General features: G+C 32.3%; 4 protein-coding genes and 1 long non-coding RNA gene across 8 annotated transcripts; 1 reads left to right on the forward strand and 4 right to left on the reverse strand.

Annotated features, from left to right (window-relative positions):
• Positions 1 to 6386: 6386 nt before the first annotated feature.
• LOC127702840 (dynein axonemal assembly factor 8-like) lies at positions 6387 to 89005 on the reverse strand. The gene is made up of 27 exons (XM_052207143.1): positions 88876 to 89005; positions 63093 to 63259; positions 61817 to 62435; positions 60873 to 60992; positions 60268 to 60438; positions 59498 to 59596; positions 58678 to 58804; positions 57205 to 57330; positions 56106 to 56279; positions 55568 to 55703; positions 54713 to 54851; positions 54198 to 54424; positions 51983 to 53045; positions 50178 to 50369; positions 47404 to 47510; positions 46753 to 46885; positions 40569 to 40748; positions 38771 to 38999; positions 38028 to 38268; positions 36272 to 36467; positions 35175 to 35269; positions 33888 to 33975; positions 32285 to 32405; positions 30385 to 30475; positions 28687 to 28772; positions 26156 to 26225; positions 6387 to 11192 (listed from the first exon to the last, which is right to left on the reverse strand). Exons 2-27 carry the CDS (start codon positions 63234 to 63236, stop codon positions 11109 to 11111), a joined length of 5058 nt encoding a protein of 1685 aa, XP_052063103.1. The 5' UTR covers positions 63237 to 63259; positions 88876 to 89005; the 3' UTR covers positions 6387 to 11108.
• On the reverse strand, positions 44175 to 46477 carry LOC127702184 (uncharacterized). The gene is made up of 2 exons (XR_007982300.1): positions 45960 to 46477; positions 44175 to 45375 (listed from the first exon to the last, which is right to left on the reverse strand). It is a non-coding gene; the product is annotated as an uncharacterized LOC127702184 (long non-coding RNA).
• On the reverse strand, positions 76355 to 81665 carry LOC127702135 (uncharacterized). Of its 2 annotated transcripts, none has more exons than XM_052206229.1 (4): positions 80985 to 81665; positions 80199 to 80394; positions 79139 to 79300; positions 76355 to 78132 (listed from the first exon to the last, which is right to left on the reverse strand). In XM_052206229.1, exons 1-4 carry the CDS (start codon positions 81417 to 81419, stop codon positions 77189 to 77191), a joined length of 1737 nt encoding a protein of 578 aa, XP_052062189.1. In that variant the 5' UTR covers positions 81420 to 81665; the 3' UTR covers positions 76355 to 77188. The 2 variants fall into 2 exon arrangements, with proteins under 2 accessions (XP_052062189.1, XP_052062191.1); XM_052206231.1 differs by having other exon boundaries at positions 80199 to 80369; positions 80985 to 81076.
• LOC127702841 (uncharacterized) lies at positions 81442 to 87975 on the reverse strand. Its single transcript, XM_052207144.1, has 6 exons — positions 87286 to 87975; positions 84876 to 85057; positions 84200 to 84267; positions 83597 to 83683; positions 81575 to 82388; positions 81442 to 81452 (listed from the first exon to the last, which is right to left on the reverse strand). The coding sequence occupies exons 1-6, from the start codon at positions 87522 to 87524 to the stop codon at positions 81442 to 81444; spliced, it is 1401 nt and encodes a 466-aa protein (XP_052063104.1). The 5' UTR covers positions 87525 to 87975.
• Positions 89006 to 92634: 3629 nt separating the features above from the next.
• On the forward strand, positions 92635 to 121456 carry LOC127702126 (ankyrin repeat and SAM domain-containing protein 3-like). Of its 3 annotated transcripts, XM_052206210.1 has the most exons (12): positions 92635 to 92816; positions 95277 to 95472; positions 98133 to 98254; positions 100440 to 100521; positions 101243 to 101375; positions 104491 to 104652; positions 105260 to 105391; positions 107120 to 107700; positions 108253 to 108401; positions 113447 to 113591; positions 116612 to 116784; positions 117469 to 121456. In XM_052206210.1, exons 1-12 carry the CDS (start codon positions 92638 to 92640, stop codon positions 117761 to 117763), a joined length of 2349 nt encoding a protein of 782 aa, XP_052062170.1. In that variant the 5' UTR covers positions 92635 to 92637; the 3' UTR covers positions 117764 to 121456. The 3 variants fall into 3 exon arrangements, with proteins under 3 accessions (XP_052062170.1, XP_052062172.1, XP_052062171.1); XM_052206212.1 differs by lacking the exons at positions 92635 to 92816; positions 95277 to 95472; positions 98133 to 98254 and adding an exon at positions 99246 to 99343; XM_052206211.1 differs by lacking the exons at positions 92635 to 92816; positions 95277 to 95472; positions 98133 to 98254 and adding an exon at positions 99558 to 99655.
• Positions 121457 to 122854: the final 1398 nt, after the last annotated feature.

Genomic DNA, 122854 nt, shown 5'->3' on the forward strand with positions numbered 1-122854 from the left:
ATTATACTAATAGTCCCAGTAATTACTAAAGGATTTGTCCTTTAAAAGTTTTTATCAATACTACACAAAATATCTAAAGCAAAGTTTAGTAAAATAAACGTGGCGTAATGACTCTTTTTTACATCGCGATGACCGTGAGGACATTCCGATGTATTGCTATCGCCTAGATTTCCATTACGTAACTTTCGTTTTGGGTTTGTTACCGATCTATAAACATGATAAATACGCGGATATTAACGAGTGCAAACTAACATTCCTTATCGTTTGTTATAAATACATCTCTTCAATGAATACTGATAAAAATTATATATACATGTAACTGTTATATTGATATAATATATAACAACAAACCAGTGTATACTGATTTGTATCACTACAATATAATAGTTATTACGGTGAGGTTGAATTTAATGTCAATTATTCATTATCCACGCACGAACTTGTCTCAGAAAAAAAAATATCTCTGTACATTAACCTCAGTTTCAGGTATAGAGATGTGATTTTTTTCTGTGACAAGTGCTGTTGACCATCCACAAGAACTTGCGGTCATCCGATGTTCAGTACTTCAGTACTTTGATTTCTTTATTCAGCTTTTGTTTTTATTTTGTAATGTTGTTTTTATCTTTTTTCTTTGCTATCTTTTCGTTAGCCTACTAAAAGAGTTGAAATTTTTTACCACTTCATAAAATCTAATAGCAATTTTTAGATTATTCTTAATGTTCCAGTAGTCACAATGATATACAGATATTAAACTCATCAAAGGTGAAAATGTCTCCGTTTTCACCCATGGTATGCAGGGACGCAGACCCTAGGAGCTGAAACTGATAACGGATACTTGTGACATGCGCATTCATGCTTGCCTGATAAATAGTCCAAACGTTATTTGTCTGGTTATAGCTGGACAAACAGCCACTCTGTTAAATATAGGATAAGCCCTCTTTTCCCTTTTAGAAGAACTTCTTTCATGGTGTAAGTGCAGTACATACACACTAGATGTGCAGACAGATGGGAATATTGAACTCATTTATAGAATATTAATAGCTTATCTCAACACTGACAACATGAATGAGAAATAGTCTATAAAGCTTTGACTACTACGGGGGTTTTTAACGACTGCCTATCGGAACAAAAGATTGCAACATTATTTTTAATTTGCTTTCAATGTAAAAAACTGTGGTGCAAAAAGTGCCTTTTTTTCTGGAAATTTTTACATTCAAATTAGATTTCGTGTTAATTTTATAATAAAATTTATATATCTAACCAAGTTTAAATGAAGTAGTTTATGAGCATAGATGTCAAAATCACTTTTTATGTTATTTTCGGACTTGGAAAAATAAAGATGTAGATTAACGAAGGAACAATATTGACCCTTAAATCCCATGAATTTAAACAACCAGTTAATCATGAGAGAAACAGAAACTGTGTACTAAATAAAGCTAGTCAACAGCAGACAGAAGACCAATCACATTACCATGAAACAACATCTCACAATGCTATTACTTATACTAGGAGGCAATATTGAATTTAACCCTGGACATAGAGGGAAACAACACCTCACAATGCTATTACTTATACTGGGAGGCAATAATGAATTTAACCCTGGACATAGAGGGAAACAACACCTCACTATGCTATTACTTATACTAGGAGGCAATATTGAACTTAACCCTGGACATAGAGGGAAACAACACCTCACAATGCTATTATTTATACTATGAGGCAACAATGAACTTAAAACCCTGGACATAGAGGGAAACAACACCTTACAATACTATTACTTATACTAGGAGGCAATATTGAACTTAAACCTGGACATAGAGGGAACCAACACCTTACAATACTATAACTTATACTAGGAGGCAGTATTGAACTTAACCCTGGACATAGAAGGAAACAACACCTCACAATACTATTACTTATACTAGGAGGCAATATTGAACTTTACCCTGGACATAGAGGGAACCAACACCTCACAATGCTATTATTTATACCAGGAGGCAGTATTGAACTTAACCCTGGACATAGAGGGAAACAACACCTCACAATGCTATTATTTATACTAGGAGGCAATATTGAATTTAACCCTGGACATAGAGGGAAACAACACCTTACAATACTATTACTTATACTAGGAGGCAATAATGAACTTAAAACCCTGGACATAGAGGGAAACAACACCTCACAATGCTATTACTTATACCAGGATGCAGTATTGAACTTAACCCTGGACATAGAGGGAAACAACACCTCACAATGCTATTATTTATACTAGGAGGCAATATTGAACTTAACCCTGGACATAGAGGGAAACAACACCTTACAATACTATTACTTATACTAGGAGGCAATAATGAACTTAAAACCCTGGACATAGCGGGAAACAACACCTCACAATGCTATTACTTATACCAGGAGGCAGTATTGAACTTAACCCTGGACATAGAGGGAAACAACACCTCACAATGCTATTATTTATACTAGGAGGCAATATTGAACTTAACCCTGGACATAGAGGGAACCAACACCTCACAATACTATTAATTATACTAGGAGGCAATATTGAACTTAACCCTGGATATAGAGGGTAACAACAAAGTGTATACCATGCAAGTTATGTGACCACCATGTAACATGGAAATGCGATGGTGTTTGTTGTGATGTATGTGTTATATGGCACCATAGGTCATGTATTGAACTATGTACAATTGATTACGAACTCCTTCAAAGATCAAACATACGCTCTGCTGTAAATACGAGAGTATGAATGCATAATGTCATCGTTTACATTTCACAGCTACATGTATAAACTGAACACACCAAATTAATACAAATCGCTAACACATGAAATTTCATTCGAATCTGTGTCATTAAGCATATTAAGCACATCAAAGACCAGCAGTGTAAGAACTCAAAACCAAATCCTCAACTACAAAAAATCCGAAAAATCACAGAAGAAACACATAGTAACAACATACAAGTATTTAATTTTAATGAAACAAGGGGCCTCAGCTTCTAACAGTCAATTGCAGACGCATAAAAGACAAGACAATAGAATTTAAAAAGCAATAAACTACATCAAACCTGAAATCTTCTGTGGAAAAGAATGCTGGTTCAAAGGAGAAAAATCAGATAAAATCTGCACTAAAGACTCGACTAAATCTATCGAAGTCTCAGATGATTACAGGAACGACAGGGGAACACTTGGTGAAGGAGTCTTTATCCTAGTACTCAAAGACACCATATCAGTATAACACTCAAGCCTTGTCACAAATTGTGAGATATAATGGGTAAAAATACATATTAAAGGCAAAACAACCTTACTTACTGACTCATTCTACATGCCACATAGAAACATGAAATTCCTAGGGGAAATAGAAAAATCTTTACGAATGACAGCAAGTAAACACACCAATATCATGCTAACTGCAGATTTTAATGTGTCGCACCACCTTTTCAAAATCCGTATCTAATCCGTATCTATTCAACCAGGTTTTTTTTCAATTTCCACAGCTTTCTAAATATTTTACTTTAAGTTTTAACTTCATAGAAACCAGGTTTATCCTGCATTGTACATGTATCACCTTTCTACATGCCAATTTTCAACCAATGTTTAAAGTCTTGTAGCGAAAAATGACTGTTCGGAAGGCAACTACTACTAAAAATAACCCTTGTTTTCTGGAAATCTTAAATAAATACACTATCAATTTTTCATGCAAACTCACGGACAAGTAAATTATAGCTCAAAATGGTCTAAATATATTTCTTTTTCACCAAGAGTTTCATTTCTGCAAATTTGTTGGTTAGTTCAAGTAAACAATGACATCAAAAGCACTATTTGTTGTCAGTGGAGGGGATACTTTAACATATGTTCTAAATTGGAGTGGGTGAATTTGTGGTCTGACACCTTTAACTGTCCTGATATACACTCTGAATCAATGTCAGTACCAAACAATTCAATTGACAAGGCATCCAAACTAAAACCATAGAATGCATTCTTTCCACACACCTTGTTATATCGTTAACCACAAACCCACCACTGGTCGAAACATCCAAAAACACACGTGGAATATCAGACCAAGAAATGATAGTTACCGACTGCGACACCAAACCATATTCCCAACGTAGCAAACCTAGGAGATGTTATATTTACTCAGAGGTAAACTGGAACAACACAGTAGAAGAGATTACAATAACACCAACAAAAATCAATCAAATACAGTATAAAAGAATAAATGTACAAGAAATGAGTGACACCTTCAAGAAACAACTTGTGCATAGCATGAACAAACACATACCATCTAAAGAAATCCGCTCCAAAATAACGCAACCTGTATAAGCCACAAAATAAGGAAGTTGTTCAAAAAGAAACAAAGGCCATGTACTAACAAGCCCTAAACGAAGTAAAAAGTGGACAAATATATAGACAGTTCCAAAAAGTAAAATGGCAAGGCAGGACAGCAGAATACACATAAAATCACATCAATGGTACTACTATTAAAGGCTTCGAAACAAACAACAGCAATCCTTTCTGAAAGTATATCAAATCCAGGAAAAAAGATAATATTGGAGTATCACCTTTAACAGACAAAGGGAAGCTGAACCGACGGCAGAGGGAAGGCTGAAATATTAATTAAATCATTAAAATCCGTATTTACAATTGGCCAACAAAAAAATGCATCAAAGATTCAATACATAAACTAAGAATAACAGCAAAAGGACTTGAAAAACTACTTATAAAATGTAAATCCATTAAAAGCATCTGAACCAGAATGTGCAACAGAAATAGCCCAAGACTATTTGATATCTTTAAAATGTCAATAGATACTTGAATACTGCCTGAAAATTGGCTCAATGCAAAAATCTTCTGTGTACTAGTATTCAAAAAGGGAGACAAACACGCTGCTGACAATTACAGACCAATTTCATTAGCGTCTGTACCTTTCAAACTTCTAGAACACATTATATGCAAGCACATCTCGAAACATCTTGAAAAGCATGGAATATTCACATCCCTCAAACATGGATTCAGATCTGGCCAATCTTACGAAACATAATTGCTTATCACATTACATGACTCTATGAATACATTCGACGCCGGTCTACTAACTGACATCGTAATCCTTGATTATTTCAAAAGCTTTTGACACTATCCCGCATAATAAACTAGTACCGAAAATGGGGGAATACGGAATTCGAGGACAAATAAACAACTGGCTAAATTAGTTCCTGACACAGAGGAAGATGAAGGTTCTAGTAGCAAGAGAACACTCTGAAGAGTTAAAAGTGGACTCAGGAGTCCGGCAAGGGACAGTACTTGGACCTGACTCTCCATATGTCATATAACTTTCTTCACAGAAACAGGCATGCAATTGTTTGCCAAAAAAAATGCTACATCCTGAGCATCAAAAACAAAAGCCAGAGATGTTATGCGCTTAATGGATACATACTCCAACAAGTTCAGAACAACCCATACCTGGGAGTGCAAATATCAGATGATGTGAAGTGAACCACACACATAAAAAGTGTAGCAAAAAGGGCAAATTCAACCCTAGGTTTTCTCAGCAGGAATCTAAGGTACTACCCACATAAATGTAAGTACACTGCATACATTTCACTACTTTCAATCAGCAAACAGCTGAAAAACAACTGAGGAACAGAACAAAAGTATGTGTTTTGATATTCCCATCAGTATAACACAACATTCAAACTCATTATTTGTATCCACAATAATTGTCTGGAACCATCTATAAGACATAATTGTGTGTACATCAAGCGAAGAGCTTTAAATCTGCTGTGGCAAACCGTCAATTAATCAACAGAGCGTTCATCCCGTTGTATTAAAGCCAGTATTGATTACTACAACGTACAAGTTTACAGATATAAACATACATTAATTTCCATATTTTGTTTGAATTCTTTTTGCTTGAGATTTCTTTGCAAAGTTTTATTTTCATTTTCCTCTTTTTCTTATATCATTTGCCAGTCCACTCAATGAATAAAACTGAACTCGGGGATTTTTTGCTGGTGTTTCACAAATTTATAGCTATAATGCATATGATTGATCAATGCTAAAAACGAAAATCTCCATGAAGAATGTTTTTATGTTTTTTTATTTGTAAGCAAATGTGTTGATAATTGTTAATCTATGTTAAAGGTAGCCTCATTTTGTTAAGACATATCCCATATCTCTTTCTATTCATAGTTCATCCTTCACAAAGCAAAGTGAGCCTAGGTGTAAATGTAGTTAAGAATATACTGTCTTTCCAGATGAAGTGTATTCCAGACATAGGTTGCATGTCAATTCAACTAGTATCATTATAGACATTAGAACTTACTTACGTAATAATTATTTCTGGATTTAGTAATACATGTAGTAATAAAGAAAATTCTTCAAGAAGTGTTTATTATCAATAAATATATGTAACTTTTATCACACAACTCAATATATAAAATGTAAACAATAAGATATAATAATGGATGGAATTGTTCAAACAGAGATCATTGATAAAGTGGATGGAATTGTTCAAACAGAGATCATTGATAAAGTGGATTGATACAAAGAAACTTGAGGAATGATTTAAATTAGGTGGTGGATCTTATCCCCTTAATCAATATACTTAATCCTATTTTTTTTTTGGATGATCTTGAATCCCACTTATTTGATATTAAAAAAAAAGGTTGCCCATGTACTGAATCCTACTTGTACAATAACTTTGTTGGAAGTTTTCAGAACTGAAACAAGGATCACCAAAGTTGTGGCAATACCTTTGCATTTGGATGCTGGTGCAGTTACTGTGGATTCATTTATTTATATTTACCAATATTCATGGATTAAAGAAAAAAAAATGTGGATACTTGATTTCATGGTTTTACAAATTCTGCATTTTGCCCATGTAGAAAATTTGTATTTTGTTGAACACCTTAATTTGTGGTTCATCTGTATCGAAGAGAAATCCATGAAAATTAATACCACATGAACAATAATGAGGGTACAGTTTGTGATCAATCATATGAATGCCTTAATATTGAGCAGCCATACCTGTAACTCAACAGGTGTCTGGGTTTTGCTTTGTCCTACGGAATTCTAATACATCTTACATATCAATTCCTGCCATATTTCCACTTGATATTAATACTACACCCAGTTCATGCCCAAAACACTGGTCTGAACCAGTCATAATTCTAGTCAACAAATAATAATATTCTTGTGCAAGTGATAATAATTGATGGAAATCAAGAGAAGAAAAAAAAAACACAATTAAAAATGATAAAAAAAAGTTTGCATTCAGTTAAGTCTACATGAAATCTTTTATAAAACAATTAATTATTTACCATACAGTGCAAATCATAAATACAAAATTAGCATAGAAAAAAAAACAGAAGCATACGAATAACAATTATTAATATATATTGAGTTTCTTGTCAACATGACAAAATTTAACAATCACCATACCGGTATTACAATTTCAGTGATTTTACATTTTTAATTTGTAGTACTGACCAACTGTAAATTAAAAATCCATGCAATGTTTAATGAAAAAAAAAATTCAGATATCAATATTTTAGTTGAATTAAGAATATTTCAATAAAAGATACATAGTCTAAAATATGTCAGATATTGAGTTAACTTTTGACAGCATACATTATTTTCTAAATTTAGTCAATAAAATGTTCAATATCATTTTATGCAGTTTACAGTATCTTTTAATTGGGCTATTCTTTCAGCAAGGTTTCAATAAGGAAACTTGGGTTTTATTGTTATTCAACATACAATACTTGAATAATGATTATCCAGAACACATGTTGCTATGAAAGTAAGTTAAATCATGAGAAACATTTAAATGAAACACAATCCTTTCTATAACAGTACACATTGTTATCAGCTTATGAAAGCTTTCTACCAGCATAGAACATCGTGTCAACCTACCATCATTTGGAATCAATTTCATGCACTTTAGGTTGTCGCACCCTGAGATTTCTGCTAACACCATAGTATTATTACGAAATATAATTTAAATGAAAAATACAATACCACTCAGCAGATTGTCTAATGATGAGTCTGTGTACTCAAAGGATGGATTGGAATACAATTAAATGATATAGTTTTTAAGGATTGAAAATGCAATATATCATATGTAGCAGAAAAAGAAATTAAGAATCTATTCTGAGCATCCATTAATATTTTCTGATGTTGTTGTGGATTTTCTCTGGGCATCTATTTAATTATTGTTTTCTTTTTCTTATATTAGTATCAGATTTTCAATAAACTAACTTAGTAAGGTATTCATTCAGAAGTAATCAACAAGCACAAAATAAAGTGGAGATAAGTCATTCAGCAGTTAAAATTAACTGTAAAACTAAACAGATGTCCAACATATTATATGCCTTTTTTTCTTTTTTTTTTTTAGCTTTTTTCAACCAGCCTATTTGAAAAAAAAATTTTTTAACGGATGTTGCATCCCCCCCCCTTTTCCCTTTTCTTGCCACTGGCTCCTACACATTTTACTCATTTGTGCACATGTCCAATATATCTGTTAACCTCTTTCGACATTTATTTGAAAATCTACCCTCTATCATTAATAGTTTTCCTTTGAGGGTTTTCTATAAAGATTTTATGTGACAATCTTTCCTAGCATTTTTTTTACTATACATTTTTTATAATTAGCAAAGTTTCAAGAAGATGTCACTACTTTATTGTAAACCTCCCTTACAAAAAACTTTAACCTGATAAGGATGAACCAACAAACAGATGCATAGACCAGAAAACTCAGACCCTACCCCAACTATCTTAGGTGGGACATAATAAAACAAAAGTCAAGATGTAGTTTATTTTTAATGATTACAGCATTATCTACTAAAATTTTAAGAGCTCAAATTTTAAGATAACTTCAAATTGATTAAATTGTCTCATCAATCTCTTAATAAGAAGTTCCCATAATAATACATACATATAGCTAATATCTTTTCTTCATTTAATAATCCAAGATAATACATAAAAAATATAGATATTAAATTTGTATAAAAATAATATTTTATTTCAGAAATAACAAATAAATAAATAAATAAAAATTATTTATACATATCACAGAATAAGCAACAGGTTTCCTTGAGATGATCATGGTATTTAATACTTAAAGCATACTGAAATACTGTAAATTCAGAATTATTGCATGATTTTTATTATTGCTAATAATGTGACTGGTTGAGTATCGCAATATTTTTGATATCTGATACCTTATCTGAGAGGCCTTATGCGACTTCTGGCGTGAAGAGAATTAAGGTTAAGGTAAGGATATATATATCTATATGCAGATTTTCCTGAAATCGCAATAATTAATCTCGCACTTTTGTTCATTCTTCAAAAATGGCAATAAAAAATGCTCGCAATAATTTCTGAATTTACATTATGTGCAAATTGTGAATAACATGGTATAAAATTAAAGTAATACAATGCAGTCAGTCAAGATCAAATAGAATTCGGAGGTGGTATTTTATGTGAAGTTACTATCAGAGTTTTATATAAGCTGATAGAGTATATCATTGTTCCTTAGCACATAAACAGAATTATGCATTTCTCAAAAATTGGTCACAGAAACTTAAAGCAAAGCACGAGTTCAGTATAAATCTATATCATGTATATAGACTCCTGTTTTTCGGTTTGCTTCTATAAATTCAGGAATTTTTGTTAAAATAAGGTGCTTTAGTCTTAGTGAAAATTAGACACCCCTTTCTAGCAATACCACAAGAATAATTGGTTGAACTTGAATACAATTCAAAATGCCTCTAATACTGTAGCATTTTCATTAACAGAATTGTGATTTATCACTGCTGTTGGGTAATCAATATTATAATTGTACATAAAAATATAAGGCTTATGACATGAATTCAATAAATTACATAACATGTGAACATTTAATGAGGAATGCTTGAAAAAATGCCCGATCTGACAAAAACTAGCAAAAGTAAAAATAAAAAAAGCTTCAATTATGTAATATTTTCAAAGGGAAATCATATCATCAAATAAAAAAATTAAAAAAATTCCATCAGACTTTACAACTGTATGAAAATGATGGTATATCACGATTTCATAATGATGCTTTTTTATTTATCCCTTTGGGCTATATCAGTTCTTCAAAATTTGTATCAGGTTTTGGATTTTCACATATTTAGGCCCTCCAGCATCACTAAAGAGATTAAATGTCGAAATCTACATCTAGTGCAGTTAAATTGTTATCGTAAATAGTATATAACATTGAACATTATGCATATATCATTATTTTCCCTTAGCTCTAAACTTAATTCCAATCTCCTAGATAACACAATACTTGTAGTTCCTTTATTTATGTATTACAAAAAAGTAATGATACAGTGAAGCATTTATTTAACCAGACACCAAAGGACCCGGATGTTAGAAACTATAGGTTATCGTACAGACTTCAACAATGACCAAATCTCATACTGTATAGTAAGCTATAAAAGACCTAGGAATGACAAAATGTGAAACAATTCAAACTAGAAAAACAACAGCCTAAAACAATAAACAAAAAACAAATATGGATGTTTTCTAGTAGTTTGGACGTGTATAAAATAACCTTATACAGTGAAGGAAATAAGATTAAACTCAACCAGGACATTTACCCATGTACAACAAACTATTGAAATCATTATCTTTAATGTTATAAAATTCAAATCTAAGTCAGAATCTGCTGAAAATAAACTCATCATAGATACTAGGATTAAAATTTTGTATTTGCGCAAGACACACGTTTCGGCTACAAAAGACTCATCAGTGACGCTCGAATCATAAAAAGTTAAAAAGGCCAAATAAAGTACGAAGTTAAAGAGCATTGAGGACCAAAAATTCCTAATTTATATATACACAGAAAAATAATTATATATAAAATGAATGGAGTCTAGTGGAACGAGTTTTTATATTTAAGTTAAGTGGATTCAACTGTGCAATCTGTGTTTAAAAATTCACTTCTTTAAAAAAATGAAAATGCAAGCCCCCCAAAAAAATATGTTATAACAACAAAATAACATGTGTAATTCCTCTTTTTAAGCATATGACAAATAGTTTTTGTGGTTCACTATAAAACAAACACTGCTTATTCTGTAGGACGTTTTGATAATATTTCACACTGTCCTCCAGGGATCAACTTGTCAAAGAAAAACATCAGCATCTTGTGAGCCTGAAAATATAAAGCAAAAAATTAGTATTTCTGAAACTTCAAATGGAATGGAAACCTATATAATAGAATGGTCATACCACTCTTACCTTACCTCAGTTGAGAGGCTAGGGTAAAAGAGAGGTGGAAGATACCAAAAGGTTATTCAAACTCATAAATGGAAAACAAACTGGCAATGACAAGGCAAAAAACCAAAACATTGACAAAACACAGCATAAAAAACTAAAAGTATGAGCAACACGAACCTCACCAAAAACCTAAGTATAAGGTGTTGCTTATCAAACTTGATTTACTACAAAATCAGTTAATAAAGGGATTGATAACTGAAGGAAAATGTAATGTGCAAAACAGAAGGATTAAATTAGGATTCTATAAACTGACATAAAACTAATACACACCAACCAACCATTCTTATTAACTAGTATTTGTTATATTTAAGAAAACACATGGCACAGAATGTATATATTTTGCTGTACAAACAACTTCCCTTTTCCCAAAAAAATAGCCATTGATGTCAAGAAAGGAAACTGCTAATATTATTTTTGTTAAAAAGAAATTATTCTGTGAATGGTAGCTTTTCATCATTCTTAAAATATATATGGTTTCTCGGTACTTTAAAACTAAAGAAGGAAATTTACCAATAACATAGCGGCTATGCACCAAAATTATTATTATCTAATCATCCTAATCCAATGTACTTTTGTAATTCGACTGTTCAAGATTAAAAAGGGGGAGGATTGAGATCTCAAACAAGAATATGTACCAACAGAACCCTATGCATTGCTCACACTATCCCATTTCCATTTGCAGTGAACAATGAATTCTGGATCACAGCCCTATATAATTTTGGATATATTCTAAAAAGTTCAGATCATAAATCCAGAAAAGCACTTGAAAGTTATTAAGTGTAATTTTTATAAAAAGATCATGTGTAGTAAGTTTCAAGTTGATATGACCACAACTTCATGGTTAACTACCAAAAACCATAATTTAACCTGAAACAGGACAGACAGATGTAATGTACAGACCAGATAACATAATGCCCCCTTCTTTGAAGGAAAGGCATCAAAAACTTGTTTACCCTGACAACATGTTCATGTGTGTCTCCTAAGTAAACAACTACAACATTGGTTGTATTCTGTTATCTCTCCAAGTTTTTCTAATTTTTTGGAATTGAAGTTTTGATGGCAGATCAATAATACTGTTTATTCCATTTTGATATAACTTTAGTAGGTTTTTCTATATGGATTGGATTTGAATAAACAGCATATTCACCTGAGGAAAAAAGTATATTCACCGTGCAAAACATTGCTGGCTTTTAAGTGTATAATTATGGTAAACTCATTAGATTAACAATTGGTTTTCGTAAATAATTGTCATTACATACATTTTCTCTCTCAGAATACAAAATAAAACAATTACTGTCTTTTGTTGGCCTCAGTGAATATCAGTTTTTCAAAAGTCAATAAAACCACATATTTACTACATCAAAAGACAGTAATTGTATAATATTCATAAATTTTTGCATGCAATATTATTGCGATCTTTGAAAAATGAAATTTGAGATAAATTATTGTGATTTCAGAAATTGTTGCAAAGTATAGTGTTATAAAAATATCAAATGCGAGTTTTTATTTTTCCAAAACCTATCCCGTCCCAATTCTAGTAATAATAAAAACATTACATAAATTTCTAAATAAGGCCACACCAATTTAATTAATAGTTCTTTGGATTTTCCCGCTCCTGTTTTGGAGAAATTGACTTTTCAATAAAAAAAAATAAATTACTGCTTCCTCAAAATTTTGGTATGCATGACGCTCCAAAATTAGTTTCTCCTTGAATTTTTTTTTCACATAGTCGCTTTTCTGTTGCTATTATCCTTTTAAACGCACTTGTAATAAATCGATTTGTAAATAAAAGGTCCAAAATCAGGCTGCAGTTGTGTCACCTCATTGCCATGGACAAGTAGTTATTGAACACACTGTTATTCGAAATGCTTCTCGTTTTACCTTTAAAGAACTGTTCTAGGATGCAAAAATTAAAAACATTTCATTTGATGACCACAGACACATCAATATTTGTTAGAACCATTGTTACCCCATCCTTGTTTCAACAGGCATAGACCTATCTATCTTTTGGATGAAATGAATTGTAAATTCCCATGAACTTTTTAAAAAATCCCAAAAGCATTTGAAGTTGATGAAACCCCATATTCCCTTGTTAGTCTTTTGGCATGCAAGCAGAACTCTTCTTTTGTTGGGGGAATTTAAAGAGTTCCAACGAGACATAGGTGATGCAGTATTGTGATTGGCATGCTCATAATAATTAGGGGTGTGTAATTGGTTCAACCATTTATAGTCAAGCTAGAGAGTTTTAAATGCATTACAGCTTTTAGGAGCAAAATGAAAGAGTATTTTGCTTAGTAAGAAAAATGCTTTTGAAAGGTTGACAGGTATTTTAAGGGAATATTTTAATACATTTGGATCTACATGTATAGCAATATAGCTATCTTACTCAGGATGTTGTTTTAGTACAAAGCAAGAAATATTCACCTCACTCATTCTTTTGATCCTAAATATGCATAAATAGTTCCTACTTGATGTCAAGCAGCCAATAAATAAAGGCAACTGTAGTATACCGCTGTTCAATAGTCATAATTTGATTAAGCAAAATCAAATCCGGGTATCAAACTAAAACCGAAGGAAACACATCAACTATAAGAGGAAAATAACGGAACAACAGAAACTCTGAACTACAACTATAAACAATCATTACCAGATATGATGAAAACTATCAAATATCTTTCAGGGGCATTTTTTTGGATACATACACATATTTTAATTTTATCCAACATGTGTCATTTACCTAGCTAACATACTTCCTCTTGTAAAACTGCTTCTGCTATGCTTCCTAAATATATACATGGATTTGAATGAAAATTTACATAGACAAAGCTTACTTTAAGTAAATAACCAAAATTAACTAAACCACAGTGAGACAAGAAAGTCTGATATGGTACAGGCACCAATAAATCAAATTATATGCATTAGAGCATCTGTTACTCTTCGTTTTTCTATGAAATAACCCAGTTGTTACAACATGTACAACTTCTAAATCACACAATTTAAAAAAAAAATTATACCGCTTGCTTCACTTGTAGAGCTCTCGCCTCAAAAAACTCATTTTCAAGAAACATATAAAAACAAACAAATTTTGCTCGCTCACCCTATATTTTTTGGAGCTTTTGTCCAAGAACTATTAATCAAATTGGTGTGGCCTAAAGAGAAGTCTCTTTTGAATTGATCACAACTTTTCTTTAGGCTTGGATCATTTTAGAGCTGGATATATTTTTGAAGACAATATGTTATTCTATAGATGTCTTTTAATTTTTTAGTGTCTTTGGGTTGCCACCTCATTGATGTATACCCCAAATCTTCTTTTTATTCGTGGTAATTTAATCAAACACTTGTAATTTTTGAAAAAGTCCTAATTGAAAATAAATAGAGAATGCCCCCCTTTTATATAACATTATAAAGGGGCATAACTCAAGAATAGTAAAAGTGACGCCACCCAAATTTAATGTTGATGTGTGTTTTGTGGTAATAAGCATTGTGTGTAAGTTTCATAACATTTGGTTGAGGCAAACTAAAGTTAGAGAACGGAAACCAATTTTGGGACGTACGGACGGACAAGGGTAACACTTAATGCCCCCTCTTGTGACGGCGGGGGCATGAAAATTATAATAAGTTAGATATCCCCCCAAAGTCAATTGCGCCAAATCCTTTTTCTTTGAATTCAACAAAAATCTATATACCTGCCAAAAAACAATCAGACATCCTATTACTGGAGATACTGTATGAACAAAATGTGTGATGTAAAGACAGACAGAGTTCTTTTCATATTCTATCATGTTGTGCAAGAGGATATATGATAAAACTTTCTAATAAAAAGTCTGAGGACTTTTGAAGCATTTATACTTGTCAATGTCATCTTTTATATCAACCAAGCCGTTCATACATTCAGTGAAATAAACTAGTGTATGACAAGAATTATCAATGACCAGCAGTCTTTCTTTTTCAGCATTGAAACACCTACATTGTCTGTTGATTTTTGTAACTAAGTGCATATAATGTGCGTTATTCTTGATAATGCAATATGCAATTATCCCACAATAATAATTCATCATTCCAAATGCAGCGAATTTCAAAAGCTTACACTTTTTAAGGAAACCTACACAAAAGCAAATCTCATAAAGCCTATTTATAGCAACAAATTTACTAATGAATTTTTGCAGGTTCATCAATAACTATATCCCATGGTATATTTAAGTCATTTTTCTCCTACAGAAAAGGCAATAATAAATCTATCAAAACTTGTGAAGATGAATTAATGTGTTGAAAGCACTATATCTGGATGATGTTTGAAATGTAAATTATGTCATCTTTTATTAGTTATTGTCACCCCTATGACCAATAAACCAATCATATCCAATCTATTCAGACATTAAACAGTTATCACATAGGATATATTATTAGATTATTTACTCCTCACTTGATGTCAGATCTGTTTTCATTCATCATTTGTAGAATATTAAAAATGAGATCAGGCAAAACATATATCCATCTGCAACTACCAATGCATGAAAAGAACAGTCAAATACATAACTAGAGGCTCCAAGGAGCCTGTATGACATTCCCCAGAATATATGCCAATGTCAACAATGGTCTCTCTCCAACCCTTTCAAAACTATTTAATCCCCTTGTTTTGCATGTAAACAAAGGGGTGTCTTCCTCCTATTCCCACTTTTTAAAAATACTATTCCTTCTATTCCCACATGCAAATAACAATAGATGTTTTGATAAATAGTTTGTTTTTATAACAATCAAGGTTAATTAGAATGTCACCTAAGATTTACCTGTATTTTTTTTTTAAAACATAACATATTTGGTACACTGTTTATGTATAATACCTTGTTTATTTCTTTTTTCGTCGAAGAAATATTTAAAAATAAAGAATAATTATGATAAATTGATTGGAGTAAGATTTATTTTAAATTTTTTGAATTTGTAACCTTAAAGAATTGTTTGCTATACAAATAAATCATGATATAAATAATATTATAACCAAGTATAATCTTAAGATGTGGAATAAAAGTATACTCTTAAAATATAATTACTTGGACCAATAATCAAAGATGTAAAATAATGGGTGAAAACTGTTAACTTTACTTCAAAGCATGAGCAGTCAGATTTGATTAATTTTAATTGACTGAGTTAGAGTTTGGTGATGCAGCCTCCCACCTTCTTCACGTGGAATAGATTGATAAACTTTAATAGACTTGTATACAGTGATTGTCTAATGTATGTGCTACAATGTGTGATTTGATTTAGTGCTGTTGTATAATTTGTGTTATATTATGCTTGATTGAATCTACAGTTGAATTTGTGTTATAAAAGAAATAAAATAATTTACTTATATTTGTTTTAATTTCTTTCATATTTATTTTGTTTAAAAAAAAACAGAATTCATACAGATGCAAAAATAACTTATTACCTGTCCTAATAAAGAAAAAACACTGGTCAATTAACAGTTGATTAAAAAATGTTTGTACAGTATAATCCTTTGTTTGCACAAGTTTTCCCCCTATTCCCACATGAAATATTAACTTTTCTTACCAGATTTATAAAAAGTGGGAATAGAGGGAATGAACCAACAAAGGTGTTCCTGCAGATGAACTTGTAATTCATATATGTATATCAAAAATATAGAATTTGTGAAAATTGTTATATACAGCAATATATTATACATAGTAGTTATACTGTTCCACCTTTGGACGTTTAGGCTGAAGACGAGTTTCATTTTTTAATGGAATGCACTGCATACGAAAAGGAAAGGAATTGTATTCTTAATGAAGCATGCATTCAATGTAAAAACTTCCCTTATATTTCAAAGTACGAACAGTTTATTTGGTTGATGTCCTGTGAGTCTGAAAATGTTAATATGTCAATGTCAAGATTTATTAGTACTTGTTTTGAAATAAGAGAAAATTTGCATTCCAGAATCTAAATATACATGTAGTAGTGATGTAGTTTATGTTTTATGTATTAGAGAGGGTTAATATTCTATTTTATTTATTTTCAAACACCATCTGGTATGGAGTATAGTTATTTAATCATTTATTTTTAAGGTAATATATCTTAAAAATTATTGTATAATTAATACTATATATATATGTATATGCTTGGAAACGGGCCCTTTAATTGGATTCAATAAATATTCTTATTCTTATTCTTCTTAGCAACAAACAATCAATCAATCAATATATTGTTCCTATTCATCTATTAAAAAAAATTTGAAGTGCAAATACTTTTGTTTATAAAATACTTTGACAAACAAAAGGTAGATAGTGTCTAAAAAATAATTTTTTTTAACACAAACAGCTAATGATATTGAAATAATGATCAGAGAGTAGAAATAAGAATATTCTTTCTCAAATGCAGGGAATTTGAGCTAGGTCAGGAGGGTGGTCCTCAAAGGGAAATTACCATATTTTTAAAAATATAAGGAGGTTCCTATTGATATATGAAGAGTTGACACCTATGCACGTTTTGACATCATCATTTTCTGAAAACTACTAGTTCAACCACCATAAATTCATATTGTTTTTTTTTATTTATAAGTGATGTCTAGACTATAGACACTAGGTTTGTATCAGAACAAAGAGTCAATTTTTTTATTTGAAAATTGTTGTTTTCAATTAATTTTTTTAGAATTTTTTATTGGAAAACTGTGTTCTGTAGGATCTATAAATAAGTGAAGATCGATAAGGAATAGGCTGGGAAGTTATCATGGATTTAATTTTCATTAATGCAATAGCTGACAAATTAATGATAGAGATACCAATTTCACCTTAGAACTGCTATCAGCAACATGCAGTATAATTCAAAGTTTGCTTTTGGTCCTGTGCCAAATATTTCATGCATTTTCTTAACAACAATAATTTGTCGACACAGACAATGGAAGGAAAATCTGAATATACCACTGAAAAAATATGGCAAGTTGGAGTAGGCTTGCCTTACCTAATAACCTTTACCCCAATAGCTTAGGTTTTTTTTAATTTGTAAACTTTCTTGTATGATTGCTGCTTAGTTCTTGTTTGTTTTCTTACAGGTTGCACTTTGTAAATACAGTTGTTTCTCAACCCATGCCTCTTTTGGGGAGATATTTAATATTCATAGGTATGTTAATTTGTTAACGTACTGGTTCCCATTGACGATCCCTGTGTTTCATCTCATAGAGACATCACTTGGGAATGTAATCAGTATTGAAAAACATGGTAGCTGCTAAATTTTAATTCTTAGGAGGTCCAAAAATGGAGGTAAGGGTAGTATAGAATTTTAGTATAAGTTTAAACTCTTAGAAGTTCAGGGCATATAAATGTTGAAAATATGCCGCACAGCCCTATATTTTGACCTTTGAATAAAATAGTAGTGCATATAAACTTTCCGTTCAGGGATATTATTTTTCACGAAACTTCATAGTAAAAGTGTCACAGTTTTAGCCGCAAAGGGAGTTCCTATGGGAAATTGCATTGTCAGTATTTACAGAATTGCAACCTATATAGGGTTAAAAAATAGAACATACAGAATTTCACAAAATCTGGTTTATCTCAGAGATTTTAAAGAATTTAACTCAAATATGAAGTTTTATAAATATTTCATGAAGATTGCGAAAATCCTGGGCCTTAACTATGATGACTCAGCATAAATTCACAGTTTACAGTGTGCATGGTTTACTTAAAGCCCTGAATTCAAAATGAATTTATAATATATGCCTATTTGTAATTTAAATTGTTTAGAAGTGCTTATATTTACTCTTTGCAGTAATTGCGACTCATTGATCCTTCCTAAATATTTTTGGTGGGGTGTTTTTGTCCTGTCGATAACCCAAAAGTAAGCCGTAACGCCTAAATGTGCTTTTTTTGTGACTGCGGCATAAAAAAGTACAAGCTAGAATTACAAAAAGACCTCAATAAAACTAGCAATAGTGTGTTTTATCCTAAATATGTAGTAAATATTCCACATTGCTAGAAACAGGGAAAACAATTAGGAAATGTGAGGCCCCAGGGGCAAAAAACAGAGAAAAATGCCTACCCCTGAGTCATAAAACAGATAATTTAACTTGTAAATGCTATGATTTTTTTATTTTAAAGTTCTTTTGTAAAGTAAACAATAACTGTGCTAGGAAGTTATGCAAAAATCAGATGTAAGCAGTCATTTCAATCAAACTTTTAGTGAATTTATGCACCAGATTGATATCTTCATAAATACAACTTTTGCAAATATGGCTTTGTCTGAACACTTCTAGTTCATATATTAACTAACTTATGTTAGATATATGGTTAGGGATGATACTGTTGTGACAAGAATTCTAAACTGACCATTTGAGGCAGAAATTGTGAACTTTCATTGACAAATAGGCATACAGTAAGATGTGGACTGGAGACACAGGCAGGATTGGATACTTTGTATAATCTTGAATGTTGGAATGCTTAACTACTAAACAATACATTTATAGTATTCTAAAATGCTTTCAATTTGTTATCAGAATAGTTTCAAACAGGTTTTAGACAGTTCATGTCAGATAACATGCACATAGGGTAAGCTGGCAATAATTAGAGTCTTGTTTTCAAAATCTTTAAAAAATTGAAACAGGGGTAGGGGTATAAAATGTACTGTAAAAGGAAACTTAGAGTATATACAGTGATTTCTTTAAGGCTATAATTCTGATAAATAAGTATTGTTGTGAGAAAAAGTGTTTTTAGAGAGTTTTCTATTTGAATAAATGTTTGTATAGGTTGCACTTTGTAAATACAGTTGTTTCTCAAACCACGCCTCTTTTGGGGAGATATTTAATATTCATAGGTATGTTAATTTGTTAATGTACTGGTTCCCATTGATGATCCCTGTGTTTCATCTCATAGAGACATCACTTGGGAATGTAATCAGTATTGAAAAACATGGTAGCGGCTAAATTTTAATTCTTAGGAGGTCCAAAAATGAAGGTAAGGGTAGTATAGAATTTTAGTATAAGTTTAAACTCTTAGAAGTTCAGGGCATATAAATGTTGAAAATATGCCGCACAGCCCTATATTTTGACCTTTGAATAAAATAGTAGTGCATATAAACTTTCCGTTCTGGGATATTATTTTTCAAGAAACTTCATAGTAAAAGTGTCACAGTTTTAGCCGCAAAGGGAGTTCCTATGGGAAATTGCATTGTCAGTATTTACAGAATTGCAACCTACAATTCTCCCATAACATAACGATAAATTTCATTCAATTCACACAATGTTTATAGTGACAATTGTCTCACTGATGCTTAATGAATTACTATAACTGAAGACGCAGATCAAAGAAGCCTTTTTAGTTTGTAACATTAATTCAGTAGTGGCTTCAGAAACTATTGAAAAAGAGGGGATTGGTTTATTATGACTGGAAAGAGTTCAACCTTTTTTCTGCTGATTTCCATGTGATTTCACCACTGTCCCAGCCTCCCAGGTTAGGGGAGGGTTGAGCCATCACAAACACGTTTAACTCCGACACAATCTTTATGTGCCTGTCCCAAGTCAGGATCCTGTAGTACATTGGTTGTAGAAGGTTCATGTCTGTCATATTTGTTTTTCATAAATTGTTTTGTTATAAATCATTTTCGCGTTTGAATTGTTTCACATTTTACATGTTGGGACTTTTTACAGCAGACAATACGGTATGGTTTTTCTCATTGTTGAAGGCTGTACAGTTGCCTATAATTACTCACATCCACTTCAATTGAACTTTGGTGAAAAGTTGTCTCATTGGCAATCATACCACATCTTATTTTTATATAACAAATATATCAGTGTCACAATGCATTATGCAAGAAAAATTCTGTATAAGTTTTATTAAATCAAGTTAGCAGTATATAAGAGGAGGAATTACCAATACAAAATGCCTACCCCTTATGTAGATATTGCAAAATAAATGTTTTGCTACCAGAGACTCCAAAAATCAATTGGATATAACATGTCAAATAAACAAAATACGAAGTGCACAATGCCATCTATTTAGGAACTTCAGATTGTCCCAAAGTTACATTCAAATATAGTAACTGGTTTTCAAGACTCATGGATACAAAGAGTTGATAGACACGCATTTGAAAGAAAAGAAGCTCATATATGTTTAGTTTTCAAACAAGAGTGCACACGCTGAAATGTCTCGCCTTCTTTACTAATCATTGATATTATGTTGATAGTCCTAAATATAAAGCTTTATTACAACTGTCACATAAACTTAACATTAACCAAGTAAACTAAACATTGACCAATGAACCATGAAAATGAGGTCAAGGTCAGATGAACCATGCTAGGCAGGCATGTACAGCTAACAATTCTTCCATACAACAAATATAGTTGACCTATTGCTTATAGTTTAAGAAAAACAGACCAAAACACAAAAACTTAACACTGAGCAATGAACCTTGAAAATGAGGTCAAGGTCAAATAAAACCTGCGTGACTGCCAAATAGATCATAAAATATTTCCATACACCAAATATAGTTGAACTATTGCATATAGTATTAGAAAAAAAGACCAAAACTCAAAAAACTTAACTTTGACCACTGAACCATGAAAATGAGGTCATGGTCAGATGACACCTGCCCGCTAGACATGTACACCTTACAATCATCCATACACCAAATATAGTAGACCTATGGCATACAGTATAAGAAAAACAGACCAAAACACAAAAACTTAACTATAACCACTGAACCATGAAAATGAGGTCAAGGTCAGATGACACCTGCCAGTTGGACATGTACACCTTACAGTCCTTCCATACACCGAATATACAAGACCTATTGCTTATAGTATCTGAGATATGGACTTGACCACCAAAACTTAACCTTGTTCACTGATCCATAAAATGAGGTCGAGGTCAAGTGAAAACTGTCTGACGGGCATGAGGACCTTGCAAGGTACGCACATACCAAATATAGTTGAACTATTGCATATAGTATTAGAAAAAAAGACAAAACTCAAAAACCTAACTTTGACCACTGAACCATGAAAATGAGGTCAAGGTCAGATGACACCTGCCCGCTAGACATGTACACCTTACAATCATTCCATACACCAAATAAAGTAGACCTATGGCATACAGTATAAGAAAAACAGACCAAAACACAAAAACTTAACTATAACCACTGAACCATGAAAATGAGGTCAAGGTCAGATGACACCTGCCAGTTGGACATGTACACCTTACAGTCCTTCCATACACCGAATATACAAGACCTATTGCTTATAGTATCTGAGATATGGACTTGACCACCAAAACTTAACCTTGTTCACTGATCCATAAAATGAGGTCGAGGTCAAGTGAAAACTGTCTGACGGGCATGAGGACCTTGCAAGGTACGCACATACCAAATATAGTTGAACTATTGCATATAGTATTAGAAAAAAAGACCAAAACTCAAAAACCTAACTTTGACCACTGAACCATGAAAATGAGGTCAAGGTCAGATGACACCTGCCCGCTAGACATGTACACCTTACAATCATTCCATACACCAAATAAAGTAGACCTATGGCATACAGTATAAGAAAAACAGACCAAAACACAAAAACTTAACTATAACCACTGAACCATGAAAATGAGGTCAAGGTCAGATGACACCTGCCAGTTGGACATGTACACCTTACAGTCCTTCCATACACCGAATATACAAGACCTATTGCTTATAGTATCTGAGATATGGACTTGACCACCAAAACTTAACCTTGTTCACTGATCCATGAAATGAGGTTGAGGTCAAGTGAAAACTGTCTGACGGGCATGAGGACCTTGCAAGGTACGCACATACCAAATATAGTTATCCTATTACTTATAATAAGAGAGAATCTAACATTACAAAAAATCTGAACTTTTTTTTCAAGTAGTCACTGAACCATGAAAATGAGGTCAAGGACATTGGATATGTGACTGACGGAAACTTCGTAACATGAGGCATCCATATACAAAGTATGAAGCATCCAGACCTTCCACCTTCTAAAATATAAAGCTTTTAAGAAGTTAGCTAACGCCGCCGCCGCCGGATCACTATCCCTATGTCGAGCTTTCTGCGACAAAAGTCGCAGGCTCGACAATAAAACCATCTGAATTTCACAATAACAATATCAATCAGCTGATTATAGGCCTGCTATTTTCTTTCCCTGCATCTAGGAAATAAAGCAGCTGTTATTAAACTTATAGAGAACTCGTTTTCATTTCTCTTTAGGATGTACCCAATTATTTGATCAATAGAACTATAACAGAACTAAGAAGTAATGTCTGAATTGCTCATAAGAGTTCTAACTTTCATGAATTACAAAAGCAAGGGATATGATTTAAATCTAAATTTGACAATCAGAAAGCTTTAAGTGAATAAAAATAATTTCTTCCTTTTAGAACTATTAGACTACAAATTGTAAGATAATTACAATGTTTTTCCAATAAAACACTTGTCTACCCATGAAGACAAATGTTTTTCCAAGTTTTATCTGAACCAATCTATTACATGAGGGGAAACAGGTTAATTAGGCTTACCCTAAGTTGTTTTTCATAACTATCTGAGTCACAAATACAATTTGAAATCCTGTTTATTGCTCATATTAAAACTGGGTAATATTACAAAAGCTGTTTCCTATAATTGGTACTTATTTTCCAATTAACTAATTCTTTACCCACTTATCACTAGAATTAATATAATTTGTGATCAGAATGCTAATGTGGTTACAATATAATACCAGTTGTATTGATATTGGAGACAAAAACAAGATTGGTTAAGTCTATTTTAGTAATGCATTTGGAAAGAGGTTTGATTAGAACCAAACTTATGAAGAGTCTAATTGGACTTACATTTTGTTTGGCCTTTTTTGAAGTTTTCCCTTAAAAAAGGACATGGTGTGATTCAGACCTTATTCAACCTAATTGGTTCAGTGATATTTGAACTTTATTTTCACAAACATATCAATTATCTTAATGCAAAAATCACCTCATTTTGTAGTACTCCAATTGTTAGGCTACAAAGGGCACTTAGCAAGCACCCTCCAATACAGAAATCTGTAGTTTTTGTCTATCATATTTTTTTTCTTCTCACTATTTGAGAGAACATGTAGTTTAAACAATAATGTTAATTTGGATGAATGATAGATATTCAGCAAAAAGATCAATCTGTCTTTTGTAGTATGTAGTTTTGTAAAAACAGTGATATTCTAAAATCTCATTTTCTCAGATACTGATCATAATGTTGAACCATTTTGGCAGACGGTTTTATTCTTTCAAAATTTGTCCTTATAAATCAATACGTTAGATTTTCTAATGACCTTGCATGAGAGGACTGAATTGTTGATACATACCCATGGTCATATGTGACCCAGATCAACAAACAGGTCATTCACATCATCTCTATGAACCCATGGTTCAATAGCTTTATTCTTTTATCAAGGCAATCATATATGAGGACGGGATTGTTGACACATATCCATAGTCATATGTGACATAGATCAACAAACAGGTCAATCACATCATCTCTATGAACCCTTGGTTCAATAGCTTTATTCTGTTATCAAAGAAATCATATATGATTCTCCTGTAATATCATATCAACTCTGAAATATTTATTCCATATGCAGGCACTGTTGGAATATGTTGCTACACAGAAATTGAGAGTTCACAATGGGGAAATTGAAATCCTTTCTTTTGTCATACAGTTCAGTTCTCAATCGATCCTCATTGTCAGTTTCTAGATGTTAGTCCAGAAATTAAAAATATTGAAAGGAATCATTAAATTTAGCAATTTTACAAATAATGAAGAGGTGTTACTTCCAAAAGAAAATTGTAAAATATTGTCAAGTCCAACATGACTTGTGTTTTATGGTTCTTAACAGCAATTCAAAAAATTTGAAATGAATTGGTCAGGAACCTCAAATTTAGCTGTTTTTATTCACATTTTCAAAGGGAAACACTCAGAAATGGCAAATATGTGTTGCTTGAAAGATGGACTAGATAACTGTTTACTTTGTAATATCAAAGTCTTATCCCTATTAAATTCTATATTTGCCTGATATTTATATATTCAAAAGTAGTTAATCTATAGCTATGCAATTACGGCTCTTGACATCTTCAGAAATAAAATCTGAGTGATGCTTAAAGTATTACATTAAAAAATTCCCTAACAATTTCTCAAAATTTCAAATTAAATCTACTGTACTGAATGTAAATCTGAACCTCAGAAACAGTAAGTGTAAAATATGTTGAAGTCAAATGATAATTTTGTCAAGGCTAACTAAAGTTTTCAAAAGTGAAACTGTAGGTTAGCAAAAAGATCAGAGTAAGACTTTAATAAGTCAGTCAACCAGAATGATTCTAAGAATAATTAAATGCTAAATCTTGTTCATGCAATCAAATTGTGCCTTTGTCATCCAAGTTATGTCTATTCGTATATAGTTTATTTATTGACAATTTTTTGTGTTCCATAACTCCTGTAAAGTTGTGGAATAAGAATGGAGGTACAATATTGTCAACTCTACATATTGGCAAACAATCCTACCAAGTATAAAAGCTTTCTTTTAAACAGACTCAGATGAGTTGCATTCACAAGGTGTCCTTGTTACAATACTTTAAAGGGTCAAAGTCCAAAAACTCCAGTAAATTGTCAAATCAAACTGAACAACATAGCACGTTAAAGAGAAAATGACGACAAATAATTCTACCAAGAAGCTTTGTGTCAAAGGATCTCTGAATATAGATATGTTTTGGATAGGAAAGGACAGACAGAGACCATAATCCTATCCTCCACCACTCCACACGCAGGGGACAAAAAAGACTTTTTTTAAACAATAAAACAACATCATCAAATAAAAAAGAAATTTAAGCTTTTTACCTGTTTAGTGTCTGCTGGTCTGAAGATCATCTCACCATATTTTCCTATCAAAGATTCTGCACCATAATCACTGCAATAAAGTAAAAGTTTTCGTTAAAATCTATTCTTACTTGCAAAATACAAAAATAAAATTCTCATTTACTTTACTCAAAGTAAAAGAAAAAGAATATTGATATTTGAGCCAGTCACAAAGTTGAGACTTTGTAAACATATATAATACTTATGAACTTTTTCAGAATATATTATGTCCCCCACTGGGGTAGTCACTTTTTATTTTACCTCGACCACCCAAAGAAGTTTATTCAATTTTGAAACAGACACCTACAGAATTTGAATTATGTAAAGACCAACAACTTTTGGCATTTAAAAAAAATATTGAGTACCCACTGCCCATAGATTATTTCATAAAGCCATAAATTTTTCAACCTTTCAAAGATAAAGACATAAAATGCAGAAATGTGTGTGACAGATTATCTATCAACTTGACATTTAAAATTATGCAGTTTTATATCAATAAATCATGTTTAGTCCTCTCAATATTAGTTTTTTTCAAACCAGTTTCTTGCTGTTTAGAACACATATATATATTGCCTATAGGTGAAGCAACCACAGTTTATTATGCTCCAAGGGGAGCATAACTCTTATTAGGGATGATTATAGTCTATATACTATGGCCCTGAAAAACCTTCAACAACATGGCTGAAACATTGTTGTATATCCATATTAATTATGGAAAGATTATTGTGCAATATTCATTAATTAATTTGGTAAACATGGGGATATCCTCTATATATATTACATGCACTGAGTATAAATTTTCATAAACAGAAACTCAAACTGTGTTTTCCTGTTTTTATAAATAAGTCCAAGAATAAAGGACAAAATATAGTTATATTTATGTTAAAGCATATCCTTCAGACATGTGTGTACATCAATGGATTTCAATTTTCAAAGAAATATATTTGCCACTTCAATATGCTGTGATGTTAATTATCCTTAACTAATTTTGGACACATTTATTGCAGTACAAATACTCAATACTTTGCCCTAAAAATAATAAAATGGAAATGAAGTGTGTCCAAAATTTTCATTATTGTCAAAAACTTGTCAGATTGAGTTAAGACATAAGGTATTGTCACCTTTAGCCATGCTTTTTGTTTTGGCACTTTATCTCTCGTTTCTGATGCAACAAAATAAGCATAAATAAAAATATTATTTCTCATAAAATTGACCTAAATCAGAGCACACTTTTTGGAAAATTCTTATGGTTTTAATTCCCATTTTCTTAATTATTCATAACTCAGAAACTGACGTAAAGAGTTGTCTTAATTTTATTTAAACAGATAACATGTTCTGCAATATATATTTACCCGTAAAAAGGGAGTAAACTCTTATTGTTTTCAAGATTTTGTTTCTATTTCAAAAAATTAACTAAGAGCAAAAATGAACAAGGAGCATATGATTCAAGCGTAAAAAGCTGTTGTTCTACATTCTATTTAATTTAAGTTTTTTTCTGACAGCCCTAAGCAGTTAAGGCCCAATTTACTGTAAAAGCTCAGAATTTTTTGCAATGCTTTATTATTATTTATTATTATTGTATTGCATAAATCAGGATTCTCACTGAAAATTTTAATTATATTATTTGTAACAAACATTTCCTGAAACTGTGTTAAATAATATTACATTTCCTTCTGTTGATCAACAATTGCTTAAATATATATACAAGCATTAACTTCTTATTTTCAGCACTTTATCAGGTAATAATAATTTTTTAGTTGTCTTTCAGACACTGTAAGAGATTGCACTTTTATACTTAAAAAGAAAGATAATCCATCTTTTCTTTCATTTGGGAGTTTTTGAAATTTTTATAAATATAATGACTTTTTCAAATTTTTCTATTCCATTAACAACAAGAATGTGTCCATAGTACATGGATGCCCCACTCGCACTCTCATTTTCTATGTTCAGTGGACCGTGAAATTGGGGTCAAAACTCAAATTTGGAATTAAAATTAGAAAGATCATATCATAATGAACATGTGTACTAAGTTTCAAGTTGATTGGACTTCAACTTCATCAAAAACTACCTTGACCAAAAACTTTAACCTGAAGTGGGACAGACGAACGGATGAACGGGGGAACGAACGGATGCACAGACCAAAAAACTTAATGCCCCTAAGTGGGGCATAAAAATATGTGTGCATATGTCTGAAAAACTCTAGATGTGACCTTGAAAAACTGTAATTCAGAAACGAGTTGCATGAAGTAAACCAGTCACTGCAGGTAAATGTAACAACTCTATGCTTGGAAATACATTTTTTCTATTTGGTATGCTATTTCCAAAAAAGTAGTATCTGTGTATACACATATGTCTTTTGAGTTGATTTTACTGATGGCCTTGAAAGGAAATAATTTCTAAGACACCTGATTACCAAAATCTTTCCCTTGGGTGATAAAGATTTTTGCACTATTGTGCTATGAGAGTGTTTATTTCCTATCTCTGCATGTTAATCATAATAACTTGTTACTTACCTTCCCATAATAGAATCGAATGCCAGGATAGCATTATCTCTCTGTAAGCACAATACAATACATGGTCCAGAAGTTATCAAGGGTACCTTTAAATTAAAACAAGATCATAATTTATCTAATTAGTAAATTCAACTAAGATATAATGTCAGAGAGAAATAAAAACTTTTCAATCTGAAAAACACATTGATTTATATGGACAACTCTGTTAAATGTATGTAAGCTGAAGAAAAGGGGCTTTTACTTGACTCTTGGAAGTTGGGATTTTTTTCCACTGAAATTTAAGTATAGTATTATGGAAGATGAATACTTTCAATTAAAATTTAAATATCCGCAGGTAAAGCCATACTTTAAAAAAAAATTGCTGTTCTGAATTCCTTTCTAGACCAAATTTCAAGAAATTTTCCACTTAAGATTTTCATTTAATATTCTTAAACCAGTAATGGAACTGCAAACCAATGACCCATCGCATGCATATATTTTAACCGTCAAAGGGCAATAACTTCAATATTGTTTAGGGTTCTGTTAAATTTTATCATGAACTATATGTCCCTTTGAAATGTAATTTTCATGGAAAACACTTTTGACCTAAGACTGTACAAGAAATGTAGGCATGAGATCAATAACTATGCAATTTTCCAAATAATTTATATTTCTAATGGACATAACAACTGTAGAAATGATTGACTCTGATTATCTATGTGCTCTCAGGCCTTTCAGGTATAAATCGTTGACATAATTTCATAAAAAATCTAACAAGAAATGTAGGAATGTGAGTGCACTCAATGCAATTTCCCATAAAAATTACATTTCAAAGGGACAATTTCTGTAAAACTAGTTGATCGGCACTAATTTTCAAATACGTCCAAGACATAGCTGATGATATAAACTTTTGATATAAATTTCATACAATCTGACCACAAATGTAGGCTGAAAGTACTTACAGTGCAATTTTTCATAGAATTTGCATTTTCAAGAGACATAACTTTTGCCAAAAATAACTGATGAGTGCTGATTTACAAAATACTCCAAGAAAAAACTAATATAAACCATTGATATAACTTTCATAAAAATCCTACAATAACTGTAAGCTGGAGAGTGCTTACAACGCAATTTTGTATATACCGGTAATTTATATTTTCAAGGGTATGACTCCTTTAAAAATAAATTAGACAATGATTTTTGCACTTGGTGGAGACATAGCTGATATAAACCTGGAAAGTATTGAACTGTAAAAGGGCATACAAGACCAAATAGACCTGTTTGTCTCTGTTGAACTCATTCACAACTAGTTTTTACACTTGCTATCTGCTGCCTGACATATGGTATGGACACTTGTCCATCATTGAAGACTATGGATTTCTATTGCTGTTTTCAGTTTACTTATTATCTAATTCACATTTAGCCCACCATTCCTTTTATCATATTTTATTGTCCCTTGGAACATTGAGAATGAAAATACAATATGATCGAAATACAGATCCTGTGTTCAAGCTTTGCAGGATATGTATTTTAATCAGATTGATGAAAATACTACTGTAATTGAAATCTATAGAACTTCTTTCCAAAGAAGACTTATAGATTTCAGTCATAATTCATCAAAGTGATTTACAAATACATGTAAAGTTAGGAATATAAAACATAAACCTGTAAAACTAACAATGCTAGTTATATGGACAGAAATTAACAGTAGATATTTACCTGCTTAAAGCTGCCAGCATCTATAACATGTAAGAAATGTTCTGCTTGTTCCTGAGTAAACCATACCATTCTGCAGCCGTATATTTCAAACCTAAAATAATTTTATTGAATTCATTGATTATATGTCAATATTTCAATTCCTCTAAATGACAGAAAAATACTTTGATTGATATTTGTAATCAACAATTTAAAGAATTTAAAGACAGTAAAGAAGAATATAAAATATGATAAAAAAAAGGCTAACACAAGGTCAATTTTCCCTATGTCAAAGGCAATAAAATGCTCCGTTGGGCGCAGCTTGATATGACCACAGAGGTCGAACCCTGAACAGTTGGGGCAAGTATGGACACAACATTCAAGCTTGATACAGCTCTGAATTTGGATTGTGATTAAATATTTGACACAGAATGAACGTGGTTTAAGAACTTAAAATTTTTTAATTTACCTATTATGGTCCAATATCCAAAATCTAAATACACGGTTAGATTTGGCATATCAAAGAACCCAAAGAATTCAATTTTTGATGAAATCAAACAAAGTTTAATTTTGGACCCTTTTGACCTCAATATGAACCAATTTGATAGCGGGGCCCACAAATAAAATATCTAAATACATGGTTAGATTCAGCATATCAAAGAACCCCACATATTCAATTTTTGTTGAAATCAAACAAAGTTTAATTTTGGACCCCAATTTGGACCAACTTGAAAACTGGGCCCAAAATAAAAAATCTAAACACATGTTTAGATTCAGCATATCAAAGAACCCCAAGAATTCAATTTTTGTTAAAATCAAACTAAGTTTAATTTTGGACCCTTTGGACCTTAATGTAGACCAATTTAAAAAAAGGGACCCAAAATTAAAAATATAAATACACGGTTAGATTCGGCATAACAAATAATTTAACAAATCTAATGCGCCATACTGTGCAATTAAAGATTACTTCTTGGAATTTTCAATATTTGAAATTTGAAAAAAAAAATATTTGAAGAATAATTCTTTTTAATTTCTGAAATGACAAAAAAATTGACCCCCCACAATTTCTTTTTAACCCCCTCCCCCCTTCTTCCCCCAAAAAATTCTTTCCCTCAAGATATGGTCATAATCTCAATTCAAATTTCCAATGGAATTTGCAACCATAATTACCCATTTAAATTTACCATAGTGCTAACTTGATATATTTTATAATAGAATTTAAAATATAGTGTCAAAACTTTCATATGGATTTTTTTGGATTACCTCCCTTACACTGTTTTAAATTGTCTTAATTGTTCATTAACCATTACTTTATACATAATTTAAAAGCAGTGTAAGGGAGGTAATTCAAATGATGTATTTGATTTATCTCCCTTACACTGCTTTAAATTATGTTTTGTACTAAAGTATTTGTCCATTAACCAGGACAACCTTGTTTTTCCCCCTTTTTTGCCCCTAATTCCTAAACGGTTTGAGCCATAAACCCCCAAAGCAAATCCTAATCATCCCTTTGTGATATGGAAACTTGTGGTATAATTTCAGAGAGATCCATACACCGTTCCACAAGTTATTGTCTGGAAACTAGAAAATGCTTATTTTTGGCCCCTAATTCCTTAACTGTTGGTACCATAACCCCCAAAATCAATCCCAACCTTCCTTTTGTGGTATTTAACCTTATGGTAAAATTTCATAGAGATCCATTCGCTTAAACTAAAGTTATAGTGCGAAAACTAATGTGTCTTCAGACGACGACGCCAACGTCATACCAATATACGAGGTCGTATAAAAATTACATTATTAATAAGTAAATCTTTGTTGTATCCTATATCAAAATTATAATACCTTTATCAATATGTCTGTGACAAATCAATCAGATGATTAAACTCAGTAAATCTAGAAAAGAGACAATTTAAATGATACTTACCCATGAGTAACTAATCCATCAATAAGATCTGCATAGCCGTAAGTACTATCTCTTTTGATTGTGATCAGTGGTGGTTTCAATACCAGGCATGTTGTTTCCATCAATATATAATCAGGAGAATCTACAAAAAAAACAAATGCAAGTTTTAGTGACTTTAACAACTCTAGATTTTAAGCCAGAGTATCAGTCTTTACGGGAATATCTTATTATAACTTGTAAGTGTTTTTGCTATTGAATTAACTATTGAACTGTAGTTTGTAGAATCAGAAAAATTTATCAATTGATAAAAATTATCTACTAAATGCCTTCATTTTTTGTATCCCTGGGTTGCTGTCTCATTATCCTACATCTTCTTTAACTCATATACACTAAGAAACCAAGCCTACAGCAAGAAAGCTGTACTACAAAATGCCACTGTGAAAAAATAATCACAGCAACACATGGCTTTAGCTTCTTTTTTTTTACACTGCAATATTATACTGTGGATATTTTCAGAGGTTATGTTCATGATTTAAATGCGTAAACTTTTGAGTAAATTCTTGCATTGAACAATAAGTGTGCCCTTTAATTCACTTCAATATTATTCATTTTTTATTAAAAAAATTTGCGGTGGTGATATTTTTGATCCTTTTATGCGAGCTTAAGTGAAAATGTCCATGTTTACATTACCAATTGAAATCAGATGAAGGTTGATATAAGCGTTAAATTGTAAATAAATAATCATTTTCAGTCAATCTATAGTTATCCCATTGAAAAATTTCTCAAAAGTTATCTTTTTAATAAAAATGTATGCAAATTTAATCAATTGTTTCAAAAGAAAAAAGCAAAGCAACAATTTCTTTGTTAAGAAACCTTTTTCTTCAACAAGTCTATCCGATGAAAAGTGGAAGGGAGGTTATCTCACAATGAAAGATGTTCTAATTTAAAAAAATATTCTAGCCAAACGTTAAAGATTTTTAATTACACAGAGCTCAAGTGGTAAAAATAAGTTATTATATAAATAACACATAGCTTAGAGGGTGATAGAGCAGATTGTTACCCCCGAGAAAACATTGTCAACTGAGGCGAAGCCAAGGTTGACAATGTTTTTTCGAGGGGTACCAATCTGCTCTATCACCCTCTCAGCTATGTGTTATTTAATTTATTATACTGAATGCCCTATCATTATTGACTTTCACTGTTAAATATTAAATTTTAAGTATTTTACATGACGTCACATATATAACAACGTTACAGGTATTAGAAAAATCAACAGAAGTGAAGCAAGATTTTTTATTTTGACAGTCTATGAAAAAGTTCTGAACCAAAACAAGTATTGTCTTTAATTATTTGATGTAAATTTAATTCATTGTCCTTTAAATTATCGATTTTTGATTGGTCTGCACAAGAGAGTGACATTAAAAAAATTGTCTCCCGCTCAGCCATGGGATAGAGTAAATTATCTCCCTCGTATTAGCCAATCAAAATCTGGCATTTTAACGTGAAGTATAATAACAATCATTGTCAATATCACACAGATATTTAACATGTGAATTTAATATATTTTGCAGGTGCTGATTTTCTACCTTCAAATTTTGGGATGCATAAAACAAAAGAAATATACCTGGATGTTCTGAGGGATCATGGACAACAATTTCTCTATTCAGCTGATATTTTATATCTAAAATACTGTCTTCAGATGGGCATAGGATCTGAAATCATATGTATACATATAATATCAAAATATTAATGATATGCAATAATTTCATTGTACAGTTTTTTTTCTTTTTTACTTGTCAAGTCAAAAATTATATATAATGATTCTATTGTGCAAGCTATGCAGTATTCAAATTTCTATTCCAAAAAGAAGTCTAACATTTTTCACATTGCTGGTGTATATGTACAACTATGACAAATAAGGTCAACTTAAATTAATTTGTAGATTTCCATCCACAATTGGGAAGGAAATGGGTGGGAGGATGTTATTTTGTTGATTTTTATTTCCTCTGAAACCATTTTGTAATGTGTTCTTTCTTTGTAAGGGTAATAATTATAGCTTTATATATCTAAAGAATTCTGCAAATATTTTTCAAATTATTATGCAGGATGAATAAATATGCAGCCAAGTCTGGTCAAAATTGGGACATTTTCAGTATGTAGCAAAAATGTGGTAGAATGCACTCTCTTTTAAACTACTTGCATCAATTCTATTTTGCTTTCTGAGCTATGATTTGTAGTACCCATTTAAATGAAGAAGTGCTTCAGGAAAACCATAGGCCCTGAAAGCTAATTTGAAGTGATTAAAATCCACATCAGATCGATAAACCCCAATGAATGATAGTCAAAGAGAAAAAATCAATGCACACCTTGGTATGAAAAAAAAACAAAGTATATTGAGTATAAAGTTGACCTCATAAAAAGATGACCTTTGAATTAATTTTAACATGCACATATCTGTACTTTCCCTATTGTATAAGACAAAGCAAAAAGAAGGTGAAAAGAATGTTTTTGTGGACCTCAACAAAACAACAACATATTTGACCAAATATAGTGAATAATCATTAACAAAACAGGTTTTACCATTGAATCATATGGAATATGACATGCTTCCAGGTTTCGACAGAAGTAGAAGTATAAAAAGAAAACCAAACCTTTTTCTGTAAATAAATAATGACAAACAAGTGAAGTTATTCAGATTGAAATACAGATACTATGTCCACATTTTGCTTAAAATGATCTTATAATGTTCCATTCTACTTTCTGTTCTGTTAAAAAAAGGAAAAGATCTTCTGAACAGAAAGAAAGTAGAGCATTTTCAGATCATTGTAAGCAAAGCATAAACACAGATCTGTATTAAATCAGCTTGGAATGAAATTAAGTTATGATTTTAAAATTACCACTATTTTTATACCTGTTCACTGTCTAAGTATTCTGTAGATTTACAGCAAAGTCCATCTGGGAAAAATGTCTTCTGATCTTCTAAGGCTTTGATATAACTCATGGAACCTTACAAAAAAAATCAACATAATATGAGTTATCTAAAAAGTGAGCCCCACAGTAGTGTGCATTAAAGCGCCCATAGCAAAGATATTGTTACTACCAATAATCACTTGAAATAAACCAAATAATGTAAAGCATTTAAGCACTATGATTTGGGAGCAATAACAGAAAGGTCATTACTGTTGCACTAATAGAAATGTTACATTGTTACAAGAATTGTCAAAAGAGATGTCATATAAATTTAAAACTTTACTTTCAATCACAAATCTGTATCTTCTTAATTTGTTTGCAAAGACAAACCATTGCTAACTGTACTTGCTATATCTGATAAAATGATTACAGTTATGATTTGAGGCCTTGCTGTATCAGGTTCAGGTGAAAGCTTATGTAACTGCAAATTGGTGCCAATACAACCAGCTAGTACCAATGACATAGCAGACACACAAATGGAAACTGATAATAAAAAAAAAAGATGTGGTATGATTGCCAATGAGACAACTCTCCACAAGAGACTAAATGACACAGAAATTAACAGCTATAGGGCCTTCAACTTTGAGCAAAGCCCATACCGCATAGTCAGCTAAAAAGGCCCCGAAATCACAAATGTAAAACAATTCAAACGAGAAAACTAACAGCCTAATTAATGTACAAAAAAATGAACGAAAAACAAATATGTAACACAGCAACAAACGACAACCGCTGAATTACAGGCTCCTGACTTGGGAAAGGCACATACATACAGAATGTGGTGGGGTTAAACATGTTAGCGGGACTATTATCAAACTCTTCCTGTCGACTTAAAACTTCCTAAAGAATATGAAAATGATACTACTGGTCTATAGTAATACTAGATGTGTTTTTATAGAGCAGAAACAGAGTGAGTAAAATTTCACAAAATTCTTATAATTGAATGAACAAATAATCAACAGACATTTGAACTGAGCAAGCATTAACATTTTTATAAATATATATGTTTAATCCTACTACTACATTGGATTAAATCTTTACCATGGAATGCATTTGTTACTGTATCTACACCAAAAGTTCCCCTCCATAAGAACTGGCTTTGTCTTCTAGCGCTGGATGGATCTGTAGGTCCTAGTAAGTCTATTAACTTCTTCACAGCATTCTCTCTTTGTAATACTAAGCATAAACTTGGTCCAGATTTGAAATAGTCTATGGTTTTATCTGCTATCTCTGAATCCTGTGTTAAAAATCAATTTCTCATTTCATTCATATAAATCACAAAAGAGTGAAAAGATGCATCTAATCCCTTAGAAAACACCTACAAATACCAATAAAAAAATAAAAAATAAAAATGAGACAAGAGAAATGTATTGCTAAGATTTTCAGTCGTTTAAAAGATTTTGTCATAAACATATCAATAATTTAATATGTTGGCCAAATTCACATCTGGTGAAAAAATAAACCATTGGCAATATAATTTGGCAACATTATTTTTTGGTTTTCATTACAAAAGTCACCATTTCCATTTAGTTTAATAAATGTTTCTTGAGTGATAATATGTCATGTGATTTAAAAATGACAACAAAAAAAACAAGAATGCACACGCTGAAATGTCTCGCCTTCTTTACTAATCATTGATATTATGTTGATAGTCCTAAATATAAAGCTTTATTACAACTGTCACATAAACTTAACATTAACCAAGAAAACTAAACATTGACCAATTAACCATGAAAATGAGGTCAAGGTCAGATGAACCATGCCAGGCAGACATGTACAGCTAACAATTCTTCCATACAACAAATATAGTCAATTGCTAATAGTTTAAGAAAAAGAGACCAAAACACAAAAACTTAACACTGAGCAATGAACCATGAAAATGGGGTCAAGGTCAAATAAAACCTGCGCGACTGACATATAGATCATAAAATATTTCCATACACCAAATATAGTTGACCTATTGCATAAAGTATTAGAAAAAAAGACCAAAACTCAAAAACTTAACTTTGACCACTGAACCATGAAAATGAGGTCAAGGTCAGATGACACCTGCCAGCTAGACATGCCCACGTTACAATCATTCCATACACCAAATATAGTAGACCTACTGCATACAGTATAAGAAAAACAGACCAAAACACAAAAACTTAACTATAACCACTGAACCATGAAAATGAGGTCAAGGTCAGATGACACCTGCCAGTTGGACATGTACACCATACAGTCCTTCCATACACCGAATATACTAGACCTACTGCTTATAGTATCTGAGATATGGACTTGACCACCAAAACTTAACCTTGTTCACTGATCCATGAAATGAGGTCGAGGTCAAGTGAAAACTGTTTGACGGGAATGAGGACCTTGCAAGGTACGCACATGCCAAATATAGGTATCCTATTACTTATAATAAGAGAGAATTTAACATTACAAAAAATCTTAACTTTTTTTTCAAGTAGTCAGTGAACCATGAAAATGAGGTCAAGGGCATTGGACATGTGACTGACGGAAACTTCGTAACATAAGGCATCTATATACAAAGTATGAAGCATCTAGGTCTTCCACCTTCTAAAATATAAAGCTTTTAAGAAGTTAGCTAACGCTGCCGCCGCCGGATCACTATCCCTATGTCGAGCTTTCTGCGACAAAAGTCGCAGGCTCGACAATAAAAAATCAGTTGATTCTGTGATCAAAACATTTTCATGTATTTAGATGGAAAAAATGTACGCAAATTAGAAATGCACCTTGAATATTTTAGTTTTCAGTAAAGAAGTAACAGAATATAATGTATGATTACCATATTTTCCTCAGTTTTCAGAATATATTGAATATCCTCATCAAGTAGAATCTGGAACCTCATTGCTATAACTCTGAATCCCTCTTGTATAATTTTCTTTATTATTTTGGGGAGATGACGTTTCACTGCTCTGGGTTTAATGATAAGAAGTGTGGTTATTAGCTGTGGTCCTGATGTCATCACATGGAATATAGATTCCTTCAATGCTTCAGATCGGGTTATAATACTGTCATTGGCTGCCCTAAAAAACACATCTCTAGTCAGTTATAACTGCAATTAAACTGTAATTCATTGAAATTCTGATTGACTTTTGTATAAAAGCGAAAACCATACAAACCAATTTTCTTATAAGTGGGCAATTATAGTTTCATTCTTCTTTCAGGGCTCGGTTGCACAAATGTCAATAAACTTTGAAGTTTAAATTTTTTAAAATGTTTCAAATAAATCTGTTTTATTTCTTAATGACTGAATTAAAACTTTTAAAATTTTAAAGGATGTTTGAGTATCTAGTGTTATGGCTGTTTGAACTTGGGAAATTTTTACCCTGTCCACTTTCCACCTGTCATCATAACTCATTGGACCCTTTGGACTTTATCATCATCATATTGACTTTGTCCGATAGATATACATGAAAATTGGTACATTTTTAGATCCTCGGATGTGCATGTGAATACATGTATGATGTTCTGATCAATTGAGATTCAGCTCCTTGACCAGTGTTGATTACAATGGTTTAAACTTACTGTGTATGGACAACTTTACTAAGGGGTAGGTATGGTAATAGTGGTCTAGAATGTGGATCTCCATATAGTTCTTTGTCAGTATAAAATGCTCTTGTGAAGGAATATGCCTCCTCTGCTGTTCTAGAAATCAGATAATCCATGTGCCCTGACTTAGGATCTGGTCGTGGAATAACTTGTTCCATTCTTTTAAATGCATTAATGCCTCTTAATACAAGGACCAGTGCTGGTTCTGTAATGAATAAAGAAAAGCTAACTATAATTTATTATTTTGGTTATAATGCAAAAAATAATGAAAAACCAACCATAATTTATCATTTTTGTTATAATTTTATGTGTTTTTACAAGAATCCATAATAGTTATTTAATTTTTAATAACTTCAATGTATTTGAACATAAAGCTAGCGACAGGAGTGAAAACTAGAGGCTCTCAAGAGCCTGTGTCGCTCATCTGTATTTACTGATGCTTTGGAAATCATGTAAAATAAAGTTAAAATCATAATTAATAGTATTAGATATTAGATATTATAATGATATCTAAGATAATAACAAAATACTGTAAAATTTCTGTAAAATTACTAACTCAGGGGCAGCAACCCAACAAAGGGTTGTCGGATTCGTCTGAAAATTTCAGGGCAGATAAATCTAAATCTGATGAACATTTTTGCCACCTGTCAGATTTGCTCTAAATGCTTTAGTTTCAGAGATATAAACCAAAAACTGCAATTTACCCCTATGTTCTATTTTTAACCGTCGGCCATGATGGTTGGAAGGCGGGGTCATCGGACAAATTTTTTAAAACTAGATACCCTCATAATGATTATGGCCAAGTATGGTGAAATTTGTCTCAGTAGTTACAGAGAAGAAGATATTTGTAAAAGATTACAAAAATTTACAAAAAATTGTTAAAAATTGACTATAAAGGGCAATAACTCCTAAAGGGGTCGACTGACAATTTTGGTCATGACGACTTATTTGTAGATCTTACTTTGCTGAACATTATTGCTGTTTACAGTTTATCTCTATCTATAATAATATTCAAGATAATAACCAAAAACTGCAAAATTTCCTTAAAATTACCAATTCAGGGGCAGCAACCCAACAACAGGTTGTCAGATTTGTCTGAAAATTTCAGGGCAGATAGATCTTGACCTGATAATCAGTTTTACCCTATGTCAGATTTACTCTAAATGCTTTGGTTTCAGAGATATAAGCCAAAATCTACATTTTACCCCTATGTTCTATTTTTAGCCATGGCTGCCATCTTGGTTGGTTGGTGGGGTCATCGGACACATTTTTTAAACTAGATACCCTAATGATGATTGTGGCCAAGTTTGGCTAAATTTGGCCCAGTGGTTTCAGAGGAGAAGATTTTTGTAAAAAGCTAAGGACGACGGATGATGACGGACGACGGACGCCAAGTGATGAGAAAAGCTCACTTGGCCCTTCGGGCCAGGTGAGCTAAAAATGAGATTAACTTTAAATATCATTTTACATTCCATCAACTGATAAAGTGCATTAACAGTCAATTGGCCAATTCTGAAATTCAAATTTTGTTTTCAATAATTATGTAATGCATCCTCCTAAATGATATCTGAACCAATCAGAATGTCCAATAAGTGACATTCCATAATGCAACACCATTTCTAAATTGGTCTATTTGAAAAAAGCCTAATATTTGCCTTCATAAAGAATCAGTAGGATTTTTGAATCCTTGTGGTACTCACATCCCCTATTCATTTGAGTATCGATAATAAGCTAATTAGTTCCAGTCTTGTACCACAGGGGAGATAATACATACCAGTTGTAAGAGTATGGATATTTTCCTTCCAGCCTCTATCTCCTACTTCATAAGGTGTCACATCTTTTGCCTGAGAGATGGATAGAGATGGTACCCATTTGATTCCCAGTAATTCAAATCCTTCTTTAAGTGGCAATACTGTTACTGTTTTACTGTATGGCACCATGTGAAGTAACTTTCCTATAAAATAAGCAAAAACTTTCTGTTTTTTTTTTTATTGCAAAACATGCCATCAGGGTTGCAATAATATAAACATCTTTTCATTAAATTCAGTAGTGTTTTCCTTAACAAAATCTTTAAAATCGCAATAATGAGTTCTCAAAATTTTATCAGTAATCTGTGATTTACAATAATAAATGCACACATTAATTTCTGAATTTACAGTATTCATTTTCTTCCAAAAAAATATCAGTTCACTACTTTAATCAACATAAAACCTATTATACTAATGTAGAACGAATATAACTTCACATTTTTAATGCAATCTTCATGTGATCATCAACCTTAAATGCAAAATAATATTTTCTGGTGTATCATAATAATCAAAGCGCGAAAGCGCTGTAAAGGCAGTTAATTACAGGTTGTGTGTATTTTTAGTCCAGTTATATCATTATCTTGCATAGTACATTGTACTTATCAGAGGTGGCTTTCAGTATTTAAGATTTAGAGTTCTCTAATGATATTGAACAAGTTTTATGAATGTCATATTCTGAGCACTATATGAAGGCGATTGTTCTCATTTGCTTATGAACTAGTGCATTATGTCCAGTTTGTACCTTTTTTATCTATGTTTAAAGTCAAATACTGTTAAGAATAGTTTGGCATTTTCTTTTTAGTAATAAGTAAATGTTATCAACTGTATTTTATTCAACTTTGCAAATGTGGTTTGTTACTGGTAAGTACAATGTATGGGTGATAGTTGTTTCATTGGCAATCATGACACATCTCCTTATTTATATAATGATCTATATTCAACGACCTCAGGTACAAAAAATGTATGTAACTAAACTATGATGGAAAAACTTTGACTTCTTTCTTTTGATTTGGTACCATAAAACTATGTAGAATAAATGTACATTGCAACATGTCAACTCTTTCAATGACAATACTTTTTTTAGAAACTATAACTCCAAGCAAAATTATATTTCCAAGTATAAAGTAATTTATGAATGAAACAAGAGTGCACACGCTGAAATGTCTCGCCTTCTTTACTAATCATTGATATTATGTTGATTGTCCTAAATATAAAGCTTTATTACAACTGTCACATAAACTTAACATTAACCAAGTAAACTAAATATTGACCAATGAACCAAGAAAATGAGGTCAAGGTCAGATGAACCATGCTAGGCAGGCATGTACAGCTAACAATTCTTCCATACAACAAATATAGTTGACTTATTGCTTATAGTTTAAGAAAAACAGACAAAAACAAAAAAAACTTAAAACTGAGCAATGAACCTTGAAAATGAGGTCAAGGTAAAAAAAAAACCTGTGTGACTGACAAATAGATCATAAAATATTTCCATACACCAAATATAGTTGAACTATTGCATATTGTATTAGAAAAAAGACCAAAACTCAAAAACTTAACTTTGACCACTGAACCATGAAAATGAGGTCAAGGTCAGATGACACCTGCCAGCTAGACATGTACACCTTACAATCATTCCATACACCAAATATAGTAGACCTATTGCATACAGTATAAGAAAAACAGACCAAAACACAAAAACTTAACTATAACCACTGAACCATGAAAATGAGGTCAAGGTCAGATAACACCTGCCAGTTGGACAGTCCTTCCATACACCGAATATACTAGACCTAGTGCTTATAGTATCTGAGATATGGACTTGACCACCAAAACTTAAACTTGTTCACTGATCCATGAAATGAGGTCGAGGTCAAGTGAAAACTGTCTGACGGGCATGAGGACCTTGCAAGGTACGCACATACCAAATATAGTTATCCTATTACTTATAGTAAGAGAGAATTTAACATTACAAAAAATGTTAACTTTTTTTTCAAGTAGTCACTGAACCATGAAAATGAGGTCAAGGCCATTGGACATGTGACTGACGGAAACTTCGTAACATGAGGCATCCATATACAAAGTATGAGGCATCCAGACCTTCCACCTTCTAAAATATAAAGCTTTTAAGAAGTTAGCTAACGCCGCCACCAGATCACTATCCCTATGTCGAGCTTTCTACAACAAAAGTCGCAGGCTCAACAAAAAGGAGTTCTTAATTAAGAAATAAACTGATTCGCTGAGCGCAGCTGGATACACCTGCAGAGGTCCAACCCTGAACAGTTGAGGCAAAAATGGACACAATATTCAAGCTTGATACAGGTCTGAATTTGGATTGTAATTAAATATTTGACATATTCTAGTTTCTGAATAAATGTAGTCAAAGAACTTGAAATCGGTTATATGAATTGAATTTATATTCAATTAAAGATTTCTTGCTGTTGTGCAATACACTGTGTTGTTGCGCAATACTTAATAAATCTGTTGCCAGACTATAAACAAATAAAGTTCAATTTCTTCTCAATGTCATATTTGAAATTTATGAAAATCAATAGGGAGATTACATCAATAGCTATAAATAATTCACCAAAGTTTCATGCGAACTGCTTAAAGCATTTTTGAGTTGTTGTCCAAAAACTGGAAAATCCCCCCTTTTTTAATGAATAAAACCCCACAACTCAGAAATGTAAAATGTAAAATTTATAAAATTCTAAAGGGAGCTTACGGATTGATAATTTAGTCTTAGATGCAAGATTTTTTTATCAGTTGTTAGTGGCTTTGAACTAGCTGTCAGTAAATGCGAGTACTCTCAGATCTGTACTTAGTGTCTTTTAGTTGTTTGGATGTACAACTACCCGGCCACGTCCACTTGTATTTGTATTTATCCATCTGATGAGTTAAGCCTCTTTCAACTGATTTTTATAGTTCGTTCTTATATTGTACTGTTACACCACTGTCCCATGTTAGGGGGTGGGTTGGGATCCCGCTAACATGTTTAACCCCGCCACATTCTGTATGTACATGTATGTGCCTGTCCCAAGTCAGGAGCCTGTAACTCAGTGGTTGTCATTTGTTTATGTGTTGCATATTTGTTATTCGTTCATTTTTTGTACATAAATTAGGCTGTTAGTTTTCTTGTTTGAATTGTTTTACATTGTCATTTCGGGGCCTTTTATAGCTCACTGTGCGGTATGTGCTTTGCTCATTGTTGAAGGACGTACTGTGACCTATAGCTGTTAATTTCTGTGTCATTTGGTCTCTTGTGGAGAGTTGTCTCATTGGCAATCATACCACATCTTCTTTTTTATATTTACATCAACAGATATAAACAATTCACCAAAGTCAAACTTAGTTGTAAGATCTCTGAAATTTTTTACCCGGTACAAGTTTTTCTATTTGTTGGAGATTGTACGGTGACAGTAACACCTGTAACTGCTTAACCCATTTCTTATGCACTTTGGTTCGATAAACTCACTGAATATCATACCACATCTCCTTATTTTTTTATGCATTACAATTTACATGTGCATGTTATTGTAACTAATATTTATATATATATATATCAGAACAAACTTCATTGCGTCACTTTTATTTATGCATCCTTTGGCACAATACAAGTTCTAAAATTACACAACATAAAACAAGTAAATGATATTTCAGATGAAAGTTTTGTTTCAGTTCCATTCATAGAATTTATTAGAATTTTGTAAGTTTTGCCAAGTCCAATAATTAGGTCTATGTGCACGTGTTAATTGGAGACTTTTCTATCCTGTATAAGAGTTTTGGAACTAATTCGGTTTCTTTTTTTTGAAAAAAGTGAGCAAACAAATCTTGCACATTTAAACCTTTGTCTGCCATCACACAGTCACCTGGATCACATAATTGAACTACACATGTATTCTACATCTTTCAACTATTTCACAGTCACTGGTACAACCAACATATGCATTAGAGACATACATTTTTGTAGTTGACTAAACCACCAGGTGTCGAACATACAAGTATTTTCAGTGTTTCTGTTTTTATATGATGAAAAGGTTGCCTGAGCTCTAGGAGCTTTATGTTTTATCACGGGATATTCTGTGCTGTCAATAATAATCCAAGTTGTAGGAAACTTTAATTTGAAGTTGGATGGCGAAAAATACCTGACTAAACCACTAAATGGCCAAGTGTTAGCCTCACGCCAATGTTTAGACATAAAAACAATCCATGTTTACACAATATTCTTAACACTAGTTTCAATCTAGAATCTAGACAGTTCAAAGTTGGTTGTATAATGCCTCAATTTCATCAAAGTCATAAAAAAAATGATTTTCAAATGACACCTATCAATTTGAAAATATATGTATCTCAAACAATGTGCTGCTGGACCAAGTGTGGTCAAAACAAATAAAAATTTAGTATACAACTCTAAACTGGTATAAAAATGCATGGCTGTGTCACGTGTCTTCATTTTAAAATTCTCTGCTGAAAATATAGGCATTGATCGTGTTTGCGTAATTCCATCTGTGATGCTCAACATTAGCTCGGCAGTTGGTGGTGGACAGTCATAAATCCTGTCTGCAGTATGAATGACTTCTTCAGGAAAACCAACTTTACAATCAAAACTTTCCTCTAGATTTCTACTTCAATATTCATCAAGTTTAGTTCTTTTGTTTTCACAGGAAACTGCCCTGATTTTTCTTTTTGCGGACGATTCAGTCTCTTGCTTGATCCAGGAAAATAGGCTGGGAATGGCAGTAGACTTAAGTCTCTGTATGGAGGGTTTGCGCTCTGAAAAAGGTTATAAAACATTAGTTTTTTGATAATTAAAAGAACTTCCATTAGCAATGCATACTTTGTACTACCTGGCAAAATATTAACTAGATTTATTCATTACAATCTGGATAAAACTATGTTAGCCTGATTCAATGTACATCAAAATGTTTGTTATGTAAATCCAAAGGACAATGATGAGAGACGTATGCAACAAACATACATTGTTTGTACCTAAATAACTATAATATAGATGAGAGCATGTCATTGTTTTGTTCCTGTTAACATTGTCATTGATATTTTTCAAGAAAGTCTATGAGGCATAGCTTATGCATTCCTGTCATTACTACATTAGCATAATTACTGCTAAAATAATTCTCAGTATGATATACCTCTTGTAAGAAATCATTATAATTGTAGCAAGCACCAAAAAATCTCAGATCACATTGAATCGTAATCCAAAAAATTATGACGTCTTGAATTAACCACCCCCTTTTATTCTAAAACGATAATTGCGGTTGTAAACAGACTTTGGTTTATATATTATTCGCATGGCGATTACATATATAACTATATATTTTAAATAGAAAATAGAGTTTTACCATGAATAGTTTCCTGCACGTAGTCTTTTTCAGTAAAATGTGCATGGCAAACAACAGCTGATTGAGATGGACTCCACGATTTCACCGTGTTCTCGTCCAATCTGCGTATGGGCCATGGCGTTGATCCAACTTTTCCTTCTTTTTAAGTCATTTGGAAATGCATGTCCTCCTCTTAAATGACATCCAGGTACACAACAACAAGTACTTGGCATCGTTAATTAAAAATGCAACTGTACTAGTTGCACAGTGCAGAAACCGGAAATTGAATAACAGGATCGGCTACCACGGCGCCACCTATTCAGGAACGATAATTTGCTACTTTATATAACTGCGAAATAACAATAACGTTAGACGGGTTCGCGTGCATAAACAGAAATGCGCTTTAAATTGTATAATATAATTCATGTTCAGACGACCTTTAATTATTATATCAACGACTGAAATGATTTATAAACATCTAGATTTCAGATAACACTCGAAATTAACCCGACCTCTTTACACACGGAATTCAAATAATTCTAGTTGGTCAATCGGTTGACTGCTTATAATGTAAAATACAAATATATCAAAAGTTTTTAAAACTAACAAAACACAATGATCGTTTCTCTATTCCCCAATGTAAATGAAATGAAACAAAAAACATTTTATATCACAATAAGAAGAGGAGAGAATCAACATTTTCCGGATCTACTTGGAGCCTAATGACCCCCCACGTAGATAAGTTGGATATCGCGTAAAGAAAGATTAACACGGCAACTAGAAAGGCATTAAAGCACTGCCTTTAAAAACTTACCAATAAACAAACCACATGACTTCAGTATCTGGTTACCAAGCAACAAAAGGACAACAATTTGTTCTACTTCTGGATTGGTGTATAGTTTAGGGAGGATACAACTGGGGTTCACTTGTACATCAAAATCAAAGCACTGAAATAACAATGTTTTACAGATAATTGTACCTATAATCAAGTAAATTTGTAGTTTTGCTTTTTATAGATAGCTTTCATTTCATCCTGCTTTTTGTGCTTTCTCTTCTACAACTTAACCTTCCTGACAATTTTGTGCTGTTGGCATACTAGTATTTCTCTCTCTTTATTTTCTTCTTCTTCTTTTTCCAAAAAAAACTTTGAGAACTTTTTCAAAATTTTGGAAAACCAATAAGCACACATTTCTCTTTAGAAAAACAGAATCTTTCAGTCAATTTCATTACCTTTACATTGTACAACAAAAATCAAACATATTGGATTTGACTTAAAACATAAAATTTGCCTTAAATAACAAATTTGTTGTAAAATTGGTAAAACTTGTAATTCATATTATTCACTTTTGTTTGTCATATCTTATTTTTTGTATGTATATGCTTGGTTGATATTAGTTTTCCTTTTCTTTTAAAAGGTCTTTTTGTAATCTAAATCCAGTATGTGTCTATCCATCATTAAATCTACCTTAGAGAAATCACCACCCAGGTGAGACAGAAGTGAATCAGAATATCTTGCTGCATGGAACATATGTTTGGAAGATAAATATAAACTGGCTTGTTGTTGTATTGTACCTGCAAAAAAATGGTTCATACATATATGTTATGTATGTGCAAAATGAGTAATTCACTTTTAAACAGTAAATTATAGAACAAAAGAATCTGAAGTGTTCTTTGTATTCTTTATATCAAAAAACAATTATAGAATAAAATACCAGTGCTAGAGGTTGTCCAGAACTGGTAGAGAAGTGTGAGATTTGTCTCTATTTAGGCCTCAATGTGACTTTGAAATGAAAATTAGCAATAAATGTCCTTTGCTTTGGATTTTGTGTCTTGAGTTAATGCATCACATCCTTTCTTTTCCATTATTTAATAATAGAGGTGCTTTAGTCTAAAAATAAAAGACCAATATGTGTGGCACATAGCCACATACTGTTTGTGAGTTTTTGGACCAAAATAGTTATTTCAATATCCATGAAACAATTGCCACGGGACATTTAGCAAACAATGTAGCAACCAATCTTTAAAAATGCTAGAAGTTCTTTGACGATTATCAGAAATACTCACACAGGCGATCTTACAGAACAATAAAGAGTAAAATAACAAAAATACCGAACTCCAAGGAAAATTCAAAACAGAAAGTCCCTTATCAAAAAAAAATACAGGAAAAGAAAATATTTTTGAAAATCAATGTTGTACTCTGTTTATTATTTTTTTCTTTAATATTTTCAATGGAAACAAAATATATGTTTTCACTTCCTGTCTAAAACATCTATTCTTATAAACTTAGAATCAAATAATTTATTTAAAAAAAAAAAACTCATGTCCACCAACAAAAGACGAATGGTCGGTGCTTTAAAAAAAAATGAAGATAAAAAAATTTACTAACACCATATAAGGTGTAATACCACCAAATCATAGTACGTCACATCCGGTTGCATACGAAAATAGGTCGAAAAAAAATATTCCCTTGAATTTGACAGTTGTAGGTAATTGATCCTACATTTCATTGCAGTAAAACATTTCTGGGTCATAAACATATATCTTGGGTATTTCAAAGCACCATTATTTTTTTATTTGGGGTTTCTATAGAATATTTTGGAAACTTGAGGTTACATGGTTACTAAAGCTTGTATACAGGTTAAAAAAGGGGGAAAATTTGATTGGTTAACTTCCAGTGATGGTTATTTTCTTATATGCAATGAAATGTTATGTGAAATTTTTTCTATAGTACTGGACAGGATCAAACTTTACTCATGCCAAGTATTTCTTTATTTGAAACAAAGATAAATTCTGCACAATTTTTTGAAAAGTGCAAATTTAACAAAGACTAATAGGGGAAAATCAATGGTGGTATTACACCTAATATGGGAAGCTGTACATGCACCTTTGACCTTGTGAGTACTCTCATGTGTTAAAATTTCTTGCTATTTAAGTGAAATATTACTAATAATGAAATATTCTGAGTGGATTGAGTCTTCAAAACACATTTTATGAGAAAATTTCCTTGAAATAGGACTTTACCATGAATATTAGTTGACAGAATAAGCCATACTTAGAGTTTTGGGGAGCTTTTCTCCTTTTTTCTTATATTCTGCTATACTAGAAAATTTTTCCTAAGAAATACTTTAATAAATATATAGTTTTAAGTAAATGAAATTATTTTTAAAGCAGTAACAACAAATTATTCACCAAAAGAGAAGCTTTTTATGTCCCTCTCTGGAACGCGGCGTAAATTTAAGTTTTACGTAAGGACTTATTGAAACCTCCTTGGAGACAGTAAACTTTTATACGGATAGTTCATTCAGCTTGAATACTTCAATTAATCATTTATTATAACATTTCTATCATAAATGAGTGAAAGTTACCCCAAAATTTTTATTTATTGGCCTATAAAGTAGAAATTTTGAGGAAATGAGAGGTATAAATGGACCAAAAGAGACCTTATAAGGAAGACAAAGAGGTCCATTGGTAGTATTTATCATCCTAAAGTCATCTTTTGTATCATATTCAACTGTTTGTAGGCAGATGAGATAAATATTTGATCATTTATTGGTCCACACTATATTCTATCATGATGCGGCTTGGTTTGGATTTTTCGAAGAAATTTAGCTCGAATCGCTGTAGATGTCGTCTTACATTATACTAGATTTTTCTCAAACTATTGAACTGATTATGACAAAACTTGACAGGAATGCTTGAAATAACCAGTATAACAAAGGAAAAAAGTCACATTCAGTTTATTTAACAAAAAAGTCTTCTTTAGGTGTAATACCACCAAATCATAGTACGTCACATCCGGTTGCATACGAAAATAGGTCGAAAAAAAATATTCCCTTGAATTTGACAGTTGTAGGTAATTGATCCTACATTTCATTGCAGTAAAACATTTCTGGGTCATAAACATATATCTTGGGTATTTCAAAGCACCATTATTTTTTTATTTGGGGTTTCTATAGAATATTTTGGAAACTTGAGGTTACATGGTTACTAAAGCTTGTATACAGGTTAAAAAAGGGGGAAAATTTGATTGGTTAACTTCCAGTGATGGTTATTTTCTTATATGCAATGAAATGTTATGTGAAATTTTTTCTATAGTACTGGACAGGATCAAACTTTACTCATGCCAAGTATTTCTTTATTTGAAACAAAGATAAATTCTGCACAATTTTTTGAAAAGTGCAAATTTAACAAAGACTAATAGGGGAAAATCAATGGTGGTATTACACCTATAAGACTTACCCATGACACCTTGTAATGTAAGTTGCACCATACAAGCCTCTATGAGACTGGCCACTCCATGTGAAGCATTTTCTTTCTGTAGTAAGATCAGTGTACATGGATATACAGATTCTGTATGTTTACACTGGTCTGTGACACCATCATTATGTAAAGCTCCAGGACAAAAGGTGGGAACAGTTTCGCCAGAGATACCTGTAATAATATTATATTATCAACCTGTAAACATATACAACGAACACTCAACTCATTTTCGATATGTGCTAATACATAAAATTTAAAGAGTTGTTACGATAGTTAAATAGAAATTTGTGACTTTCTTAGAATGTTTTCCTGTGTTAAGTAACAGCAAAAACCATTCTTCCTTGTAACAGTTTTTAACAAGAGCCTCTTCAAAACTGTTGACAGTTCAAATCATATTTACTCAAGGACACTGGGTAAATCTAAGGTATAATTACAGAAATCAAATGGTTTCGTATAACATGTATAAAAAAATGTTGATTTCATCACCAAACAATTTTTTAAAAAGCCTATGTAACAGTTTAAACACAACTGACACTTGTAAAATGTTATTAAATTATGCTGTTTCCAATTTTGGCTTTCATCTTCCTTTTTTTTGACATTCTACAACTATAAACAGGGCTCACACTACTTCAGAATCATAGGGAGAAGTGACTTCTCTTTTTGAAACTGATAGGGAGAAGTGGTGAGATTTGAAAGAGTAGTGCTCCTTCGCGCGCTGCGCTACAATGTTTTGATTTTACTATAGTATAAAGGGTCATATGTAAATAATGTTCTTTTTATATTGTTCAATTCATATCTGAGTATACAATTAAATTAACAGTTCAAATTCAAAGTTGTTTAAGTTTAGGTTCTTGTGAGAAACTACCAACTAAATATCTAGCACTAAAAAGAATTTTTTTTTATGTCAAAAAGGTAAAGAAGTTATAAAATATGAATTACAATTCAATGAAAATCTTGTTTATCATGTTTATAAAATTCAGTGTTTCTCATCAAAAGATATACAAAGTTAAGCTGGGCCATAATATATTGATATTAGTGGTTAAGCAACTTTAATCAATATTTTGAAACAATCCATATAAATTATATGGAATTATATACATTAATCAATTAGATCTAACCAAAAGTCGGTTAATGCGTGTGGAATGCGTAATTTTTCCTTTTGGGATCAATATTCTTCAGTCAGCTGTTCCATTCATGCGTCCGTAGTTATTATTGTAAAAATACGGATTTCTGTCATAGCTGGTCCGGTTCCGATCCGTAGTTAGATAACGGTTAATGGCGGACGTTGAAAATTTACAAAAATAAACAATGTTTGACAAGCTATTTGGAAAGGAATACGACGTTTTTAATGCAATAAATGGATTAAACATTTACTGGAGGCAACTTTTATCACTTTCAAATGAAGTAACAAACTTATTTTGCTGCCGAAAGTTAGATTGATGTACGCTCTCTGAGTAACAAGTACCGGAAGTGCATGCAGTGATGAAAAGTTGTCTTTTTATTAAATAACCTGCTACACACTGTAAATTCAATGCTTATACCTCGTTTCTTAAGAAAATGAATCGTTTATGTCTGAATTTCTTTAATAATCAATAAAAAATTGAAAATGTCCGATGACGAAAGCGACTGAAGCGAGTATCGTCAACAACAGGGCGACTTGTTTTCGCTTTTGAGGGTCGGGCAAAGCGAAGTGACGGACGGGAAAGCGACTTCTTCGCCCTAGTCGCCTGGTTGCGTGAGCCCTGTATAAAGACCAAATTAAAATCAAAGTTTATAAAACTTACCAAGTAAGTTAGCCTTTTTTGTGTTGAGTTTACTCCTTCTAACTCCTCTGATCTGGTACCCTCGTCTCTGACAGGTGGACAACACTATACCCATACATTTAGGTGGCACATGTGGTGATAGCACTAAGAAAATGTCATTTTTGGTTGTAGCTGTTAATGCCGCTGGTGGCCTATGTATTGTGGCATTTATATCATTGTCTTTAGTGTCTGATAAAGAAGATTTTCTACCTTTCCTACCCTTGGGACTACCACTTCGATATGTATCTTTACGTGTATAGGGTGTTCCTACATCAACACTGCCACCTGGTGGAACACGTCCCCCAAACCATCGACTGAGTTCAGTCTGAACACGAGAGGCATTTCTAGGACAAAACAATAAACACTCATCTCTAGATTCTCCCCCAAATAATGCACAAAGAGAATTAGGATCAGTCCTTCTTGCCAAAACTGGGTCTGAAGGTCCAACAGCATCAAGCCATATAGACCTCGCAAATGTTCCTCGTAAGCTAATAGCTAATACTGGTCCAATACTGTTTAAAACATCTGTTTGTGAATTGTCATTAGATACACTGGGTCCTGAAGCAAGACTAATAAGTTCCGATGTAGGATACAACAGTCGAACACCAGCTAAGTCTAATCCTTCTTGTAGTATCCTGTTACAAATTCCCATCATAGCCCTAGGATCATAGAATATTTTTCTGTAAATTAATGACATTGTCACTTGTGTGTCGTAATTAACCTCCCCAACATTTTGATCACAGAATGCTTCATCACTATCAATTGTCTGCCAGAAGAAACCCACAGAGGAATTGAACACTTTCTGAGCAGCCTGTTGATCTGGGTTTACCTGAATGAATGTTGACAATGGTTTCGTTGTAATGTTCGGTAATGGAGGACGATATACATATGTTGGTTTATCTGTGACACTATCCACCTGTGAACAGGGAACTTCTACTGATACCATGTCGACTAGCCAGGGACACACCGAATGTAATGTGTTTGTAGACAGAAATTTGGTTACAAAGTGTTGAAATGCAGTACAACCTTTCATCTCATCCTTAACCTGTAAAATGAAAACAAATTAATTTTTTTAGTATTTAACATTTTATCAAACTATGAAAAAAGTTAATTTTAATAATACATGTGACTTTTTACCAACTTCAATTAAATGACAGATCAATCTTCTCTTTGGATACTCTTCATCTCTTTAGATTTAGTATGCATTGTATCATGTCTCAATTCATCCATGTTAAAGAGGAGATTTTCTTTTCTTTTTAAATAATTCTTTTTTGTAATAAACAAACAAAAAGGTTCTTTGAAGTCATTTGTTTTTATTGTTGTTTTTTTTTTTACCTTTTTCTCCTGCTGCATTTTGCATTTTTTATACTGTTCAGCTTCTGTGCTTATGATTTTTTTCAATATGTAAGAAAATATGTGAAAAAAGTTTATTCAAATAAAGATATCTAAATTCAAGGAAAAAGATTTATAAATTAGATATAAACTAAGTAACACTTTTTATTGAGTTTAATTCATTTATTTACAACAACACATTTCACATGTTAATTTTTTCTTAGAAGTGTTAATTTCTATTAAGATTTTTGCAGAAGCTGAAAAAACTTACTATTGGAATTAAAATTGATCAATTAAAACAGTTTACTGAAAATTCAGAAATTATTGCGTGCATCTATTATTGCATTTTTTGTAAAATGGACAAAAATGCGATATTAATTATTGCGATTTCAGGAAACGCTGCATACAGATATATGCATCAGATATCAGAATGCGAGTTCTTATTTTTGCGATACTTGCCCAGTCGCAATATTCACATTAATAAAAACCTCACAATAATTTCTGAATTTACAGTAATTGGTATGAATTTACATGAGACCCACTTGAGCAATTTTGTTTTAAACAGATTTGAGTTGTAACAATCTAAATTGAATTGACCACTTTCAAGAACATTAGTTAATAGATGAATTGGTTTTGTTAAAATATTTAAAATAGTATTTTTATTAACTTCCTGGAAAAAAGGACAGGACACTATCTTTTTTCAGTCTTTTTCATTGAAAAATTAAAACAATGAATCCTATATATATGACCTATAGTTGTTAATTCCTATGTCATTTGGTCTCTGGTGGAGAGTTGTCTCATTGGCAATTATACCACATCTTCTTATTTCATATTTATAATCGCTTCACCTAGTAGAAATACTAACTTTAGATTTTTTAGTTTTGAGATTCATCTGTTTATCATAGTCTCTTGGTGCAGCTACAGCTACTTGTAAACACAACTGTTCATCCATACATTCCTGCTGTAAACCAAGTACATAGAATGGTAGTGGGGTGTTATCTTCCTCTTCTTTCTGGAGGAACGTAAAGTCATGTGGTACCAGGGACAATAACCATGACAATAATACTGTGTAACTGGCAGAAAGTCCAACACCTATAAATTAACAAATCAAGTAATGAAACATAAAAAACATTCCTTACACAACCAGTATTTTATTAATGAATAGTTTAATAATAAATTTACTGAGTAAAAAAAATTCAGCAACATAAATTTTAATCATAATTTTTCCAAAGTTGCAGAAATCTAATTTTTAATATTTTTTTGTCAATTAAAAGTTGCACCTTAAATGGATGGACAAAGGTAAAGAACTATACACCCTCCTTTTGGGTATATTAATAGGCACAACTAAAAAATTCTTAAATACTAAGAACTATGACAAACCTGTATCTGCACTTCTGCTTTTACCACGATGCAGAATTATCTCCCCATTACTGGATAAATGTATTGTCAATAACAAACATTTATGGTCCTGTCCCAGTGTCGGTGGCAAAGTTCTTGGTGCAGGCTCGTACGAAGCTTCCTAAAAAACAAAAACTCATAGTAAAATAAGGGCATTGCAAAGCCAACATCTCCTCACAATTCAAATTATTTATAACATACTGTGGATTCATTATTATTCGTTGGATACCAAATTTCTTGGATTTCATTGGTACAGGTGAACCACGAAATTAAATGTTTAACGAATGACAAATTTTGTATAGGCTTGTCTACAGACTTCGGCAAAACTAAGAAATCAAATATCCATGAATATGTAATATTTCCTTAATCTACGAAAATTGGTACCAACGAAAATAAAAGAATCAACAGTAGTCAAGAAGCTATATTATTCTCATCTTTAAAAAAAGGTAAATCATATTACTTTGAAAAAGTTAAGAATTATACCAAATATTGATTGGACAAAAGGAGAGATCACTTCTGAAGACTGTCTGTGCAAGACTTATCTTTTATCCATTGTACCAAATTTGCTAAAATGTAATGCCAAATTGTTTATATCTCTGTTTTGGCAAATTTATTAAATACCCTGATAAAACCAATAGCATTTAAATAATAACTTAAAATATTATTGTTGTACTGTAAAAACTGTTGTTTTTTTTTTAAATAATGTACAGTATTTCTCCTTTTGATTTTCTTTATATAGGTATATCCTTTGTAAATGTATTTTCATTCCATAGGTGGACTTACAAAATCAAACACAACAGGTGGACTTACAATATCAAACACAACAGGTGGACTTACAATATCAAACACAACAGGTGTACCCTCAGCGCTGTCTTGTTTACCACTGACAGCTGCTGACGGACGAAGAGCTTCTAAACGTTTAGATAATCTTATCCTGGCTTGTCTTTCTGTTTCTCTCTGTTCTCTGAGTTTTCTGTAAAAAGTTAAAAGAAGATACATTTAATAACCTTAATTTGAATTTCATACACATTTCTCATAACCATATTTCACCTTAAAATTTAACAAGGCTCATCTTTTAAACTTTTTATTAAACGCCATTATGCAAACTAATGCCTTTTCCTTAAAACTTTATAATTATTTGTTTTTACACTTATCTACACAGATTGCTAGCTAATAATGTTATATACAGGAGGTATTTCTGAGAGAGCACCATATTAACAGGTCATAAATTTAATCAAGAAAGCAAACTTCAAGCATACCCAAATATCCACATTATGAAATTCTCGTTGTTACTTTATTTCACACATATTTCATTTAGCTCTCAAGATTAAATATACTTGTATAAACACTTATTACTCCTCATAACAAAATCTACCTAGCCTCTTCTATTTTCCTCTGTTTCTCTTTTTCCTCCTGTTCAGCCCTAAGTCTAGCCTCAATATCTTCTTCTGATAATTGTACTGTTTCTATTACTGTCTGTGGTTGTGTCCTTACACGACTATCTATCACATGGTCAAGGTTCAAAACTCTCTGTGGCTTCTTTACAGGTCTATTGAAATAAACATTGGATTATTTAATGCAATCACGATATTATTATGAAATTTTTTTAATAGTTAATCAGTCTATTAGGTCTATAAAAATAATTCAATTATCCTTGCATCTTTAGTACATATCTTAAGATCTGATGTGTAAGGTGCAGGCACTTGTTAATACAAATATATATATATATATGTTTTTAATTCACAGACATGACAGATGCAGCGTTATTGAAATCTAGCACAGAATTCCACTCGAACCAGTTCTAGGGGTCATCTTGAAGTTGCAGTGATCATGAAGTGTGAACCTATGCTCGGTGCTGAAGGCCTCACTGTGATTTTGAAATGAATAATAGCAATTAAAGCAAAGTTCCTAATGGTTTAAGTATTTGTGTTATAACTCAATACACCCTTCTTTTTCAATTACAGTCGAACCTTGTTATGTCGAAGTTGACGGGACCTGACCAAAGTATTCAACTTATCCGAGGTTCCACTCATGTGAGGTCGAGTGTGTCGTTATAAATTTGGAAAGCATGAAATACAGTATAAGATTTGTGTAAACTAGATACTTTAAACATTGTGCCAATTTTGATATGACACTTTATGATTATATCCGATTTGAATTTTTATCATTAGGTCTGCGTCTTTCGAAAATTTTTACCTTCGACTTCGAGGTCAATTTACATTAATTTTACATCGACGGCACTATAAAATTTACTCTACTTAACCGAGTATTCGAATCAACCGAGTTCGACTCATCAGAGGTAATTATGCATTGATCAAACAGGAATTTTACTGGGATATAGAAATTACTTCGACTCATCTGAATTTTCAACACAACCAAGTTTGACACAACGAGGTTCGACTGTATGTTTATATATCGCTAAATTGATCAGAGTTTCTTATATAACCAGGACATAAAAACAATCTTTAACATACCCATGAGGTTTTGGCTTGCTTGGTAAAGCCTCTGCGTGTAGACCTTTAGATTTTAATGACTCTTTCATCTTCTGTCTCTGTTTCTGCCATGTATCTACTTCATCGTCTGAATCATCACTGGAGTCCCTGTGGAAATAAATATCCAAATAAGACTTGTATGACCCACTTGTATTGTTTTTATCAAATAGAAGTAATAAACCTAATTAAATTCTGTTTCAATTTTTTTGGGGGCTTGTCTGCCACAGAACGCTTATAACATAAGGATTATGCTGTAATTTATATACAATGTAAATGATTTCACTTAAATATCAGCAGATTAATCATTAATATAGAAAAAATATCCAAATTACAAATACACAATAATTTCTCGTTAGAAAACAAAGCAAAAATGTATTGGCCAGCAAAAAAATGTTTGGAACTAATTACTTATAAAATGTCATTATGAAAGAAGTTTCATAGTCAAGCCAAACTTTTATAAACCAGTGTTCCTTAAGGATGTACACCTCTGAGGAGCCAAAAATTTCTAGAATTAAACTATTTTTCTTAACTTGATAAGTAAATTTTGGGTTTATATGACTGTAAGAAATTGATGAAGAAAAAATCATATGGTTGTGCACTTCTTTATTTTCTACGGCCATTTGAAAGTACCCCATTTTTAAATGATTTTCCCATTTTTCATTGATTTTTACCCATTTCTGGGCTATTATCATGAAAAAAATCACAATTTCACAATTAATCTTTTTTTCATACTTTCAGTAAAGATGAAGTAGAACAATCTGAATAAATTTAATTTAAAAAACTATAGGTTGGAAAAATTTGTTGCTTTTTCATGTCAAATTGACCATGACGTAAATTTTGTAAATTTGGGATTTTTCTCTTTAGAACAAAAAGCATATTATTTCAATTCTTTTTTTGTTATAAATGATTGAAAAAATACATATCTAAGAATTTTGAAAAGAAAAATTGATATGGGATGTACATATATTTGGTAAAATCATTTCTTTGTACCCCTCACCCATTTTTTCAACATTCTGGTTGTTGACATTGACCGGATTGGTACTTATTGTAAGTACACAATTTGTTCACAGAGTTTAGTTTGATTATATTACTTTTTAAATTCATTGATATTTTCCACTTGTAACACGTTTTGGAAATACTTCCCGAAAAAGATTTAACCAAGACTGAAACATCAGAAGAATTCATCCTTAAACTAAAGTAGGTGTCCAAATTTTCGCTATTTCACAAAACAATCAACCACTTGAATTGGATGGCAAGAATAATTTTTATTACACTGCACCTACTTCATACTAACAACCTTTCACAGAAGCAATGAGCTAAAATATTTCACCAATTGATCAGTTTGTAGAGGTGAAAACAAACTGCAATTTGGTAAAATATTTCAGCAAATAGGTATTGAGAATGGACAAAGCCTTTCCAATATGCATAGTCAAGAGGGAAAAACAGTATAAATACCTGTCACCAGATACGTGTAGTATTCTTTGTACTCTTTCTATACTTTGTTGTTGTTCCTGTCTCGTCTTCTCAAAATCTCTCAGATCAATAAATACTGTACTGGACTTAGGTGGTTCTTTCTTTGCAACTATAATATACATAACAAACTAGAACTGTGAGTAAACACACAATAGGATAGCCCCTGCCGTGTATTTCTATTGGCATATTAAATTTAGGAAATTTGGTTATCTCCCCTTTAACAATGTTATATGTTGGACCAGGATAATATTTCTTCATGTATATCCTCAAGTATTAATTATTCTACAACTGTGTAAAGTTTCATCATAATCTGTCTAGTGTTTAGGAGGAGTTTCTCCTACAACGCACGTGGGCAGACAATGGAGGGATGGACAAGGTGTTATCTATACTCCTCAAAATCTTTGTTCGCTGGGAATATAATGAGAAATTCTGATTAGGTCCAATATTCTATTTGTACAGGATTTGTCCACAATGTTTTTTTTCTATCATTGCCTGAATTTCCTTGCAGTGAAGATTTTTAGTACTTCAAAGACTTGAATATAGTTTTTAAAGGGTTTAACTATTAGTTTTATATCTAAAATTTGATTTGTTGGTTTTATTGTGTAATTATGTAGTTTTGGGTATTTATTTTATATTACATATGGTGTGTTATTAAGTAGGAGTTAAGTTATTGTATGTTTGAATATTTCTAAAATTTATCTGGTGTTTTGACTAGTTTTTAAGTTTTTGTGTAAGTACTGAATGACTAAGTGGGTAGTTTAAGATACATGTTTAACTATCTTTAAGTGTATTATAAAATTACCTGGTGGTTTTGTGGTTGGTTTAACAGTTGGTGTAATAATTCTAACAGGCATATCATTCGTGTTGGTACCACAACTAGATGTCTGCTTTTTCTCTGGCTCTATTGATTAAAAACAACATTAAACATCTAATTCAATAATTCATGCTCCACGCTTTTGTTTACAAATAACTCTTTTAATCTTGGTATATATTTTTAAGCTGAAATGCAATCTATTCTATAGAAAGAAAATGTCTAATATGGGCATAATGCATCTTCCGATTTTTGTTTTATTTCATAGAGCAAATCTTTCCAAAAAAAAAAAGAAGATTTAAGTGCTATATGGGAAAAAAATATAGAGCACTTTTAAGATACATTTAGCTAAGTGTTAATTTTATTACAGACTCGAGTCAACTAAAAGCTCCATGAAGCCTACAGTGTCCACCTGGTATTTTTGCAATAATTTGATACAATGCAATAGTAGTTCAGTGGTTGTCGTTGGTTCATGTCTGTCATATTTGTTATTTGTTAATTGTTTTGTTATAAATTAGGCCGTCAGTTTTCTCAATTGAATTGTTTCACATATTTCATGTTGGGGCCTTTTATAGCCGACTATACGGTATATTTTTTTCTCATTGTTGAAGGCCGTACGGTTGCCCATAATTGCTTACATCCACTTTTTTTGAACTTTGGTGTATAGTTGTCTCATTGGCAATCATACCTCATCTCCTTATTTTTATAATAAAAATATTTGTGTTGAATGGAAATGTGCTTTAAACATATATTATACATGCCTGGCTGTGATTGAGGAATAGGTTTCCACTTATTAATGACTGGAGGAACCTCTTCTATAATCTGTTGTTGTTTAACCCCAGTCATAGGACAGACATCAGTCAAATCTTCTCCAGATACTCTGGTGGATATTAGTGCTAATCTTTGTATCAATGACAAATTCTGATTTTGTTCTGTTAGAAATATACATATACAATTCAAAAACTCTGCTTTCGAAGTCATAATCACATTATTTTTTATAAACGATAAAGTCAATGTACAAACACATGTAAACTTAAGAGAATACATTATGGTATGCTTTATACGATTCTAAAAAACTTCTTTTATTTACAACTTTATATTTTTTTCAGACAGCTGGACTGTTCAAGTTACTTTACCAGCATATTAAGTTCTGTATTTTTTTTATGATAATCTAAAACAAAACATGCTTTACCATTTTGTTTGCTCCTGTTTCCTAAATTTGTGTGTGAATTTGTTTTCTGTATAAAGTATCTTTTAAGGTTTTATAAACCCACAAATGAATTTTGTATGCTATTTTCAAGTTACATCAGTACGAATATTCTTAATTCCATACAATTTTAAAAACTCATCAGTTTAAATTAATTACCATTATTGTCTATTTGATTTCCTTCCCCTGCAGCATACAAAGCCTCTAATCTTTGCTGATTTGATCTGTTGATTGGAGGGGCAAACTGATTATCTTCATTTAACTGGTTCAATAATGTATCTGAAATAAACATCTATCTTTATAATATATATCTGAAATAATTCATAGAGAAATCATAAATGTGTCTGTCAAAATTTATAAGGAAATCATTATTAAAAAAGTATCTAAAAAAGTTGATAAAGAACAATTTTTAGTAAGATATCCAGTAATACAATTCACAATTGTTTCTTTCTTATAAAATCAATTACATCTTTTAATCTGCTTGATAATCACATATTTTGGGAAAAGGAATTGTACTTAAGATTCCTATCTGTGTTAAACATAACGTATATAATCATGATACTAGAATGTTTCAGAATTGAAAAAAAAAAACCCTAAAAAACTTGCTTTTGAAAGTTTAAAAATGTTGTTTACTATTAAATTTTAAATATTGAATATCACCTTCAATTCAGATCAAAATAAGATAATTGGACATGTTGAAGAGCCCAAAAAAACTTATAATTTTAAGGTAACAAGAATGTGTCCATAGCACACGGATGCCCCACTCGCACTATCATTTTCTATGTTCAGTGGACCGTGAAATTGGGGTCAAAACTCTAATTTGGCATTAAAATTAGAACGATCATATCATAGGGAACATGTGTACTAAGTTTCAAGTTGATTGGACTTCAAATTCATCAAAAACTACCTTGACCAAAAACTTTAACCTGAAGTGGGACAGACAGACAGACGAATGGACGGACGGACGGACTAATGAACGGACGCACAGACCGAAAAACATAATGCCCCTAGGTGGGGCATAAAAATGATATGATACCATGCATACTTGAAACAGTTTTTAAAGATTTACTTTTACGTAGGTACCAGACAGAGTTTGTAACTACCTATATTAGAAGGATCAAATCCTGGAGGTACTAATGTAGGAGCTCTAGGTGACAGTATGCTATGAGCTAGTTCTCTCTCTTCATCTCGTCGTACTTCCTTCCTCAACATACTATTCATTCTCTTATCCCCTACATCTATAGCTTCCCATGTAGAACTTTTCTTTTTCTCTGTCTCAGCTGTTGATTCTCTTTCATGTTTTTCATATGAATCCTGCATCTGATTATTCAGCAGTTCGTTTTCCATATTTTTCAAAGCTTCATTTATATTTAAACCCTCCCCATCATCAGGACCACAGCCTACATCATGTAAGGTGACCTCTTGTTTACCAGGGGAAGTAACTTCAGGACGATTCTCAGCTTCCATAACTATTTCAGTCCAGCTTGAAACTGTTTTAGTTGGAACTGGTTTAGGTGAGGATTTCATCACTGCACCTTGTTGGAGCTGAAAAGCTAGATCATTGTCATATATATCTGCTAAATCAGCAGCTTCAAAAGAGACACCACTTAAAGAAATAACATCTGGATCTTCAAGGCTTGTATCCATATCTTTGTCATCGTCAAATATCGACGATTTTAAATTTCTGTGAAAAATGATTGGTTCTTCATTATCAGAACTCACCTGTAAAAAGCAGATAAGATATTACAAAAAAACAATGCATAAATTAGTTTTCACTTAACATACTTAATACTGTTATGTATTAATTATCAAGATTTTGTTTGTCATAGTGGGTTATCATTTTCATGTTTCACAATTCTTTTATCATGTTTATATTGTGACATACCTAGTGTATTTATTACTTTTATTATACAGTTTTTCAAGGGTATTTACAGTTTCACTCTTTGAATCACTATGAAAATATCAAACAAAAAACAAATAAGTAAATTTGTATAAAACTTGAATTCATACTTTTGCAGCCAGTAAAAAGACATGAATTTCTTTAAAATATTTCCTCAGATACTTTTTACTGTTTTTATATGTAGCTTATAAAAAATCCTATGTTTTTTTTTATTTTAAAGTTAGATGGCACATCTGAAAGTAAAATTGGGGCAGTATTTTGTTTTTAGTGTTTAAAATACATTATCAAAATGTTAATAAGAGCTGTTCAATTAAAACACACATGGTACCCAGGGAAGGATCTTTCAGATTGGGTAACCACCTATAGATTTTCACATGCATTTTCTTTTTACAAGGACACCAACCAAGTTAGTTGGTCAGTGGAACAACAATAAATAAAAAATTCAATTTTGTGTTATTCCCATGAGAAAAAGTTCTTACATCTGATAGGTCAAAATCAATGGACGGTAGATTTTTCTCCACTTCGGCAAAGATGTCATCTAACTTAGGTTTGAGTTGTGACTGTCCTAGAAGTGACGGCATCCTGACATCACTGTCACCTCCGCCATCATCACTTAACTCCATGATTGTATTACTTATTGATCAATCTGGAAAAAAGACAAATAATCAGCTATATTGGTAAAACATGCTATGAAAATTTAACTCAATTGAGGTTCAATTTCTATTCATACAATTCATACAATAATGAAATTAAATAGTAACACCATAAATGATAATTAAAAACATGAAAAAGAACTACTTATGTCCTTTTTTTTAAAAATCAAATCCGAAAGGAACAGATACCTTGCTTATCATTTTCTATAAGTATAATGAGTCTGTGGGGGGAAATTTCCAATAATTTAGATGAATTTCATATTCCTTAATGTCCATTTTGTGCCCTTATTTTTTCGATGGATTATTTCTATAAGAAATGAAACCATGGTTCAAAGTTCATTCTATGCCCATATATATGAATAAACAATGAATAACTTAAACGAAAACTGTTCGCAAAGAATGATAAATACAACCTGCTTAGACTTTTTTGTTAGATCCAAATACCTATTTTATGAAATGATTTTTCTCAGTATTAAAAGGCATTTCAATTTAGATTTCTATTATAATTTATAATATCAGGATGGCCTACCGATATGGGAATCTTAATGTCTATTTCTTACAATCTACACAGTTTGAGGGATAATAGCACTCAATGTATTCTACAATTTATCTGTCCCTGTTGGACTGTTCTGTATGAAATTCTTACAAACATGGCATGCAAAACATTTTAATGTTAAATTTCTTCAAATCACAGATATGTAATTGGCTAGGAACAACCTTTCTATATATGTTCACTTTGGAATTTGGCCAGATATCTGAATTAAACATTATGGGGTAGGTATGATATGTTGTGGGCTTAGGAGTGAAAACATAAAACTTTTAGTATCTGCAGTACAAATGTACTAATAATTGCATGAATTATTAACGTTCCTCACCAATCAAAATTACATCGCATTCTAATCAGTATTGCTTACCTTGCATTAAATTAATTGTGGTCCCCCTTCAATGTATATATGTTATGTGAGCTATCTTATTTTGCAAATGACCTATGTATTTGCACATATATATAATGTACTAGATTTTGACAGGTTCCACTGGAAGTGTGCCAGGTAAACTTTTAACATATGTTAAGGTTTAAAAAGTCAAAAAAACAACATATTGATTTTGAATAAATGATATACCAATTTGATTTAATCCAAAGTTATCCTTATCTCTGGATAATTTGATATAAAAAGAAAAAGCCATAATTAAACATGGAGTCTTGGGATGGTGAAAAGTTTATTAACATTTTCAATTGCACACTGTATTAAATATATCTATCTAACTTTTTAACTGGAAAGTTAAATTTCAACATCATGATACATGCTTGCTAAACTTTTAAAACTGAATAGTGCTACATCATGTACATTCTATCAGAAACAGCATATCATTACTTAACTAGAGAATGAGATACTGCGAGTAAACTTTGAAAGCTCACAAAATTATACCACTGCCCCTTATTTGCTATGGGAAACCTGAGTCTATGATTTGCTATAGGAAACACCAAAAATTATTTGGACATGTTTGACAAAAATAGAAAATAGAAGGTGCACAACAATGTAATTATATGCAGGGGTCACCACACCAGGCGAAGTGAGCGACATAGTCACACTAGGACTCCTCACTCGCTCTAGAGAAGCTCCAGGCAGAAGTTTATGTTGTCCTTGATTTTCAGTAAAATTCCCCAATGTCGCCTCCTGATTTTTGAAAAATTCTTGATCCAAACGTAAACGACCCGATAGTTGACGATATACAAAACATGTTATCCCTGAATTCAGAACTGATTTGTTTGCGGTATAATACTCCAACATTAAAATTGCTTGACAGGATGTACTATGAGCAAGAAACAAGAAAAAAACTTGATTTTGCGATGTTTGTTTATTGTCCACCATCATTGTTATTGAAATTGTAGAGGGCGCCCTTTTATCTTTTCAAAACTCTTATCATTTACCTAATCCGTATTAATATGCAATTTTAATTTTTATTATCTTATATTTACTGATAGATATCAAAAGTTTTCCCTGAAGTCTCCCTGTTGGGGCATCACTTCTCCCAGAAGTCTCCCTGTTGGGTCTTCACTTCTCCCTGTTTGGCTGCCAGGGAGAAGTCACTTCTCCCTATAATTCTGAAGTGTGGTGACCCCTGTATATGGTTAAGATTGTAAGAAAGTTTCAACAAATTGTACTAAAGGGGCTTAGGGTCAGTTGCTGATACAAAATGGGTACCCACTAAATAAAACATTGGCAAAGTACATCATGTATATGATTAGCTAAGGAAAATCAAACATGATTTGGACCAAACATAATGGCTTCACATGGTTAAGATTGTGAAAAAGTTTCAATAAATTGTAATATAGGGTTTAATAGGAGGATTTGTTGATAAAAATGGATAACCCCAAATACGTACAGCAATGGCAAATTCCATGGTTTGATAAGGGAAACTCCCTAAAAAAAAACCACATGCAGTGCAGAGGCCTGGAACTTTCAAAAACTGTAAATCCAGGGAAATATAACCAATAAATGTTTATTATTCAAATAAAATTATATGCTTCAGGAATGACTTCTTCTGGTGGCAGGTCCAAGTGAAGCTAAATATCAGAAAAAGGAAAATCCAAATTTATGTTTGAAATGGTTTTCTTTAGACAGTTTCCCTCAGACCTTAGGGGCAAGCCCATGGATATGTTCACTAGGATACACTCTCTATGCTGGCTACATTAAGCTGTGCCTTTCAGCATCCTTACATGTAGGTCATGGCAGTCAAAAAAAAAGGAGGAAAAATTGTCAAAATTTTGTGTTTTTTTGCACCAGGTGGTGGCCAATTTTGGGCTAGCAAATAACAATGATAAATCAAGGGTACTCAAATTTCACAGATCATACTATAGAACTATTGACAAGTCAATTTTTTTTCAAACTGGAAATAAGCTTTTAATAGAAATTTAGAAAAAAAATATATTTTATTGGAACAAGCAAACAAATACCATGAGAGGTACATTTTTTGTTTTTTGTCATGTCATTGTAAGTTTGTTTTCGACTTTTATGAGTTTGAAAGTAACTTTGGTATCTTTCGCCTCTCTTGTACATATTCACATAAGTACAACTGCATAGACAGTATATGAATGTGGAACTTCAAAATATGTACAATATGCCTATTTTTAAACATTAAGTGACAATTTGATCATTTAAGTAAGAATCGGTCTACCTCGCAAAATCTTGTTAGGCACTACAGCAATGGGCAGTATACTATCCATATCTGTATATATATATATAGGAATCGTTCAGTATACAGACATGCATAGTTTACTGCACATTGCCGGTATAAATTTAACACACAAATTGTAAATCACCAACGTAAATTAATAATTTAATACATTAAATAATAAAATGCTCCGCAGGGCGCAGCTTGATACGACCGCAGAGGTCGAACCCTGAACAGTTGGGGCAAGTATGGACACAACATTCAAGCTTGATACAGCTCTGAATTTGGATTGTGATTAAATATTTGACACAGCATAGGTTTCTGACACAGAATGAATGTGGTCTAAGAACTTAAAAATTTTAAATTGGACATTCACCTATTATGGTCCAATATCCAAAATCTAAATACATGGTTAGATTCAGCATATCAAAGAACCCCAAGAATTCAATTTTTGATGAAATCAAACAAAGTTTAATTTTGGACCCTTTTGACCTCAATGTGGACAAAGTTGATAACGGGGCCCAAAAATCTAAATACATGGTTAGATTCAGCATATCAAAGAACCCCATATATTCAATTTTTGTTGAAATCAAACAAAGTTTAATTTTGGACCCCGATTTGGACCAACTTGAAATCTGGGCCCATAATCAAAAATCTAAATACATGTTTAGATTCAGCATATCAAAGAACACTAAAAATTCAATTTTTGTTAAAATCAAACTAAGTTTAATTTTGGACCCTTTGGACCTTAATGTAGACCAATTTGAAAACGGAACCAAAAATTAAGAATCTAAATACACGGTTAGATTCGGCAAATCAAAGAACCCCAATAATTCAATTTTTGATGAAATCAAACAAAGTTAAATTTTGGACCCTTTGGACCTCAATGTGGACCAATTTAAAAATAGGGCCCAAAATCCAAAAACTTAATACACGGTTATATTCAGCATATTAAAGAACCCCAAGAATTCAAGAATAAAACCCCATTGAAATTGATCAAGAAATAAGCAATTTATAAGAAGTATCTTCTTTTGCACAATACTGTGCAATTGAATATTTCTTGCTATTGCGCAATACTGTACAATTGACAATTTCTTGCTATTGCGCAATATTGTGCTATTGGATATTTCTTGCTATTGCGCAATACTGTGCAATTGAAGATTTCTTGCTATTGCGCAATACTGTGCAATTGAAGATTTCTTGCTATTGTGCAATACTGTGCAATTGAAAATTTCTTGCTATTGCACAATACTTATTATATAAAAATTTACACATCCTGTTTGGTGTGTATCTCCTACCATATCATTATTATTTGCTTTTAAATATAAATCAGAAATAACCAACTTAAAATGGAAAATTTTAAAAGAAAAAAAAAGGAAAAAAAGAAAAAAAAAGAAAAAAAAAAAAATCCCCCCCCCAAATATTTTGAACCCCCTTATGATTCATCACCCCCAAACTCAATCCCAGCCTTCCCTTTGTGGTATGGTACCTTGCAGTACAATTTCAGAGAGATCCATACACTTGAACACAAGTTATTGTCTTGAAACTAGAAAAATGCTTATTTTTGGCCCCTTTTTGGCCCCCAATTCCTAAACGTTTCAGGCAATTACCCCCGAACTCAATTCCAGCTTTCCCTTTGTGATATGAAACCTTGTAGTACAATTTCAGAAATATCCAAACACTTACACACAAGTTATTGTCATGAAACTAGAAAAATGCTGGTTTTTTTGCCCCTTTTTTGGCCCCTAATTCCTAAAATTTTGAGGCAATTACCCCCCAAAATCAATTACAGCCTTCCCTTTGTGATATGGAACCTTGTGGTACAATGTCAGAGAGATCCATACACTTACACACAAGTTATTGTCTGAAAGTTACAAAAATGCTTGTTTTTGGCCCCTTTTTGGCCCCTAATTCCTTAACTGTTGGTACCATAACCCCCAAAATCAATCCCAACCTTCCTTTCGTGGTATTGAACCTTATGGTAAAATTTCATGGAGATCCATTCACTTAAACTAAAGTTAGAGTGCGAAAACCAATGTGTCTTCGGACGACGACGACGATGACGACGACGACGACGCCAACGTCATACCAATATACGACCAAAAAATTTTTAATTTTTGCGGTCGTATAAAAAGGAAATACGAGAAACCAATTATATTGCAATGATTAAAAAAATATATATCCCCTAACCCTTCCTTGTGGATTAAACAACAGCTTGAGCATTGGCTTCATTGTATGATTGTTTCGTGTTTTAGCTTCATAAATATATAACATCAAAAACACAACATGAAAATGGTCAAACATGTTAAAACAACAATCTGTTAATTTTTAAGTGATATGAGTTTATATATATATATTGATATTAAGCATAAAATGATAACGGATCAAGCCATTTTTATAGAATATTGAGAAAACTAAAAACAACAAGCCTATTTATCAATTTTATTGTTAATTCAAACTGTTTAATAACATGTGGTTAGTGCCTGTTCCAGGGGGGCATTGACATGATAGAGGACATACCCCCCTTTGATTGCCCACAAAAAAAAAAATAATATTATGTTTTTCATGATTTAATGATTTTTTAGCATAAAATTGTCCTAAATATTTTCAGAAAATAATCCTATTATTATATATAATAAGTCTATTACTTTGAGATATATATCATTTTTACACAATAAAAGTAAAATTCAACTTAATAAATTCCATTTGTGTGTCATTTATGCAAGTTCCCATCAATTCTGAACACTGGCAGACTTAATTATTCAAACTTGATCCAGGACTGCATAAGGTTATACAATGCTCATGCTTTGTGTACGGTACCTTTGTAGTTATAAATATTCTTATCAAAATAAATAACTTTATTGTTTAAAATTTATAACATATAAATAATAGTTATCAACCTTTTGAATAATTATGTCCCCCATATTGTTATACAAGGAACTTACATACAAGACACACAAATGGAATTCCTGCAGTTAAATTGTAATTTTATTAACTAATTAAGTAAACTCACAAATATCTAAATTTAGTTCACATTTATCAATAAATATGATAAAAGCCGGTCTCACTAATTAGCCACCAAGCATCAAGAAGATGAAAATTATTTATTTCAAAGTATGATGTATCATCCTTTAATAATCTGATTATACTAATTGTCCATATACATTGTTTGTATAGAACAGAGAATAATGGCATTACAAATTAAAGAATAAAGAGATGATCCCATCCATAAACAAAACACTCTACATAAATATTGATTCATTCAATTATACACCATGCTGTAAACTGTATATATGTAACACTCCCAAACGTGTCCATCCCCCCAAACGTGTCCGATCCCCCCAAACATGTCTATTTCCCCCAAACGTGTCCTTAAAGTTGATATCGCCCAAACGTGTCCGATTTCAAAACCCCCAAACGTGTCCGATAATTGTTATTCGCCAAAACGTGTCCACTTTAAAACGCCGGAACGTCTGAAAACTTTAAGCGCTATTATATTCTCAGTTACGTCTATAACATTTACGGCAATTCCATAATAGGGGACATTGAAGATGTCGGGTTTTTGTTGGATCCTAAATAAGATAAAAGCCGCATTCAAAAGACATTAATCCTGGAGTATATATTTTGGGCACAATTACCAGAAATTAAAAAGGAACAGAGTTAAAAGAAGAACATTAAAAATGTATTAGCATTAGTTTGTTCAACGCCAGTTGTTTATATGTATGCAAGATTGATTATCAACATATACATAATTCTTGACTGTTGCTTGCTTAATTTCTAGTGGCAAGTATTTGATGCATATTTAGAGCGAACATCAACATTACTTTAGTACAGTTAAATTAATCGTTTACTCAGTAAATTATTTTGTACTAATAAACTGCAGTGATGTCTTACTATATTAATCATGTAAGAGGATAATGTACGACTGGCTTCCTGCAGCGGTGTTTTCCAATTTTTTTCAACAGTTCTGATTTTTTAAAAGCTCTTGAAATCATAAACTTGTTTTCAGGTTTAATATTATAAATTTGGGGTTTCGAACATCACTTAAAGACACACAAACAAGAGACATTACGTCCAGTTGCAAATATTTCATGCATTTTTAGGACGACAACATATTAACAATAAACATTATTGGTAAGTTCTTTAATGAGAGACGGAAGACTATTTCCCGGGACTTTAGGATTGTAACATTTTTATGACGGGAATTTGGGATTGGGCCTAAATTTGTACGGTTATTATGAATTTACACTGTACGGTTATTAGGAATTTACACTAATCGGGACTCAGAATTAGATAATAATTTTTGGGAGCGGAGAAAGACCACTTTATGTTTACAGGGCTTCAGTATAACAATCTTTTATTCCCCTTTATATAATAGAGGCCGTTTAAAATTAAAGTTGGGGAAATTCTAACTGCCACTAGATAATAAGGGTATATGTATAGGCACAAAAATGGTTGCCTTGATGCATACCATCGACGGCACCCTGAAAGAGTTGTTACAAGGATTTTAATGTACAGATAGTGGGCATTCTCCCTATACAGGAGGTATCTGATTCAATATCCACATTATTACCTATAGACATTGCTGCATACTTTTACACCCCGCCCAACCAAACGGAGGCCCCATTTTGGCACGGGTTATACTGTTTGTTTGATAAAGACCTAAAGGACTATATTTCAATTTGCAATGAAATAGTAAAAGGAGTATATGAAAGAGCAATAACCATGCAAATAATGGGAACACGTTTGGACATTTTTATGATATGGACACGATTGAGCTTTCAGAGAAAGAAGGAAAAGGTTAGGCTTCATATGGACACGTTTGTGAGATTGGACATGTTTGGGTGTTATTATAAAAATGGACACGATTGGGCGTTTATACAAATAACACGTATTGGTGCCCTTTTACATTTAGACATGTTTTGCAGTTCAGTGACGTCGTGTGGACACGTTTGGGGGAAAGGACACGTTTCTGAGTGTTACATATATACCAGGGCTCATACTACTTCAGAATCATAGGGAGAAGTGACTTCTCTTTTTGAAACTGAGAGGGAGAAGTGGTGAGATTTGAAAGAGAAGTGCTCGTTCACTCGCGGCGCTACAATGTTTGGTTTTTACTATAATACAAAGAGCCATCTGTATCTTATTTTTTGTTATATTGTTCAATTTGTACCTGGGTATACAATTAAAGTAACAGTTCAAATTCAAAGTTGTTTAATTTTATCATATTTAGTTGCACAATCATATTAGTCCTCATGTCAGAAAAATCAATTAATATCTGGCAATAATAAAAAAGATTTTTTTGTATATCAAAAAGGAAAAGGAAGTTGTTATATCAATTAAAATTCAATTAAAAACTACTCTGTTATCATGTTTATTCAATTAAGTATTTCTCATTAAATAGATATTTAAATTTAACAGTTTTATTTAACACAGTTAAGCTTGGACATAATATAATTATACATGTATTAGTGTTATAGTCCCAGAGTTGAGCAACTCATAATTTATAAATTGAAACAATGCATATACATGGAAATATATACATTAATCAAAAAGATCTAACCAAAAGTATGTTAATGCTTGTGGAATGCGCAATTTTTCCTTTTGGGATCAATTTTCTTCTGTCAGCTGTGCCATTCATGCGTCTGTAGTCATTATCGCAAGAATCCGGATTTCGGTCATAGCTGGTCCGTTTCCAAAGAAATCCCGACTCGGATCCGTAGTTGAACAATAATAATTTGCCCTAAAATTTAAATGGCGGACGAAGAAAAATTTACAAAAATAAACGATGTTTGACATGCTATTTGGAAGGGAATATGACGTTTTTAATGCAATATAAGGATAACCAATTTACTTCAGGCAAATTTCATCACGTTCTAATGAAGTAACAAGCTTATTTTGCCGAAAGTTAGAATGATTTGATATACGCTCTCAGTAACAACTGGGAACAGTATATCTAACGGGAAATGAATCTGATAGGCTTTTCAGTATAAAATTGATAAAATCTCGGACTCCACGAGACTTCGCGAGATTTATGGATTTTGGTGGCGTCTGATTGAAAAACTATCGGAACTGCTCAATAAATTAACCATCTAATCGTAAATAAATACAAGTTTTATCATAAAGTAGATATATTTTGTCATATAAAATGACCAAAATAAGTGTGATTTATTTGATGTGAAATGTTTTTGAATTTGGGAATGCAATCGGCGCCATTTTTGTATTACCCTGTTTCCTTCTGTATCATTTTGTGATAAAATGAATGCGATTTTAACAAATTTGAAGTGACAGAATACAAGTTTGATACACTGGCATCACTGCAAAACTAAATTGAATTATATTTTATTGATATTATCAGAAATTATTAGGATAATAGCGAGTACGTTTTTAACACATGTCCGTTTCCGTATCGTATCTTTATATCCTATGACCCGACGATAAAATCGGCTACAATTTGGTAGTGTCAAGTCCCATCAATATATATGTTCCTGGTAACAAGTACCGGAAGTCATATAAAAAATTGTCTTTATGAAAATAACATGCAACCAACTTTAAAATCAATGCTTTAACCTCTTTTCTAAAGAAAATAAATCGTTTATGTCTTTGAATTTCTTTACTTTCAAATGAAAAATTGCTGTTTCATCGACTTGGTAAATGTTGAATATTGCCGATGATGAAAGCGACTGAAAGCGAGTTTTGTGAACAACAGGGCGACTAGATTTTGCTTTTGACGGTCGGGCAAAGCGAAGTGACAGACAGGAAAGCGACTTTGTCGTCCCAGTCACCTGCTAGCGTGAGCCCTGCATACATGATATATATTATCGTAAACATATCCTTCATAATAAAAAAACTGTTTTTCTTGAACAAATAATTATTTTCTTCTATCTATGTATAATAAAATAATGAAAATACACATATATACATATTTTTACACTAGTCATTTTTGGGGCCCTTTATAGCTTGCTGTTCTGTGTGAGCCAAGGCTCGCTCCGTGTTGAATGCCTTACTTTGACCTATAATGGTTTACTTTTACAAATTGTGCCTTGGATGGAGAGTTGTCTCATTGGCACTCATACCGCATCTTCTTATATCTATGATATATATTAAAAAAAAAAAAAAAAACACACTTTAATGTTTCTATAATTATTTATTTGAAAGAATTACTATTAATATTTTTACCATTACAATAAGAAAATCAATAAAATATAAAAAAAATATATAATAATGAACTCAAAATCGTTAACTTTTTATTTTCTAACTTTTTTATTTTCCCGCATTTGCTCAGAAATCTTTTTCTATCTTCCCGTCTCATTTGTCAAGCGACTTTGAGTTAAATATAGGAAAGAGCAAGTTATTGTTTCCCGCAAATTTGTTGTTTTTGATTACCGAAAGAATACTGCCAGTTAAACAATTTGTGGTTTTAAAGATATAATTTATAACAATTTTATTTTAATAATTCTTTTTAATTTACTTTGTTTACATTGAAAAAACGTCAAAACTATAATCCCTAACAACAGGACCAACTTCGGAAACGTTTCCTTATTTCCGTTTCTTAAACAGTAATTGATACGTAGTTCGTCCACTTTCACAGGTAACACCTGCCTTATATTATTTCTTGACGCTTTGCTTTCTTGTCACTAAATTATTCTTCTTGTCGCTAATTAGTGAGACCCATAAAGCAGTATTATACCATATAAAATCAAGTTTTTGGTTAATATCTATCAGTTCTCAGGTTCATAATGAGTTTTTTGGGAGTCCTCGGAAAATCATTGAACCCAATTTGACTTGTTCCCTAAGCATGCTAAGGTGCAGGGGGTGGGGAGTGTAGGTATTGGGTCCATTCGCTCCCAACAAACCTTCGCACCCTACACGTTTGTACCCCACACGTTCGCATCCTAGGCTATTCTTATTTAGATACTGTTTTTTTTTTGATGTATTTATCAAAATATTAAAACTTTTATGAATAAAAATTCAGGATTTTCAAATGAAATATTTTATTTGGTGATTTGATAATTAAGTACAGGTCCATGTAAGAATCAGGCAAACAGTGATAAGCCCATGTTGGCAAATTGATCAAATAACATATTCTAGATGTGAACATACCTTATTAGAATTTGAAAATGAAATCCTTTTTAAAAAAAAAAAAAATTTGTGTTAAAAAAAATCATTTTAAAATTTCCCCTTGAAGGCCCCTGAAAATGAGCAAGGAAAACTACAAAAAGGCACGTTTTTAAAGTAATTTATCTTGCTTTAATCATCTAATTTTTGTTGCTAGAATATATTTTATATAGAGTTCATATGTATAGTGATATGAAAACAGATTGAAAATTGATTTCAAATATTTTCTTCCCTAGCAACCGTAACCATGGAAATGTGATCAAAAAGCATTTTCGAAAAATGCAAATTTCATCTAATTTCATTTAATTTTTTTTAGAAACAGCAACAGTATACACACTTTTATTATATATTTCCTTTTAGTAGAAGCCCTATAGAATAAATCTAAACAAAAAAAAGTTCGGAAATATTTTGCTGCTGTAGGTGGCAGCACCATCAAAATCATCAATTTTTAAGTTTTTTTTTATGTTATTTATGATTTTTACGCCCCATGTTGATCCAATTTAAGTGAAATATTCACTAATGTCGTACCAATTCCTATACATATGATATACCAGGGTTTAAAGGGTTAATTTTCTTCATTTTGAGTGGAACAATATATAGCGTGTTCATGTATGATTGGGGAGGAGGGTTGCTTAAACTATTTCCAAGGGGAAAAAATGTTATGATTTGCATTAGTAATGAGCCAAAGTCCACAAGAAATTGTGTTGTTACCTTGCAAGCTTCAATTGGATCTGAATTGAAATAAATGAAGGATATGATTTCTAAAAACCAAATAATTTTCTCAATATACTGATCCACATCTCACAAGCCACTTTAATGAAGAAATTTCAGCCAATGATTACTATGTTTTGTGTCTCCCACACTGATTTTTATGGTATTTATAGATGTGATAAACAGATACTCCTACAAAATGTTTGTTCAGTGGTACAATCAGTAAAATAAAGAAACAGATGTCCATGGCACAAAGGTGCCCCCCTCCCCCTTTTTCCCCTTCCCCAATATGTAACTATGCAAAAGTCAATGTTCTTGTATTAAGCATTTTTTCCCTTTTGAACAGGACATATCTAGTGAAATTACATGTATAAAGTGACACCACCCTTATTCGTATATCGATAATATTGAACTTAAATTCAATGTTTACCTCAGAGTCAATTGGAGATCATGGAAGTGAAGAATAAAAAGAAAAATAGATAATAAGTTGTTCAAATGTTTAATTGTCCAAAAAAAAAATTAATTATATGGTATAAGAAAAATCATTTTAACATATTTTAATAATGCTTAGTTTTCATTGTTCAAATATGTATCATAAGCTTCTATTCAAAAGAGTGATTGCTTAGTACTTTAATAATTTGTGACAAATGTTTTTATGTTCGTTTAATATACTGTTTTGAACAAGAATGTGTCCATAGTACACCGATACCCCACTCACACTATCATTTTCTATGCTCAGTGTACTGCGAAATTGGGGTCAATACTTTAATTTGGCAATAACATTAGTAAGATCATACCATAGGGAACATGTGTACTAAGTTACAATTTTTTAGGCCTTACAATTCATCAAAAACTACCTACAATTCATCAAAAACTACTTTGACCAAAAACTTTACTTGAAGCAGGACAGACAGACAGAAAAACGAACGGACAAACAAACCAATGCACAATGTTAAAAAAAAAAATAACAAAAATTACAATTCATTACTGTTACAGTGCAGTTGATCTCATATTAGGGTAAATATTTCAATTCTACAGGTTCAGAGAAAAATTTAACAAAAAATGTTTGTTTAAAAAATGGACAAATTGAAGGACAATTTGATTGTAATTTAGCCCAAACTTTTTAATATGTTTTAAAGTTTTTCAAGCCATTAAGGATGTACTTTGGTGAAATTAAAAAAAATCAAGAATTTAAAATTGATACTATTCGTTCGGGAAAGTATTAGTTAAGAAACAAAATAAGCAAAAATATTAATGGGTTATGGAGCTCCTTTTCAAAATATTTGGATTTTTAAAAATTGCTGGAAAGGCGGACTGGGATTAGGAATGTGTCAAAGAGACAACAATCCGACCAAAGAATACACAACAGCCGAAGTCCACCATATTTTGGTAACTGACATTTAACATGTTTAATGAGCTATTGAAATCTTATTTGAAAAGAAAAATAGGTGTTGTGGGGCAAAATATTTGACATCTGACACTAATTCCTAGACCTTATTCAAGTACATCCTAAAAGACACTAAATGTCATTCAGCTTCTCCACAAATTTTCTTGATCCAAAACCGGTTTTAATAACATGAATAAGTAAATTGCTTAACCAATACACAATATGATGACTTATAAGACATGCACACAAAAAAAAATAATCTGCTAAAATAAGCTTAAGATGTGTTTTTTTATTTTTTTTTTAGATATCACTTATAAGTAATAATTACTGTTAAAAGAAATTTTGCACCATACAAAAAAATCCTAGTTCTTGGTACAAATGGATATGTTTTTTAAATATTTATAAAATTTATGCCAAAATTGTATATTAGTTAGACTAAAAATTTAAATGTTACCCATTATTCAAAATTATATGACACTGTACATGTAGCCAAACAACAATAACAGGTATAGAATAATAAAAGAGTAAATAGTTATTGAATATTAGCGATAACAGTTTCCTCATCAATGGCAATTAGAGCTGCAAGAAGATCTTCATCATCAAGTTCAGTCTTCACTAAAGGATTAGGGGTTCCTTTACTACATAACCTTGAAAAGTAAGAGGTTATCTGACTGGCATTAAGCCAATGATTAATTGGAAACATTTTTTCCCCATTTGAGTTTTTCATCTTTTTCATTTCTTCTGCAACAGAGGTTGGGTTACACTTTTTTCCTGTTCTATTTCCTTCTTCAAATTTGGCCAATAGAAAGTTTTTAACAGATTCAGGAAATCTTGATATTCTCCTGCCTTTCTTTAAAGCCCATCCCATATTACTTGTGGAAAATTCTTTTTCAGTCCCATCTGTTAATGTTGATTTATTTTTGGTTGTAAAGACCACTTCATTGCACAACTGTGCCCACTGGTGTCTGATTTTATCATAGGTTGTTTCCCGTTGCAATTGTAAAAAATGCTTTCCTATCAGTAGATGGTTTTCAAGTCCATTTAAGGTAGCAAATCTTTTGACACAGCCAACTACTGTGCAATAGAACAGCATTTGATCAGAACTTTCTGAATGACAAGAGGATAATCTTGATAAGTCTTCATCATTTTCTATTTCTGTTTCTGGTCCTTCAAGGAGATTAACTGTAGGAACTGTTTTATGTGTTTTGATTTTTCCAGTTATATTAACAGGTAAATCGAATCCTGATATTACCACACATCCTGATTCATTTTCCTGCTGTTTACCAAAACCCATTTGGTCTAAGGATGCATTAGGAATAAATTTTCCTTTGCCGATGTTGTAGGCTTTCCTTAGTAGTATACCATCTTCTTCAACTTGCAACTCATTAAAATCATTTATTCCTTTCAACTTGTGTGTTATCAGTTTGTGTTTTGAGGTGTCTATTACACATTCAGAGACTTGACATCCAGCAACACCTGTGAAAAGAAACAATAATGAGGGGAATTATAAACTAATTCAAAGGTCATGTTTTCAACTTCAACAAAATGTGTGTACATTATTCGATATGATCTTTTGATGAAAAAAAAGCAATTTTAAAAAAAGTAAAAAAAGTAGTTACATATTTGTTTTTCGCTCATTTTTAATACATAAATTAGGCCGTTAGTTTTCTCGTTTGAATTGTTTTACATTGTCATTTTTTGGCCTTTTATAGCTGACTATGCGGTATGGGCTTTGCTCATTGTTGAAGGCCTTATGGTGACCTAAAGTTGTTAATTTCTGTGTCATTTTGGTATCTTCTGGAGAGTTGTCTAATTGGCAATCATACCACATCTTCTTTTTATATATTATAAGGAAATTATGAACTAAATTTCCAGCTAATCTGACTAAAACTTTCTACTATGACCAAAAACTTTAACCTGAAAAAAAACCTGTTTTCACGTTAATTAAATTTCTATAATCAGATAATATGCTTCTAATTTGGCATATAATTTGAAAATATCCCACCATCAAGATCATTTGTACTAAGTTTCAAGCTGATGTGACTAAAAACTTCAATCAAACTAACTTTGACCAAATAAGAAACAGACAGACAAACGGTCAAGCAGATGGACACACAGACCAGAAAAAATTAAGTCAATATAATATCATACATGGGGCTTCAAACAACATGCCATAGATCATTTTAACCAATGCTTTAAAAATTTTCTATTTAATATGGGTGATTTTACATGCGTATGTGAGCCTCAGCCTTTTGTTGTTATTTCATGAAGACACTGTTTTTTTAATATAGTCAAGTCTAACATTTTGACATTATCATGTCAGATTTATTTGTGAAATGAAATTTACTTCTGAGAAACAAACTGTCTCTGAAATTGTGTATTGAACCGGATTTGCTTATCTTAACAGGGCACATTTAGTTCACAGTGGGTTTGTGTTGTAATTATGTTTTCTGTTTGAACAATGTACATTTTGTTAATTTACCTGTTCCAGAGTCAAGTGCAGTTTTCATATCAGCTGCTGTTACGATGTTTTTTCCACTTGCAACCCAACTTTTCATCTTTGTGCGCATATGTGCTATCTTTGAATCACAATATGACTTTCCTGCTTGGGCCTCAGAATAGCAATATCCCTGAATATTGATCCCTATGAAATAAAAGATATTCATTACTTTGCCATAAATTCTGAAGTCTCTTCAATTAAAATATACACAAAATAACTGATTTTTATGTTAAGTATTGTGTATAAGTTTCATTACATTAGATTGAGGAAAACTACAGCAAGAGAACGAAAATTAAAAATTTAGCAATTTTACCATTTGTAAAGGGGCATAACTCTAGAATGGCTAAAGTGACGCCACCAAAATTCAAACTTGATTGTGTTTTGTGGTAATAAGCATTGTGTTTAAGTTTAATTACATTTGGTTAAGGCAAACTAAAGTTAGAGAACGGACGTACAGTGGTTGTCGTTTGTTTATGTGTTACATATTTGTTTTTCGTTCATTTTTTGTACATAAATTAGGCAGCTAGTTTTCTCATGTGAATTGTTTTACATTATCATTTTGAGGCCTTTTATAGCTGATTATGAGGTGTGGGCTTTACTCATTGTTGAAGGCCGTACAGTGACCTATAGTTGTTAATTTATGTGTCATACCACATCTTCTTTTTTATATAGACAAGGGTAAAACTTTAAGCTCCCTCTGCTATGGCAGGGGACATACAATCAGTTTATGAAACATGTCTAAATAAATAGAATAAGGGCAATAACTCTTCATGTGTTGTCTGATTCATCAGAAAATTTCTTGTTGGATAGCTTTTGTTATGGTGAACAATTTTACTACTTTAGTTTTTCCATAACTATAATTATGTTATTTTTTAGATATAGATTGAATGTTATCCCTAGGTTGTTTTTTTCCAAAGCAATGTCTCAAGGTGCTTATTAAAAATAAAGATTTAGATGAACATTACACTAGTGCCACTAATACTGATATTGTTTTCTCCTATTCTCCTTTTATCTTAGCCCAAATTATTTTGTAATATGTTACCTGTTCTTTTACTTATTTCTTGTAAGCATAACCAGATATGTCCACAGTGGTAGCATGCTGCATTATCTGATCGCAGAACTAACTTCTTAGTTTGAGGGAGTTGATCTTTGATGGTCATTATAACATTTTCAAGAAGTGAAGCCACACAAAACCAATCCTGTTTCACAGATTCTAAAACATGGGTGAAAGTTCTATGCTGAAAAAGAAATGCACAAGACTTAGTGTATACATACAATTTTTATAAATTTGGATACTGAATTCATTTAAAATAAAAGACTACTTATATATTCATTTCATAAGAATCTATTTCATGTATTTCATTAGAATCTTAAACGAACACTGAATAATTTTATTTCTACACTATTTTCACGTTTCACAATTGGTGAGAGACATATATTTCTTAACACTAATGAAAAATTAGTTCTTAGCAAATAATTGGTTAAAATTTTATCATGATTGATGTCAAATTTTCATGTCAACAATTTTTTCAAACTTTTTAAAATTGAGCTAATTCTGACATGTAATATTGTTTATATTTGTTGGTTGTTTCAAAATAAAAAGCATATGATTGATATGCATGAAAATTTATAAAATACTTCCTTTTCGGTAATTACAGAGTGCATTGGCAATACATGTGTATGCATGAACAATTTGTACATGTCAATAAACAAACGATTTTTTTTTACATGTGTGACATAGCATGTAAAATGTATATATCAAGCCACATCTGTAAAATGCATCAATGTATTTTAACCTTGTATTACATACATGTACATATGCACTTACATTAATTGATCCATCTTTTTCTCTGTATATACAAACAATCACATGCCAGTTCTTCCCTCTTTGACCAAACCAGTCAGTTTGTTTCTCACGATATTTCAAGGGTAAAAATTTCATGGCCCAATCCATAACCAGTAAAGCTTTATCTGTTTCAAGATGTTCTATGGTATCCAATCTAAATTGGTCTTGGTTGACAGTTCTTACAATGTGTGATTTCCAATCAAATATCACCATCATTGCATCTTCGATCACTTTTGAAAATTCTTCTTTGTCATCTCCATCATTCATGGTATCAACAATGTTGCACAATTTAAGATGAACATCTTTCAATAGTTGACATCTATCACATTGCAAGCAATGAATGTGATCACAAGTGTTTTGAAAATGTACATCCTTTGGATCACTTAAACTCCAGTTTATACAGTGATCTGCACACATATTTGATTGGTTGATATGAAGTTTAAAGTCGGTCTTAAGATAAATACGGGATGCGGTTAAAGTTGTGGTCAATTCAGTGTGAATATCGGAAGAAATAAAAGATTTTTTTTTCAAATTGTTGACAAATTCATGAAGTGATTGAAAAGCTTCAACACCTTCAGCTGCTATATTATCAAGGCCATGAAGATTGGTTCTTTGTGAGGCTGCACAAGCTGTGAGAATTTTGAAAAGTGAGCTATTTCCAAGGGGTTCAAAGTTGAGATCTTTACAGTAAGAAAAATACATTTGCACAATTTGTGAATGACAAGATGTTCTCACAACGTCTGGAATTGTCACTTTTTCTCCAGTGTCAAATGACAATTCTCTGGTACCATATGACACTATCTGTACGAATGATGGATCGAAAAAAAAGTTTAAAGCATGTTGCATTTTCTCCTGATCCATACGCTCTCTAGGTCTCCTTACTTTTTCTTCAATAACCAAACCAGACCCAGATTTTGATAGCAGTCTTGCTTGGTCTATTTTATATTTTGTTATGTCAGGCAGACGCTGCATAATTTCACCTTTTGTCATTTTTTGGGAAACAATTGATAGAATTTGTGTTTGAAGTTTGTTGTCTGCTGTTTCTTCATACAGTTTAAAAATGGTATCAGTGAGCTCATCATCTGTTGGAGGCTTTGTTGGTTCTGACATTATAAGTTTTTTTAACTCCTTTGATTGCCCTGGAGCAATAATGTTAAGTACAGAATCTACAGATTCATCTGCTTTATGCTTATAATAGCGAATGGTACTGTCCTTCAGGGAAGATATATCAGAAAGTAACTGTCCTCTTAACGGACTTGATTTACAATTTAGTATTTTCAATGTTGCATTTGCTTGGTCCAAAGTGGTTTCCATTTCATCACTCCAATTAGATATTTGGGACAAAGGCTGCGATAAAGACTGGGACTGCTGTGTCACATCAGAGTACTGAAATGATAAATGACCTTTTAAATTATAGTAATTTATGTAAAATCTAAATACATTCCAATAAACAGGTGTATATAAATGTAACAAAAAATTAAAATAAGAGTTCATTTTCACCTACATCAAATGTTCATTCAAATGGTTTTAACTTTTAACCATGCCCTTGGGAAAATATAAATTTCATTGATGAACAATAAAATTGAGAATGGAAATTGGATATGTGTCAAAGAGACTACAACCCAACCAAAGAGGGGAAAAGCAGCCAAAGGCCACCAATGGGTTTCAACACAGCGAGAAAATCCCACACCTGGAGGCGTGCTTCAGCTGTCCCCTAAACAAAAATGTGTACTAGTTTAGTGATAATGGACGTCATACTAAACTCCAAAATATATAAAGGAAACTAAAATTATACAAGACTAACAAAGGCCAGAAGCTCCTGACTAGGTACAGGTGCAAAAATTTGGTGAGATTAAACAGGTTTTTTTAGATCTCAACCCTCAAATCGTCATATTTCCCATTTATAAACAAAGGCATATCAAGATATGCTGTAGTTTCATAAATTAAAATTTTTTAAATATTGTGATGTTACACTATTGTTTCAGATAAGGGTGAAGGTTTGGTACCATTAAAACGTTTAAACCCACTGCAATTGTTTGCACCTGTCCTAAGTCAGGAATCTGATGTTCAGTAGTTTGTTGATGTGGTTCAAAAGTGTTTCTCCTTTTTTATATAGATTAGACCGTTGGTTTTCCCTTTTGAATGGTTTTACAGTAGTAATTTTTGGGGCCCTTTATAACTGCTGTTTGAAGTGAGCCAAGGCTCCGTGTTGGAGACCATACTTTGACCTATAATGGTTTACTTTTATAAATTGTGACATGGATGAAGAGTAGTCTCATTGGCATTCATACCCCATCTTCTTATATCTATGAATAAAATAATGTGCAATAAAAGTTGCTGCAAGAAATATGGTCAAAGTTCCACAACTCATGAAAAGGATAAAATTAAACTAGAACTAGTACTGTGAGTTAACTCACTAAAACATATACCGGTAAACATCAGTTTAATTAGGTCTACAAATAATTGCACACAATCATACAATGGTTTCTTTTTAAAAAAGCTGTCTCGGAGGACTAGCTCCAATAATATTTGAATACTCTTTGATAGTAACTGCAGCCACTTTTTTCTCTATAAATTAATGAAGTACTACTCACGTTATCATCAAATTGCTGGATAGGACGTTCTCTCAATTTGTATCCAGATGCATATGTACTTTCTTCTGTATCAACTTGATCAAAGCACTGAAAAATAAACACAAACGTTTGAAATCTATGGAATATCATTACAACAGCATGAATTAATACATTCCATACATGTATACATTACTGAGTGACAAGAAATATAATATACATTTTATATACCAGTCATGTGCATAAAAAATGAATGAAAAATGTAATTTCCCTGTTAGTTCACAAGGTAACAGTGGACAGGAAGCCATGTGACCCTTTAGATACCCGGAAGCATTATTTTTACTGAAATTGTTCTCACTACTTAGATATATGTAGTATGTGGTAAAAGTAGAAGCAGCACAAATTTCAAAGTCTTCGGTTTGACCCCTTTATTGAAACCTCAACCTTTGGTTCTCATGGTGAACAAGACGGTTTTAAAATTCAAAAGGAAATGACTATTGAAATTGCTATAATGAATAAAACTAGGAGTATGACGACAAAAAATCATCCAATGTACTGTCAAATTGTGCTGTAAACGGTCAGATCTGCATAACATCATAAATCAGAATTTTTTTTCAAATACCATACCTCATTATAACATTCTGGCGTATTAGGAATTAGGTCTTTACACTTTATCTTACATCCATTACAAATTCCTGAAAATATATATAATTATTTTTAATGAAAGAAAAATCCTGTGGGATAATGATCCAAATTATAAATAACACCCTGCCCTTGCAAAGTCAGAATATATCAATTAAAGTGTGCATTTGATTACATTCAGCATGCTCAGAAAGTAAAATTATACATTTACATAAATATAATGCCCCCTCTACTATTTTTATATACATTGGTGTACTGGGCATTGAACCATAACTAGAATTTAGTTTCAATGCGCTGTTTTTGCTAAGGGACACCATTAAAAGACAAAAGTTCAATATAGGATAAAAAACTTAATTCACATAGTTTTTTCACTGACACCTCCCCCCCCCCCCCCCCCTTAACTGAATTTGGGAAAAATTGATAGACCATTATGGATATATGTAAAAGTTATGTTGGATAAACAAATTTGCAGCAATTTTTACCCCCCCCCCCCCCAAAAAAAAAAAACTATTTGATTTAAGTTTTTTATCCTTCATTGATTTTTTAATGTTGTCCCTAAGACATCAGTTAAAAGATTTTACATTGCACTAAAGTGCAAATATGTGGATTTTCTTCATGACCAGCAATTTAGATATCTTTGCAATAATAAATAATGTTTTACCTGAACCTACAGGTTGAAGACATCCAAACTTGTTAAGGATAGTTTTGCTCATTAATGGAGTCACTCCTTTTTGTGGCTGCTGATTTCCTTTATGCAACGGGAAGATACACTTTTTACTTGGTTTCCAATTTATTCCTAGACTGTATCTGTGGTATGGACAAACAGTCATTTCTTGGTCGAACCTTGAAAAAAAGAATGATTTTATTTTTTGAACTGCTTTTATTTAGGGATGCAAACGAGTACTCGTGTATCACTCGGTTGTACTGAGTATCAATACCAAAATGATACTTGACTAATAGGTCTCCTGTTAGAAGGTTGTAGTTTTCTTAAGCTTAAACAAAAAATATTTTTATTAAGAGGGCCTCCCGGGAAATTTAATATAAGTTTGGTAAAATTTGTCTCAGTAGTTTCAGAGCAGAAGACTTTTGTCAAAGATAATGAAACGAAAACGGATGACGGACGCAAAATGATGAGAAACGATCACTTAGCTCTTTGGGCAAGGTGAGCTATAAATAAGTAGTTTTTGAAAATTAATTTGGAGTTTATTGCAGATTGGGGGCTGACAGACATTGAAAGTTGCTTTAACTTTCATAATGGGATATTGCAGAATGGAATTGTACAGTATGCAATACAGACGTGCAAATTGCTGCATCACTCGTTTGTGATGGCTGCTTAGATTATGGTTTCACCAAAATGCGTCAGACTATAACATGCCGCTCCCAAAACAACATACTGTACATTGTATATAAAAAAATAAAAATTGTATGCAATATTGTAAAATATAAATAGAAGTTTTAAAGTTTAATTTTAATATATACATGTATAGTCCAAGCTGGCAGCATACATTTGGAAGTGCAAAAATGTAAGATCATGTAACAATAACGCAATGTAACCGTAGACTCAATTATTACTGTTACATTTCCATGTAACCGTAGCCAGTGCCAATTGGGAATGGTGTATGAGCGAAACGACAAAAGGGTGAATGGTTTCATGGCCTAAAAGTCTCAAGAGCACCACAAGTTGTTGCATAAATTAAATACATTTTGTACATGTACATGTAATCATTTGCACTTTGTAATATTTTACAAAAAAATATATCAAATGAATTGCACAGTAAATCTTAAAATGTTTATAACCCATTGGGGAAATTTGTCCCAAGCTAGAGCTTTAACCCTCTTGCTGCCAGAAAATACGACAGCTCAACGTCAGTGATGTCTAACAAAATTTGATATATGACGTCACGCCAAAATGACCGTTACATTTAGGAATCATTGAAGAAAACTATAACTATGTTTAATCTCTTGTCTTTTATTTGAAAATGATACAACAATGAGAAGACGCTTGCATAATTTTAAACATGGACATATGTTTCAGAAAAAGGGAGAAGGTTTGGTACCATTAAGACGTTTAATCCCGCTGCAAATGTTTGCACCTGTCCTAAGTCAGGAATCTGATGTACAGTAGTTGTCGTTTGTTTATGTAATTTATATGTGTTTCTCGTTTTTTTATATAGATTAGACCGTTGGTTTTCCCGTTTGAATGGTTTTACACTAGTAATTTTGGGGTCCTTTATACATTGTAGCTTGTTGTTCGGTGTGAGCCAAGGCTCGGTGTTGAAGGCCGTACATTGACCTATAATGGTTTACTTTTATAATTGTTTTTTTGATGGAGAGTTGTCTCATTGGCACTCATACCACATCTTCCTATATCTATACATGTGCCCCTCCGTCAGTCGGTATGGACACGTGAGTTTCGGGTTTGTGTTCAGATTTTTTCTTTCTTCGTTTTTTTTAAGCAGGATAGGGTAAATATTACTATCTACACTGTTCCTAATGATTTGAGGAGATACCATTTGATTTTTATTAGGGGGGGGGGGGGGGGGTGGGGGCGGTAGGATGACATTTGAAAAAAAGGCAGGACAGAAGTTTTGATTATAAACAAAAATCAGGATGTGCAACCTGTCAAATAAAAAGGCAGGGTGACAACTTATGTAAAAAAAAAAGAAAGGATAAACTAATTAAAAAATGGCACGACCAAATAAACATGATAGAGTGAAAAATTAAAAGGCAAGACAGAGATAACAAAAAAAAAAATATGCAGGACAAAATTTTTCATCCTAGCACCACCCCCAACCCCTAAACAATCAAATGATAGTTCCCTAAACAGCTTGATGGATGGGTGTGCTGCATATTTACCAATAAGACTCAAGTTAAGAACCCAAGTGACTGTGGTTTGTCCGATGGGACTGGGAGGCATAACAAAATACACCTTATGTCATGAATATATCGTCATATGTCATGAATGATGATGTTTATCATGGATGTTATTACTTATTCTATCTTTGTTGGTATTAGCGGTATTACTTATTTTGAAAACAGAGTGTGGGGACAGAGTCAGCATATTCATTTACCTGAAAATACCACATCTCAGTGCTATCAACTCTCCTTCACTGCCAACGGCTGGTTCATGTATAGTTTGGTGACCTCCACACAGTCTAAGATCTTGCAAATGCCGCGTTATGTCTTTGTCACATTCCGCCAGCTTTCTTACACTTTTATCCTGTTTATATACAGGATAATACCCGCATGTGTGGGTTGAAAACAGACTAAGGCTGCACTTCATGTCGGGCGGGACCGACTCGTCTGCCATTTGTTATTGTTGTTGTGCAGACTACGCGCCTTTTTTGAAAAGAGGTAACCAAGCAAGGGAGATAAACAACACGGTGAATGACGCGTTTCAATTATTTTACTTTAGTGAATAACATTTTTCAAATAAAAATTTCCAAACTTTTTATTCATTAAAAGAGAAGATATGTATCAAATGATTTCAAATATAAAAAAATATGTGTGCTAAGCATCTGCTGTTTACAGAAAATCAATATCGAAGTTGACCTACTTTCAATGCGTTACACTGTTGTCTATGCAGACGGCGAATGCATTTTATCTATTTTTTTCTAGACAAATATGGCATACATTGATGTAATACTATGGTTTTGTCACCTTTATTAATGGATTACAAAGTTCCCAAAATTTCACCATATTCCGTGTATATGGACTTATCAGTTTTTATTTGATTTGCCTGATTCTTACACGGACCTGTACTTAATTATTAAATGTTGATTATGTATGATTACTGTTATTTGGTATTTACAAAGCCACATTTGGTATTATTGTTCTGTGTTTTAAAATCATGATTGTTGTTATAACTAGATGTTAATACTGCAAGTAGCTAGCTTGGTATGAGTACACTCAATGAAGAATTGGTATCTTCCGCCTTTCTTTTATAGTTTTAGATGAATGAACTTTGTTTTGATTATCACTTGGACACCATAATAATATAATATATTGTATAATAGTCCAAGATCATCATGACAATTTTTTAATCATGATTCATTTCGTCAACATAATTAATAAAACACTAAAGGAAACCTGTTTACGTTTTTATAATGTCACTTTATTCTGAAACAATAAAAAATACTTATTTTATTTATAGCCAATATAGGAATGCACTAACATGACTAACTTAAACACGATTAAATATTTATTCCACACAAAACCCAATAAAAAGGGTGCGAACGTGTGGGGTGCGAACGTGAAAGGGGGCGAACATGAATGGGAGCGAACGTGATTTTGGGCGTGCGGACCTGGATTTGGAGGGGGGTCTGGGTCAATTTAAGACTTGTTCCAACCTGTCCTATTCAAACGTATACGATCAAGTAGATCTTATTTTCTGTTATTGTCTTTTGATATATTTTTTATGTTTAATACAGTGTTTCGAGTTAAAATAAAAAATCAAATTATTCTTCAATCTTCAATCTTTGTCGTGATGACAGGGTAATCTCTCTTGTAAATTATCCTCTCTTGTAAAATTTTAATCACTAATGTAGTTTCTCCTTTGTACTTATTCGTGAATCCATGGTAATTGTGTAAACTATGCAGACGCTCCGTGGAATTTCTTGGGATTTAAATGACAATGAAGTGCATCGCACTCCCTCACATACCAAAATGTTAATCTGCAATTTTTCTTTATAATTTGGTAGTCATCATTATCTTAACTATAAGCTGAGGTCAATTCATGAAGTAAACAAGATTTTTCGTGTTTCGGCGTTCAACATTCTTCTCCATAACAGTGCCCCGGATGTACACTGGTACTTTGGTATTTTTTACCTATTTCCCCCTCCCTAGGATCTTCAATTCATGAACAAGTTACCAGATAAAATAAGATGTGACTGGTTTGTTTCCTCGAGGAACATAGAAAAATATAACCAAATACTAAAAAGTTCTTCAAATTATTAATCACAACGTTCTAAAACTAACTACAAAGAACTAAGAAAGTCCTCATCTAACAGTCGACTGATTACCTCAAAAAGAACAAAGTCCTTTTAAGGCAATATAAACTGCATCTATATTTCAATTGCGCTTATGTTAAACTTATAAAGTCGTAAGTAGGCTCTTTAAGGTACATTGTTGTGCTTTATTTATGTTGAACGATTAAAATTATTTTTATATCTTATATGTTTCTGTGAATTAATAATCTTACTAGCACTTTATTAATATTTTTTCGTTCGATTACATCCCTTGGCATTCAACTTCGACTTTTCTTCTTTTCATTCTTCATTAGATCGTAAAAAATATGGTAATGTGAATATGTTAAATCACAGAGTATCGTGACACAACTAACATAAGCTCTGTTGGTATATGTATTTTAAAGTGATTATGACACAGGCGCTTGGATAACCCCCCCTTTTTCTTAATAATTGTTATTTTGTGTTTTAATTTTTTATTTAGTTATATCTTTTAACATGTTTAATAATGTTACATATTTTCACTTCTTTGATCGAATTAGGTGTGCGAAGCCTGATGAGAGAAGAACTAAAATTTCTAACACAAATTTTCTTGGTGACATTTGTTGGGTACAAAGACAAAGTATATATAAATTGTAGTGTTACTTAGCCCTGTAATTTGTAAAACCTACATGTATTGTTACACGATGGAGAAAGTCTGCCATGAAGTTGTCACATATTAAGACTTATAATGAAATAATATTGACGTGCCTGCATGATTAATAAAGGCAGATCTTGGTTTTGTCTGTTCTAATAATTCTTTGCCAAAACTTATGTTAAATCTTTTCAGACCAAGTTGAGATGATAGAAGACGAAGTCTTCATTACAGTAGAAAAGTCTAAATAAAGTTAATCAAAATTTTCTATTTTTTGTCACCACGTCCACATGCACAATTTTGCTTGCCGGGAACATGTATCAGTCAGGGGTATATCTGTTTTTTTTAAGGATTGTCCCCTAACATCATAAATCATACTATTTCCTGAAAATATGTATATCCAACATGTCTGATTTATTAATTTATACCACAAAGTATAATGCCAATAGAATAATGTGGACTTCTTACTCTTTCACAGGTAACACCTGCCTCATTTAAAGGGACATTAGTTACGAAAACGACCAAAAAATTAAAATTGATGATTTTTTTTTTGTTTCAAATATTTATTAAAGTCATGAAAGTGGAATATAGAAATATTTTTTCACAATGAGTAGTCAGTTTGGTTCAATTTAGTCAAAATAAGCCAGAAAAAGCACTGGTGTATTATTGACGTGCAAGTCAATAATTCAACTCATTTGAATCTGTATTCATGTAATCTTTAATTTGACCTTTAGAGGAGATGTGTTTAGCATGTATTAAGCATGTTCATTCATTTAAAAGAAAAGTATGTCAACATTAAAAATTGAAACAAGGCAGACTCTAGAAATAACCATTCGTTGACTAACCTGGCCCACAAAAAATCATTTCTATACAGGTTAATGATTTTCATATATATATAACCTATAACATGAAATCAAACAGACCTCATGGACCTAGAAAAATCTGATTGCACTTGCTTGCTACCTATTTATATTCATATTTATGTTTGATATCTCAAAAGGAGTTCCATAACCTATCAATATTTTTAGCGTATTGTGTTCATTAACTAATGCTCTTCTGATTTATACTGGTAGTATCAATTTTAAATTCCAGATTTTTTTAATTTCACATGACTACATCCTTAAATCATTTTATTCATTTTTACATGTATGTTTTACCATAGATATAATAGCCATAGATAAAGTACTGAACCCACATCAAAAGCAGATGATATTTGCCGAAATTTTATCACCCTCTTATTATATACATGTCACGCTTGGTGTTAATTAGCCTTCATTGGCAATTGCCGTCTATCAATATCTAATAAATTGTGAATCGGGAGAGTAATATGTCATTCTTCGGACAAGTTCGGTAGTTATCGTTATCTTCCGGTACATCATTTTTTTTTGGAATGTTTATATTACATGCTTAAAATACAAGTCAAGGTGATAGATGTATAATTACATTGTTCTTATAAGTCCTGAATATTCATCAAATATTTTCCACCGAACGTTGTGAAATCAACGATCATATAATAAATCACAGTAATAGAAAATACACAACTAGTTTCATACCAAACCAAAGAAGTTATAAAAATAAAGTACACAAAAAGTACGTTGACAACTAAACGGGCAGACTTACGGAGGGTTATATAGCCGTATTTTAAATTTATAGTACGAATAACACCCCTAACACAATTCTAAGAAGGATATATATTGTTTACTTCAAAAATGAAATCGACAATCAGATTAAACCATCCGCTATTTAATTGCAAAACAAGCAACAACAAAAATGTAAGCGGAAAAGTATTATATATATAAAAGAAAAAAAATCAGAGACATGATAATTGTGCTATTTCCCAATTATTTAATGTATTCAGTATGTCCACCACTTACGTTTTCTTCACCAAACGGCGTTTTAAAATTTATAATGTATTCATTTTTTTTTTCTCTTTATTTTTCAAAAACTTCGTGTTACCGTTACGACAGAAAGTGTCAACACTTTTTTTGTGTTCTATATAATAATTTCGTTTTTCTGGTCTAAAATGTGATTATACTGTTTTGAATCTCGATAAAAAAGAATTGTCTTTAACTCGCCATAGAAAAATTCGACCAGGTTCGACCTCTTAACCACGTATACCATCAGTAGTTGATATGTCTCCTCTTGTCAATCATACAGGTCTTATTTCCCGAGTGCAACCGATGCAAGTGCTATGTTAATTTAATTTTACATGCCTGTTAAGTCCATTTTCCATAATTTCTCTATTTTATTATTTCAAAAACAGCATAACCTTTTTATTTGTTGACCGATTTTTTCCAAATAAATTACAATCCGAACAATTTTTACAACCAGACGCTTTTCATTGCTACCGCCTCACGGCATATTTTTACTTGAGACAGGTAACGCATATTAATTATCAGCTGATAAGACGCGTGCCCGATAATTTAAATATAATTATGATAAGAAATTAGTCTATTGGGAGGATATCGGCAGATATCATCTACATCACAGGCCACTTCGCGCCGTGCCGTGCGTTTGATATTTCAAAGGAAACTACATGGGGCTCAGTGTGATATACTCTGAGTACTTTATCTATGGCTATTATATCTATGGTTTTACCCTCTTTTTAAAACAAATTATAAAATTATTATTTAAACAACAGAAGAATACAGCATGGTGATGTGTAGTCTATTATGGTTTTATACATATGTTGTTGACTACACATTCAGTCAAGTCCTTTTGTTTACGCTGATTAATATTTTATTTGATTAATATTTTATTAGAAATTCATTTACAATCCTTAATTTTCTAAGTAATCTCATATTTTATATTATATAGATGTAACCATGACAACAGCAGATGTCCAGTTTGAAGCATCAGATGAGTCCTCAGAAAATGAATTATTAGAACGTAGTTTATCTGTATGGCATGGCTGGGATGTCAAAGATGAATCATCAATACCTCTAGATCTTCATACAGCCTCTAGTATAGGCCATTATGACAGTGTTAAGTCCTTTATATCCAGGTAATCTCAATACCTCTAGATCTTCATACAGCCTCTAGTAAAGGCCATTTTGACAGTGTGAAGTCAATCCCGATACCTCTAGATCTTCATACAGCCTCTAGTAAAGGCCATTATGAGAGTATTAAGTCAATCTCAATACCTCTATATCTTCATACAGCCTCTAGTATAGTCCATCATGACAGTGTTAAGCCATTTATATCCAGATAATCTCAATACCTCTAAATCCTCATACAGCCTCTTAGTATAGGCCATTATGACAGTGTTAAGTTGTTTATATCCAGGTAATTTCAATACCCTGGTACCTCTAGATCTTCATACAGCCTCTAGTAAAGGCTATTATGACAATGTGAAGTCATTTATATTCAGGTAATCTCAATACCTCTATATCTTCATACGCCTCTTGTATAGGCCATTCTGACAGTGTTAAGTTGTTTATATTGAGGTAATTTCAATACCTCTAGATTTTCATACAGCCTCTAGTGTAGGCCATTATGACAATGTTAAGTCGTTTATATCCAGGTAATTTCAATACCTCTAGATTTACATACAACCTCTATTATAGGTCATTATAACAGTGTTAAGTCGTTTATATCCAGGTAATCTCAATACCTCTAGATCTTCATAGATATAACCATTTTGTGTTTGTTTTTGCATAAACTATAGTATGGTAGATAGATAGAAACTGTAAAAAGCTAAAATTATCAACTGGACACAAACTACAAATCAATCAAACATGCCGGAAATCATCAGTCTACTCCTTACAGGAGTTATTGCCCTTGAAAGATGATATTACATATTTTGGTGTTTTTTCTTGAAACTATTTGAAACATTCTCATTGCGTTGTATCAATTTTATGCAAAATTGGCAGGTGAGCGATATAGGATCCTTGGACCTTCTAGTTTCATTTTTTGTTAACACCAATAAATCATAAAATCTGGCATAAGATTTAGTGTATTTTTAGCTCTCCTGGCCCAAAAGGCCAAGTATGCTTTTCTCATCACTTATTGTTCTTTGTCGGCATCCGTTAACTTTTACAAAAATCTTCTCTTCTGAAACTACTGGGCTAATTGGAACCAGAATTTGCCACAATCAACATTTGGGGTATCTAGTTTAAAAAATGTGTCTGATGACCCTGCCTGCCAACCAACATGGCCAAAAGGGCTAAACATAGGGGTAAAATGCAATGTTTGGCTATTATCTTGAAAACCATTAGAAATAAAGAAAATTTGACATGGCAAAAATGTTCAGAATGATGAGATCTACCTAATGTTTATTGACATCAAAACTGTCAGACAACTTCTTAGAGGAGTTATTGCCCTTTAACAACAAATTTTACCAATTTTTTCATTTTTGCCCATTATCTTGAAAATTATAATAGATAGATAGAAACTTTATATAACAAAAATGATCATCAAGACAAAATCTATAAATAAGATAAAACATGATCAAAATTGTTGGTTGACACTTTATAGAAGTTTTTGCCCTTTAATGACGATTATTCCAGGTTTTTTTTGCAATTTTGCTTATTATCTTGAAAACTATAATAGAAAGTATGAAATTTTGAATACCAGAAATAATCAGCAAGACAAGATCCATAGATAAGTCAGTACGACCAAAGTCGTTGGTCAACTCCTTATTGAAGTCATTTCCCTTTTTTGATGTTTTTTTTTCCAATATTTCATTTTTGCCTATTATCTTGAAAACTATAATAGATCATGTAGATAGATAGAAACTTTAAAAAGCAAAAATGATCGGCAAGCCAAGGTCTACACATTAGCCATCATTGTCGAAATTTTCAGTCAACTCTTTGTTGGAGTTATTGCCTATAATTTTTACCATTTTGTTTGTTTTTTTTGCCTTTTAAATTGAAAATTATAATAGATAAATAGAAACTTTAAAAAAGAAAAAAATTATCAGCAGGATAATTTCTACAAATACATCAATATGACTGAAATTGTGAGTTAACTCTTAATACTGTTATTCCCTTATAAAGATAATTTTTTACAAAAAAGTGGAAATTGTTGAAGATGCAGGCGAGTCTTTAATTTTTTACATCAGTATAACTTGGGAAATTACATATATATAAATATTAATGATCATTATCTCATATTGATTTGGGCTGCAATATATTCATTTGTATATATGTATGAGTTAAATAGGATGGGAAAAGTCAGACATACAAATTACATATATCTAAATTTGTTTTATCTTCATTAAGCATGATTAGAAATGCTTAAAGTCAAATGTTTGAAAAGCCAAAGATGTATTGTACTTATACTTTGGGGGGTTAAAGTCAAAAGGGGCTTGAATGGAATTTTCTATGGTCAGCAAGAGTTTTATTCTTTGATTTTTGAAACTACAGAATTATCCACTAATGGATAAGATAATCTAGATTAAGACCAAAGTACTGTTTTGTAATGAGGGACAGTGTAATATTTTTTGTTCACTTTACATTTACAGAAAGGTTGATTTAGACAAGAAGAATAGAGGAGGATGGACACCTTTAATGTATGCATGTTACATTGGGCATGACAATATAGTGAACCTTCTACTAGAAGCCTCTGTTGGTGTCAATGAACAAAACAATAAAGGACAGACTCCACTCATGTTAGCTGCTAGCTGTGGAAATGAAAGTGTTGCTTACTTTGTTTACCAGGTAACATTAAAATTAAGATTTGGTAAATTTGGTAAATAAATGCTTCAGAATACATGTGTATAAAAGAATATGTGGGGTAAACCTCAATGACAGCAACCCAAAGACAAAAATATCCAAAAGACGTATGGACACGAGACAATGCACTGAAACAACAACATTTCTCATACATGCATTTGTAAATTAAAAAGTTATTGCAATGTTGTAACAGAATTTTCTTATCATTAAGAAAACGCAATATTTTTATGCCCCACCTAGGGGCATTATGTTTTTCGGTCTGTGCGTCCTTTCATCCGTTCGTCAGTCCGTCTGTCCCGCTTCAGGTTAAAGTTTTTGGTCAAGGCAATTTTTGATGAAGTTGAAGTCCAATCAACTTGAAACTTAGTACACATGTTCCCCTTTATATGATCTTTCTAATTTTAATGCCAAATTAGAGTTTTGACCCCAATTTCACGGTCCATTGAACATAGAAAATGATAGTGCGAGTGGGGCATCTGTGAACTATGGACACATTCTTGTTTTACATTGTCCCCAGCATGGGCTTTTGCTGTGGGATATACCGTAAGGGTGTTGGTTATATGTACACAACACATTAATACTCAGAGACTGTTTGACAGAAACCTTGCATACTTGGTAGGAATATTTTCTTGATCATACTATACTGTTAGTTTGATTTGACCATTTTTACAGGAGTTTTGGGACTTTGATTTTTATACGACCGCAAAAATTAAAAAAATTTTTGTCGTATATTGGTATCAAGTTGTCGTCGTCGTCGTCCGTCGTCGTCGTCAGCGTTGTCTGAAGACAGATGGTTTCCGGATAATAACTTTAGTATAAGTAAATAGAAATCAATAAAATTTTAACACAAGGTTTATAAACACTAAAGGAAGGTTGGGATTGATTTTGGGTGTTATGGTCCCAACTGTTTAGGAATTAGGGGCCAAAAAGGGGCCAAAATAAGCATTTTTGTAGTTTCCAGACAATAACTTGTGTTAAAGTGTATGAATCTCTCTGAAATTATACCACAAGTTTCCATACTACAAAGGGATGGTTAGGATTGACTTTGGGGGGCTATGGCTCAAACCAATTAGTAATCAGGGGCAAAAAAAGGGGAAAAACAAGGGTTTTTTCTGGTTAAAGGACAAATGAGACAATTTAAAAGCAGTGTAAGGGAGGTAATCCAAATCAATTAAAAGAACACTGTTTGATTACCTCCCTTACACTGCTTGTAAATTATGTATTAAGAAATGATGATTGTTTTGAGGTGTCAATTTATTTTTAGCAGTTACTATTAATTAATATTAATTTTAGCCATGACTATGTATGTCATTTTATATTTTAAAACTTTTATGATGTATTTAAATGGGTAATTATGGTTGCAAACTCCATTAGAAATTTGAATTGAGATACTGACCATATCTTGAGGGAAAGTTTTTTTTTGGAGAATAAGGGAAAGGGGGGAGGTGAAAAAAATTGGAGGGGGGGGGGACAATTTTTCTCATTTCAGATTTCAGAAATTAAAAGAAAATTTCTTCAAATATTTTTTTATGGGGGTTAATACTCAACAGCATAGTGTATTGCACAAAAGCAAAAAACCGGGGTAAAATTTTTTTTTTTTGGGGGTGGGGGGGGGGGGGGGTCAATTTGCAACAGCATAGTGTATTGCTCAAAAGCAAAAATTTGAATATAAATTCAAATCATATAACCAATTTGAAGTTCTTTGACTACAGTTATTCTGTGTCAGAAACCTATTATGTGTCAAAAATTTAGTTACAATCCAAATTCAGACCTGTATCAAGCGTGAATATTGTGTCCATTTTGGCCCCAACTTTTCAGGGTTGGACATCTGCGTTCGTATCCAGCTGTGCTCAGCGAAGCAATTTATTTTTTACTATCCTACCACAATGACACCTTGTGAAAGCGGCTCCCCTGACACTGTTTGACAGAAAGCTCTCATACTTGGTAGAATTGATTGAGATCATGTGTTATTCACCATATTGTACTGTTCTTATGATTCCACAATTTAATGGGAGAAATGGGACTTTGCCTATTTTTAAGGCTTTTGTACCATAATGACTCCATAATATATCCACATATAGGGGCCTCGGTGGCCGAGTGGTCTAAGTAGTTACTACTGTAATCACTAGCCAGTCAACACTGAGGTTGTGAGTTCGAATCCCGCACGGGGCAGGTGCACTCGACTCCAATCTTAATTGACTAGGATTGTCAGTTTTCCTATCGAAGGTCTGTGGTTTTCTCCGGGCATTCCGGCTTCCTCCACCAATAAAAACTGGCCGCCATGAAATTGCCCAAAAGCGTTGCTTAAAAGTGGCTTTAAAATACAAAAAAAAAATTAAAAAAAAAAATATATCCACATAATATTATTCCTTTTTTACACAGAGGCAGGGGACATTTTACTATCGCACAGCAATCTTCTCTAGTAATTAGTAACAACTTAGTTTTTTAAATTTAATATTTTAGATGGTTTCCATATGAATTCACAATTATAAATTGTATGCATTACCAGCAATTTCTGGCCATAAAAATACTTGAGAGAAAGTCAAATACTGTTAAACAATGGTATTGAAATCCTATTTTATTAATTGATAAGGTTAAGATTTACAAATGAATTAGGAATTGAAATTGTTATTTATATGTTACAGCAAGGAGGCGACTTAGAAGCTAGAGACAGAAAAGGATGGACAGCCTTATTTCATGCAACATATGCTGGACATCAGAATGTTGTGAAATTTCTTTTAGAACAAGGAGCTCATATCAATGCCGTGTAAGTGTAGGTTGTTACTTCTCCTAGAACAGGGAGCTCATATTAATGCTGTGTAAGTGTAGGCTGTAACTTCTCCTAGAACAAGGAGCTCATATCAATGCTGTGTAAGTGTAGGCTGTTACTTCTCCTAGAACAAGGAGCTCATATCAATGCTGTGTAAGTGTAGGCTGTAACTTCTCCTAGAACAAGGAGCTCATACCAATGCTGTGTAAGTGTAGGTTGTTACTTCTTCTAGAACAAGGAGCTCATATCAATCCTATGTAAGTGTAGACTGTTACTTCTCCTAGAACAAGGAGCTCATATCAATCCTTTGTAAGTGTAGACTGTTACTTCTAGAACAAGGAGCTCATATCAATGCTGTGTATGTGTAGGCTGTTACTTCTCCTAGAACAAGGAGCTCATATCAATGCTGTGTAAGTGTAGGCTGTTACCTGTCCTAGAATAAGGAGCTCATGTCAATGCTGTATAAGTGTAGGCTGTTACTTCTCCTAGAACAAGGAGCTTTTGTCAATGCTGTTTAAGTGTAGGCTGTTACATCTCCTAGAACAAGGAACTCATATCAATGCTGTGTAAGTGTAGGCTGTTACTTCTCCTAGAACGAGGAGCTCATATCAATGCTTTGTAAGTGTAGGTTGTTACTTCTCCTAGAACAAGGAGCTCATATCAATGCTGTGTAAGTATGGGCTGTTACTTCTCCTAGAACAAGCAGCTCATGTCAATTCTGTGTAAGTGTAGGCTGTTACTACTCTAAAAACAAGGAGCTCATATCAATGCTGTGTATGTGTAGGCTGTTACTGCTCCTAGAACAAGGAGCTCATGTCAATTCTGTGTAAGTGTAGGCTGTTACTTTTCCTAGAACAAGGAGCTCATGTCAATGCTGTATAAGTGTAGGCTGTTACTTCTCCTAGAACAAGGAGCTCTTGTCAATGCTGTGTAAGTGTAGGCTGTTACATATCCTGGAACAAGGAGCTCATATCAATGCTGTGTAAGTGTAGGCTGTTACTTCTCCTAGAACGAGGAGCTCATATCAATGCTTTGTAAGTGTAGGTTGTTACTTCTCCTAGAACAAGGAGCTCATATCAATGCTGTGTAAGTATGGGCTGTTACTTTTCCTAGAACTAGGAGCTCATGTCAATCCTATGTAAGTGTAGACTGTTACTTCTCCTTGAACAAGGAGCTCATGTCAATTCTGTGTAAGTGTAGGCTGTTACTTCTCCTAGAACAAGCAGCTCATGCCAATGCTATGTAAGTGTTGGTTGCTACTTCTCCTAGAATGAGGAGCTCATGCCAATGCTGTGTAAGTGTAGGCTGTTACTTCTCCTAGAACGAGGAGCTCATATCAATGCTTTGTAAGTGTAGGTTGTTACTTCTCCTAGAACAAGGAGCTCATATCAATGCTGTGTAAGTATGGGCTGTTACTTTTCCTAGAACTAGGAGCTCATGTCAATCCTATGTAAGTGTAGACTGTTACTTCTCCTTGAACAAGGAGCTCATGTCAATTCTGTGTAAGTGTAGGCTGTTACTTCTCCTAGAACAAGCAGCTCATGCCAATGCTATGTAAGTGTTGGTTGCTACTTCTCCTAGAACGAGGAGCTCATGCCAATGCTTTGTAAGTGTAGGTTGTTACTTCTCCTAGAACAAGGAGCTCATATCAATGCTGTGTAAGTGTATGTTGTTACTTCTCCTAGAACAAGGAGCTCATATCAATGCTGTGTAAGTGTATGTTGTTACTTCTCCTAGAACAAGGTGCTCATATCAATGCTGTGTAAGTGTATGTTGTTACTTCTCCTAGAACAAGGAGCTCATATCAATGCTGTGTAAGTGTAGGTTGTTACTTCTCTTAGAACAAGGAGCTCATATCAATGCTGTGTAAGTGTATGTTGTTACTACTCTAAGAACAAGGAGCTCATACCAATGCTGCCTTGGCTGTTCTCTATTTTGTCCAAAAACTATGTGCAAAATAGCAACTTTTGGTGTGCTTATGACATCATAAGTGAAACCTTTGCTCTAAAGTGTCTATATTATATTACTCTATTCATTCACTTACACAATTAACATAATTTTGAAAGTATTGAATAATTTTACTATTTTTGCAATTTCTGATGTCAAAAATGGCTTTTAAGCATCATACCTCCTCCTTTTGCAAAAGCTTCATATATTCCTTATCTTATTTGTTTCTTTACAGAGAACCTATTCATGGATTAACTCCCTTTATGGAGGCTGCAGCTGAAGGTCATGAAAAGATTGTACAGTTATTTCTCCAACATGTATGTTAGACAGTTAATTACTGCAGATAGGAACACTAATTTGTAAAAGGTTGCATAAACTGGACTAACAGAATTATTATAAGCTCTGCTCAAATTCATTGAGAACATAATGTTTAAACCTTGTCCATCTCTATGTCACAAAATTGGTATTCATTTATCTTCAATTCTCCATGACTAATTTGTTTAAAATTTTGAAATGCTGTTAGGAAGGAATGAACACAGATTGAGTGTGAATATGACAAATTTCACAAATGTAGTTTCATCAAAACAATAATTTCCATTGAAAATGGACATATTTCTGGTAAATTTCCAATCTTGACATAGTTCTTGTTCTTATATATTTTCACAACCCTCTCAAAATCTTGGATCTGCACTTGGTAACAATTATATAGGTCAGGTACTCTTTTCACCAAAAATCTTACGTTTGTAAGTTATACTGAAAAGTGCATGACATACTAGAATTTTACTTAAGTAATTTTGTGTAAAAATAGCCACAGGTGTACAAAATGGTATTTTATCTTCCTATAAAAACTAAAATTTATGAAAACAAGTGTACTGACAATTCTTTTTAGGCATTAATCAATGCTTAGAATAGTCATTAAGGACAGGAATACTTACAATCAAATATACATGAACATTATAACCTTTTTTATGGCTCTGCTTCAAACACCTTTGGATAATTAATTTCTTGCAGTATAAATTTTACTTCAATATGTTTCAGAGAGCACATATAAATGCCAAGTCCTATAAAAATGAAACAGCGAGATCATTAGCACTGGTATATAACCATGTAGCAATCGTCAACTTGATAGATAATGCTCTGCGTCCTGGAGTTTCATTACGTTCAGAGCCAGGTAGGTAGATTAGACGATGTGTCTTAGAGTTTCTATACGTTCAGAGCCAGGTAACTAAATAAGGCTATGTGTCTTGGAGTTACATTTAGATTAGTGCAAGAAAGGTAGAAAAAGCTGTGTCCTGGTGTTTCACTTCGTTCAGAGACAGGAAGGTTGACAATGCTATGTCCTGGGGTTTCACTTTGTTCAGAGACAGGTAGGTAGACAATGCTATGTCCTGGGGTTTCACTTCGTTCAGAGACAGGAAGGTTGACAATGTTATGTCCTGGGGTTTCACTTTGTTCAGAGACAGGTAGGTAGACAATGCTATGTCCTGGGGTTTCACTTCGTTCAGAGACAGGTAGGTAGACAATGCTATGTCCTGGGGTTTCACTTCGTTCAGAGACAGGTAGGTAGACAATGCTATGTCCTGGGGTTTCACTTCATTCAGAGACAGGTAGGTAGACAATGCTATGTCCTGGGGTTTCACTTCGTTCAGAGACGGGAAGGTTGACAATGTTATGTCCTGGGGTTTCACTTTGTTCAGAGACAGGAAGGTAGACAACGTTATGTCCAGGGGTTTCACTTTGTTCAGAGACAGGTAGGTAGACAATGCTATGTCCTTTTGATTTCACGTCATTCAGAGACTGGTAGTTAGACAATGTTATGTCCTGGGATTTCACTTCATTCAGAGACTGGTAGTTAGACAATGCTATGTCCTGGGATATCACTTCATTAAGAGACTGGTAGTTAGACAATGCTATGTCCTGGGATATCACTTCGTTCAGAGACTGGTAGGTAGACAATGCTATGTCCTGGAATATCAATATGTTCACAGACTGGTAGGTAGACAATGCTATGTCCTGGAGTTTCATTAGGTTTAGAGCCAGGTAGGTTTTTCTTTGTTGCCTGAAATTATTTTTCAACTCCATTTTGGTTTCTTGTTCTTTTTCTTTTTCTGTTTAAAGAACACAATGTGCAATTTTTTGGAACATGATGTAATTATTTTATTAAGTTTCCCAAACGAAGTTTGGGAAGACTTATTGTTTTTGCTCAGTTCTTATTATTATTATTATTCTTCTTCTTCTTCTTCTTCTTCTTCTTCTTCTTCTTCTTCCGCCGCTTTTAAATTTGAACTTGTCCGCACCCGTTCTCCAAAACCGCATGTCAGATTAACTTAGGGTTTCACAATATGTTAGACTAACATGTCTAGTGGTGCAATCAGGGTTTTGTTTGTGCAATTGGGTTTATAAAGGGGTACTTTGAGGGGCAAAAAGAAAAGAGGGTTTTACTATAGAACCCTATGGGATTTTATTTTTTAAAATTTTCAAATGATTATAAATTGAAAACCGTTTGTGATAGACGCAATCTTTTTAATTGAAAATGTTCTAAATGATAAAGCCCATTAAATGAAATACAGGGTTAGTCCCCAGGGGTCACCCCCACCCCCTGCCATTTAAGAAAGTTCTAATACCTTGTAAGTGGTCAAGATCCCCACCCCTAAACCATATATATTTTGGTTTGTTATGCTAAGATGGTTTGAATGATATTCAGGGTTAGTCCCCAGGGGTCACCCCGACCCCCTGCCATTTGAGAAAGTTCTAATATCTTGTAAATGGTCGAGATCCCCACCCCTAAACCATATATATTCTGGTTTGTCATGACAAAGCACATCAAATGAAATACAGGGTTAGTCCCCAGGGGTCACCCCCACCCCCTGCCATTTAAGAAAGTTCTAATACCTTGTAAGTGGTCAAGATCCCCACCCCTAAACCATATATATTCTGGTTTGTCATGCTAAGATGGTTTGAACTATATACAGGGTTAGTCCCCAGGGGTCATCCCGACCCCCTGCCATTTGAGAAAGTTCTAATATCTTGTAAATGGTCGAGATCCCCACCCCTAAACCATATATATTCTGGTTTGTCATGATAAAGCACTTCAAATGAAATACAGGGTTAGTCCCCAGGGGTCACCCCCACCCCCTGCCATTTGAGAAAGTTCTTATATCTTCTAAGTGGTCAAGATCCCCACCCCTAAACCATATATATTCTGGTTTGTCATGCTAAGATGGTTTGAATGATATACAGGGTTAGTCCCCAGGGGTCATCCCGACCCCCTGCCATTTGAGAAAGTTCTAATATCTTGTAAATGGTCGAGATCCCCACCCCTAAACCATATATATTCTGGTTTGTCATGATAAAGCACATCAAATGAAATACAGGGTTAGTCCCCAGGGGTCACCCCCACCCCCTGCCATTTGAGAAAGTTCTAATATCTTGTAAATGGTTGAGATCTCCACCCCTAAACCATATATATTCCTATTTGTCATGTCTCGAACATTTGAATGACGTATACGGTCAGTCCCCAGGGCCCCACCCCCAATGTTCTAATATCTTGTAAATGGTTGAGATCCCCACCCCTAAACCATATATATTCTGGTTTGTCATGCCAAGATGATTTGAATGATATACAAGGTTAGTCCCCAGGCATCACTAATGCATATAACTTTACTGGACCAAACCAATTTTCACTGGAAGTTGCCCAATGTCAGGCGACCCTGGGAATTATGAATTATGGGAGCTTCGTTTGGGAGACTTCGTAACAGCATCCTGTTACATTCATTTCTTGTTTGAAAACATTTTGAAAGAAAAATGAAAATTAAGAAAAGCTTGAAAACGGGGTTCAAAATATAGAAATAAAAACACCATAGAAATATTGGTGAGAACTGCAACCAAAGAACAAGATTTGCCATTCAGAAAGTAGCCATTTTCTGAATATTCTGTTTTAATCTGCCTGGGTCAAATAGAAAAGATGAGACTTGGGCATTGGCATAGTCTACAAAAAAGCACAAATGGTTAAGCTCAGTCAATTCCTAAATCTAGCATGTCCGATATCATTGCACAGAGGGTTTTTTTTTTTTTTTAATTTCTATTTATAAATGACCCAATTGGCCTATCATCATACAGTCTATGAAATTTGTGTTTTTTCTGAGTTTTACTACAAAACAGGGTTAGACATATCTCTTTTAACTGTTCTACTGAATTAAATTTCTTATTAGAATGTATAAGTTGTAAAATTCATAATATTTTTGTTAAAATATGGAACAGACTTTTAACTAAATAGTATTTTTCAGGTTTGGATGGAGATTTAAGTTCATCAGATGACAATTTGCCACAGAAGAGAAGACACCAATCAAGAAGGTCTAATAATAAAGGAGGTCCAAGTATTAGAGATGGACCAGAAGCAATAGCTAGACTTATAGACAGATCTCGTAATCCTCCAACTAGTACTGGTGGTAGGTACAATTATAGTTTCTGCCATTGTAATATACTGATAGGTCTATTATTGAAAAAAGGGTTAGATACTTGTAGTAGTCCATAGTGTACATGAAGATAGGACTGTAAATTCTCAAAATAATATAACAGAAGTCTGGTTATTTTCATGTTTTATTTATTTTTTTACACTCCAAGTGATAATAAGTATTCATTTTTTTTTTTAAAGAATTTGGATAAATATATTCAAATCTAATATTTTATTGTCATTTGAACTTTGTTTTATGTTTTGATTTTAGATTTTTACTGACTTCAGCAGGGAATAAGACTAACATTTTCCAACTAGGGGCCCAACCTGCCACAATGTGAAAATTAACATAACACTATGGGCATTTTAATAAAAAATTTAGGGGCCCAACCCAAATTTTAGTAGCATTGGCTACTGGGCCCCTGCTAATCTTTTTCCCTGTTCAGTAGGACTTAAGATTAAGATATGGGTTTTAAGAGTGGTGATATTATGACTTATATTGGCACAGAAGTAAGCATCACCGGGTATTGTTTCTCAAGTAATTTAATTTTGATGAAAGACTATATGGCTTATTATTGATTTCAACTTGAAATTCATTATAGATACCTGTGTACCAAAAGGTTATGTTAGTTTTCCTCAGCCTACAGAAGAAACAACACCACAGTTATCATACAGAGATGTAACTTCACCTATCAACATGCAAGATTATGCTCTAGATAGTTCTGGTGGTAGAGGTAAGATTCATATAATGTTTTTATGAAAGCAGGATTAACTTCTATTAACATGCAAGATTATGCTCTAGATAGTTCTGGTGGTAGAGGTAAGATTCATATAATGTTTTTATGAAAGCAGGATTAACTTCTATTAACATGCAAGATTATGCTCTAGATAGTTCTGGTGGTAGAGGTTAGATTCATATAATGTTTTTATGAAAGCAGGATTAACTTCTATTAACATGCAAGATTATGCTCTAGATAGTTCTGGTGGTAGAGGTAAGATTCATATAATGTTTTTATGAAAGCAGGATTAACTTCACCTATTAACATGCAAGATTATGCTCTAGATAGTTCTGGTGGTAGAGGTAAGATTCATATAATGTTTTTATGAAAGCAGGATTAACTTCACCTATTAACATGCAAGATTATGCTCTAGATAGTTCTGGTGGTAGAGGTAAGATTCATATAATGTTTTTATGAAAGCAGGATTAACTTCTATTAACATGCAAGATTATGCTCTAGATAGTTCTGGTGGTAGAGGTTAGATTCATATAATGTTTTTATGAAAGCAGGATTAACTTCTATTAACATGCAAGATTATGCTCTAGATAGTTCTGGTGGTAGAGGTAAGATTCATATAATGTTTTTATGAAAGCAGGATTAACTTCACCTATTAACATGCAAGATTATGCTCTAGATAGTTCTGGTGGTAGAGGTAAGATTCATATAATGTTTTTATGAAAGCAGGATTAACTTCTCCTATTAACATGCAAGATTATGCTCTAGATAGTTCTGGTAGTAGAGGTAAGATTCATATAATGTTTTTATGAAAGCAGGATTAACTTCTCCTATTAACATGCAAGATTATGCTCTAGATAGTTCTGGTGGTAGAGGTAAGATTCATATAATGTGTTTATGAAAGCAGGATTAACTTCTCCTATTAACATGCAAGATTATGCTCTAGATAGTTCTGGTGGTAGAGGTAAGATTCATATAATGTTTTTATGAAAGCAGGATTAACTTCTATTAACATGCAAGATTATGCTCTAGATAGTTCTGGTGGTAGAGGTAAGATTCATATAATGTTTTTATGAAAGCAGGATTAACTTCTATTAACATGCAAGATTATGCTCTAGATAGTTCTGGTGGTAGAGGTAAGATTCATATAATGTTTTTATGAAAGCAGGATTAACTTCTATCAACATGCAAGATTATGCTCTGGATAGTTCTGGTGGTAGAGGTAAGATTCATATAATGTTTTTATGAAAGCAGGATTAACTTCTATCAACATGCAAGATTATGCTCTGGATAGTTCTGGTGGTAGAGGATAGGTGGATGTTAAACTGTTTTCTTGTGAGCTAACACAACAGGCATGTGTTTCACCCATTATCATGACTGGAGTATGATAATATGATATGAATATAAATCCAGCTTTGTACTAGACCGAAACAGTATTAAATTCAGTGATCAGGATGGCATAACTTGTCTATAAAGTTGCAGATCCAGGATTTTAGGCCAAGGGGTGTGACCATAATATTGTAGTAGAGCAGAACGAGGCAAACAAATTTTATAGGTTTTTTCAAACATTTTTTTTATGATCTTAAGGTGAATATACTGCTGATATACCAACAGACGTACACTTTCTTTGTAAAATTCTGATGAATTGGATGTTACAGATTCATTTAAAATCAAGGTAACAGAAAAATTCTATATTTAAAGTGCATCAATGAAATTTTAATTTTCCAGATTCTTGTGATAATGATCCAGATGATGATGGAAATGCGTTCTCAAAGACTGGTGCTCTAACCATAAAGAGCAGCTCTGGTTCCTCTGGTGGACTCATGTCAGCATTAGGATTAAGTCGGGACAATAGTGTTGACAGTGACGACTATCAGCCTCACAGCAGTATATCATCACATGATGGTAGTATAGGGGGTGCTATGGGGAATCTGTCATTAGGTGGAAGCACTGGCAGTTTAAATGGAAGTGCTCTATCACCAGCTTCAAGCATTAATTTTGATCTTCAACAGAGTAAAGATGTCAGAACTGCAAATGTACCTCAAGATAACAATGCATATAAAATGACACCTAGTGATATTCTAGCAAATCAGGGGAAGACAACTCTGGAAAACCGTGGCAATGTTAAGCCTAGGGATATTGGTATAAACTACACCAATCAGAATGTTGTAAACAATGGTGCTACTATTGATGATTATAATAAGAAAGGATTTCCTAACATAGGTGCAGATTTCGGTGCTCAACTTGGGCAGTTATTTCCACAGAATCCTGCTGCCAGGACAGACCAACAATTCTTCAAGCAAGGGGAGGTAAGTATAATTATGGCACTTCCCAAAATACCTGTACCAGTCAAATTACAATTCTGTGTAGCCATTTAAATTGGTATATTAGCATAGAAAATAGATATTTAATCAAATTTAAATGGCAACATTGAATGTCTAAATATTGTTTTAACAAAAAATGTACAGTGCTCAAATATATAAACATATAAAATATATCAAGCCTCGAATAACCTTAATAGTTTTCTTACTTAACGAGAAAACTATTCCCGCTTACATTTATAAAAAAATACCCGTGCTATTATAATAACAACTGCTATTACATCACATTGCGGTAAAATACCAACCGATGATATTTATTTTAAAATTAAATAATAAGAAACCTGTTTAATATTACCGGTCACCAATCAGATAACTTGTTGGTGACACACAAACACATGATACTTTGTTTGTAAACAAACTTTAAAAACTATAAACATAAAGCATGTGTTCATCTAACGTTAATAAATACATATATACACCAGACTCACCCACAGATAAGTCTGATCAAAACAATAACTTTCATGTATTTGGTAATTTCAGGGTAATAACACAGGATATCCAGAAGATTTACATACTTTATTAGAACAGTTGAGTCTGACTAAATATTTACCTGTATTTGAAGAACAAGAAATAAATCTGGAAGTGTTCCTGTCTCTTACTGATAATGATCTCAAAGAAATTGGTATACAGTAAGTATAAACAATGGAAGACATGTTACCTGTCAGGTGCACTTGAACATTGACATTACCAGCAATACATAACAAAAAAGAGAAGTATAAACAAGGGAAGACATGTTACCTGTCAGGTGCACTTGAACATTGATATTAACAGCAATACATAACAAAAAAGAGTAGAAGTATAAACAAAGGAAGACATGTTACCTATCAGGTGCACTTGAACATTGACATAACCAGCAATACATAACAAAAAAGAGAAGTATAAACAAGGGAAGACATGTTACCTGTCAGGTGCACTTTAACATTGATATTAACAGCAATACATTACAAAAAAGAGTAGAAGTATATACAAAGGAAGACATGTTACCTGCCAGGTGCACTTGAACATTGATATTACCAGCAATACGTAACAAAAAAGAGTAGAAGTATAAACAAAGGAAGACATGTTACCTGTCAGGTGCACTTGAACATTGACATTACCAGCAATACATAACAAAAAAGAGAAGTATAAACCAAGGAAAACATGTTACCTGTTAACAAAAAAGAGAAGAAGCATAATACAGTTTATTAAGAGGTAGTACTTATTTTTGTTGCATTAAAGGTCTTTCACACTTAAAGATATAAAAGAGTCATTTACTTGAATGAGTTAATTAGACCTTTGTCAGTGTTTCAATGGATTTTTTCCTGAGTTATTATAGAGAGAGGTATTCTTGCTGATATATGTATATGGCAAAGATTTTTTTGTAATAATACTTCATATTTTTGTTGAATTTACATTTTGTTGAATGTAATTGAAAATTCTTATCATATGCATAGATCTCTAAATAAAGCCAGATGATTGTACCTGGTGCTTCTTAGTTTTGGGTTAAAGGTATTTGTCACTGACTTTCAATGGAATGTATCCTGAGTCACTATACAGAAAGGTATGGAAAAATGCTGATGCATGACAAAAACTTTTGGATAAACATGCAATAATTTTTTTTAAACCCTTATCATATACATCCCTGACACCTTGTCTTTTAAGATGTTTTCAAGGATTCAATGTCCTGAGAAAAATAGAAAATCAACAATTACATCAGTGAAAGTCAAGTCATAAAAAAATCTTAGTAGAAATAATACTTCTAGTTAGTATAACTAACAATCGTTTTAAATATAATAAGATTTATGTGTTGAAAGAGTTGTTGCTTAAGTACTGTAAAATCTGCATATTTACTGAACCAAATAAACAGCTAAATATTAGATTTTTAGACTCCTTTATTATATTTTTTGATAATGATCCACTGATGTCAGTTATGAATTCAATTACTCTTTAAAGCTTTAAAAAAAAACTATATAGGTTGAACCCATTTTTTATACGACCGCAAAAAAATTTTGTGGTCGTATATTGGTATGACGTTGGCGTCGTCGTCGTCGTCGTCGTCGTCGTCTGGCGTCGTCCGAAGACACATTGGTTTTCGCACTCTAACTTTAGTTTAAGTGAATGGATCTTTTTGAAATTTGACCATAAGGTTAAATACCACAAAAGGAAGGTTGGGATTGATTTTGGGGGTTATGGTACCAACAGTTAAGGAATTAGGGGCCAAAAAGGGGCCAAAAATAAGCATTTTCTAGTTTCCAGACAATAACTGTGGAACGGTGTATGGATCTCTCTGAAATTATACTACAAGTTTCCATACCACAAAGGGATGGTTAGGATTTGCTTTGGGGGATTATGGCTCAAACCGTTTAGGAATTAGAGGCAAAAAAGGGGGAAAAACAAGGTTGTCCTGGTTAATGGACAAATACTTTAATACAAAACATAATTTAAAGCAGTGTAAGGGAGATAAATCAAATACATCATTGAAATTATCTCCCTTACACTGCTTTTAAATTATGTATAAAGTAATGGTTAATGAACAATAAAGATAATTTAAAACAGTGTAAGGGAGGTAATCCAAATACAACGTTTTGGTTACTTCCCTTACACTGCTTTTAAATTATGTTTAAAGAAATGCATATTTATAAAGGAAGACCAGTAAAAATATCTGCAAATGTTGCATCTTTTTTTTTACAAAAAAATCCATATGAAAGATTTGACACTATATTTTTAATTCTATTATAAAATAGATTAAGTTAGCACTATGGTAAATTTAAATGGGTAATTATGGTTGCCAACTCCATTGGAAATTTGAATTGAGATTATGACCATATCTTGAGGGAAAGAATTTTTTGGGGAAAAAAAGGGGGGGGGGGATAAAAAGAAATTGTGGGGGGTCAATTTTTTCTCATTTCAGATTTCAGAAATTAAAAAGAATTATTCTTCAAATATTATTTTTTTTTCAAATTTCAAATATTGAAAAATTTCAAGAAGTAATCTTTAATTGCACAGTATGGCACATTAGATTTGTAAAATCTTTGATCACATTTATTTATTTGTTATGCCGAATCTAACAGTGTATTTAGATTTTTAATTTTGGGTCCAGTTTTCAAATTGGTCTACATTAAGGTCCAAAGGGTCCAAAATTAAACTTTGTTTGATTTTAGCAAAAATTGAATATATGAGGTTCTTTGATATGCTGAATCTAAACATGTATTTAGATTTTTGATTTTTGGCCCAGTTTTCAAGTTGGTCCAAATTGGGGTCCAAAATTAAACTTTGTTTGATTTCAACAAAAATTGAATATATGGGGTTCTTTGATATGCTGAATCTAACCATGTATTTAGATTTTTTATTTGTGGACCCCATTATCAAATTGGTTCATATTGAGGTCAAAAGGGTCCAAAATTAAACTTTGTTTGATTTCATCTAAAATTGAATTATTGGGGTTCTTTGATATTCCAAATCTAACAGTGTATTTAGATTTTTAATTTTGGGTCCTGTTTTTTAAATTGGTCTACATTAAGATCCAAAGGGTCCAAAATTAAACTAAGTTTGATTTTAACAAAAATTGAATTTTTGGGGTTCTTTGATATGCTGAATCTAAACATGTGTTTAGATTTTTTATTATGGGCCCAGTTTTCAAGTTGGTCCAAGATAGGGTCCAGTATTTAAACTTTGTTTGATTTCAACAAAAATTGAATATATGAGGTTCTTTGATATGCTGAATCTAAACATGTATTTAGATTTTTGATTATGGGCCCAGTTTTCAAGTTGGTCCAAATTGGGGTCCAAAATTAACTTTGTTTGATTTCATCAAAAATTGAATTATTGGGGTTCTTTGATATGCCAAATCTAACCGTGTTTTTAGATTTTTAATTTGGGTCCCGTTTTTTAACTTGGTCTTCATTGAGGTCCAAAGGGTCCAAAACTAAACTTAGTTTGATTTTAGCAAAAATTGAATTCTTGGGGTTCTTTGATATGCTGAATCTAAACATGTGTTTAGATTTTTGATTATGGGCCCAGTTTTCAAGTTTGTCCAAGTTGGGGTCCAAAATTAAACCTATTTTTGATTTCAACAAAAATTGAATATATGGGGTTCTTTGATATGCTGAATCTAACCATGAATTTAGATTTTTTATTTGTGGGCCCGCTATCAAATTGGTTCATATTGAGGTCAAAAGGGTCCAAAATTAAACTTTGTTTGATTTCATCAAAAATTGAATTATTGGGGTTCTTTGATATTCCAAATCTAACCGTGTATTTAGATTTTGAATTTTAAGTCCCGTTTTTTAAATTGGTCTACATTAAGGTCCAAAGGGTCCAAAATTAAACTTAGTTTGATTTTAGCAAAAATTGAATTCTTGGGGTTCTTTGATATGCTGAATCTAAACATGTGTTTAGATTTTTGATTATGGGCCCAGTTTTCAAGTTGGTCCAAGATAGGGTCCAGTATTTAAATTTTGTTTGATTTCAACAAAAAATGAATATATGAGGTTCTTTGATATGCTGAATCTAAACATGTATTTAGATTTTTGATTATGGGCCCAGTTTTCAAGTTGGTCCAAATTGGGGTCCAAAATTAACTTTGTTTGATTTCAACAAAAATTGAATATATGAGGTTCTTTGATATGCTGAATCTAACCATGTATTTAGATTTTTTATTTGTGGGCCCCGCTATCAAATTGGTTCATATTGAGGTCAAAAGGGAACAAAATTAAACTTTGTTTGATTTCATCAAAAATTGAATTATTGGGGTTCTTTGATATGCCAAATCTAACCGTGTTTTTAGATTTTTAATTTGGGTCCCGTTTTTTAAATTGGTCTTCATTGAGGTCCAAAGGGTCCAAAATTAAACTTAGTTTGATTTTAGCAAAAATTGAATTCTTGGGGTTCTTTGATATGCTGAATCTAAACATGTGTTTAGATTTTTGATTATGGGCCCACTTTTCAAGTTTGTCCAAGTTGGGGTCCAAAATTAAACTTTTTTTGATTTCAACAAAAATTGAATATATGGGGTTCTTTGATATGCTGAATCTAACCATGAATTTAGATTTTTTATTTGTGAGCCCGCTATCAAATTGGTTCATATTGAGGTCAAAAGGGTCCAAAATTAAACTTTGTTTGATTTCATCAAAAATTGAATTATTGGGGTTCTTTGATATTCCAAATCTAACCGTGTATTTAGATTTTTAATTTTAAGTCCCGTTTTTTAAATTGGTCTACATTAAGGTCCAAAGGGTCCAAAATTAAACTTAGTTTGATTTTAGCAAAAATTGAATTCTTGGGGTTCTTTGATATGCTGAATCTAAACATGTGTTTAGATTTTTGATTATGGGCCCAGTTTTCAAGTTTGTCCAAGTTGGGGTCCAAAATTAAACTGTTTGATTTTAACAAAAATTTAATATATGCGGTTCTTTGATATGCTGAATCTAACCATGTATTTTGATTTTGGACATTGGACCATAATAGGTAAATTAAAAAAATTCAAGTTCTTAGACTACATTCTTTCTGTGTCAGAAACCTATGCTGTGTCAAATATTTAATAACAATCCAAATTCAGAGCTGTATCAAGCTTGAATGTTGTGTCCATACTTGCCCCAACTGTTCAGGGTTCGACCTCTGCGGTCGTATCAAGCTGCGCCCCAGCGAAGCATTTTATTCATCTGGATTTTCAACCCAGTATGTATTACATTGACAGGTTATTTGGACCAAGAAAAAAGTTGACCAATGCAATAGCCAGATGGCACAGTCAAGCACCTATGGCTATAAGTAACCAGTTAGAACAGGCCTATGCAGATAGGCTGGAGGGACAATTGCAAGAAATGGCTGTGCAGTTACATAAGGTATTACTATTTGAATTGTTTCACATTTGTCATTCATGTCGGGGCATTTTATAGCTGACTATAGGTATAGGGTTTTCTCATTGTTTTGAATAAAATCCAATGATTGCTCCTATTTATTGAAAGGAGCTCAAAGAACATTCTTTGTTGATTTCAAATTGTCTCAAAAGACAGTATCCAGAGCAAAAGGACATGGTTCACTTTAGGCCAAATATGACCTTGAAATTCCACTTTATCATAAAATATCAAAATGGACATAATTTGGTTCTTAAATGGATCTATTTCAAAAGCCTTACTACAAGTTTAAACAAATCTCTTCTATAGAGTACATTCTGTGCTTCAAAGGCAGCATATTTTGGATAAATTGTCAAAAAAAGATGATTTTGTGCATTTTTGGACCTACTTTCTTGATCAGGGGTGGCGGCCAAAGTAAATTACGTTAAAACTGTTTAGAATTACTGATAATTTGACCAAAACTGACATTACAACACAAATAGTGCATACTTTAGCGGTAATTTCTTTGTCATTTTTTAATGTGATGTGCCAAAAAGGAGTTATTTTGTATTAATAGTTATATCACAAGTATTTCTATGTGAAATTTGTAGTATTTTGGTCTATTTAAAAAGAAACATGAAATTGTTAGGGCTAATTTTAACCCTTCATGAACTTACTCCTTTGGAAAATATTTTTTTTCTACATTTTTGTCGAGCCTGCGACTTTTGTTCCAGAAAGCACGACATAGGGATAGTGATCCGGCTACGGCGGCGGCGGCGTTAGCTAACTTTTTAAAAGCTTTATATTTTAGAAGCTAGAAGACCTGGATGCTTCATACTTTGTATATAGATGCCTTATGTTACGAAGTTTCCGTCTGTCATATGTCCATTGTCCTTGATCTCATTTTCATAGTTCAGTGACCACTTGAAAAAAAAGTCAACATTTTTTGTGATGTTAATTTCTTTCTTATTATGAGTAATAGGATAACTATATTTAGTATGTGCATACCTTGCAAGGTCCTCATGCCTGTCAGACAATTTTCATTTGACATCGACCTCATTTCATGGATCAGTGAACAAGGTTAAGTTTTCGTGGTCAAGTCCATATATCAGATACTATAAGCAGTAGGTCTACTATATTTGATATTTGGAATGATTGTAAGGTGTAGATGTCCAACTGGTAGGTGTCATCTGACCTTGACCTCATTTTCATGGTTCAGTGGTCAAAGTTAAGTTTTTGAGTTTTGGTCTTTTTTTCTAATACTATATGCAATAGGTCAACTATATTTGGTGTATGGAATTATTTTATGATGTACATGTCAGTCTCGCAGGTTTTATTTGACCTTGACCTCATTTTCACGGTTCATTTCTCAGTGTTAAGTTTTTATGTTTTGGTCTGTTTTTCTTCAACTATAAGCAGTAGATCAACTGTATTTGTTGTATGGAAGGATTGTAAGGTGTATATGTCTGTCTGGCAGGTATCATCTGACCTCAACCTCATTTTCACGGTTCATTTCTCAGTGTTAAGTTTTTGTGTTTTGGTCTGTTTTTCTTAAACTATAAGCAATTGATCAACTGTATTTGTTGTATGGAAGGATTGTAAGGTGTATATGTCTGTCTGGCAAGTATCATCTGACCTTGACCTCATTTTCATGGTTCATTGGTCGATGTTAAGTTTTCATGGTTAAGTTTGTTTCTTAGATACTATAAGCAATAGGTCAACTATATTTAATGCATAAATTAATTGTAAGGTGTACATGTCTGTCTGGCATGGTTCATCTGACCTTGACCTCATTTTCACGGTTCATTGGTCAATGTTAAGTTTTCTTGGTTAAGACTGTTTCTTAGAAACTATAAGCAATAGGTCAACTATGTTTGGTTTATTGGATGATTGTAAGGTGTACATGTATTTCTCTATTGGTTTATCTGACCTTGACCTCATTTACTTGGATCATGTTAAGTTTATGTGTTACTTGCAGTAAAGCTTCATATTTAGGACTATCAACATAAAATCAATGGTTAGTAAAGAAGGCGAGGCATTTCAGCGTGTGCACTCTTGTTTCAGTATTTTACTGGTAAATGGATTATGTTTTTTTCACAGTGAATATTATAATACTGTCTATGGTTAAAGTTTTTCAGACAGCAATAACTTTGTCAAACCTTCATTGAATTTTGCAAAACTTTGACAGATGCTTCTTCATGATCAATGACAGTATCCAGAGCAAAATTTTGCAAACATTTTTTTCATTTTTCCATTTCACTGATAAAAGGTCTTAGTTTTTTTTGCAGTTAACATTTTGACACAGTTTGGGGTTAAAGTTTTTTAAACATCAGTAACTTCGAAGTTTATGAAACTTTGGCAGAAGCTTTGTTATGATTATGAGATTATGTCTGATGCTCAATTTTGAAAATATTTTTATTCCTTTTTCCATTTTTGACTAATAAATGGACTTTTTTTGCGGGGCCTTGGTGACCAAGTCATCTAAATTGTCCAACAATTACACCTCTAGCCTGTCAATACTGAGGTTATATGTTTAAACCATGCATGTGGCAGGTGCATTCGGCTCCAATCTTAATTTACTAGGATTGTCAGTTTTCCTGCCCAAGATGGATGATTCTCTTTGGCTTCCTCCACCAATAAAAACTGACCGCCACGAAATAGCTAACAGTGCTAAAAATGGCGTTAAACACCAATCAATTAATCAATCAATATTTTTTTTTTGCAGTTGACATTCACATACAGTCTCAAATTTTTAGAACATCAATAACTTTGTAAAACCTTCAAGAATGTTATGAAACTTGAACAAAAGCTTCTTCAAGATCAAGAAATAGCATCTGAAGAAGAAAGTTTGATTTTTGTAAAAACAATTATGTATTTTACTAATTAATGGACTTAAATTTTTGGCAGTCATCATTACACATTTATGCTGACAGCAGCAATATGAGTCTAGACACAGGGTTTGCAGAACCCTTTACAAATTTTTTCATCACATAAGCTATGAATTTTATGGTTTAGTTTTATTGTTGTAGGCTTATGAGCAAGTAGAGACGGTGAAAGCTCAGGTTTTACAAGAACAACAGATTCGTAGTGTGACAGAGACGTGTTTAACTGAAGAAAGAGCTGTCTGGCATCATGTTCAGAGACTTATAGTAGATACTCGCAAAAAATGTGAAGAAATGAAAGAGTCTTTACGGAAATTAAAGTAGGTTACAGATAAAGATATCAGATCTCCTTGTTTGTTTGAAGTTTTCAAATTGTAGCTTGAAGTAAGAGTATCTCACACTGAATTGAAATCTCAAAACAATTTGTTCTATTTGGCAATAGTCTTTCAAAGGGCTAAATGCTCTTTATGTGATATTTTATTTATATAAAGAACTGATTGTTTACACCAAAAAAGTGCCATTGTCTTTTAAAATTATGATGTATAAAACATTGACTGTTTAAACAATAAAGGGTCATTATCCAGTGTTCTAGCTAGGCTTTCAGGGCAGAGGGGTACAGTTTTAAGATGAAGGGCATGTAAGTGTGGTTTCTTGTCTAAAAATGGACAACTTGATCATGCTCAATGATAAAAAAAAATTGAAATAATTGAATAAATTGAACCAAATTTTCACAGTACTTGGTGGTTTGAAAAAACTTTTCATGTAAAACTATTTTCTTGCATTGAAAAGTAATTGTTTTCCTTCAGAAACAGATTTATGAATGAATAAAGATTTATTACATATAAGAATTAAATTGTAGAATGTGAAAATTACTGTTTTTATTATAAAAAGAGAAAAGTTTAGAATAATTATTACAAAGTAACATGGACCCAAAAAATGTACAAATTTAATTATGATTTAAAATTTTAAATTCATTTGAATAGATGCTATACTCCTTCTTTCAGACATATTCAATGTGATATAAAAGCCAAACTTTTACCTGATTGGAGGGATGACAAGAAATCTCAACAATTAGTGAAAAGTGATATAAATTCTAGTGACCAAAGTGCAATAAGAGACAACATTTCATTGGATGACAGAAGTAGAACTTCAACCAATGACAGGGCAAATACTGAACTGTTGATAAAGAAAACAGAACAGTATACTAAAGAACTTCAAAAATGTATATCATCAGTTACCATGACAACAGATAGATTACTTGGAAGAACTTCACAAAATAGGGATGGAGGATATACATGACATATCCCCATATGTTTAAAGGGTAATTAGACATCTTAAGAGAGGGGGTTCTGTTTAATCTCTGTCTTTTTATGTCTTTGTATCTGTCTTCATTACCTACTTTCTTTCTCATTTTTGTTATCTTGTACATCACATTTTGATGACCTTACGTATATCAGCTTATGTATCTAGGTTAAGTGTACTGTGTAGTGAGAGGTAAATGATATATCGTTAAACAGTTGTATCCATCATAGTTATACAGGTTATGTGTAATTTGTTTTTAAGTAGGAGCCACTTACAATGGGTATTATTCCTTAAATATTTGGAATAGTGTTTCATTTAATACATTAGGTGTTCCCATTTTTATGCCCCCGCCGTAGCGGAGGGGGTATTAAGTTTTACCCTTGTCCGTCTGTACGTACGTCAGTCTGTACGTCCCAAAATTGGTTTCCGTTCTCTAACTTGAGTTTGCCTCAACCAAATGTTATGAACATATACACAATGCTTATTACCACAAAACACAGATCAAGTGTGAATTTTGGTGGCGTCACTTTAACCGTTCTAGAGTTATGCCTCTTTATAAATGGAAAAATTGCAAAATTTTTAGTTTCCGTTCTCTAACTTAAGTTTGCCTCAACCAAATGTTATGAAACTTATACACAATGCTTATTACCACAAAACACAGATCAGGTTTGAATTTTGGTGGCGTCACTTAACCTGTTCTAGAGTTATGCCCCTTTATAATGGAAAAATTACTAAATTTTTAGTTTCTGTTCTCTAACTTAAGTTTGCCTCAACCAAATGTTATGAAACTTATACACAATGCTTATTATCACAAAATACAGATCAAGGGTAAATTTTGGTGGCGTCACTCAAACCTTTCTACAGTAATGCCCCTTTATAAATGGGAAAATTGCAAAACTTTTAGTTTCCGTTCTCTAACTTAAGTTTGCCCCAACCAAATGTTATGAAACTTATACACAATGCTTATTACCACAAAACACAGATCAAGTTCAAATTTGGGTAGCGTCACTTTTACCGTTCTTCAGTTATGTCCCTTTATAACTATATGATTTTAAAGCGGGGGCATCATCTGTGTCCACATGTGGACACAATCCACATTTATTATTAATGCTGCAATGTCACAGCCACTCAATCCTGCTTTATTTTACTCTAAACTTTTATGTTCTGAAATAGATCACATATTAATTTTCTGATAAGGTCTGTTGAAGAAAAGTTTTTATGATAGGATGCTGATATTTGGAAACTTTTTGCAAGATGATGCCTTATCATTTCTAAGTAGACGAAAAGTCCTAATCACAAGTCATATTTAAGTGTTTTCAAATAAATAGTACTATGTGAATTGAAAAATGTACTTTGCAAGGGATTTGCATCCTGCATATATGCACATACTCTCATAGACAATTTGTTGTTTTAAGATTTTGTAGACGAAAAGGCAAGATAAACCTGTGTTAGTAATACATAACACTGACATAAATGAAATTTTTATATATACCCATTTATTGCTTTTTTAAGGGTTTTTTTATACTTTTTTTACAGAATAATCAAAATGGTTGTCAGGTGATTATTTTCTAACCCTCTCAATGTTGTTGTTGTATAATGCTCACCTTAAATGTTGGAGGTTGTGGGTCAAACTAATAAGGACTTGGTATTCTTTATTCATTTGATATTTGCTGCTTTACATTTAAACACACTGTTAGATTTAAAAAAAGTTCCAATATGTCATTCCAGAGTTATGGAACTTTGACGGTCAAATAAATAAAAGGCATTTATTAAATATCACGCAATAGCTCTTGTATGCTTGGATCAAATTACTACATATGTAATGAAGTCAGTAAATGGATAAATGAATTTTATTATGTAATTACAAAGTCAAGAATGTTTCTAAAGTTCAAATGTTCAAATGTTCACAAATTGTCTCCAAAGTTAAAATGTTCGAAAGTTCAATAAATTGTCATACTGACATGTGATCGTATAGTGGTATAACTGTTCAGTCCTGATGGAGTACATTCGGATATTAAGTGCATTAGTTCCAGCCTACCCACGAGGGGGAAGACTTGATGGAATCTGCAGTTTTAGTCCAAAGCTGGATCTAATATAGTTCAGAGGGTCATCAATCAGCTTTCAACAATAGCCCATAACTGTCGGTAGTTTATAGAGTAGTCTAGCTATTAAATAATACATGTACTAGGTCAAGCCGTGGACAATGCTATTAACATCTGCACAATGCAATTAATGTCTGCAGAATACATGTACAATACATGTCTGCGAGGTACATGTACTTGTATCAATTATGTTAGACTGGAATACACCTTGTTTAATATTGTACTCCCCCCAATTGTGTAACACAAACGTAATACTGTTGGTTAGGATTGATAAATGTAGACTCGCTTTTGATTTTGAAATTTTCTGGTTTGTCGTTCCAGAGTTATGGGACTTTTAACAGTCATATTTGATGCAATATTTATATGCCTAAGAGTATCCTCATGCATATTTTTCTACAGAGCCGTTTTATTGCTTCTGGTTAAATGCCTTCTTAATATCCCATTTTGTTCTTGCAACAATTTCATTATGTACAATAAGGAAGCATCATGGGATGTTGGTGTAGCTGCTTATTATTTGTGGTTAATGTTTCCAGGTGTGTTACATACCATAGACAATACATTTTTTGAGGAAAAAGTTGTTGAAAAATAAGAAAAAACTCTTGCAATTAGATATTATCTATCAGGTAATGTGTTTTGAACATATTTCTGTTTTTGAGTGCAATTATTGCATAGTATTGATCTGTGTTGATTCCATATAAAACTGATTGGCTGTTGTAACAAGAGTCTTTGTAAACATTGACACTAAAATAGCAGATGAGATAAATTTTTATCTTTATCACAAAGTCCAATATACTTTATACATTCTTGCAAGTTGTCATATCTCAGAGCAATTTTCTTTTCTTTTTTACATTTTTGATTTAACCTATATCAATTTGGTAACTCTTAGATTGAATTGTCTGCTTGCAAGAAAAATTAAATGACATAGGCCCATTTTTATCATCACATGTTAAACTAGCCGTCCATCTTGTTTTGTTATCTTATTTACTTTTTAGTATTATATCTTTTATATATTTTAATATTACAGTTTAATGGGTTTAAAAATCCATTGTTAGAAAAAAAGAATGCATGACTTTTTTCACTGAAGAAAATTTTTTGAAGATACACATTTTATTACATGTATCTCATTTTCAACTCTTCAATCATGCTTCACTGTATATGAAGCAAATACCTTGTTAAATGTTGAATTTTATTATCAAGTTAGTTTTTGTTGACTAACTGAGGGATATCCACTGCTAAATATGTGTAATCCTATGGCTGTGTATCTACAAATGGTATTTCATTTGCTTCAAAGAGGGCAAGACATAATCTATCTGTTAACAGTTTTAGAAGCTTTTATTATTTATACATGTTTTATTAGATTGAAAATTATTTTCATCTTTATCAATATACTATTCTAATGTTGTGAATATATTTAAAGATACTAGAAGTAATCATTTTGTGCAAATTGCAATACGGCATAATTTTTAATTCAGCAGTTTCAGTCTTCAGAAAACCGCATTTTAATCTCTTGCAAAGAAATTTGTTTTAATTCAAAAAAAAATAATGTAAACAGTTATTACCCTTAACATTACACTCTAAAAATATATATATATATTATTAATTCGTATTTTTTAACTAATTTGATTCGTTTAGAGATAGTCACATGATAAACTATATTTTCGAAGGTAGAGAGAAAACGGCGGATAGCAAAAAGCATATTGCACAGCAAAAAGCATATTGCACGGTTATTTTTAGAATATCTAAAAACCGATATACTTTGTGACGTCATGTAATGAATTTCATGATATTGTTAAAAGTTTTATAAAAAAAATATCTATGATCGATTATTTGAAGAAAAAAAATCTTCATATACATAAGATGTAAAAAGGTAAATGAAATAACAACTTATATGTTATTGTCTAGGAGACAATATGATATCTATAAAATTCCAACAAAATCAAAAAATCAAATCAGGATTTTGATACAAATATGGTCGGAAATTAATAATATAACAATTATAGCCTATTGATGAGGTCAATACAGGATATATCGACCCAAAGAAGTATATCGACCTCGGACTTCGTCCTCAGTCAATATACTTCTTTCAGGTCAATATATCCTTGTATCGACCTCATACAAAGGCTATAATTGTATAATATATATAACCTACATGCAATAAAACACTTAATAATTTTTTTGTTAATCATGTAATTAAATGCTCCAATTAGACCATGACATCTTTTTGTATTGTAACCTTGCCAGACTATAGTACACAGAATACACAAACAGAATATGTTTTTTGTATGATGCATTTTTAAACCAGTGTTCCTGTTAATGTGTTATTGTTTATTATGTAGAATGTTGAATAAAAAGATTAGTGAAAAAACAATTTTTGAAACCATTGTTTAATTTAATGCATTTTTACCAACTGAAACAGAATTTAGGAACATATTACTAGTGGTAAGTTCCCTGTTCATGCTTGTGGCAGTATCACCTTCAGATCTTTTGACCATCCTCTCATATATTTTGTATTCTGTTTGATCATTATTTGGAAACTGATCAAAAAGGATTGATAGTCCATAAGACTTTCATAATGAAATTTTCAGGAAGTCATATGTACCAATAACATTTGGGAAAATGTTTCAGCTCACCTGGCCCTATTAGGGAAAGGTAGAAAATTTAAACAGGAAAAATTATCAACAATACAAAAATTTATAATTATATTATTGTGAGGTGAGATATTCATGCTCTTAGGAGCCTCTTGTTTTTAAAATACCTCAACAGATAATTTTATATTGAATATTTATAATACAATCACACTTTTTATATACAATATTCTAGAAGTTATTTTACAAATACTGAGAAAAATCCTATGCCATCCCCTCCCCATCTTTGCCAGAAGAACAGTTGTTACCTTACTTTGAGAGTAGGAGAGGTTTTTTCCATCCCCAGCTGACTCAAACAAAATTCGTATTTGTACTTCATTGTCAGGTACACAGCATTAAGG

This window comes from Mytilus californianus, unplaced genomic scaffold, assembly GCF_021869535.1.
Source record: "Mytilus californianus isolate M0D057914Y unplaced genomic scaffold, xbMytCali1.0.p SCAF_5, whole genome shotgun sequence".
In the NCBI taxonomy this organism is placed as follows: domain Eukaryota; kingdom Metazoa; phylum Mollusca; class Bivalvia; order Mytilida; family Mytilidae; genus Mytilus; species Mytilus californianus.

Excerpts from the sequence above, each read along its gene's own strand:
- LOC127702840 (XM_052207143.1), bottom strand. The coding sequence starts at position 63,236 with ATGGAGTTAAGTGATGATGGCGGAGGTGACAGTGATGTCAGGATGCCG. Across the intron at positions 62,436-63,092 it reads TTGATTTTGACCTATCAGAT|GTGAGTTCTGATAATGAAGA; the intron begins GTAAGAACTTTT and ends TGCTTTTTACAG. Across the intron at positions 30,476-32,284 it reads GATGGATTAGTTACTCATGG|GTTTGAAATATACGGCTGCA; the intron begins GTAAGTATCATT and ends AAATTATTTTAG.
- LOC127702135 (XM_052206229.1), bottom strand. The coding sequence starts at position 81,419 with ATGTGTGCAGATCACTGTATAAACTGGAGTTTAAGTGATCCAAAGGAT. Across the intron at positions 79,301-80,198 it reads AGAAATAAGTAAAAGAACAG|GGATCAATATTCAGGGATAT; the intron begins GTAACATATTAC and ends TTTATTTCATAG. Across the intron at positions 78,133-79,138 it reads TGCACTTGACTCTGGAACAG|GTGTTGCTGGATGTCAAGTC; the intron begins GTAAATTAACAA and ends TTCTTTTCACAG.
- LOC127702841 (XM_052207144.1), bottom strand. The coding sequence starts at position 87,524 with ATGGCAGACGAGTCGGTCCCGCCCGACATGAAGTGCAGCCTTAGTCTG. Across the intron at positions 85,058-87,285 it reads CTGAGATGTGGTATTTTCAG|GTTCGACCAAGAAATGACTG; the intron begins GTAAATGAATAT and ends CTTTTTTTCAAG. Across the intron at positions 84,268-84,875 it reads TCTTCAACCTGTAGGTTCAG|GAATTTGTAATGGATGTAAG; the intron begins GTAAAACATTAT and ends ATATATTTTCAG.
- LOC127702126 (XM_052206210.1), top strand. The coding sequence starts at position 92,638 with ATGACAACAGCAGATGTCCAGTTTGAAGCATCAGATGAGTCCTCAGAA. Across the intron at positions 95,473-98,132 it reads TTGCTTACTTTGTTTACCAG|CAAGGAGGCGACTTAGAAGC; the intron begins GTAACATTAAAA and ends TATATGTTACAG. Across the intron at positions 113,592-116,611 it reads TGGCTGTGCAGTTACATAAG|GCTTATGAGCAAGTAGAGAC; the intron begins GTATTACTATTT and ends TTATTGTTGTAG.